Consider the following 144,179-nt stretch of genomic DNA (forward strand, 5'->3'; position numbering starts at 1 on the left):
TATTCTATTAAAAGCGATGGGGAAATTGGATTATGCTTCCCAGGGCCTCTACCAACTAACGGGGAAAGAAGTGCCAGAGAAGAGAGCTGGTCCCCAGGGACTGACATTGGCTTTGTGACCAGAGCAGCTGAGCAGGCATCCCTCATCCAGGCCACCTCTGGGGATGGGGGCCTGGAGGGACAGACAGCACCAGCGTTTTGCTTCATTCTTTTTTTAAATTAAATTAAATTAAATTATTTTTTATACAGCAGGTTCTTCTTAGTTATCTGTTTTATACATATTAGTGTATATATGTCAGTCCCAATCTTGTGTGGGCTTTGCTGAGGGTGAAGGCAGATGCGTGGAGAGGTGAGGGTTTTTGTAGGAATTCAAACTATACGAATGGCCTTGTGGTCTTGATGTCTTCTTTGAGGAGGCATGGGTTTTCCATTACCATAAGGTTTATTTTTCTCTTTCCCCGCTCACGGCAGTGAGGAAGCCATTAAGAAGAGACCTGGTGGAAAAGAGGACTTGGGGAAGAATCCCAGAGCAGGGTGGTGAGCACGGGCGTCCTGCCCTCTTCCAGTGGGGGAGTTGGAGGGTGTAGCTACTCCCACCTTCCTGGGAGGCAGCTGGGGAAGTCTCTAGAATGTTAGCTCTTGGCCCGGGCTCTTCCAGCACTTGGGAGGCTGTGTGCTCCACCCCACCACGCTTGGTGGTCCTCAGGTGATGGGATGTATGGTGAATGTCCAAACTTGGGGTCTTAAGGATACTTCTGATGTAAGGCAAGAAGAATTCCTATCTTTCTGAATAGGAATTGTTTTTATTTCTGCACCTCCCTCTATTTTCAAAGTGTTGAGGATTCACTGCATCTCATTCTGTCATCATAAGTGCTTTCTGTGATTTTGTGCCTTAGAACCCGATACAACACTGATGATAAAGTAGGAAGAAACCCCTCTCTTCAACTGATGATTGATGATGGATTCGTGCCTCAAATGAGGCTCCCCATCTGACCTTAGTTTTAGGTTAGGAGGTTACAGATGCCGCCGCTTAAAGCCAGCTTGAAATCAGACCTCCTTCCCTTTCGAAAGTTAGTAAACTTTTGCCCTGGAGGCTTCATCTGTGCTGTTGCTCAGAGTATTTAGACAACTGGTTACAGGGGTCTTTGTCATTACCCACCTTTAAAAAATTTTTTAAATTAATTAATTAATTTTTTGCCTGCGTTGGGTCTTCATTGCTGCGCGCGGGCTTTCTCTAGTTGCGGCCAGGAGGGGCTACTATTTGCGGTGCACGGGCTTCTCATTGCGTTGGCTTTTCTTTGTTGCGGAGCATGGGCTCTAGGCAAGCGGACTCAGTAGTTGTGGCTCATGGGCTCTAGAGCGCAGGCTCAGTAATTGTGGCACACAGGCTTAGTTGCTCCACGGCACGTGGGATTTTCCTGGACCAGGGCTTGAACCTGTGTCCCTTGCATTGGCAGGTGGATTGTTAACCACTGCGCCACCAGGGAAGCCCTCATTACCCACTTTTATGTGAAATTCCACATTTAGGATTTAAAATACACTGGCAGGTCACGAATTCTGTTGCATGAGACTGTCTTGTGGGTATGCTAATCACTTTAGGCAAAAGTTTTATTTGAAAATTAGTTCTTGTCACTGTTCTTTTTGGAAGAAACTGAGGATTTATCTCTTGGAGAAGAATTGTGGGCTGGTTCCCATTTGAATGGGACTTTGTGTCCCGGGCAGCCTTTCCATGGAAACCCACAGGAGCAAACTTTTCTTGGTGTCTTAGCTGTGGAAAGCAGGCTGTAAAAACCACACCACTGCTACATAAATAGTTGATGATTTGAAGAGTGACCTGGCATTTTAAAAAATCCTATTAGTAGCTCTCACTGAGGAAAGGAAAGCTCAAAATGATTCAGGTTTTCAATAGGAAAGCTTTAAAAATTTCCTGCTTCTTCAGACAGCCTTGAGCGAGACAAGGAAAGGTTCTTTTCATCCACATTTCTAGATATGGATTCCCTCTTTCCAAAAATCTGGGAGATAATCCTACCCTTTCAAGAAAACACACTGCTTGTCCCCTCTCAACCATGGGTGATGGCCGTCTCACACTCAGGGAGCACCTGCAGCACCCTGATTTACAAAGAGAGGTTCTTTTCAGGAATTCATTATATTAATTTTTGAAGATGTAATTTTAGTACCTTCTGGTCTCATCAGACTATCTTAGGAAGCCGATGAAATTGTGAAGTAGCACCTTTGTCCTGGTATAGTCTTTCCTGAAAGTGTAGAGAAAAGATGCATCGTCCTCTAGAGGACGATGCATCCCTCTGAGCTCCAGAAAAATCTCCGTGCATTGTAGGGAGTCCCTGGGGTGGGGTTTCCAGGATCGCAGGGAATCTGTTGATACACATCTCAACAGAGCTTGTGGGTCACTTTGGGACTCACCTGGAGACTGTTTCCATACATAATTTTTTAAAATGTGACTGTAATATCTGAAGTAAATGTACATTTAGAATTTTATTTTTTCCCTATGCTCAGGTATGCATGTATTGAGGTGAACTTCTGCTTGCAATGAAGCATTCTGCTTTCTAAAATACATTCATGACAAGGGCATGAAACAAGTAAGAACTTTTTTTTTTTGCGGTACGCAGGCCTCTCACTGTTGTGGCCTCTCCCGTTGTGGAGCACAGGCTCCGGACGCGCAGGCTCAGTGGCCATGGCTCATGGGCCCAGCCGCTCCGCGGCACGTGGGATCTTCCCGGACCGGGGCACGAACCCGTGTCCCCTGCATCGGCAGGCGGACTCTCAACCACTGCGCCACCAGGGAAGCCCCCAAGTAAGAACTTTTAAAGGAAACATTTTACTGATATATCTACTGAGAAAGAAGTTTAAATTAAATGAACACAAAGGTGTTTCAGAACCAGAGCAAGGTTGCCTATTTGTACAATGCTGTATCCCTGTAGGAGTTTTGAAGTTTAGAACTGGAAGAGATGTTGTTAAGATGAGCTAATCCAGTAACTCCCAAACTTTTCCTTACCTGCCCTTGGTCTATGTGTCTCATATTCCTTTAAGCTTAATAAACCCCATTGTGCTCCAGGGCGTGGAGCTTTGGCTCGAGGGAGGGGACAAAAATGACTAAGACTTAGGCCCTGCCCTCTGGATGGCAAATGTATGATTTCCGTTTGGCAACTGGAAATATCCCCAAATTACTACCTTGGTGGATGGTCTCCCCACACCCTTGACACCTCAGATGAAGAAATGGAACACAGGGAGGTGAATTGCTGGTTTGAGGTCCCAGTACTAGAAGGAAAGCAAAATCAGCATTTCCTGGGCGCTCTGACACATACTCATGTGTTCTCACAGGTAGATGTCTAAGGCCAGGAATATCAAGGGGGTACAAGTCTTCAAGAGTATATTTTGGAGTTTCATGTGAAGAAAGGCACTTTTTGCCATTGACCAGTCTTTTATAGAGTAGCATATTTTAAGTTTGTTTAGCAGAGAGGTAATTGTTGTTTCAAAAAATCTGGAAAGAGAAAGCAAAGCAGAAAAATAGGACAAATAGGAAAAGTTCTGCCAAACCCTCTCCCAGAGGCACATGGTTAGTCTTTCATAGGGGTCTGGCTGCATTTTGCATAGCATAATCCTGCTGTTCTCCTGAATTTAAGACTCATGTAGTACAGAGAAACATTTGTGAGGTAGGAATGGCTAGGGAAAGGTACAATGGCAAATGTTTCTGTCAAATCTCCCTGGTTTGACCCATACCTTCAGTTTTCATGGACCAAGAGCGTCGAGAATTGGCCACTGGATGGAAGAGCTCGTGGGTTGGTTGCATTTCAAAATTAAGAATTGAACAGCAGCTGGAGATGACTCAGGTCTCAAGAGAAGCTATTCCAGGAAACTGGTTTTTCTCTTCTGGAATCCTCATCAGTTGATTCAGCAGTGCAGTGCCAGCACCCAGAGCCAGTTCAGCTAAGCCCACAGACTGCCCCGCCGTGCACTGCGGGGCTCTCTGTTTCTTGTGGGGACAGCAGGAAACCCACCAGTGGTCAGAGCCTAGGGTAATAGATGAAAGAAAGCGGTCACAGAATCACTGCTGGTTAGAGCATCAGGCAATCAGCCTCATTTTACACATGAAATTAGTGAGTCTGGGAGAGATTAACGGACCGTTACCGATAGAGACAGGAGCTAAGTAGAATTTTTCCCAGATATTACACTAAATACAGTGTGGGTGCTATTTTATCTGATGTTTCAATGTAATTTTTTTTTTTTTTTTTTTTGCTGTACGTGGGCCTCTCACTGTTGTGGCCTCCCCCATTGCGGAGCACAGGCTCCGGACGCACAGGCCCAGCGGCCATGGCTCACGGGCCCAGCCGCTCCGCGGCATGTGGGATCTTCCCAGACTGGGGCACGAACCCGTATCCCCTGCATCGGCAGGCGGACTCTCAACCACTGCGCCACCAGGGAAGCCCTCAATGTAATTTTTAAAGAAGTCTCTTTTAAATAACTTTCTCTAGACTTGATCACGAATCAGGCTAGAAAACAAGATGTTTAGTTTTTCCTTACAACAGGAGGACATTTTAGCCGCTGTGTTTGAACAGTTCTACAATGGATCACCATGGTTTTGGAGAGTCCAGTAGCCCCAAAAGTCCATGGCCAAGGCAGGAAGGGAGGAGAGCGCTGGGATCTACCCTGGAGCCAGCGGCACTGTGTGTGTCACGGGGCAGGAATGGAATGGGTGTTTGTGCAAGTCCTTTTGAAGCGTCTTCTAAGGCATTCTCTGCCCTAACATTAAATCTGAACTAATCTCTGCCTAATGTTTATAATTAGCGGGAAAAATGGAGGAAATGCTTTGTGTGGCTGCCTTATATTTAGGAGGGTAAAATGTCTTTTACATGTGCATCGTGGTGTCTAGCTCTTCCAACTATAGCAGATATGGAACTTTCTGCTTCATGTTTATTATCTTGGACCCTAGAAATACGTTTTAAAATGAATTTCCAAATATCTGGGCAGTTAATCTGGAGGTTCTTCAAGTTGCCTTTATGGGGAGAAGGAAGGTAACCCCGGATGGTGCTCGGCACATCCTCACGTGACCTCGTTCCAGGAGGAGGCTAACTTGCCAAGGCACAGCCAAACCCTCCCTTTCTGGATTGCTCTGTTCTAATGCATGAGCTGTTGAACAGACATTGTTTGTAAACAAGATAGACACTTTAAAAAAATGGAAGTATAGTTGATTTAAAATATTGTATTAGTTTCACTTGTACAGCAAAGTGATTCAGTTATACATATGCATATTTATATATTCTTTTTCAGATTCTTTTCCATTATAAGTTATTACAAGATATTGAATATAGTTCCCTGTGCTATACAGTAAATCCTTGTTGGTTATTTATTTTATATATAGTGGTGTGTATCTGTTAATCCCAAGCTCCTAATTTATCCCCTTTCCCCTGGTAACCATAAGTTTTTTTTTTTTTTTTTTTTTTTTTTTTTTTTTTTTTTTGCGGTACGCGGGCCTCTCACTGCTGTGGCCTCTCCCGCTGCGGAGCACAGGCTCTGGACGCGCAGGCTCAGCGGCCATGGCTCACAGGCCCAGCCGCTCTGCGGCATGTGGAATCTTCCCGGACCCGGGCACGAACCCGTGTCCCCTGCATCGGCAGGCGGACTCTCAACCACTGCGCCACCAGGGAAGCCCCATAAGTTTGTTTTTTATGTCTGTGCGTCTGTTTCTGTTTTGTACATAAGTTCATTTGTATCACTTTTTAAGATTCTACATATAAGTGATATCATAGGACATTTGTCTTTCTCTGTCTGACTTACTTCACTAGTATGATCATCTCTAGGTCCATTTGTGTTGCTACAAATGGCATTATTTCATTCTTTTTATGACTGAGTAATATTCCATTGTGTATATATATATATATATATATATATATATATACACACACACACACACACATATATATATACCACAACTTCTTTATTCATTCATCTGTTGATGGATACCAAAAGTCTACAAATAATAAATGCTGGAGAAGGTGTGGAGAAAAGGGACCCCTCCTATACTGTTGGTGGGAATATAAATTGGTACAGCCTCTATGGGGAACAGTGTGGAAGGTCCTTAAAAAACTAAAAATAGGGCTTCCCTGGTGGCGCAGTGGTTGAGAGTCCGCCTGCCAATGCAGGGGGCACGGGTTCGTGTCCCGGTCTGGGAAGATCCCACATGCCACGGAGCAGCTGGGCCCGTGAGCCATGGCTGCTGAGCCTGTGTGTCCGGAGCCTGTGCTCCGCAACGGTAGAGGCCACAACAGTGAGAGACCCGCGTACCTCAAACCAACCCCCCCCAAAAACCCAAAAGAAACCCTAAAAATAAAACTACCATATGACCCAGCAATCCCACACCTGGGCATATATCCAGAAAAGATGAAAACTCTAATTTGAAAAGATACATGCAACCCAGTGTTCATAGCAACACTATCTATGGTAGCCAAGACATGAACAGACACTGTTTTACTTGAGCCAAAGATCTTGGGTCCAGTACGCAGTGTCTAAAGAGGATACCAGTAGGTGGCAGTGAGACCAAGTCGATACACAGGATCAGAAGACTTAAGTTTTGCTCTCACAGAACACACCTTCAGAGCCTGGGTCACGCAGATAATTGTTTACAGATGTGTACACGTGGCTGATATTTTCTTCTCTAGCACAATTTCATAGAATGGAAATGCGAGATTCAAGTTGTAAAATAACTGTAAAAAAGCAGCTTCCGATGCATTTCTTTGGAGGAATCTTCTTAGAGTTGTTCCAAATCGTTTGCTTTTGAGGATTCCCCCAGAGCTCTTTCAAGTAGCAATAACATGTTAAATTCCGCTCTCCTCCTTCGCTAACCGGAGGAGATTAAGTCCTCTCTTCGCTTCCTCTCTGGGGACAAGAATGGGGGCTCTTTTCCCAGGATTCAGGCGAGAAAGAGAAGGAGGGTAAGAAAAAGAGAGAGAACTCGGGTGGCTGCAAGCGAGAGGCCCCTAGGGTTTACTGAAATGTGACTTGTCATTTCACTGGGGGCATAGTTCTGTCGCTGCAGCTCGCACTTAAAATGGGACAGTTAGGAGTTAACAGAAGTCCTCGAACTTGTTAGGAGGACCAGCCTGATTCTAAAAAGCAGTGCTTGGAGAAGACCAAATAAATGACTTCAAAATGGGAGCTCTGGATGTATTTAAGTCTTTGTTTGAAAAAGATTGCCTTGTGTGCATGTGTGTGTCTCTGTCTTAAAAAAGATTTCCAGACATGGAAAATGAAAAAGCTTCTGAGGAGACTTAATGAAAACTAATTTCATGGAATTGCACAATGGCTGGGGAATGTCACTGGACGCTGAATACAATTTTGAGTTGAAGGCCCATGTAGAGCAGTCTTCATAATAAGAGGTATCTTTTGAAGTTTCAAGTGGACAGCTACAAAAAGGAAAAAGGCACCTCAAATTCTTTTCAGAATGAGGCTGAGTAAAAAAAGGAATGACTAATGCTCAATAGAAAGATAAGAATTTAATGAAGTTCTCTGCTTGAATCTATTGCCTTTAGGACAGAATCTGTGACACAAAGCAGCTTGACACCCCACCCAACACAAGGGTCTCAAGCAGCCAATTTTGACTTTTTTCATATTTGAAAGAACAGCAGCAGACAAATGGAGTCTGTTGATACAGAATCTGTGGTTTGTCACCACCAAAGAAATTTAGTGTATTTTTCCCCTGAAAGATGTCAGGAGTTTCCTTGAGACTGGGGCCAAATCCGGCACATCCTCTTAGGGTTTCCTGGGGTTCTTCCCTTGGGCTTTGGAAACACAAACTTTCATTAGGATTCTGGTTCAATTTTTTTTTTTTTTTTAATGTGGCAGTGGGCAAAACACTATGCCTCACCTGCTTTCAGTTTCCCAGCTATAAGATGGGGGAAAATGCAGCCATTGGGCTACTGGGAGAAGGACATGAAATCCCACCCACGAGACAGGGGCCCAGAAAATATGACTTGTGCTCTTTTGTCTCTATTTCTTGGGGGTGGGAGGGAGAGTTAAGGAAGGGTAATGGGAGGGTGGCTTGTTCTCCCTTATTAAAATGGACAAACTGGGTGATCATTTGGGGAGATGCTATTTGACATCTTTTAAATCTAAATGAAAAAAATTCTCCAAGCTTTGTTGCCAGGAACTGCAGTTTTAAAAAGTGGGATGCCATGACATTGTAAACTCTAGGAGAGATTTAACTGCAAACAAAAATATTAACAAACATTCACCAGCTGGTCTAGGAATGCTTGAGCCGCATGACTGGCTCCTAAGCCCTGTGGCAGGAAAAGTGTGTGGATCTAAAGGCCTTTTCCGCACCTGGGAATTCAGCTCAACTGAACATGTGAGTTCATTAATCATCAGTGGAGCCTGGATAACTCATCATCCAACAAACATCATTTTCTGTCCTTCACTTTCAGAGTTGGAAGAGCTTCTCCCCTCTGCCCTCCTGTGCCCTCCTCTGCCTTCTCCTCCCCTCCCCCACTTCCCCCCTCCCCTCTTTCCCTTTCCTCAACATCTGGATAGGTTTTAGAAAAGATAATTCCAGTGCACTGAATGTTTTTTCATTACTTTGTGTCCCAATGAGAAGGAATTCATTTAGGGGTCTACTCTTTTATAAGATTAAGATCTTGGAAATAAAAATCTTTACATATAATTTTCAACTAATTTAAAATTCATTTTCCTTAGAGAATAGTTGAAGTAACTCATTAATGCCTCGAAAGACATTAAGACTTTGTTCTATCATGGTTTTGATTTTATTGAGCTCTACCAAAGACTACCAAACTTTGGAATTTGTTAATAGAGATCCCACACAGGGATATAGGGATAGTATAGGGACAGTATAGGGATAGTATAGGGACAGTATAGGGACAGTATAGGGATAGTAAAAACAAAACAAAACCAAAACCAAAACCAGTGAAACCTACTCAGTGCACAATTCACCCATGTTCTCTGTCAAGGATGTCTGCAGAGAAGCCTGAAGCTCATCCCATCCCACACTCAGCAGTGGTCATGTCCTATTTTTTCCACATGGATTACATTGTCCAATGCTCTGCAGTGAGGTATTATACTATTTTTTTGCCCTCATTCCAAAACAAAAATACTACTTTAAATCCTGCCTCTTGTGCATGGATCAAATATTTAAAACAATTGAACTGGACCTCCCAGAAGAGTTGCATCAAATCTTTTTCTCAAAGGAGTGGTGCTTGAACTTTAGTGGTGAGTTAGAATAGAGGCGGTTAGAATCACATGTGAACTTGGATTCTATCCCCAGAGACTCTCACATACACAGATACAATGTTGTATTCTTTTGGGGGAGGTTGACAGATCCTTTGAAATCTGTGGATTCCACATTTAAAAAAAAGTTCTCAACCAATTAGAATATTACAGGCTGTCTTGGAAAGGACAGTGTATATTTCTGGAAAGAATCCAGTAAAATTTAAATAATGTGGGCGGACAATTTTCCCACAACATAGTTTTCTAGTAGGATGCTTATTGCTGGTAAAGAAACCTGATGTTCAATTTTAATGGAAAGAATCAAGAATAGCATATGTATGATGTACTTTTACATTACTCTAAAGTGTATATCCTCAATTAAGAAAACTTACAAAGACCACAAATACTGCATGTGCTCTTTTTTTTCTTCAAAAGGCAAACTCAGGAATAGGTCTAGCAGAGTGTGGGGAAGAAAGGTATGACCGGATGGAAAGGCCTAAAAGATTCCCAGAGTAGAGCATGGTCTTGCAGGATTTCTAGAGAGCAATGGGGCCACATTGGGGCGGTGGCTTGGGCATTCATCCTCAGTGAAGAAAACAGACCAACCAGACAAACGTGGGTTTCTACACTGCCTGAGGGGACTCCCCTGAGCACTAACCAGGACTTGGGGACGCTGTGGAACCAAAGCGCTGCGAGCTGAGGACTGCCCTCCTATATCGTACAGATCCCTGCCTAACACGTGTTGACCATTTCAAGCCAAGAAGATTGGGCTGTCATTTTTGGAATGTCACCATTATCACCACTGGCTGTCACTTCATTGTAGAAAGAAATACGTTCTCTTGATGACTGACCTTCTGATCATCATCAGAAAAACCTTTCCTTCTCACTGTTGATACACTTCCAAGAGAAAGTTGTATTGACAGGTGGTTTTGTATTAGGTGCTGGGGTTGTATCTTCAAGTTCTCAGAATTTGAATCACAGGGTAAATATGTTTTATCACAGGTGATACTTTTGGTTTGACCTCCCTGGAAAATCCAAAGCAACAGTGGGTCTTGGAATCCATTCTCTTGTTTATGGTTTTGTCTTTTTCTATCCCACCAATTTGGCTGACTGGGCTGGCCTGGGGCCCACACTCTGTTGTCTTGCTGTTCCTCACAGCTGGGCCACAGGATCTGGACCCTAGCTCCTCCCTCCGGGCCTGATCTCTGGCAGGAAAAATCATGGGACTGAGCCCACTTCATCCACGTCCTTGGGTGACAGCTTTGATAAGGGGCTGCCTTTTGCTCTCCTTGGCCCTCTGTGCATCTTGCTAAGAAGTCCATCTAGACACTAGTCCCCTGCCAAGGCCAGGTCGCTAATTAGCCAGACAGATTTTCCTTTGCTGTCATTATTTCTGTTGCTCTAGATGGCAAGGTTGAGAACCTTAGACCACCCTTAACATTGTCTTCCTTAGCAATGAGGGGAAAATGGGATTCCTGAATTATATATACAACGGACAACCACAAATAGAATCACCAGACCCATGGAAGGCCTATGGCGAGAGGAAGGTCAAGGTAGGAAGGTCAAGCAGGTACAAAAGCCTAGGCCTTAGGCGGACCTGATTTTGTAGCTCTAATGATACTAGTTGGGGTAGAAATAACTTTTGTACCACATCTCAGTGTTCATATCAGATTCTTTTCACTTTCCTGGGATTGAAGTCTTCTTCCCCAAACCTTAATATTTTGCTGCCAAATACTTATTTTCTTCTTCCTTTCCAAATATTATTTAGGAGCAAGGACAAATGTTGTGTTATTTAATTATAGGGGCACATACATATGCTTTAAGAAGATATGTGCAGTTGTATTGTTTTCCTGTTTTAGCTCTTAAAGACACATGCCTCAAAAACAAGATGCCACATTTATACCATTCCTGTTAAACTGATGGCTACAATTTAGGTGTACGGAGTAACCCATACTTTAACAAATCTCAGGTAAATTTTCCTATCCTTTTAAAGATTGTAGTAAAACACACATGACATAGAATTTACATGATTCTAAACTGGATATCCTCAATTAAGAAAACTTACAAAGACCACATGTGCTGGTTTTTTTTTTTTTTTTTTTTTTTTCAAAGGACAAACTCAAGAATAGGTCTAGCAGAGTGTGGGGAAGAAAGGTATGACTGGATGGAAAGGCCTGGAAGATTCCCAGGGTAGAGCAAGTGAGCAAATTTAATCATTTTTAAGTGAATAGTACAGTAGTGTTATCTACATGTACCTTGTTGTGTAACTGATCTCTAGAACTTTTTCATCGTGCAGAACTGAACCTCTGTACCCTTTGGACACTAACTCTCCTTCCCCCCTCCCCCTCCCTCTAGCAACCACCATTCTATTTTCTGTTTCTAATAGTTTGACTATTTCAGATGCCCCACGTAAGTGGAATCTTGAGGTACGTGTCTTTTTGCGACTGACTCATTTCACTTATCATGATGTCCTCAAGGCTCATTCATGTTGTAGCCTATAACAGAATTTCTTTCTTTTATTTCAGACTGAATAATATTTCATTGTATGTATATACCACATTTTCTTTATTCATTCATCCATTGATGAGCATTTATGTTGTTTCCGCTATTATGAATAATGCTGCATTAAACTTGGGTGTATATATATATCTTCAAAATCTTGTCTTCAATTATTTTGGATACGTACCCAGAAGCTGGATTTCTGGCTTCTATAGTAATTCTATTTTTAAGTTTTGGAGGAACCTCCATACAGTTTTCTAAGTGGTTGCAGTGTTTTACGTTCACTCCAACAGTGCCTAAGAGTACCAATATTTCTATATCTTCATTAGCACTTCTTGTTTACTGTTTGTTTGATAGTGGCCATCTCAGTGGATGTGAGGCAATATCTCATTGTGGTTTTTTGTTTGTTTGTTTTTTAACAACTTTATTGGAGTATAAGTGCTTTACAATTGTGTGTTAGTTTCTGCTGTATAACAAAGTGAATCAGCTATACATATACCTATATCCCCATATTGCCACTCTTGCGTCTCCCTCCTACACTCCTATCCCACTCCTCTAGGTGGTCACAGAGCACCAAGGTGATCTCCCTGTGCTATGTGGGTGCTTCCCACTAGCTATCTATTTTACATTTGGTAGTGTACATATGTCAGTGGTACTCTCACTTCATCCCAGCTTTCCGTTCCCCTTCCCCATGTCCTCAAGTCCATTCTCTATGTCTGCGTCTTTATTCCTGTCCTGCCCCTAGGTTCTTCATAAACATTTTTTTTTAGATTCCATATATATGTGTTAGCATATGGTATTTGTTTTTCTCTTTCTGACTTACTTCACTCTGTATGACAGTCTCTAGGTCCATCCACCTCACTACAAGTAACTCAATTTTGTTTCTTTTTATGGCTGAGTAATATTCCATTATATATATGTGCCACATCTTCTTTATCCATTCATCTGTCAGTGGACACTTAAGTTGCTTCCATGTCCAGGCTTTTGTAAAGAGAGCTGCAATGAACATTGTGGTACATGACTCTTTTTGAATTATCTCATTGTGGTTTTGATTTTCATTTCTCTGATGCTGAGTGTTTTTTCATATGTTTATTGGCCATTCGTATGTCTTCTCTGGAGAAATGTCTATTCAAGTCCTTTACCTATTTTGAAATCAGATCTTGTTGTAAAGTTGTGGGAGTTCTTTACGTGCACTGATATGAACCCTTTATCAGATATATGGTTTGTGAATATGTTCTCCCATTCTGTAGGTTGCCTCTTCCCTCTGTTGATTGTTTCCTTTGCTGTGTAAACGTTCTTTAAGGTTGATAGAGTCCCATTTGTCTGTACTTGCTTTTGTTGTCTGTGCTTTTGGTGTCATATGGAAGAAATCATGACCAAACCCAATATTATGAAGAGTTTCTCCTATATTTTCTTCTAAATGTATAATAGTTTCAGGTCTTACATTTACATGTTTAATCCATTTTTAGTTACTTCTTTGTAAGTGGTGTAAGGTAAGGGTCCAACTTCATTTTTTTGCGTGTGAATATACAGTTTTTCCAGCATCATTTGTTGAAGAGACTATCCTGACCCCATTGTGTAGCCTTGGTACCGTTATAGCTTATTTGACCATATACTTGAGGGTTTGTTTCTTGAATATTTATTTTATTCCATTGGTTGACATGTTTGTCTTTATTCCAGTCCCATATTGTTTTGATTACAGTAGCTTTGTAATATGATTTGAAATCAGGAAATATGAGGTCTCCAGCTCTATTTTTCCTTTCTCAAGTTTGCTTTGGCTCTTCTGGGTCCTTTGAAATTCCATATGCATTTTAGGATTTGTTTTTCTATTTCTAACAAAAAGTGCCTCAGAGAGAGAGCTTTTTGATTTTTATTTATACTGATGATGATTACCTTTTCATTCTGTAATTCCCAAGGCTGCCTTCTTAATCTTCAAACCCTAACAATGAGCTGTAAATTATGATGGTAACCCAATCTCTCCAGATGAAAATATTTAGGTTTCTTAAACCAAATGGGATTTCTCGCTTGACTGTGGTCTATACTACATAATTTTCAATATTAAATAGTACTTCTTGAAACTAAGGACAAGAAAAAATAACCAATAATTTTGACCAGCATGCCCCTCCTCTCTAATGCTGTTACCCAAGGCTCTCACCAGGGAACTCCTGCCAAGTCTGGGTAAGGGTAAGAAGAGTCATTGATACACATGCACAACTGTAGCCAGGACCAGCTCCAGAATCTGTGGGCTCGATGCAAAATGAACATGAAGGGTCCTTGTCCAAAAGTTATTAAGAATTTGGGCCTCCCTGGTGGCGCAAGTGGTTGAGAGTCCGCCTGCCGATGCAGGGGATACGGGTTCGTGCCCCGGTCTGAGAGGATCCCATATGCCGCGGAGCGGCTGGGCCCGTGAGCCATGGCCGCTGAGCCTGCGCGTCCGGAGCCTGCGCGTCCGGAGCCTGTGCTCCGCAACGGGGGAGGCCACAACAGTGAGAGGCCCGCATACCGCAAAAAAAAAAAAAAAAAAAGTTATTAAGAATTTTAAGACAGCAACTACAAATCAGTAAATCAAGCATGGGGTCTAGTGGGTCTGCACAGGTCATATACCCAAGACCTAAGAAAGAGTTGGGGGAAACCAGAGCCTTGGATCAAGGGGAAGAGAAAAGAGGTGATGTCCTGCAAGGGGACCTAAGCCCAGATGGAGAAGACCTAGGCCGGCTCTCTGGACGGTCATAAGGAAGAGCCCAGACCCTCAAGCTGCTGTCACTGGAGATTGGAGGGTGAAGATGCTGACCTGAAGGTTTGGTATGGGTCAGGGTGCTTTCAGATGTGGCATGGGGAGAAGGTGGTGTTTGCTTGAAGGGAAAAGTGATGGTGACACAGCCTACTGCACCCATCCAGACTTGAGCCCGGCTGGCTGGAAGTTAAATTTGCATGGGAGACCACGCTACGTGGCCGTCAGCCCTGATGACTGGCTTCAGTCTTGCTAATTCAGTATCCCAGGGTGTGCTCCATCCTGTGATTGGAGTTGGACACACAGAAGGTTTTTGTTGGAGGAAAAGTGCTAAATATTAACAGAGAATGAGGGCAAGATTCAAAATGGTCCCAGCTGCCATGGTTGTGTTGGCACACGTTGTGACTTGGATGAAGTCCGTTCCCTCCCTGAACGGAAGCTTCCCTGTGGGATTCCTTTAGACATGATTGACTGTTAGGCTGGGCATCACCAACCTGCCCCTTTGTGCCTCTGAGCACCTTTTCTCCTGATCCTTTTTCATTCTGCCATTTGTTTCGTGATATACTATTTTTGCCTGCCTCAATTTGAGAGGAAAAGAGGTTGAACTGCACAATTTTTAGTTATGGCCAAAGTCCTATAATCATGAGATTCAAAGATTCTCATGTCTATGTTTAGTCAAAACTATTTTTCATAAAAGGGATAAATCCTTGATTCATTCATTAGTAATCGGGGAGTTAAGACCTGATCATTCTCCTTTGTCCTGTTTTCTCTCGTAGGTTCTCACTTGGTGCTTAGACAAAATCAAAATGAGGAAGCATCGACATTTGCCTTTAGTGGCCATCTTTTGCCTTTTTTTCTCAGGCTTTTCCTTTACTCGTGCACAACAACAAGCAGGTAAGCTCCAGAAACATCTCTTCATTTCATTAAAAGGAACAGTATTCTCTGATTTTAGATCTTAGACATCATGTGCTGAATATAGAGCTTAGATAAGCTTTGAAGAGATAGCCAAGCCATTGGCTACAGGATGTTCATCTGTTTTACAGACTTTTTGCTCCTCTTTATCCAGTGAGAGAGAGATTCTTTTTTACTGAAACTTGGGCTTGATATCTTGGTGGTGGTTTGCAAGTGGTTTGTTTTTACCTTGGGTGTGAGCAGGAAGTTTGTGTCGAAAATATTTTACCATCTGAAGAGCTTTTCCACATTTCTGGCATTGGTTGATGGCTGAGCACATAAAACCCAGAGAAGACAATGGTTGAGAGTAAAAAATTATTTTCCCTGACAAAAACAACAAAAACAAACACAAATGTCACCATTTCTTTCCCACTCTGGGCAGGAAAAGACATTTTTCATCTAGAATCATCAAATCTGTAAAATATCAGTTTCCCCAAATTACTTAAAAATACATCCCAACTAATCCTATTAAGAACTTGCTTGCAGAGTTTTAGAAAAATGAGAAATGGTCCATGTATTATGAGCTGGGCAGAATTGACTTGGGTCCCTCTGCTTTGCTTGGAGAGCTGAGCTTCTGATGGGGATTCTCCCTCCAGACCTGGTAGTTCTTAGATGGTGGCCTGGTGAGGACCACCTCAATGCCAGGGGAGGATGGGTTGGGGCATCGGGTCAGCCCCAGGTGAGTAGAGTCCAGGGGCCTGCTGTGCACAGCCAGCCTGGCCCAGTGCAGAAGGGCACTTCCCAGCCACCCACAGCCTGGCACCTGGAGCCTCCTGCTCTTACTTTTGAGAGAGAACTGGATTCATCTTTTTTTGTTTTTTTTTTTGAGGTATGTGGGCCTCTCACTGTTGTGGCCTCTCCCGTTGTGGAGCACAGGCTCCGGACGCGCAGGCTCAATGGCCATGGCTCACGGGCCCAGCCGCTCCGCGGCATGTGGGATCTTCCCAGACCGGGGCACGAACCTGTGTCTCCTGCATCGGCAGGCGGACTCTCAACCACTGCACCACCAGGGAAGCCCTGGATTCATCTTTGAAAGAGATGAATACTGTTCAGCATCTAAGAGGGCTTAGATGGCTCTGAAAATGTAGTGACGAGTTAGGGTGCCTTTCTTCATGCTAAAAAGTCTGAAAAAAATGAGACTTTGCCCTTCCCTACAGTTATACAAGTCTTCTTCACTTAAGATGTATTTATGACATTTATTTTTCTGGCAAATTGCCCAAAGCATGGGAGGTAAAACAGTAGTAGATTTCAGTATTCTGTCTTGTCCGGGCCCAGTTTCAGACCCAAAGCTGAGGAAGGAATTTCTAAGATGATGCTTGGTTACCTGTGATAGGGTATCCTTCCCATCTGAGCAGGTGGGTCTTGGGGTTCAAACTACCACAAAGAATCATCTAGAGTTAAAGGACATGCCAGGGAATGTTTTTCCCCATTGTGGAACCTGCTACTGGTCCATGTATGGCAGTCATTGCATATGGAACTTGGGCCAATGACTGGGCACTGACAGCTGTTGGGTCCATGTGTCCAGGTCCCTGTCTCTCAGGTAAGTCAGCGTCCCCGCCTGTTTCACACATGAGGTGTAAATTATTTAGTAACAGCACAGTGGAAACTGAATGAGTTGAGGAAGGCTTTGCACTGATGGGAAGTCATTTCTTGAACAGGAGAAACATCTAAACCAATGTCTTTTTTTAAAGATGTCAAAAATGGCGCTGCTGCCGATATAATATTTCTAGTGGATTCCTCTTGGAGCATTGGAAAGGAACATTTCCAACTTGTTCAAGAGTTTCTATATGATGTTATAAAATCCTTAGCTGTGGGAGAAAACGATTTCCGTTTTGCTCTGGTCTGGTTCAACGGCAGCCCAGATACCGAGTTCCTGTTAAATACGTATCGTTCTAAACAAGAAGTCCTCTCCCATGTTTCCAACATGTCTTATACTGGGGGAAGCAATCAGACTGGAAGAGGATTAGAATACGTAATGCAAAATCACCTCACTGAGGCTGCCGGAAGCCGGGCCAGAGATGGAGTCCTTCAGGTTATCATAGCGTTAACCGATGGACACTCGAAGGATGCCCTTGCTCTGCCTTCAGCGGAACTTAAATCTGCTGATGTTAACGTGTTTGCAATTGGAGTTGAGGATGCAGATGAAGGAGCGTTAAAAGAAACAGCAAGTGAACTGCTCAATACGCATATTTTCAACCTAGAGAATTTTACCTCACTTCATGACATAGTAGGAAACTTAGTGGCCTGTGTGCATTCATCCATGACTCCAGAAAGGGCTGGAGGCACAGAGACCCTTAAAGACATCACAGGTAATGGCAACATCACCAAGCTGCTGCCTGCCTCGCTCTTCTTTGGAGATAAGCTTGGCAACCGCTGGCATTAGGCAATATTACGGCTAAAAGATGGTGGGCGGATTAGGGAAGAGATGCCTGTTCACAGGTCTAAAAACAAAGGTTTGAATATTCTCTGTAGTCTCCTTCCAAAACAGAGCAATTCATCTACCTTCAAGAGGAATTCTTTGCTTTTGAGCCAATTAATATTCTAACTCTAAAAAAGCACATCCTGATATTATGACCCCACAAGAGGTTGCTTCTACCTTCCTTGGACAAGACAGACTCAGCGTGGCTGGGCAGGCATCTAACAGAAATCCCTTCATTGTTCCTGGGATAGAGAGCCCGTTTCCTTTAAAGAAAGCTCCATGTCTGAAAGAGCTTGAGTGGAGGGGGAGGGGGGGTCCACTTTGGGTCCAGTGAAGCAACACGCAGAGCTTCTCTCTTTGACTCTATGGGATTTATTTCAGAGATTTGATGGAATTAGAATTGTGAGACGCCTTAGAGACGATCCAGTCCAAATCTATTTTGAAGAAATTGAGTTTTAGAGCTGGAGGCCCTTACATGTTGGCTCTGGAGTGGGTTTTCTCACTTCTCCTCCACACTGTCACCATGGCTGTGCCCATAGAGATGCTTCTGATTCCAATGGTCCTCATAACTGCCACTCTGGAAGTACTGATGATGCAGCGACTTTACATGGATGTGTTCATGCATGGTAATGTGCATGGAACAAATTGTCTGGCAAGTCACTTAACCAGTCACACCTATTAGCTCTCTTGCCAGTGCTAAGTGCCTAAAGACTGATAGGGAAGGAATTCCACAGGTAAATTTCAAATGTATTGCACCACAGCAATTCTGACCAGGGCTAGGCTTCCTCATCAGTGACGAGCAGGACAGAGGGAACTCCCTGTGTCCCAAAATGAGCCCAAGGTGCCAACTGACAGTGGGTAGCAGAGAATTCTAGGTGAGTGGGCAGAAATCTAGGGTGGAAGAGCTCAAGGGAGAGATGAGCTCCGGAAGGAGAGATGTGTGTCCCACAAGATGAAGAGAAAGGAGGAGAAATGTATCATATTTCTAAGATATTGAGGTGGAAAGGGGAGACGTTGAGAGTGTTCAGGTTGAGTTGGCATCAATCATCCAATAAGAGAAGATGACAGAGGGAGAGAAGCAGTGGTGCTTGGGAGCTTGGAGGAATCGAAGTTATGTTTGAACAGCTGCAACAGGGATATGAGGAAAGGATCACAAAAAAGGATCAAGAAGCAACTGCTGACTTGCAGTGATGTCCAGTTGTTGTCAGAGACCACAGCCTGGGGTCTTGTCCATGAGCGTGGCTCCCTGGTGTTCTGAAGGTATCTCAGGCACTCTTGGAAGAAAAAAGCTACCAGGTTGGAGCTTGCAAAGAGAGGATGATAGAGAGGCAAGAAAATCTTCTTGGGAAGGAAATTTACCATTGCTAAGATGGTAGCTAGTAAATTCCTGAAATAGCCCGCCCTGGGGACCTGGCTGGGCGGGGAAGCAGATGAGAGCTGGAAGGGGCTGGGAGACTTCTGGAAAGCCAGAGGAGCAGGGGCCAGGATGAGGGGGAAGAGACCTAGAGGCAGTTGAGGAGGAGTCCAGAGAAAGGCTTTCTGGATTATGATCAGAATAATGGTGTTTTTTAGGCAAATAGTACTAGACATCAGTTTTTCATAAGAGAGATTCCAAAAAGAAGGAGTGGGGAGCAAGATGGGTAGACGTCATTAGATAGGAGCCGGGAGGCAGATCGTGGTTAAGAGAAGGGTTTCAGAACTAACCAACCCCAAGGCGTTTCAGGAGATTGTTCATAACATGGTTTCCCCAATGGTTATCCGTGATTTCAGCTTTGATAGGGGTGGGAGGGCTCATGACCCTACCAGTGGGTCTACTTCTAAGAGAGGGGTGAGGCACAGTCTGGATTATTTGCATTAAACCTGAATAGCATTCCCTACTTCAAATGATGTGTCTCACCTCTGCATTATGACTCTAGTGTCCATCCTGCCAGATTACAGGAAAAGAAGGTGGACCCTGAGAGCACCCCAAACCAAGCACTGCAGGTTACAAGGAGGTTACAAGATGGCAGCTCTAATGACCTTTTCCATTTGCTACAATGTTCTCAGCATCAATAATTCACTAATTCACTAATCATTGCCTTTCTGAATATAGGGGTAATAACTCATCCATGTCAAAAACAATGAAAGGGATCAGGAGGGAAATGGAACATCTTCTCTTTATTGGTGTTTTGGCCAATTCAGGAAAACGGGTGGATGAGTTTGCCATTATGTTTAACCATTAAATAAATGGATAAATGATTAGATTACCATATGAATGCTAAGCGAGCCTGTCAACATAGTCTGTTTCCACACAGATGACAAAACCTTTGTTTTTATGCCAAGAAAGCATCTCTGTCTTCTAGTGTTCAAGCCACTAGCAGCACCAGGGTGGTATATTAATCCATTTATGTTGTCTTTTCTAATTAACTTCACTCTGCAATTCTGCCAGTATCATGTCCCACTGCATGTTCCACAGCAAAATAATAATAATAATAATAATAATAAAAATTCTCTGCTTATAGTTTTTGGGAAAGGTAGTCAGGAAGGCATTATGGAGATTGCTAATAAGTTAGGGCCATTTCTTTCCATTTCCTGCCCACTAGGTAGGTAACTTATTCCCATGTATATATATATATATATATATATATATATATATATATATATATATATATATGATGGCCACTGTTCTAAATGAACTGTACTCAAGTAATCACTGAGAGTTGTGTTTTTTAAAATCCCTTTTTATCAATGGATATAAAATACAAAAGCTTTACTAAAGCAAAAGCTAAAGGTGACCTATATATCAGTGAGGATGAGCTTTCTTTTCTTTGCAAAATATAAAGATTTAGAAAACTCACAAAACCTATCTGCAGTTTTGTGTTTGCATAGGAAATACAAATGTGATCTTTTAAATTTTGCTTGAAAAAAGGAAGCATCCCATGAGCTAAGGAAAGCATTGTGCCCACACCAATGTGCTCAGGAAAGTAGTGTTTCCAATGATGTTGAAGGAACCTATGATTTTTCCATGGATGTTTCGAAACTTTTCCATAGAAAATGCCACAGATGGGGTGATACATGAGCCATAAAAGCAGAAAACCAGACAACTTCACATTTTAAATTTTAGAAATATTTGATTCCTCTTAGAGTTAATATTGATCCCTGGTATGCCTTGCTGTACACAAGAACCAGTCTCTCTTGTGTCTGTCTGAGGCTTCGGCTCTCCTGGATAACAGCATGCCCTTGTGTGTCCCATCATTGTGTGCATAAGAGGACAACGTGGTTTTTTCAGTGATGACAAATTATCCAACATTTTTCTATGACCTGCTGTGGTTCAGCTTTTTAGAAGAGCAATAATCAAGGGTTTTCCCTCAGTGTTTGTTATTTTATTTATTCTATTGTGAACTGCAATCAAAAAGTAAGTAATAAATTAATAAGGAATGAGTCATCTGTGATTTAGAGATCGTTCTTCTTTTATTGATCTTAGGTTCAGAGTTAGTCCTTCCTTTAAAGGTCTCAGTTTGCTGAGTAAGGGGCAAATCTTCCTTTGTCCCTTGGGTCATTGATTTAGGCCTGGGAAGTGTTGAGGAATTTTGTGGTATGGTTTGCTGAACCTGGAGCTCCTGGCACCATGCGGGCCAGTTCTATGGCTTGCAACATAATTCACACTGCTGGCACCGCACCATCCCATAAGATCCTCCAGGAACCTTACGGTTTGGCTGAAGAGTAGCAAATGCTTTGCAATTCTTAGCAAACGCTAAGTTAATATCTTATAAAACCTTACAAGATATTTTCACATTAGTATCTTTCCCTATGAAAGGAATTCCTCTGCAAAATTGCTGTTAGGGGTTTCATGTATGTAAGGGGAGAAAGAGAGCAGTTCTGATTTCAGTAATCCCAATTGCAGCCATCCTTGGCTCAGATTCCCCAAGGGGAGAGCTTGGGTAAGAACATCATTTCACTATAGCAAAATTCCTTCATTTCATGAGACAAAATCTGTATCCTGTTTCCATTGTGGAAGTAAAAGCAATTTTGTTGGTACCAGGAAACATTAATTTGATGTATAAAATGTTCACTGTCATTAAAAATATCAGAGTGAATGATTGTACCTATACTATTACAATTATACTCCAAACATAGCTTCCTAAAATCCAGAATATAAATACCATCTATGCTCACGTAAAATCTCCTCCTATCCCTAACACATACTTAAGTTATTAAAATATATTTGCTAGAATAATTTTACTTTTCATATCATTTAAATCAGCCAGATTTAAACATTCTAGCAGATGAGGCTTTGAAATATTCCACCCAGGTTCATAGTTCATGGATTGCTCTTCCTCGCGCAGTGCGTCTGTGAAACCCCCGTTCTCAGTAACAGAATGGAACTCTGTCATGTTTGCCATTGTGGGGAGAAAAGAGATCTGGGTCAGCCTTTTTATGTCCATTTGTGTAGCTCCAGAGCTAATTCTGATTCAGGGTTTACTAGATGCCCATGGTCCTGCCAGACACTCGATCTAGGAGGTCATAAAAATAAGGTTGGATAATTATGTCATGACTGGTTTCATATCACTCTGCTTAACATTGTTCTGCATTTTGTGACTGAATATAGAGGCAAGGGCAAAAATAAATGAAGAAAACATTTAGCTGAATCCCAGACTTGCATTTGAGTTTCACGCAACTAAACGTCATTTAAGAAACGAAAATCAAACCAAAACATATCAGAGTATTTTTGAATCAAAACTGTAAATGTTGTTTGAGGTCTTCTTTTCATATTCCCAAAGTGGTTGATACACAGCCAGGTTTTTAAAGTCAAAAAGAAGGAACAACAGTTGCTCAAGGAATCACGTGTTTAACATACTGGGATGATGAATCACCAGACCCTAAATCTGGGATTCTGTTTTGTGCTGTGGATTTGGACAAAGAAAATTCTTATAATGACTTGAGGATTATAAGAGAACTGTCCTCAAATTAGAAATCATCTTTGGACCTGTGTTAATATACTCCTTCACTTTCTCCTGTAGGTATGGTAATGCATAATTCCATGCAACTACAGTTCCCTCCAAATTTAGTAGAAAATTTCAGAATATACCCAGAAATTGAATATGTTTTGAAATTTGACGACAGAGATGGCACAGAAGAAAACTTGATATTAAATGCCCTACTTAACACTATCATTTCTGTTAAGAAGTTGCCTCTTATGCATTCAGAATGCAGAACTAAAAGAGAATTTCACATTCCTTAATCAACATGTGTTTTGTTTGTCCGTATTTCGTGTTTCTTATTGGTTTCCCAAGAAACATGTCAGAACACTGAACGATGCATGTGGTCACTTGTTCTAATGCTTTCACATTTTTTGCATTTCTCTCTTTTAAAGCACAAGACTCTGCTGACATTATTTTCCTAATTGATGGATCAAACAACACCGGAAGTGTCAATTTCGCAGTCATTCGCGACTTCCTTGTAAATCTCCTTGAGAGACTCTCAGTTGGAACTCAGCAGATCCAAGTGGGGGTGGTCCAGTATAGCGATGAGCCCAGAACCCTGTTCTCCTTAAACAGCTATTCCACCAAGGCTCAGGTTCTGGACGCAGTGAAAGCCCTGGGGTTCATCGGTGGGGAGATGGCCAATGTCGGCCTTGCCCTTGATTTTGTGGTGCAGAATCACTTCACCCGGGCAGGGGGCAGCCGAGTGGAGGAAGGGGTTCCCCAGGTGCTGGTCCTCATAAGTGCTGGGCCTTCTAGTGATGAAATCCGAGACGCAGTCATAGCACTGAAGCAGGCTAGCATTTTCTCGTTTGGCCTCGGAGCCCAGGCCGCCTCCAAGGCAGAGCTTCAGCACATAGCTACCAATGACAACTTGGTGTTTACTGTCCCGGAATTCCGTAGCTTTGGGGACGTCCAGGAGCAATTACTGCCGTACATTGTTGGCGTGGCCCAAAGGCACATTGTCTTGCAACCGCCAACCATTGTCACCCAAGGTACGTATGCTTTTCTCACCATCTGTGTGGTAGTGGGCTGTCTGTGTGTGTTTTTGTAGAAGTCAGGTGGGCACCTTGCAGAATGATTGGCCTCAGGAGAACCTGTAAGTACCCACAGCCGAGTCCTTCCAAGATGAGCTAGTTCCTGGATGTGGTGTCTGTGACGGTTGCAGTGTTCCAAAGAAACCAGAGATCTGTGATTGAGTGGAAAGTTCTTTTTACAGCATGAATTGTCAAGAAAGTGTGCTTTTAAGGCTAATTCAACAAACCAGTTACATTGGTTATTAAACATCGTTGTATGATCTACTTATAATGCAGTCACCTGAAAAGTGGATCTCAGGGGATCATTACGGTTCTGAGACAGTTACTCCAGGATAATGGCAATGAGCTCTAAAAGTCAGCCCATTAGAGTGTGGTGACACGTGAGAACTGTCTTCCCAAAGTCAGTATTGTGGTGCGTAGCAGGAGTGGCATTTCTGGAGGTAAGAAATAACAAAGCACTCACTTGGGGGAATGTTTTGGAAAACCTTTATTCCTGTGATTACTGAGTTGTAGAGTAGCTCTGTTGACGGAGAGATTATACACTCAGATGGGAGGCCTTTGGCAAAAGAGCCCGACTGGAGTCATTTTAAAAAAACATATAAAGCTAATCAAGTCACGTAAGAAAATACATTTCACAGACATGGGAGGTGGGAAGTGTATTTAAAAATTTAAGTAAGAACCCAGTGGTGCTTGATGCTGTGGCAGGTAAAAATCTGGCAGATCCAGGTGGACCAGGTTACATCACTGGTGATCTCACCCATCCGTCGGGGATTTTATTATTAATGGTTTTAGGCATATTGCTGGGTGGGGCAAATTAAGAATTGACGCAAAATTACATCCAGAAAATTCTCTTGATATTTCCAGACTTCCCTCTGATTGGAATACAATCTATCAATATTAAAGTTTCTCTGGGCTTGCATGCTTTTGGAAACAAAAGAATGACTTCCATAGGTTTTGTAAACACTGAGGAAGCGCCATGGCTGCTGTCCGAAGAGCGGGCCTTTGGTCCTAGGCCTTATGTTAACCAGCAGTGTGATCCTGGGCAGCCCACACAGACTTTCTGGGCTCCAGTTTTTTGAACTGATGACAAAGGATGAAAGGATATTTCTGTTCCAGGAGAAGTTTCAAGTTCATTTTTATCTATGGCAGTCCAGGCCCTTATTTCAGCTTTCCCTAGCTAACTTTCAGTCCTCACTTACAAAGCCATCTTTAATCTTTGTGCTTCATCTGTAAATATTCAACAGATATTCTTAGCTATCAGGTATGTGCTGGACACCAGGCCAAGCACTGGGGACCCAGTGCTGGTGGACCAGACTGATGTGGCCGCTGGCTCGTTGCAGTATAATGGGGAGATAGATCACAAAAATGTAAACCAACGACCAGAAAACTACTCCCAGAGTGTGACAGATGAGGACGCTAAAGGGGGCTGTCATGGAAAGAGAGCTGTAGGTCAAGTGGCCAGGGAAGGCTGCTGCGAGGAGCTGCAGGACGGAAGCAGAAGGAACAAGGTACCAGGTGTGGCGGTCAGTCGTGCGGCACGAGGGAGCCTGGCCGCACCCAGAACTGTCAGGAGGAGGCGGGGCTGGAGCTCACTGATGCCTGGAAGCCTGCAGAAGCCTCTGGTTTAGGGCGCGAGCATCACCAGCTTGGGTGAAATCCTCCAGTGGCTTCTGGTTTTTTCAGTGAAACTGGGGGGACAGGAGGACCTACTTGATTGGAGGTCAGGGTCCCCAAGTCACTGAGAAGAATCACCTAAGAGTCGCCTTGAGTCACCCTAAGAGGAGGGTGCTGAGGAAGACAGCACTGAGGAGGGACGATGGGGACTGGACGTTTGCTGGAGGAGATTCTGCTTGGGAACAGGAGCGTGGGAGAGCGAGGACGCTGGCCAGGGCTGCAGGGGACTTGGCATCCTGTGGGTCAATAGGGAGGTGAGGGCTGCAGTCGACTGGTTACAGGACCTTCAGGGTCACCGTGGTAAGGGGGTTTCACACCCAGCCCCAGCAGAACCGTGTGAAAGAGGGGAGATGGCTCTGTCGGCGTCTCACAGCAGGAAGAGGAGGACTCGTACTGGAGGGGGAGGGAGGAGACGAGGTGGGGGTGAGTCAGCCCAGAGACCAGGGGCTGAAAGGGATCTGCCTTCCTCTCCATCTATCCGTGTGTTGCATACATCTTATTGAATTCAGGAAGCTCTGCATTTATCGTTTCAACTCCTACATCCACGGTATGGAAGGCGCGTGTGTGAGAGTGGGTGTTTCCACGTGTGCTCGCTGTCCTTGTATGTGTCAAGAAAGCACACATGTGGTTAACTGCACAGCTGTATATATGGCTTTTAGGTGTATATGGAGAGAGGGAGAGGGAGGAAGCAGGGGGGGTGGCTCTCAGGGTCTCTCAGCCCCGCCCCCGTGTAGGGAGAATCCACGTGTCTGCAGGCCTCGATGGAGAGTTGGAGGACTTGGAATTCACTGTTTACACCACGACTCAATGCCAAAGCAGTGGTCCCCACGCGCCTGTCCCTGAATGCTTTGTATCTATGGTACATTAACATGTTTTCTCTTAAAGAGGAGAGTTTGGACCAGTGCGGTCAATATAATCAAACATCAAGTGAACTAAAGTGTTGCGTGCCATCCATCTGACTGCAGGGAGTAAGGAGGCCTCCTCATATCCAGAGGATCATTTAGTAAATTGCAAACACTCCTGTCTCTGCTTGCACCATTTACAATCTTAGGAGTCTTGGAAGCCTTCTCCGTTTTCTGGATGGGGTGCTGTGGCCCGATATGAGCCTTGGTTCCCAAGACTCAGGTGTGCTGCCTGGGTGTCGATACAGCAGGTGGACACAAGGTCATAGTCACTTGGAGGCAGTGATCTTGTTAAGGTGTTTTTGCTTTGTGATTTGTCTTTGGCTTATCATAACCTTAACATGTAACGTGGGACCTGCACGATGCCTCTCTCTTAAATGCAAATACTTCTGGTCCACTTGCTCGTTTTGACATCGATTTCCTTTTTATAAGTTTATGATGCCAAATAATTGGTGTTCTTTTTCCCTTGCCTGAAAAAATCAAGGCATGGACAAGAGCACCAAAAGGAATAGAGGTGTTTATGCTTTTTAAAGTTTTGCACTTGGCAATAGGTGTTCATGAAATCAGGATTGTGAAGCACAGGGTTCTCCAAGCAGACACTGATTGCTTCTTTAATTATTTGAGCTACGGCTTTGTTCTCACCTCTAAAACCCAAGCTATGGATTTATGGTAGAAAAGAGCTTTCTGACATTTTTAGTGACAATATGGTAAATAAGTGGTGAATAAACCTACATTGATTTTTGTGCAACTGTTTTGTAAAAAGTACTAAGAGAGGGTGGGGGTTTGGGGAGCCCCACTTGCCAGCCGTAGGGAAGCTATAACTAACGCAGCTATAACTAATGTGTGTGTTAGGACAAATTCCTCAAGGGCTCCCATGGACTTGACATTGGCCAGGGCAAAGGGAACTCCCCTTGGGTGGTGTTAGCTGTGTAGAGAGTCATACTGAATGTGATGCATAAGGCTATTCTACTCACCTTGTCACGTTGCTACCTACAGTCATTGAAATCAACAAGAGGGACATAGTTTTCCTGGTCGATGGCTCTTCTGCCCTGGGACTGGTCAGCTTCAATGCAATCCGCGACTTCGTTGCCAAGGTCATCCAGAGGCTGGAGATCGGACAGGATTATATCCAAGTGGCAGTGGCTCAGTACGCAGACACCGTGAGGCCGGAGTTTTATTTCAATACCTACCCCACCAAGAGGGAGGTCATGACCGCCGTGAGGAAAATGAAGCCCATGGATGGCTCGGCCTTGTACACAGGCTCTGCTCTGGACTTTGCTCGGAACAACCTGTTCACGGGGGCGGCCGGCTATCGGGCCGCCGAGGGGGTCCCTAAGCTTTTGGTGCTGATTACAGGTGGTAAGTCCTTAGATGAAGTCAGCCAGCCTGCCCAGGAGCTGAAGAGAAGCGGCATCATGGCCTTTGCCGTCGGGAACAAGGTGGCCAACCGGGCTGAGCTGGAAGAGATCGCTTTCGATTCCTCCCTGGTGTTCATTCCTGCCGAGTTCCGAACCGCCCCTTTGCAGGGTGTGCTGCCTGGCTTGCTGGCGCCTCTCAGGACCCTCTCTGGAACCACTGAAGGTGCGGTGGGGAGGGTGTCAGACACGTGAGAGGGCTGTCTCCAGGCGGAGCCTCTGGGGAAAAAGCAAACCCAAGTTTTATTTGTGTTCAGCTGAGAGACACCTTTTAAATGATGGAAACCATAGCAACAAACAAGATTTATTTTGGGTTTCCTTTTACCCTGTCTTGGGAAATATATGACTTAAAACACCATGTGATACAACTGTATGTCTTAAAATAAGAGTCGTGTGACTTAGGCTATAGGACCAGAGACCGCTTGCCTTTGAAGCTTCTGGCCGAGAGACCACCTCTCTGTTCTGAGCCCTCTTGAGGCCCCAGCGTTCTGTCTCTACTGGTGCCTCCTGTCCAGCCCCCTCCCCCCTCCGCCAAGATGAAGCCTGGCTCTTCCTTTCCCAAGTAGGCAGTTGACTTCTAAATGGTCCAAACCTGAGCAGTATAGAGCATTCATCCTCTGTCCTCTCTCTTTAAGGGATTTCCTTCAATGGGGAAGCATAGTGAGGGGATGCATGTGCAGATAAAAACCCAGTGGTTCTCCAAACCCCTCATTTATTATGGTTATCACTGAACAGTTATTTTTAAAGACAGGATAACGGTCAATGAGCTTACGAATTGAATCAGTGCAATTCACCGTCCTTAAAGAAGATGGATATCACAGAAACAAGCTTTTCTGCCTCACAAACTTCACCACTGGAAGGATGTTCGGTGCATGACCCACGGTGCATGGATGCATGCTTTCTCCTCAAGCTCTCTGGTCTTCTAAAATCCTCTCTCTCTCTCTCTCTTTTATTTCCTTAAGACTTCTAATCCACACTTTCAGGGCCAAAGTTCAACTTGATAGAACATAGGATATAAGTCATTGTTAGGCTTCAATTTTAGTGAAACGCCAGGGAAGAGATGGGAAAGAATTTGATGGCATGTGTTGGGGAAAACACTCTGATTTGAGAATTGTACTTTCGATTCTTTATGAGCACAACCTCAGCCAAGCATAGCAAAGAGTCTCTTTGCATTTTAATGTGTTTCCATGATCCTGTGATCTCACCCAGGAGGAATCCCCATGGGCACTGGTTGGATTATTGCCTGCCAATGCCGTGACTCTCCCATAGAAGAGTCTCAGTAGAGAATGACCGGTGGGCCTCCCTAGGAATATTTCAAGATGAGAACAGCCTAATTTGTTGATTTTTTTAGCCTTAGGGAACTCATGTTCTCAGGTGAACTTGGGCTAACCCTTCTAATCTATCTGTAAGTGGAAATTTCTCTGTAAATGTGTACAGGGAAACCCAGGGGGACCCAGTCTCGCCCAGGTAAACCTGGCTCTGACCGTGGTCATAAGCCGAGTGATGCAGAAAGGAGCAACACCCTTGCAGAATTCATTTCCAGGCAAGGAATGTTCTGTTTCAAGGATTCTGATCACTTTTGTTGGTTGTAAACATTCTAGCTTTTGGCACTGTATCTCTCTGTGAGCCAACTTGGTTTCATAATGTCGGCTAACAATACTCCTCACAAACACCAGCCCCCACTGGAGGAAAATATGCAGCTTTCTGCCATATTTTACGAGATGGACGCGCTTGGCCTCACTGATGTTCTCTGTGTTCTACATGTTGGCATGTGTGCCTGGGCTGTGGGCACACATGAGGAAGCCCTCTGCGGTTGTGTATGTCTCACTGTGTTTTCTGTGCTCCACTGCAGTTCACGTAAACAAAAGGGATATCATCTTTCTTTTGGATGGATCGTTCAACGTTGGAAAGACCAATTTCCCTTACGTGCGGGACTTTGTCATAAATGTAGTTAACAGCCTTGATGTTGGAAGCGACCACTTCCGTGTCGGTTTAGTGCAATTTAGTGACACTCCAGTGACGGAGTTCTCTCTGAACACCTACCAGACCAAGTCAGATTTGCTAGCTCACCTGAGGCAGCTGCAGCTCAAGGGGGGTTTGGGCCTGAACACGGGCGCAGCCCTAAGCTATGTCTATGACAACCACTTCACCGAAGCCGGCGGCAGCAGGATCCGGGACCGAGTGCCGCAACTCCTGCTCTTGCTCACAGCCGGGCAGTCTGAGGACTCCTATTTGCAAGCTGCCAATGCCCTAGCACACGCAGGCATCCTGACCTTTTGCGTGGGCACTAGCCAGGCCAATAAGGCAGAGCTTGAGCAGATTGCTTTTAACCCGAGCCTGGTGTATCTCATGGATGATTTCAGCTCCCTGCCTGCTTTGCCTCAGCAGCTGATTCAGCCCCTAACCACTTATGTTAGTGGAGGTGTGGAGGAAGTGCCACTCGCCCAGCCAGGTAACGCTCTCCGACTGCTCCGGGCTCCCTCGTCCCCCCTGACACCACTTTGGCAGGCAGATGGCCCGATCTGAACTCCAGAGCGTGGCAATAAGCTATAGAAAGATGATGGGCTCTCTTTGGTTGAAGGAGTTTGAAGGGGGGCTTGAGACACTGTACCAGCAAGCGTAGATGCTCTGTCTAAAGGATGTTTGTTCATGAAAGAAAGTCTAGAAAATCCAGCTTACGTTCTGTCCTGGTTATCCCAATCTTGATTCAGAAGCTTTACTTATTTATTTTTTTGCCCCAATACCTCTGAAGATTCTGGTGAGCAAATCCAGATGGAAATGGGAGAAAAACAGAGAAAGAGAGAGAGATGGATTCCCTTTCATACATGAGTATGCACTGGGAGCACTGAAAAATGGAAAGGATTTTCCTGATATGATATTTTTATGTTACAAATCTGCTGTATCTAGAACATTATTTGTCATAAACCCAATGAAGGCTGTATCTTTATGTGATGGCAAAATGGTTTCCAAAGGAAGTCTGGATGATGATGATGACTGCAAATTACTAGGGTGATGAGATACAGACTCATAGATCTACCAGTTGCTGACATCACAGATGGGTAGCAAGAGAGATCCCACTGAAACATAATCAAAATAGTTCTAAGAACCGTGTGTGCCTAAAATAATGTTCACATGACATGCTGTACCCCCCCATGTCTGTGTTTTCTGTTGTCTGATCACAGCAGATTGGAAATCACTGACAGAGATCCTGACCCACAGACCGATAATGGACACTATTTGGGGCTCTAACCCATAAGCTCAAATTTAATGAAAAGAGAATCTAATTAGAGCATGTCTACATGTCAGGTGGATAACCCATATCAGCATTTGTCACTAGAGACAGATCAATTTTTAAGCAGAAGAACAACAGGACCATATTTGCAATAGTTCTGTTTATAACAATTTGAAAACACTGTCTGGTCTCCTAGAGTGGTTGCCACCTGATATAAGAACAGGACCCTCTGGGCTTTTCTTTGGCCTGCTTTGTTGAGGAAGCATGATGTTAGGTTGGGCAGACCCATCTAGTTGTCCTAATCCTGTGCATAGATGAAAGGGGGCATGTGAAAGACACCTGGTGTGGGTTTTCTCTTCCCTTGCTGGTGCAGTGATCATCAGATGAATTTTGTGAATTCCCATTACCAAAAGCTGGTGGTTCTGGGCTCAGGTCAGTTTGGTGCCTGTTGTGTTCTTGTCCCTCACTCTGTCCTAACTCTCTTTCATTGTAGAGAACAAGCGAGACATCCTGTTCCTCTTTGATGGCTCAGCCAATCTCGTGGGCCAGTTCCCTGCCGTCCGTGACTTCCTCTACAAGGTCATTGATGAGCTGGATGTGAAACCTGACAGGACCCGGATTGCGGTGGCTCAGTACAGCGATGATGTCAGGGTGGAGTCCCGTTTTGATGAGCACCAGAACAAGCCCGAGATCCTGAATCTCGTGAAGAGAATGAAGATCAAGACGGGCAAAGCCCTCAACCTGGGCTATGCCCTGGACTACGCACAGAGGTACATCTTTGTGAAGTCTACTGGAAGCCGGGTCGAGGATGGAGTGCTTCAGTTCCTGGTGCTGCTGGTGGCGGGAAGGTCATCCGATCGTGTGGACAGGCCAGCTCTCAACCTGAAACAGAGTGGGGTGGTGCCCTTCATCCTCCAGGCCAAGAACGCAGACCCCGCCGAGCTGGAGCAGATAGTACCGTCCCCCGCCTTTATCTTGGCTGCAGAGTCCCTTCCCAAGATTGGAGACCTTCAACCACAGATCGTAAACCTCTTAAAATCGGTGCAAAATGGGGCGCCAACACCAGGTAAGGCATACATAGAACTTCTGGTTGCTTCTGCAGCTCAGTTGTCCCATGCTTGAGTTGACGGTAGGCGGCTGGCTCCTGGTCTCCGGGTAGAAACCCTCCTTGGGTTTCCAAGAAAGATAGGTGATTTCTGCAGGAACAATGGAATATGGCTTTTCTTTCCCCGAGGTGACTCTCTAACTGCTCTCTAGGGCAAAACAGGAGAATCAGGGTGATTATTTTTAAGGGCATTAGAATATTTTGTAATAAGATACATTATAAAGATTTAGCTATATCAGTAGTTAAAAATAATCCTTTTTTTTAAAAAAAAAACACACTGTTTTTACTATATATATAATAAAAGCCATATAACACGGTTACATTAGAGCTAAAACAGTCTTCATCTCCATATATTTCCCTGATTTCTTATTTTAAGTGAGTATCACTGTGTCATAGTTCATTCTCTGCATTCATGAAAACCATAAAGCATGAAGAGAGGCAGGCACATTCCCATTATAAACGCTGCATTAAAGTTTCTCAGTACTAATCTTTGTTACCATGACTTCATGCTTAACCACTTTGCATTTGGTGATAAAACTGCAGCAAAAAGAGTAATTAATTTCACATATAATCCCTTTGATTGAAAATAGAGAATCTAGAGCTTCTCTACATTGACTGTTGTGCACGTTTGCTGTGGGTTTTGGGTTGTAACCTGGACATCTGGGTTACATTTCCCCCCATTTATCTGCTGTCACTTGCAGTACATCAGTCGAAACCTCTCATCTATAAAGTGCTAACGGTTGTGCAGACTCCGCCGACCATGTCTCTTTCCCTGCCCCCAGCATTTCTTCTTGAGTACAACGTTGAAACTTAACAATACTGTTCAAACATGGAAAAGTTCTAAAATAAAAGGGCTATCTGTATGTATTGGTGCATCCGTTTCCTAATCCTGCTTTAATAAATTATGATAATTTAAGTGGCTTAAAGCAAAATGAATTTACTATCTTAAGTTTTAGAGGTCAGAAACCCAAAACCTGTTTTACTGGGCTAAAATCAAGGTGTCAACATGCTTGCTTTCCTTCTGGAGGTTCTGGCCATTTACCCACTTCCTTATCTTTTCCAGTGTCTAGGGGCTGCCTGCATCCTTGGTCCATGGCCCCCTCCTCCATCTTCAAAGCCAGCAGATCTTCAAAGAAGATCTTCTCCTATCTCTGGCCTCTTGTTTCCATCCTTACCTCTTCTCCTTCTAACTCTAATCCTCTTATCTCCCTTTTATAAGGACACTGCGATTGATTACACTGGATCTACCTGTATAATCCGGGACAATCTCCCCATGCCTCTAAGCCTTAATTTAATCACACCTGCAGATTTTCTTCCATATAAATTCCAGGGATTAGGAGTTGGATATCTTAGGAGTTATTTGGTCCACCACAAATTGGTATGAAATTATCCCTACTGTGTCCCGTGTGAGTCACAGAGGATGTCTTCCTTCCAGTTTCAGTTGAAAAGGATGTGGTGTTTCTGATCGACGGCTCCGAGGGTGTCAGGAGCGGCTTCCCGCTGTTGAAAGAGTTTGTCCAGAGAGTGGTGGAGAGCCTGGACGTGGGTGCGGACCGGGTGCGTGTAGCTGTGGTGCAGTACAGCGACCGGACCAGGCCCGAGTTCTACCTGAATTCCTACATGGACCAGCAGAGCATCGTCAGTGCCATCCGCGGGCTGACGCTGCTGGGCGGGCCAACCCCCAACACCGGGGCCGCCCTGGACTTTGTCCTGAGGAACATCCTGATTGGCTCCGCTGGAAGCCGCATAGCAGAAGGCATCCCCCAGCTCCTCATCGTCCTTGCGGCCGACAGGTCTGGGGATGATGTGAGCGGCCCCTCGGTGGTCCTGAAGAGGGGAGGGGCCGTGCCTATCGGCATCGGCATCGGGAACGCTGACATCACCGAGATGCAGACCATCTCCCTCATCCCGGACTTCGCAGTGGCCATTCCCACCTTCCGGCAGCTGGGCACCGTCCAACAGGTCATCTCCGAGAGAGTGACCCAGCTCAGCCGCGAGGAGCTGAGCAGGTTGCGGGCATCTGTGGTCCCTGTAACAAGCCCGGGTAAGGAGTGGATTCTTTGGCTCTTCATTCCTTGACATATCTGGGGCTCCTTGTTTGGACTGTGGGTTACAAAGGATTCTCAGTTTTGTTTCCTCAGCTGTAGGGAGTGAAAACCAGAGTCACGCAAAGAATCAGGAACCACGTGGGCTCGGTGCCAGAAATGGCTTGGGGAGATGCTAAGATTCATGTTTTTGGCCAAATTCAAGTCTCAAGGATGGGCGTAGGCTTGGCTTTCATCTCAGACCCCTAATTCTGCATAAAGGCTCTGTATAGCTAACTGAAGACAGAGGCCATCTAATTGATAGTTCCAGTTCAATGCCGGGTCCAGGCTTTCCCTGGTCGGTCGGTCCAGCTGGCAGCCTCCTGTGATCGAGGAGGGAGTTCGACCACAGGTGGCCTATCAAGCTGGATCACAGTCTCTGAAATATTTCCAGAGCCAATGTGTGAAGATTGCTTTTGAATTTGCTTGGGGCAGAGAAGTAAGTGTCTTAACTGGCAGGAAGTCCATCTGGCTGTTATGACCTCGGCTTATTCTATGTCCTCCTTCCTGTTCCCCTCTCCTAGGCCTGATACAATGAACTGGAAAGTGGAGGGAACCTTACTTGCTCAGAAGGAAGGGGGCTCAGAGAGACACCCGCTTCCAAAAATGCCCACAAAGGGCCTGCCCTCCCTGGACACTTGGGTGGGGAGGTCACAGTGGTGAACAGGCACATGCATCCTCGCTCCTGTGTGGTTCACATTCTACAGAACCATCCACATCAAGGCTTGGGGAGGGGAAAATGGGAAGGGCTCGTGGGGAAGGGGGAGGGAAGAGTAAAAGCAAGTGAGAGAAAAGTCGATGCAGGACACAGTGCTGTTCGGGAGGGTGAGGGAGGGAGGGTGACCAGCACGGTGCTGCAGAGAGGATCCCTTCCCCTCGCTGATGTCCATGCAGAGTGCAGCCTGCCCTGCAAGCCTTCCCTGGAATGTTCTAGAGGGCTTGCCATCAAATAAATTTGGGAAGGCAGTGGGATAAATGAAGTGAGGGTTTTTTGGTTTTGGTTTTGCCCTAATTGATATGTTTTGTGTATCCCCAGTACAATAAGGGAACACAACGTTTCCAAAACTTGTTTGGCTGTAGGAGTCCTTTTTCTTTTCTTTCTTTCTTTTTTTTTTTTTAGTTTTTACTTTATACTGGAGTCTAGTTGATTTACAGTGTTGTGTTTGTTTCAGGTGTACAGCAAAGCGATTCAGTTATACATGTACATATATCTATTATTTTTAAAATTCTTTTCCCATTTAGGTTATTACAGAATATTGAGTAGAGTTCCCTGTGCTCTACAGTAGGTCCTTGTTGGTTATCTATTTTAAATATAGTAGCATGTCTATGTCAATCCCAAACTCCCAATTTATCCCCTGCATCTATTTTTACGGGACATTGGAGGTACTGGTACTCCCAAGAAGGCACTTTGGAAATGTTGTCATCATGTGTGTGCAGCTTACTTATACACAAGCCTATGTTTCTACAACAGTACGACTCCTGGTCCATCAGCTCTCCCGCTCTTCAAGATGACTGTTTTCTACCTTCTCCTTCTCCTGCTTCTTCTACACGTCTCCTCCCTCCGCTTACTCTGAGCTGGTGACCCTGATTCCCATTTCACTGAGAAAATACAAGTAAATCGAAAAAGAACTTCCAGAAGCCGTACTCGGTCTGTCCCAGCATCAGTGTCCATGTCTCGGCTGCCCTCCCGTTACTTGGAGGAACTGTCCCTGCTTCCCTGGGCAGCCTCACCGCTTCCCTACTCAAGGGTGTCACCTGTAACTCGCCTTCTCTCTCCTGCATCATCAGTTCTCTGACGTACTGGGTGATTCCATTCATGATACAAACGCAATGCCTTTTCTTTTCTCGTAAAAACTCTCCCTTGATGCCCTGCTCCCTGCTGCAGGAGTGCTCCAGGCTCCTTTATAAAGTGTTGCTGTCTACAATTCTTCTCTGAACACACCCTAACCTGCTGTTTGCTCTCCCTGCTCCACAGAACGTGCTCTGGTCAAGGTCCCTCCATCTGGCAAACCCCAGTCGTCAGTTGTCGGGCACTGTCCCCCTTGACCTATGAGTGTCACCATCTGTCACAGGTTCGATCCCCTCCTTCCCGAAACCCCATCCCCACTCAGTCTAGACCTGGCTCCTGTGTGTCTAGGTTCTTCCTCCTGCTGACTTACTTTTCCTTTTGCCCTTTGCTGCTTCCTCCTCTTCCCTCTGACTTGTAATCCCTGAGATGCCCAGGACTCTCTCCTGGGACTGGTATTCTAACTCCAATAGTCTGAATTAGGATACCTTACCAGTCAGGTGGCAGTTCTCTGACAAATTGGGAGGCCGTTCATGAACACTAAGAATTTGGTGCCAATGAAGCTGAAGCCCTATGATAACGTTTGATTCACAGGTGTCGGCGGCAAGAGGGATGTGGTCTTTCTCATCGATGGGTCCCAAAGTGCCGGCCCCGAGTTTCAGTACATCCGTACCCTCATTGAGAGGCTGGTTGACTACCTAGATGTGGGCTTCGACATGACCCGGGTGGCGGTCATCCAGTTCAGCGAGGACCCCAGGGTGGAGTTCCTGCTGAACGCCCACTCCAGCAAGGACGAGGTGCAGAACGCGGTGAGGAGGCTGCGGCCCAAAGGTGGGAGGCAGATCAACATTGGGGGCGCCCTGGAGTACGTGTCAAGGAATATCTTCAAGAGGCCTCTGGGGAGCCGGATTGAAGAGGGAGTCCCTCAGTTCCTGATCCTCATTTCTTCCGGGAAGTCTGATGATGAGGTAGATGAATCGGCAGTAGAGCTCAAGCAGTTTGGCGTGGCGCCACTTATAATCGGAAGGAACGCAGACCAGGAGCAGTTGGTGAAGATCTCCCTGAGCCCTGAATACGTGTTCTCAGTGAGCACCTTCCGGGAGCTGCCGAGCCTGGAGCAGAAACTGCTGACACCCATCACAACCCTAACCTCCGAGCAGATACAGCAGCTCCTGGCCAGCACGCGCTACCCTCCTCCAGGTAAGACTGGGCGTTTCTTGTTCTTTGTTGTGTCTTCTCGAAAAAACATAAAAAATAACAGGCTCTAAGGCCATGGTGCTCACAAGTAAAATTAAAATAACAGGACACCTGAGATTGAACCAGCTGGATCTATTGCTTGTGGCAGGGAGGAAGGACACACACGCTGGTGAACCACAGGGCATCACAGCGAGAGGGTGTTAGGAAGGGCTTATGATAGGATTTGAACTCATCATAGATGATTTTGTGGAAGCCTTGAGGAAATGGGACTTTGCCCCGGATCGAATGCTGTCGAGAAGGAGTAATTTTATAATTGGATATCTTACCAAATGTCATGGCTAAAGCTGAAATTGATACAGAAGCAGTAGTCATGCCTATGATCCAGGATGGGGAGTGTCTGGTGATTTTTGTTTTCTTTTTGTCAGTGTTCAGATATGATCAGGGCGTGGCTGTCTCTGATACTGATGTTCTGTGAAATCTTTTATGTGCCACTGGAGAATCCAAGTCCTGGCTGTGTATGCCTGGCCAGCTTTTCTCTTTCTCAAGATAAATGGTTCAATTTCATGACCTGCTCAGCTTTTGCTGTGCTATGTTTCCACGATAAGTAGTCAGTGATTTATGAGGCAAATGTTGAATTTGTTGAGAGGCAAGATATGAGCTATTTAATAAATGGCACCCAAGAAGTACCTAGAATTCTAATTAATAGGAAGCCATGGTTCATCTTTCCTAGGACTTTTGATTAATTTATAGTTAAAAATGGATTCATGCAAAGAAAATAGGGGCATAATAGTGAAAATAAAAACTTTGTATAACTGCTAGAGATATGTGAGAAAAAGAAATACTATGAATTAAACACCAGGAACGATGGTGGGGCCTGCTGGAGCGAGTTGGGATTCTCCGGGCTGTCACTAGCTAAGTGGTGGCCTTGGATGAAGTGAGGGCCTTTGTCCTCAGCTATCTCTTTTCTTGCACAACAAAGATGTTGATCCTGGTGATCTCAATCCCTTCTGGTAGTAACAGTTCATGATTCATAGATTCTGGTAACCCAGGATTCGTTTCTAAGTGCTATTTATATTTTTGAAATGAGTTGTAACCCAGACACCAAAGCCAAAATTAAAATCCAGTAACCTCAGAAAGAGAAAGTTTTGGAGAACTTAAAATATTTCAAGAAGCAGAAATTGTTTTGATGCAAAAGGCCCAATTTGTAATGATTGATTTAAAAAAAGCCTAGGCGATAAACACATGCACATCGGCTTATAATTTTCATGTTAATTGATATTATGGTGCAACATAGAGCAAAGTTCAGAAACGAAACCAGATGCGTGCCAGTCTTGTGGTGAGCTTTCTTTTTTCCTTTCCATCCACAGCCGTGGAGAGCGATGCTGCAGACATCGTCTTCCTCATCGACACCTCTGACAGTGTGAGGCCGGATGGCATTGCACACATTCGGGACTTTGTTAGCAGGGTCGTGCGGAGACTTAACATTGGCCCTAATAAAGTGAGGATTGGGGTCGTGCAGTTCAGCAATGATGTCTTCCCAGAGTTTTACCTGAAGACCTATAAATCCCAGGCCAGTGTGCTGGATGCCATACGTCGCCTGAGGTTCAAAGGGGGGTCTCCGCTGAACGCTGGCAAAGCTCTGGAATTCGTGGCAAGGAATTTCTTTGTCAAGTCTGCTGGGAGCCGGATAGAAGACGGGGTGCCCCAACACCTGGTTCTGTTTCTGGGTGGCAAATCCCAGGACGATGTTTCCAGGTATTCCCAGGTGATAAGCTCCGCGGGGATTGCGAGTTTAGGAATAGGAGACCGAAACATCGACAGAATGGAGCTGCAGACCATCACCAACAACTCCAGACTAGTCTTCACGGTTCGGGAGTTCAGAGAGCTCCCCAACATAGAAGAAAGGGTCATGAACTCCTTTGGACCCTCCAGGGTCACCCCTGCCCCTCCGGGAGTGGACATGCCCTCTCCCTCACGGCCAGGTATGAGCTGTGGTACCCGTGACTACAGTGCGGGACACCAATTATTTTTTTTAATTGAAAAAAAGCAATTAGCATTCATTTAAATAATTTTCTTCTCTCAGGGCTGTGGCTGCCATACAATTAGAAACTAAATACGGGGAAAATAATTGAGTTGAAATTGTAGGAGGAATAGAAGGAAATGCATCTCAGAAAGCACATGGTCATTGATTCTTCCATGAGCTTCCACGAGACTAATCGTAGCCCCATTGAAAGTTTCTATAAAAGTACATTGAGGGTTAGCCACAGACTCATTGGCTCTCAGAATAAAATGGCATCTTTGAAGTTGATCAATCCACACCCCTCCGAACATGATTGGAAGTCAGCCTCTCTCCTAGGTGGGGTCATGGTCCAGTCAACCCTCTTTCTTTGGACTGGTATCGTTGGGAATTTAGAGCTGTCCACCTACAGCTTTGACCTCATGCTCCTGGGTCTGAACTTTGGGGCTGCCAAGAGCAAACTGAGCCCCTCCACCAACCCACGTCTTTCTTAGCTCCTACCCCAGGGGATAGCCCCTCAGACATCTGGAGCAAATGATTAGGGTTGGTTTTCCATGGGGCATCTGCACTCCACTTAGCTCTTTCATGTCTTCCTTCTGTGCTGGTGGTGGAACATCTCACACTGCTCCGGATTCCCCTTCTCTCTACTCCAGTCTTGATCCCTTGATTGAAATTAGGGAATTATCTCCAAATGTCGTTGAGTTTCACAGGCTCCAACAAAGCTCTCGGCATGCTGGCTGGTGATCCTCCAAGAGTCTGCTTCCCATTTTCCAATCTGTTTCTCTCAGCCCTCCCTTTCCCCGCCTCTAGCACACCTCTCCCAACTCCTTCCAGACACTGTCATTTATTTTTGACCAGGAGGAAAGTGTGTAGTGGCATTTCCTAAAACCCCTGATATCACGGACTGTTGAATTCATGGCATAATCTCATTTTGCCCGGGATACCTGGAACTCAGTTCCACTGAGTTTTCACGTCTCCTTTCCTTTTGTTTAGGTGATTTATCATTTATCACCTAAACGTGTTTGGAGGACTGTGAATTCAGGAACTCTAAAGGCATGGAATAGAGCCCAAGGTGTCCACTGTGAATGAATTACAGGAATGCCTTATTTTAATCATTTTACATTTTGTGTTTTTGTTCTGGATATAGAAACCAAATTTCTCCTTTTTTTTTTTTTTTCATTGTAATCATCTTTAGAGAAAAAGAAAGCAGACATTGTGTTCCTGTTGGATGGTTCCATCAATTTCCGGAGGGACAGTTTCCAGGAAGTGCTCCATTTCGTGTCTGAAATTGTGGACACGGTTTATGAAGGGGGGGACTCCATCCAAGTGGGGCTGGTCCAGTACAACTCTGACCCCACTGACGAATTCTTCCTGAAGGACTTTTCCACCAAGCAGCAGATTATTGATGCCATCAACAAGGTGGTCTACAAAGGGGGGAGGCATGCAAACACCAAGGTGGGCCTGGAGCACCTGCGGCTGAATCACTTCGTGCCAGAGGCAGGCAGCCGCCTGGATCAGAGAGTCCCGCAGATTGCCTTTGTGGTCACCGGAGGAAGGTCGGTGGAGGATGCCCAGGAGGCGAGCCTGGCACTCACCCAGAGAGGTGTCAAAGTGTTCGCAGTGGGCGTGAGGAACATCGACTCAGAGGAGGTGGGGAAGATCGCGTCCAACAGTGCCACGGCGTTCCGAGTGGGGAGCGTCCAGGAGCTGTCGGAATTGAGCGAGCAGGTTTTGGAAACTCTGCATGACGCGATGCATGAAACCTTATGTCCTGGTGTGCCTGATGTTTCCAAAGGTAATGCCCTTTAGGTGCATGTTTTCAACCACGTCCTGTCGATGTTGGTGAGTTACCTGTTTACCCAGATCCCCAGAGCTGGCCTCTGGGCTCCTATAGCATCTGGTGTGTCAGGCATTGACTTACGTCCACGTGGGTTGGGTCCTGGTTGTCACCTACCACTGTGATCGGATGTGGCTCCAGGATAGGAGTGGATGTCTGTCTTTTCTTGCTCTTACCAGATTTACTCCCCACCCCCTACTCTTTAATCCCCTAAATAATTCAGACTGATTGATGCCTGTTTCTGTTTGTAGGTTTATTAGATCAATTATTTGAGATCAGAGGGTTTGCGTTCTCAAGTGTGTTTAGTCTAAAGCACAAACTCGGGATGCATTTAGATAGACACTGACTGTATACCATGCCAAAGTTGATTAATATCAGCAAAGCAAACATACTGAATGGCCAACAAGTTTGGCTCCTAAGAGTCAGCATGAGTTTTCCCAGTGAGAGAGGCAGATCTAATTGCTTCTCAGAGCTCATACACAGAAGGTCCCCTTTTGCACTTGAGCGTGGTGTCCTGGTCCACGTCCCGAGCTGTGCCTGTAGGTTGAACACATCTTGGCAGCTCGACTTCGAGCTCATGGCCTGCTTTTCCCTTTACAGTCTGTAACCTGGATGTGATTCTGGGCTTTGATGGCTCAAGAGATCAGAACATATTTGTGGCTCAGAGGGGCTTTGAGTCCAAGATGGACACCATCCTGAATAGAATCAGCCAGATGCAAAGAATCAGCTGCAGCGGCGGCCAGCTGCCCACGGTGCGGGTGTCCGTGGTGGCCAACACGCCCTCAGGCCCCGTGGAGGCCTTTGACTTTGCTGAGTACCAGCCAGAGCTGTTTGAGAAGTTCCAGAGCATGCGCACCCAGCAGCCCTACATCCTCACCGCGGACACTCTGAAGCTCTACCAGAACAAGTTCCGGCAGGCCTCGCCAGACAGTGTGAAGGTGAGGACGGCTGCCTCGTTTCCACTTCCTGTGCCATCTCTGGGTTTTACTGGGCAGGGGAAACCATTGATGCCTGGAAGCCCCCTCCCCAAACTGTTCTTCTATAGAGGCTCTTCATGTTTGATAGGGTTGGCGGTGCCTGTATGTAAGAGTCCTTTATTATCAACTGGGCTGAAATGGAATATCTGCTTCTAGTTTTACTAAAGCAGTAAAAAAATTCTTGGAAATCAGTAATTAAGCTTGAATGCATTGAATTTGTGAGTAATTCATGTTTAATCATAGTCCTGACCATTAAATGCATTATGTTCTCTATTTGTATTTACTTTTATCTCTCTCTTTCTCTGTATTGGTTCATACACACACACACACACACACACACACACACACACACAATCAGTTTGCTAGGGCTGCCATAACAAAGTTCCACAGGTGGGGTGGCTTAAACAACAGGAATTTATTCTCTCACAGTCCTGGAGGCTGGAACTCTGAGATCAGAGCAGCGTCAGGGTTGTTTTCTTGGAGGTCTCTCAACTTGGCTTGGAAATGGCGTCTTCTCCTTCTGTCTCCACGTGGTTTTCCCTCTATGTGTGTCTGTGTCCTAATTGCCTCATCTTAGAAGGACACCAGTCGTCGGATGAGGACCCACTCTAATGACCTCAGTTAACTTAATTGCCTCTTTAAAAGTCCTATTGCCAAACATGGTCACACTCTGAGGCACTGAGGGTTAGGACTTCAAAATATGAATTTTGGAGCCTACAGAACGGGCACACAAACACACAGGCACGCATGTACACGCCCACACGTACGCATGATTTCTAGAAACTACACCCCCTAAATAAGAGAATGAGATAAACTTTTTACTTCCATTGTTGATTGTGCTTTTAAATAAATCAAGTCCTACCCTATACCCATTTATTTTATACCTCATTTATTGCACAGTATCAAGGAGCTATGAACATGGGGTGATTGTTTCTCAACCTTGGCCCCCAGTTTCCTCCGCTGTAAAGTGGTGGCTTTGAACTGGCTAATCCTCCTCTCAAGGGTCTGTGATGTTTCTTTTACTTTTGGCTGGCGCTTGACATATCTTTTATCTTCAGGTGGTCATTCATTTTACTGATGGGGTGGATGGAGATCTGGCTGATTTACAAAGAGCATCGGAGGAACTCCGACAAGAAGGTGGGTTCTGGGGCTTTCTATGGGAGAAGTAAACCTGGGTGAGGAAGGCGCGCTGCTGGGCTGGAGAGAAACGACTCCACTAAGGGACCCTCTGGGAGAGCGGCTTCTCTTGGAGGACACCTCATCCCAGCATTTTGGTCCTCTGTCGCCTGCCTGGGGCCACAGGATGGGACAGCAAGGACCCCGTACTTACACAGACAGCTCTGTTACCAAGTCCTGGCACAGACCCCACAGGGTCTCAGGCTCATTCCTGTGGTAGAACATCTAGAAAGCATGATGCTTTTGTAAAAGAACATGAAGTTTTGATTCATTTGGCTGTATTATATAAACTAGGAATTCATTTTATAGCAAAAAAGCTTGCTGTATTTTCCATTTGCAGTTATCACAGCTCAAAATTACTCCAACGTTAAGAAAAGATACACTTTCACCTAAAATTTGGAAAGCATACTTGCCAAATTTAAGGTGACTGGTTTGCAATGGTACCTGTTATCAGATGTACTATTTGACTGTTTATCTGCTTTGGAATTTGGTAGCACTGGCTATCAAAAAAGTGGATGCCAACACTAGAGGTTTAAGAAGAATTTGTTGAAGCATAATTTATCATAAGAATGTTCTATTTATTAGCTTGCTTTTCCAGAGCAATGGAGATGAGACTGCTATCATCTGATTTTGGAGATGTGGGATTTCAATTCTTCCCACAGCATACCTGTGTTACATAAGACCAGAGCTTGAGAATTTATGTATGAATAAACTTCATGGTGTTGTTTCCTAGAGTTACATTAATCCATTTACTTACTGACAAATCAGAAACAATTACTCAGAGGAGTCCAGAGTTCCAGTATTTCCACTCTTCGGAGCAGCTAATTAGTGTGATGAAGCATGGTTCAATTAAAGGCCAAATTTTCTACTGAAGTTTTCTTTAAAAAATAAAAGAGAGTCAGGAGGAAAAGTGCTGTGGCTCTTGAATGCCTAGGTGAGGCTTCTTAAGTGTACCTGTCCCCCCAGGCGTCCGAGCTCTGATCTTCGTGGGCCTTGAACGTGTCGCCAACTTGGAGCAGCTGATGCAGCTGGAGTTTGGGCGAGGATTCATGTACAACCGGCCCCTGAGACTGAACTTGCTGGACCTAGACTATGAACTAGCGGAGCAACTTGTGAGTGTTTTATGTATCTACACACAAACTGGTTTAGATAGCACAATATTGGGCATCTCAGGATAATGCAGTCCCTTATCACCAGGCAAATGGAGGAGAGACCGCTGGGTGGGCAATTTAATTCATGTAATTTACTTGGGACCTACTTTGTTGCCATAACATGAGCCCTGGAAACGGAACTATCTGAGAACTGGAAAGACGGCCATCCGGGCATGGGTGTCGAGGCAGCTGTCGCCTTAGAGTTTCCTCTGCTCCCTTTAAAGAGACTTCTTTTCATTTATAAGATTGTTGAGAAGCCATAGCATTGAGATTGACCCTTCCCTCTGTCAACAGGAAACAGGGAAAACAAGAATATGCAGGAAACGAAAGACCATTTCTGGGTGGAAAGGGGCTTCCATTGCCTTCTTTTCTAGTTCCCTTTGGAGCAAATGAGGGCGCCCCATGAGGCTTCCTAATCTTCTTGGGTTCAGCCTCTCAGCAGGTGGGGTTAACGTCTGGGTTTGGGGGTGAGGCTGGGGGCTTTTGGGACGTGAGGGGGCTGAGCGTTCAACTCAGAGCTTCTTTGGAGGAGGCAGTGGTGCCCTATGGGACGAGCTGACTCCATCCTGCCCTCTGACCTTCTTCCCAGGGCTGCAATTTGGATTTTTTTATTGAGTGGAAGGAGGTTGAGTTAATTGACAAACCTAGGACATGGGAGAAAGTGAAAACTCTAGGAAATTCACAGCAATAAAAGGCATTGACCATCATGAGTTGAGCAGGTAGAAATGTAGTTTGGGTGTGCGCTTTCCCGCATAAGGCCAGGGGCTGGGATGGGAGGGAATGTCCAGGGTGTCTGATGGGCGCTGGAGTCATTGGTGACTGGCGGCACGGTGCTTGTGGTTCAGAGGCAGGCATCCCACCCCGCAGCTGCTCCCAGGCCTCCTCCAGGCTGGCGCCATGTTCCGTGACTCTGACCAGGGTTCTGGGGAAGGGCATATGGTCTCTGCTCTGAAACCACCTTCCATCCTGGCTGTCTGCAATGGTTTGTCAGGTTTTGCTTTCTGGAGCTTAAAAATATGTAAGCTATGCTTAACATCTGAAGCTTGAATATCTATGTTGGAAACTTCTAGAAATAAGGCCCAGCCTGAGGTGACATTGTGAATAAGATGCATTATCTTTGGTGGTTCTTCAGAGTCCATTTGTGACACGGTATTACCCACCAATGGCTCAGCCTTCAAGGGAGTGCTGTAGGAGGTAACTTTATCTCTTGCTGTGGATGCCACAGTCCTCAGACGGCACATTTATGCCTTTTTTCTAGACATTTATTGAGATCTGAGCTTCGTTTTTTTGTCTTGGTAGGACAACATTGCAGAGAAAGCCTGCTGTGGGGTTCCCTGCAAATGCTCTGGACAAAGAGGAGACCGAGGGCCCATTGGCAGCATTGGGCCAAAGGTATGGTGGTTTTACCCTTTTCTTACATCTGAGACTAGATTTCAGAGCCATCATTACTTTGGCTGGGGAATTTCTCTGCTATGATGTTGGGGAGATGGAAAAGGGAGGAGAAGGAACTAGCTGTTCTGTAGGACAGATCTGAGGTGCAGACCTTGTCCCTGTGTCTGCTCCCTCCTCCCTTTCCCCTGGGTTCTTTTATGCATTGGTTCTTCATTTTATAAAATTATGTTAAGACCAGTGGCATCATTGACTGGCAGCCTCACTAGGACGGCCAGCAGGGATTCTTCACATTTGCCTCTAAGTTATAGGAAATGCACAGGATTTCTTGGTAGATCAAGAGCCTTAAAGATCCTGATAGAACAATTGCACTGAAATAATGAGTAGGAAACCGTCACGTTCCAGGGACACCGAAAGCACCGCTCTACCAAATGAAGGGGGGTGAAGAGATGCTTAAATAGGAAACAGAGAAAACCATAGCATTTAACCAAGGAAACGATTTACTTTGTTCTAGGGTATTCCTGGAGAAGATGGCTATCGAGGTTATCCTGGTGACGAGGGTGGACCTGTAAGTAAAGGTTGTTTTATTCCTTAAATCTTTATTCCCTCCTTGTTCTTTACATGTTGGGATTGAACAGTGGGGTTCCTCATCTGTTCTGTTTCCAGTCTTTTCCACCAGAAAAAAAATTACTTTCTAACTTTCTTAACAACTTGACTCAGATTTCTACACTACGGAAACTAGTCTGAGACTCTGAGGATGACAAATGTGGGTAGGAAGTGCAGGTTTTTACGTGTTCCATCTCAGAGGGAGGGACAAAATGGCTTCTGAGACAGAGGACCCCTCAGGATGGCAAACCCAGCATCTACCAGATTCAGACATCCAGGCAGAGCTGAGAGGTAGCTGGAGCCGGGGTTGCAGGGGAAACCCAGTCAGGATTTTAGCGGTGACGCCCTTTGAGGGCAGCCTCCCAGAGGGCGGTTGCTGTTATGAGTTATCAGTCACCAAGGGGTCCATTTGGGGGTGGGTAGAACCTGAAGCAGGGCCTTCGGGAAGCAGGATCCTGCCCAGAAGTGCTTTGAGAACTTTTGAGACACTAGAACAAGGCCCAGCCCTGGGGTGGGGAGAGAGGGCCCCAGCGGAAGGAGTTGAAGCCACCAATGACCCGTTCAGCAGTGCCGGGTGTCAGGGCTGAGCCTGGGCCCCACTGGAGAGCTGGGAGCCCAGGACCATGGCCAGCCCTGGGATGGGGAGAAAGGGCCCCAGCGGGAAGAGTTGAAGCCCCCAAGGTCCCGTCCGGCAGTGCCGGGTGTCGGGGCTGAGCCTGGACCCCATAGAAGAGCTGGGAGCCCAGGACCATGGTCAGCCCTGGGATGGGGAGGGAGGGCCCCAGGGGGAGGAGTTGAAGCCTCCAAGGTCCCGTCTGGCAGTGCCGGGTGTCAGGGCTGGGTCTGGACCCCAGTGGAGAGCTGGGATCCCAGGACCATATGGAGAAGCAGCCAGCCTGAGGGTTCTCCACGGGCCCAGCCCCCACCCAGACCCTGTACCCTGAGGCCTGCTTATCCTCCGCCCACCAGGAGGTGCCCTCTGTGCTGCAGACACTCCCAGACCCCACTCCCTCCAGGGGAGGGAACTGCAGGTTCAAGGCCCTGTGCAGAGGTTGGCCTGCAGGGGCCGCGGGCGGGGATGCTGGAGGCCCCGCCTGGCCCATCAGCCCGCCAGCCAGTGGACAGCTTCCTAATGCACGCCTTTCGCAGGGCTCCCTACTCAGTGGAGACTCGTGACAAGAAGCTCCAACTTGCAAAATGCCTCTGTTTCTCCTGACAGGGTGAGCGCGGCCCGCCTGGTGTGAACGGCACTCAAGGTTTTCAGGGCTGCCCCGGGCAGAGGGGCATAAAGGTACAGTGACCCCCATGTGTGGGGAGGGGACCATGGCACCAGGCCCCAGCGGGGAGAGGGCGGTCGGTGGCACATGCAGAAGGGGGACACTTTCTCCAGTGCCTCCTGGGGAAGGAAGATGCCTGCCCCGGCTTCTCTGTTCAGCGCTGGCAGTCAGTGGCCTCTCACAGAAGCAGCCCAGGGTCTGGTGGTTTCAGGAACGCACTCCATGCCAGGAAGGGAGCCTGAGGTTGGAGGAACAGTTTGGTATGGCAATGGGAAGCAGCCAGGACACACTGACGAGGACAGACAGAACGTGGGCCAGGGCAGAGAGAAGGCTGGTGCCCGGCAGCTTCAGCCCCTGGACCTGGGAGGAGTGAGGGAAGTGGAGGGGGGCAGAGACAGAGGGAAAGGACTCATGTGCTGGAAGGTTCTGTGTGTGAAATACTTGGAGTCAAGGGCTGATGAACTTTCTCCTCAATTTGCTGCAGTTTGAGAGACAGGCCACTGCAATGTTATGAAGGGGCCTCCTCGGAGGCCCTGTCCCTGGCCTTCAGGGCCCAGCCCTCCTGCCCAGAGAGCCAACACTACCCAAGTGCTCAGGTCCAGGCAAGTTAGTTTTATGAGCCCCTCGTGATAGAGAGAGAGCTAGCCAAACAGATGAATCTCTAACACTGAACTTTCAGACACTGACTTTTTTCAAATATAAATTTATTTTATTGATTTTATTTTTGGCCGTGTTGGGTTTTTGCTGCTGTGTGTGGGCTTTTCTCTTGTTGTGGTTCGTGGGGCTACTCTTTGATGCGGTGCGCGGGCTTCTCACTGCGGTGGCTTCTCTCGTTGCAGAGCACGGGCTCTAGGCGCACATGCTTCAGTAGTTGCGGCACACGGGCTCAGTAGTTGTGGCTTGCAGGCTCTAGAGCATAGGCTCAGTAGTTGTGGTGCACGGGCTTAGTTGCTCTGCGGCATGTGGGATCTTCCTGGACCAGGGATCGAACCTGTGTCCCATGCATTGGCAGTCAGATTCTTAACCAGTGAGCCAGAGGGAAGCCCCAGACACTGACTTTTAAGTTGGGGACAGGGAGAGGAGAGCCCTTAGCCTATTCTAGCCTATTCTATTCAGCCTCCGGGAAGGAGCTAATGTTTTCTCTTCCCTTCCCTTTTAGGGCTCTCGTGGATTCCCAGGAGAGAAGGTACTTAAGCTTGCTTTTCTTTTTCTATTTAAAACTTTTCCAGTGTTTTGCCATATTTTACACTCACCTGTGTGTCTTGTCCCCTCACAGGGTGAATTAGGAGAAATTGGACTGGATGGTCTTGACGGTGAAGATGTAAGTGATTTTACACTCTAAGTGCAAATTGCTTTTGGTCCTGAAGATTCCAGTGACTAACACCTCAGTCTGTGGTAGAAATTATGCCAGGAATGACATTTTATCATTGTCTTTGGCAGGGAGACAAAGGATTGCCTGGTATTTCTGGAGAGAAAGGGAATCCAGGAAGAAGGGTAAGTATATTTCTGCAGTGTTACTGTCATGGAAAAACTATGAACATTTCACTTAGGGATTATTTCTTTTACTTGTGTATGTTAAGACCGCTTCCTCCAGGCAGCCTTCCCTGACCTCCTCCGGGGATGTGCATCCTTGGCATCTCCTATGTCCTTTGTCGGCTGTGACATATTTACATTATATTTTCTTGTTTGGAGAGTATGTCCCATTGGGCAAGGACTGAGTGTGTTTTGTTGAAATAAATCCCTAGTGCCTGGCATAGAGTGGGTCCCCAATAAATACTTGTGGGTTACCTGAAGTATCTGGAAATAATTTTACCTTCATGGCAAATGAGTAAATGGTAAATGCTGAACACTGTTCTTTTTAAGATTTGTGATTGGAAGAATGCAATTTTGAGAGTGAGATAAATATGTGAAACTCATCTAATTCTCAGTCTCTGCTTGTGGTTTTTATTTAGGGTGACAAAGGACCCAAAGGAGACAAAGGAGAAAGAGGGGATGTTGGGATCAGAGGTGACTCGGTAAGGGGAAATCCTTGTCACCGATTTGAGACTTGAGTCAGGGGAAGGAATTTGTGGGGAGAAGTGGGTTGAAAGGAAGAATTTTACTCTTGAAATTGCTTTAAAACATGTTGGCAAAATATGTGGTTTGCCCTTTCCTTAGAATTTTGGGGTGGCTCGAGATGTCTTTACTCTCTCGCTGCAAAGATAAGTCTTTGCAAAGCCTCTTATGTGAAGACCCGAGAAGTTTCCCTAAAATGTGGTCTCAGGACACTTTAAGTTCGCTTTAGGAAAAGGGAAGAGTTTGCAGTTTTTCTTGCTTTATGGGTCTCTAAAACCTGTCAACAAGTGACCATCGCTGGGCCAGCCTCTTCTGGTCCAGACCAGGACAAGGCAAGAGTGAGCCTGGCCACCATCCTCCTGGGGGGAGGAAGAGCCATCTCCCCCCTTGTTTGGGGCTCAGAGTGATTGCTGACCCCACGGTAGGCTCTATCAGGGTGAGATGGGCGTTATCTGGATGGGATGTGGCCAAAGCAACTGGCATTCAGACCACCACTAATATTCTCCTGGTCACTGACCCAGCAGCAGTGGCTTTCCCTGCACACGTGGCTTATTCCCGACCTGTTCTCTTTTCAGGGTAACTCAGGACAGGACAGCCAGCAGAGAGGACCCAAAGGAGAAACCGGAGACATCGGCCCCATGGTACAGCACTCTGTGTACCTAGACTGCCCCTGTGCCGAGAGCCCGAGAAACTAAATTCAAGCTGGTTCACTGCCAGCCCCGGAGACCACGACGTGGTCTTTAAGGCTGTGGATGTACAAGGCTGAGGTTGGGAGCAGAAAGCCCCGGGAAGCCAGTGTGCACACTCGCAAAGGGGTCTCCAAGAGGAACAGAAACAGCCCCTCCCAAGAGGGGCTTCCTCTCGGCAGAGTTGTGCCCCATAGATATTTCCAGAAAGTGCTCATCAAGCCTAAGCCTTGTGGGGGGCAGAGTGCACCTGGGTCTAAGGCACCCCCAGAGTGTGCGACTGGCCCTGTGTGTATCTATTCCTTTTCCCCAGCGTCTTGTGCGATATTTGAGTTACAAGTTCTTCTTTGCAGACGAGAATCTTACGTTAATTTTCTTTCCCATGACAGGGTCTCCCTGGGACAGATGGGGTGTCTGGCGGGCCTGGAGAACCCGGGAAAAGCGTGAGTGCCTCTTGGGGTTTGCGGGGGCTCTGTGGTGATATTTACTGAACTCTGCTAGACACTCTTTGGGGCAAGAGCTGCTCAGCAACTTTTTATTTAGGGAATTTAAGGCGATTTCGGAAACCATTGTCCCCCGTGTGTTGCTGGTTCTGCAGACCCTTCATTCTGATCATTCACTCTGGACTCCCCCAGCCCGCTTCCCTCGCCTTCCAAAACATACTGAACAGACACTTTTAAAAGTAATATCTTTGCTGCTTTCGAATATTTGGCTGGGCTTTATCCCACTGAATGTTTAAAAAAATCTAAACAGAAACACAAATACAGAGGGAGTGAGGGGATAAAGGGCGGGGAGGCTGATGGGGTGTATATTTGTTTTGTTTGATAGTTGTTTTTCTTGTACTGCTGTAACTCCAGCAGTGAAACCAGAGTCAATTTTCTAGTGAATTGCATCTCGCAATTGCTTTTTCAAGACGTTTCAGAAATGCCTGTTGTAGACTGCTCAGTGCATGCCTTGTCTTTGAGTCTTGTTGAAGAATTGCTGAAGCCAAAGGGAGATGAATGATCTTTGGGAAGCTGTTTGAGTGCTTCCAGGGCCCAGGGTTACAGAGAGCTCAGACCACCTAGCTGGGAGAAGATGTGTCTGGAAGTCTGTAAATTCTCACGGCTAGTTCAGGGCGCTGGTGGGTGCCTGAGAAAGGTGTCTGCTCAGCATCTGGCTGGGGATGGGGGCCAGATCGGGGCCCCCTCAACCCTTTTCCCCGTGGCAGTCACATGGTTAAGGGTCCGCAGTGGACGATCAGAGGGTGTGTGCTGACAAGGGCTTGGAAAAGAAACGACTCTCGGCCCTAGGCAAATGGTATACTATGGGCATAACCTTGCTTTGAAAATTCAGAAGAAAACTTAAATTTTGAAAATGCTACCTTAAAAGCTTTTGAGTATTATTTTTGAATAATGCTGTTGATTTCTACAATGAAAAAAAACCATGAGGAAACACTCCATTGTTATAATGTGCTAAACAACTTAGTTCGTGAGTACAGCCAAAGCTTGTTTACATGAAGAGACTTAAAATACAGTCAAGCATACAGTTCATGTTAATTCTATGCACAGGGTGTCAGCTTGGGTTTGAAATCAGTGCGGTCAAGTTAGGGCTGTCTTCCCTTAGGACACATCACTAAGCCAGGCTCACACCCAGATGAAAGGCATCCTTCCCCTGGGCTACCTCACTCCTCACGTGGCCTGAGCACAGGTGGCCCCTGGCCATACTCGGTGAGGTCCCCTTTGGAAGTGGCAGTCAGATTGCTACTCTGTGGAGAGTGGCCTGGCCGCGCCCCTCCCCCTCTGGTCCATATGTCATCCCTGGAAGGAGGCCAAGGTCTTCCATGAAAGAAGCTGCCATTACAGTGAATCAGGGCAGAATGGTGGCCCCAGAAGATCATGGGGCTTGTTCACTGGGAGAAGAGAAGGTGGTTCTTGGGTCGATGCAGAAGATAGAGGCCAAGCCTGTAACAGGCTGGTGCGTCACAGGCTCCAGAATTCAACCCCTAACCTTGCAAAGATATAGCCAGGATGGATTCCCACCCCAAACCTTTCCAGTGAAGAGGAAGCCATCTTGAGGTGGGAATTAATGGATTGCTTAAGAGCGAGCCCACGTTTATTTGAACTAAGGGTCACTTCTGGAGCATCGGGGAAGATGTTGCCAAGTCATGAGCCCAAACCAAGTGCAGCCGGGCTTTTAGGTTCACATACGCCCACGCTGAATACTTTACTTAACCGAGTGTGTGTTATATTTGGCCGGGACAGTGTGGAGAGTCTGGGACTCCCTTCCATTATAATTAACGTCTTACCTCTCCCTCCAGTTAGGAAAATGGAAGAAAAATAGACAGGTCGACCTTCCTGTTTCACATTCCTTACTTGAAACTGTCTGGGTCCGTGCAGCCCGAGGGGTCCTTACTTTGGTTGGCAGGTCTGAAGTCATCCTCAGACCGTCCATGTGGATGATTGACAAGGGCAGCGTGGAAGAAAACCTTTGCCGAGGGGAGGGCGGGAGAAAAGGTGTCCCTTCATGGGAGTTTCCTCTGGGCTGGGTAGGCACAGTGTCTGGGGCCCAGCGGGTGTCATGAAGGTGCGGGTTAAGTCCCAGGGAGCCAGGCCTCCCCCAGCCTCCCCGCCTCCCTTTCACTGTTTGTGTGATTTCTTCCTCAGGGCGGCTTTGGCCGAAGGGGACCAGCAGGGGCTAAGGTAAGCCTCAAAGTCACCATCTCTTTGCTGTCATCACAACGTCAGTCACTGTGTGCTCTCGGGAGAGGGTCCCCACCCCACCCGCAAGTTAAAATTCCTCTCTCCTTTGCAATCAAAGCTTGTAGCTCCCATCTTTTCTACCATCCCTTAAATGTAGCCTCTTCTCTAAGACTTGCAAAAACGACGATGGCGGTGGAAATGATTATCAAAATGAAAGTGACGGTGGGGAGGGGAGAAGGGAAGGGAGATGACTGGGGAGGCAGCGTCCTGGGGGCCTCTTGCCCGCGACGTCCCCACTTCCCTGGTCATCAGCAAGTCACACGTCTTGGCGGCTCTGTCCTCTCACCTGTGCAAGACAGGTTTGGGTCCAAAAGAGCTTCATGTCGTGAAGTCATCTTGAGGAAAAGGTGAGGGAAGAGTGCGAATCGATCCTAAGAGTGCAAAGTGCCTCCAAGTATTGAATGTCTCTCCCTGGAGCTATGGTGCTCTCACTTCTGACCCCTGGTACAGCTGTGACTGTCTGCCTGCACCCCTGTGCAGATGTGACTGTAGAACAGAGCGCTGACCCTTCCCTACATCTTCTCTTGTTTCAAAGGGCAACAAGGGCGGTCCCGGCCAGCCAGGCTCTGTGGGAGAGCAGGGGACCAGAGGTGCACAGGTCAGTACCCCCGGTGTGGTTGCGTGCCTTGTGACATGTTCCCAGATGCCCTACCATTTTTTAAAAATTGAGGTGACCATGGCTTTTACAAAATTGAGCACAAAATTAATCTTTTAAGGTGACGTTTAGCACATCCCCAATGTTGCACGACTATCATCTCTATCTAGTTTTGAAACATTTTCATCATCCCCCAGAGGAGACCTTGTACCCATAAGGCAATCATGCCCCTCCCCCAGCTCCTGATAACCAACTAACTTCCTTTCCGTCTTTGTGGATTTGCATATTCTGGACCTTTCACATGAATGGAATCGTTTAATAAGTTTTGTGTCTGGCTTTTTCACTCAGCACCATGTTTTTGAGGTTTATCTATGCTGTAGCTGGTGTCAGTGTTTTGCTCCTTTCCATGGTGGAATGATATTCCATTGTGTGGATATTATGGCAGTCATGGTGTGTCACCTCCACATGGCACTTATGTTGGCATTTTACTTTTTCAGGGTCCTCCTGGTCCCACCGGCCCTCCAGGCCTGATCGGTGAACAAGGCATTCTTGGACCTCGGGTAAGTCTGTCTTGATCCCACCCCTCTCTTTAGCTAAGTGGATAGCATGTTGCCCCAGCAGGCTGAGAGTTCCATGTTTCATGAAGGGTGGAACAGGAGACAGACCCCTCAGCCCGACTCTTTGGCAGCACAGACCTGGGGCCAACCTCAGTCCTCGGAGCAACTGGCTCATTCACCCTGAGGAAGTTAGAGGGGGTTTTTCTTGATGCTCCAGGGGCTAAGTCCCAATGCTGCCCCTCCCAAACATAGGCCACCTGGGAGGTGAGCAAAGGAAGGAGGGGCCTCATTGCAGAAGTCTTAGGGTGGATCTGCAGGAAATCAGATGAATCGACCAAAATTCTCAGATTACTCTGTATTATTTCATATTTGGCCCCTGGAAATTGCCCCTGTGGTTTGGTATTTGTGTAAGGAGTTCCCCATCCTCAAGTTCGACATGGAAGATGTTCCTTAAACTTGCTGTCAATGCAAACATCAACATCTATCTTGGCTGTTATTGTTGATGAGCGGAAACATGGTGTAGCTGAGCTAGGACTGGGTGCCCATACTCTGGTGTCCCTTGGGTCTACTAGGAACAGGGAGCCATCTTATAATGTGTTACAGAAATTAGTAATGACTAATAAACTGGCAATGAACTGGCCCGAGGCTACATAAACACGCAAAAATGTTTTACAGGGGAAGTGGGAACTTTGTGAGAGACCCTATTTGCTTGGAAAGTCCTTCCCAAGTTTGAAATCTGATAAATACCTATTTTGTTTTAAATATTTATTTAAGCTCTGATTAGTCAAGAATTTAAGATGGTGCAGAGGTGAGTTGAAGCTCTTCAAATAGTTAACAGTACAAACAGCTGCCACCATCTGGATTTGCTGCATCTGTCAGGGTCATTTCTGGGCTCTGTAGGCTGCACTGCATTTTAAGAGCTATGTTCCTTTGTTAACTTATTCACTCACTTGATGAGAAAGTGTGTATAGGTTTCCACACCTGCAAAGGCAGGTGCTCGTTGTGGAGGTGTGGAAAGGGAGAGGAGGTAAAGCTACATAAATCCGGTGTTTGTCCCCTAGTCGGTAACTTAGGAGGTGAACATTAATTACTGAGACGTGTGCACACCTATGAAAACTGGTCACACTCATATTTTAGGTTTGCACAAGCCACCTCCATGCACGTTTGCACTGGGGTCTCCAGGGCTGAGAGTGGCAGAGAGCTGCAGGATCTGACCTCCACACGGGGCAGCAGGGGGTGGGGTGGGGCTTGCGAGAGGCGGGCTTCCACCGCTTTGGCTTAGAGAGTGAATGTTTCACTGACTCTCTCCTCTCCTCATGCTCCAGGGAAACGGGGGGACCGCAGGTGCTCCTGGAGAACGTGGCAGAACCGGGCCCCTGGGAAGAAAGGTTTGTCTGGAACTCGTGTTTCCCCAGGCCGGGTCCTGGCCAGACACCATGTCACCGCTCCCTCGTTTGTCAGTCTGTCCAGCTGCTTGGTTTGCATATCCCGTCTCCTCCCCTCTGGTCTTTTCCACCAGGCCTCCCCTGTTGACAGTGGCTGGGCCAGTGGGATCACTGTCCCCACCTTAAGGGCACCCATGAACTGTGTGCAGTGGGTTGGCCTGCATTCTCATAACCAGAACTGCCAGCCGCTGCTGAACTGCCCTATCTTTTCGAGCACAGCCTTGTGAGGACAGCTCAGCATCCTCAGGGCCCTTGGAGCACATCAGCAGCCTAGGACCACTTCCGTATTGCACTGAATATTCTCCAGATATTGACACTGTGCACAGCAGCCCCGCTGGCCACGTGCAGCTAATCCAAGGGTCCCAGAGCCCAGCTGCTTTGGATAACAGCAGCTTGCTATATGCAGGCTGCCTTTCTATGAGCCTTGAGAACGACTATTCATCATAGCCAGTCTGAGAGGCAGCATTTTCTCGGGGAAAGCAGTGTGTTCACATGACTCCAGCCTTTTTGCCTCTCTGCCCCTCGTGGGGCCACACTGGCTTTCACTGCTGATTCCACGCCTTCCTCTTTCCCGTCTCTCTCTCCTCCCTGTTGGCACGTCCCCGTGCCATGAAGATGGAAAGAACAAACACAAGCCTTCCTGGATTCTCTTCCAGGAGTCCGCACGTGGACGTTGAAATTTAAAAAATCATTAACATCAAAATCTAAAAGGTGAAGTTAGCAGCTTGTGGCAACCCTACCGATGATGTCACCCAGAACAAGGGCAGGGCTTGGAATCACATTTTAAATAGTCCCAGACCCACAGGTGTCTCAGCCCTGTTTCTTATGTCTAGGGTGAGCCTGGAGATCCAGGACCCAAGGGAAGCATCGGGAACCGAGGCCCTCGTGGGGAGACGGTAAGATCAACACGTGCACGGGGCCCAGGCTGCCACTGACTCCACTGAGATGCTCAGGAAGCAGGGAGATGTGGCCTTGTGCTGGGCTGGCCTTTGTCATTGCAACTTGGGTTGGTTCCACAAAGAGACAGCTTGATAGCTGCTTCTTATATTACTGGGGATGTGATTGAAAATAGTGAAACCTGCTGCTTATAAGTTTCAAAATAATTTTTATTTCACTGGCGAGGGAGTGAATAGAGACATTTTTTCTTGATTTCTTTCTGAGAAGTGAATGTGGTGGTTTACTGACCCTTGAACCACCTTCATTTCAGGTCTTGCAAATGCTTTTGGAGCTCAACTAGATGGAGCTTTTCTGCAAAGAAATAAACGTCCTTGGTTTAAAATGGAATGGGCTTTGATAAGATCTCAATTCAGGTTGAAACGGTTTGTGTTGAATGAGACATCCCAGCAATGGAAATTCTAACTTTGAGAATTCGTTTAAAAAAGTTATTTAAAAACACCCTAACTGCTCTCTTGCCATAATGTTGTAACGTACGTTTCTATCCAGGAAAAAGAAATCTCGAGGACATTGGGAATTTTTCTGTAAAATGAGTCATTACACCTAAACACTACACGAGTGGACCAGGTTGATCTGATTCACAATCCCAAAGCTTGAAAATGCTTTTCTTGTGTTTGTAATTTCTCTACAGCTAACTGAAAATTTAAAATCCATTGCTATTTCTGTCTCAGAAGCAGAGGGGAAAAAAAATCAGACTTTAAAATCTACTCAAACCATTCAATGACATCTCTTCCTGATTCTGTTTCTATAAACTTGGGGCAACAGCTCTTTAGCTACTTAAAACTGTAAATTAACTAAGGAGCATGTTCTGTGCATGTTTTAGAGATATTAATGTATATTTCATGCAAATTCTTTGGATTCTTTTGAAATAATCAACAGTGTCCAGTTCGGAAAGCCCCCCAGGAGAGAGTGATAGGGGCACATCTCCGAGTACAGGGAAGTGGGTTTGGGGAAGGAAGGTGGTCTAGAGGCATGACCTGGATGAAGGGAAGGGGCACCGGGGAGAGGGGGGTAAGGGCTGAGCACAGGAGACTCAGGAGGGTGCGAGACTGAGTCCTGCGTTCTTGCTTTGAAGTGGAATCAAAGACTCCTATATGCATAGATCACGGTGGCCTTCAAGAGTCCTATCAACTCTAAGATTCCCTGGTTCCATGCGTCTTTGATTCTACATCCAAATAGCATCTTTACCAATAGCTCGTAGTAGTTCTTTAGTACAGACATGGTCTTGTTTGCACTGGAGGGTGGGATAGGGCTAGGAACTCTTCCTTGAGCTGTACCTTGATCTGGGAACACTCCAGGGACACAAAGACCCACTGCTCAGGGCTTTAGAAAAAGAAGGTCGTGGTGTGCCTGACAGGGGCACCTGCAGTAACACTGTTTTCCACCCTTAGGGAGATGACGGACGGGATGGAGTTGGCAGTGAGGGACGCAGAGGCAAAAAAGTATGTGTTTGCCGAGATTCTTGAACTTCTGACATGCTGTATGTTTAAAGGATTATCTCTCAAAATTGAATTGTAATGTAGTGAATTTTTTCTCTTGGTGATGCTATGGATATATTTTTTCTGCTCGAGAATAATTTATGTTAGATGACTTTAAGTTGGGACCAAATATTGAGTCATTTATTTTTTATAGGGAGAAAGAGGATTCCCCGGATACCCAGGAGCAAAGGTAAATATTCCCCTAGGGGTAAACAGCATCATTGTTTTAGGATGAGTCTGATGTGATCATGGACTGAAGGTCACCCTATCTTGGGTCTAGTCTTCAGTCAGACACTTACTAATCAAGTGACCTTGGGAAAGGCCCACACTTTCCAAGACACTCCCTCATCAGTCACATGGAGATGACAATATGCCCTTGTCATGGTGCTCGTGAGGATTAAATGAAGTGGCACTGCAATAAAATACTTTGTAAACCTTAAGATGCTAGTATAATCTGTATGATGTTATCATTAATGTAACTTCTAAGTCCAAGTTCACTAAGCTTAGACTGAGTCTGCAAATGCCACAGCTGCGCCGGTAACTTGGTGGAAAATCCATCAAAATTAGCCATTTGGCCGCTCTGGGAAGTGTGGTCCAGAGGCCCCCAGGACCCTCTGCTAGACCTGCCTCTCAGAGCTTAATGTGCTGCTTCCTGGCTCTCTTCCCAGGGCAATCCTGGTGAGCCGGGGACCGACGGAGCACTGGGACCCAAAGGCATCAGAGGCCGAAGGGTAAGTTTGCCTGCACCTTCCTGGTAGCAGGTCTGCACACTGAAGACTCCATTGCTTCTTTGAAAGTTAACCTTCTTCGCTTGCAACCTGGCCAGAGGTCGTATGGGGTGGGAGTAGAGGGATCCTAAGCCTTAGACGGATGTACTCAGGACACCCCGCGGCTGTGTCTCTGCTGTCTTCCTTTGGTCACGCTCCCTGTAGAGGGAGGTCTGGAGGGCCCCCTCGTCTAATACGTCTCAAAGGTCACTAGCCCGTGGTCCACTCCTCGCACGGTGCCGGGGGACTCAAGTCTCACAATGACTGACATCAGCAGTCTGCGCAGACATATTTGGTCATGCCCACCAGACGGTGCGGAGACAGGATTTCATGAGCTGCACGAAGTGCTTACTAGGGTTCCAAGTTCAGGGGTGAGCCAGGCTGAGACCATGTATTCTCTTGCCTCCCCACCATGAAAAGACTCCTCTTTCTTAAGCTACTTTTCATTCTGGATTATTCTCTGTAGTGGATGTTTACTCATCCTTTTAAGATGGCCCTGAGTCTTGAATTAGCAACTTGTGGCCTAAAATCAGGTAAAGGCTTCTAACAGTTATTTTTAGCTTAAAAAAATATAGTTAAATTCATTGTAATTATCCTGTTAATTTTCTCAGTGAGGACATTCAAACTAGATCATTTATTACTCATGGTAGAGTTTTAAAACATTGGATTGGTTATCTACATCGAAAAGTGAGCTAATTAATTGTCAGTTACTGCTTTCGTATGCATCCATAGTGGTCTTATTAAAGGTTCTCAGGCAACATCTATCTCACCTTGACCTGCCAGAGAACAGAGTTGTGGGAGATGCACATCAGTTTTGTTAGGGCCACTTGTGCCTGTACCTGAATTTTGGAGACACTTAAGGTCTCTTAAAGTGAAAGATTCCTTGTGGTGATGGGGGACATTAAACAAGATCATCTCCACCACCCCTTCCAACTGCAGAAGCTGAGAGTTCTCCATCTTCTGCCACAATTGAGTAATGTTTTTTCTACTTCTAGGGAAATGCGGGACCTCCAGGGATAGCTGGACAGAAGGGAGACCCTGGTTACGCAGGACCATCTGTAAGTACCTACCCATTTCCAATCAAGCTGCCCGAGGGTTGGGTGCCTTACACGTGGTCCTCCTTGAAAACTTTCCACTATCTCTTTTCCTCACAAAAGAGCTGGCTGCATTTTTGTTGTTGTTGTTTGTTTGTTTGTTTTTTAACCACTTCCCTTCTGATACCACAGTGGAGAAAAGAGCTTTTGAGCTTTAGAGTACCAAGAAAATTTTAAAGCAAGTTTCACATGGAACTCTATAATCTAGGGTGTATCGTAATTTGCCTTTACAATTTCCTGGTGTAGGTTTGCTTGAGGTTTGTGTTGAAGACAAACTAAAGAGAACACATTTGAATACCTCTTGATTGCATCTTGTGGAAGAAGTATAGTATAGACCTCGGTTTGGGGAAGATTCCCTTTGGTCTATAATATCCCCAAGGGAGCTACTGATTTGTGGTTGAAACCCCACTAGTGACCTAGAGCCAGGAGGGCACCTTTCTCCAGCCTTTCCATATCCTTCATCATGAATGTCTTTGTTTCCTTGCTTGAATTTCTTCCTGTACTGTCTCCTGACATTGAAATTGATGAGGTTCACAGAAGAATGGAAAAGATAACTCAGGAAGTGGAAAAATCATCCTTAGAAAGAAAGGTTAGAGGGTTGGATTGGTTGAACCCAGGAGAAGATGGTAGAGTCAGGTGTTTAATCTGGAGAGGAGCCTTTAGCAGGAGATGGTTAGTCCAGTTGCAGTGGGGGACGGATGAGCAGGGGCAGCCGGATGGAAAGACGCTGGCCAGCCCACGAGGTGACAGCTTGACCCTCGGTGGCCACACATTGGGATGAGATGCCGAGGGCAGCCATGAGTGTATCCCTGGGGTCGAATCCCGGGATGCTTAGACCTGGAGCCTCAGGGTAGCTAAGTGACTCCTGGGTGTCCCTCCTCTGACAGGATGTAGGAATCCAGCAGGGGAAAGGCAGCTAGCTCTCCTCTTGGGAGAAGCAGCGTTTAGACTCAAGTTCAAATGTGTGATTTACGTTGATTTGCAATGAGTATCCTGGATTCCAGGGCGTGGAGCTATTTATCTTACAGGGGAAACACTTCTGTCCTCAAAGTCTCTGCTTTGCTCTTTGAGCAGTTAAATCAAATTTATAGGGAGAGCCTGTAAATGATCAAGGTCAGTCAGGGCCCACCTTGTTCTCTCTGTCATGTGTCTGTGGGCCCCGGGCTGTTGCTTGGCGGGAAGCTCCACAGCCCTCATGTCTGCAAGATCTCAGCCCCCGTCCTTGTTTTGCAGGGTTACAAAGGCAGCAGAGGTGACTCGATGGACGTAAGTTGCATGTGTGCCTCGCGAGCCCTTGCCCCGTGAGCTTTTTCCATCTGTTCTCTTACATCTTCTTTCCTTTTCCAGCAATGTGCCCTTGTCCAGAGCATCAAAGATAAATGTCGTAAGTACACGATTTTCTGCTGTCTGTGCCTCATTTTTATCCTTATGTGTGAAATTCGCACCCGGTGGACCAGGCTTTCACTCTCCTCTCTGTTCTCTTCTAGCTTGCTGCTACGGTAAGTCATTTCAGTGATTGGACTTCCTTCCGAGGAAAGCAGAAGATCCCCTTTCCAGGAAGTAGTTTGTCTGTGAAAACCCTCCCCCTTCCCACAGGGCCCCTGGAATGCCCTGTCTTCCCGACGGAGCTGGCCTTCGCCTTGGACACCTCCGAGGGGGTCACCCAGGACGCGTTCAGCCGGATGAGGGATGTGGTCCTGAAGATCGTGGACGACCTGACCATCGCCGAGAGCAACTGCCCGCGGGGGGCCCGCGTGGCCGTGGTCACCTACAACAATGAGGTCACCACGGAGATCCGCTTTGCTGACTCCAGGAAGAAGTCTGTTCTCCAGGACAAGATCAAAAACCTTCAGGTGGCTCTGACATCCAAGCAACAGAGTCTGGAAACTGCCATGTCCTTCGTGGCCAGAAACACGTTTAAGCGGGTGCGGAATGGATTCCTGATGAGGAAGGTGGCTGTTTTCTTCAGCAATAAACCCACGAGGGAGTCCCCGCAGCTCAGGGAGGCCGTGCTCAAGCTCTCGGATGCTGGGATCACACCATTGTTCCTCACGAGCCAGGAGGACTGGCAGCTGGTCAACGCCCTGCAGGTCTGTGCTCTGGGCACCTTGACTCTGAGAAGGTGCTTGGGTGCAACTGTACCCTCCCTGATGGGTTTGCACCCCATAGCTTCTAGATGAGGCTGGTCTCACTTGTGAGACTTCCAGAACAGTCTGATAGCTCTGGCACTAGATGGACATCCAAATGCCCATGACTTATTCCCACCAGGTCCCTCTTTGCTTCTTGGATGAGACTCTCCCAAGCTGACCCTGGAGGCCTACAGTCTCCTTGGGAGGTTCTCCAGACATCAGCGAGCCCAACACCCAAGCTGCATCCCTGTTCAAACATTTCTCAGCCAGGCTGGCATCTAACAATGAAACAAGTTATTTAAGCATAGGACAAGGAAGCATTAGCTTCAGCCTATGAAGCAGCTAAGTGTTTCCTTATTCTTTGCTTAAATGACTTGTATAATTGTTATACTAATTGTGTGGAGATATATATATATATATATATATATATAAGATTAATTAGTCAATTAATATTTACTCAATGCTGATTCTGGTTTTGCAGTCCAGGATGGGTGGATGGTGGGCAGGAAGGGACACAGCGGGACCAGGAGTGAGGAGGTCTTGGCTCTAGTATTAGTCCAACCACCAACCAGCTTTAAGCCACCAAGAGTACCATGGCCCTGTCACTTACGCTCTCTGTGTCTCAGATTTCTCACCTGTGACAGAGGCTGGTGGATGAGATGGTCCCTAGCGTCTTCCTTTCCAAACTGGATATTCTACGGTTTTATCACTGCCACGTCAGCAAGAGACAGTTGGGTCACTGGCACCACCTCTTAAGGTTTATTCCGCCAAACTCCAGGCCAATTTGAGAACACAGTATTGGGCTTTCGACTCCGGCTTGGGCTACCAGCCTTACGTTCCTATTAGGGGATCATGTATACATCTCCCCCTGTGAGGGCTGAGTGATCCAGAACCATGCATGTTTCCAAAAAAGCATAGTTTCAGCAAGTTCAAAAAGTCAAATATTCATTCATTTATTCAATTTAATGATGATGTGCCAGGAGCTGTGATGGGCAGGACATTCTGTGTCTTCTGGAAGTGATTTCATAACTTGCTTTGTTGTTAAATCCCTTTCTGGACCTGGGCCCATGGGAGAGGGACGGAGTGAATATTTGTTAGTTGCTATTATTATTGCTAGATAACAATGACATTTAGGTCCCTGCTATTTGGTAGAGGCTATACCAGGTACTTTACATACATTATCCAATTTAATCTTCCAAATAACTTCATGGGAATTTACCATTATCTCCACTTTGCAGCTAAGGAAACTGAATTCCAGAGAAGTTAAGTTATTGTGCTTCAGGTCCAGCAGGAGTGGGATTTGAACTCTGGTTCATCTCATTGGAAGAAAACCTATGTTTTCCTGTCATAATCAGTGCCTTCCTTCCTAATCCCACTTCCCAAGAAAGAGAAGCTATTGATCTAATGGGGGGTTTATTTAATTGATGTTTTTATTAAAAAATTATTTAATTTAATTTAATTATTTAATAATTATTTAATTGATGAGTTTATTAAATAATTGTGTTTATTTAATTGATGTGTATTCTTCGGCTACATTTTCAAATGGTAACTTACCCTGTGTACTCCTACTAAGGATTTCCTTTTGTTTAAACCAGATCAATAACACAGCGGTGGGTCATGCCCTTGTCCTACCAGCTAGCGGAGACCTCACGGACTTCTTGACGAAAGTCCTGACTTGTCACGTTTGCTTGGGTAAGGTACTTCTCTAAGAGAAAAAAATCTGTCCGGCTGCAATTGCAAAACACACTATCCACAGAGGGACATTTGAGTGAATAATCATCATCTGTACAAAGAGCTTGAGTTAAATGAAGATTCACATAGCCTTGTATTTACCAGTGTATATGCTGCGTAAGTAGTTTCCATGCTTAAAGCCGACTGCCCCCAAACAGAGCCTCTCTTTGTTACGAGAATGATTAGTTCTATAGGTACAAAGGAGGAAGTGGGCTCTGCTTATATTTTGACCTTGGAGTCCAGAATTTTATTATCTGGTTTTGTTTTATTATCTGGTAATGTGTTTCTGGAACACATTTCTTCAAGGAGTGGCAAAGAAGTAAGGTAGTTTTCTTTCCTTTTCTTTCATTATGCCAATGCCATAGTATATTAACAAGGATTTCAGCTTGATTTGTTTCCTCTAGTAAGTGCTAGGTGATGAAAACTGAAATCTAGCCATGATATTGTCAGCAAGGTATACATAGGTTTCTACATTATGTGACAATTCTAATGACCCCAGACTACCTGCAGACTGATGTGCAGTATCTCGCCAGGAGAGTCACAGAATAAACGGGCTGCCATGCTTCTTTCTAGACATCTGCAACATCGACCCATCCTGTGGATTTGGCAACTGGAGGCCTTCCTTCAGGGACCGGAGAGCAGCGGGCAGCGACGTGGATATCGACATGGCTTTCATCTTAGATAGCTCCGAGTCCACCACTCTGTTCCAGTTCAACGAGATGAGGAAGTACATACTGTACCTGGTCCAACAGCTGGACATGAGCCCGGACCCCAAGGCCTCCCAGCACTTCGCCAGAGTGGCGGTCGTGCAGCATGCACCCTATGAGTCTGTGGGCAACGCCAGCGTGCCGCCTGTGAAGGTGGAATTCTCCCTGACTGACTACGGCTCCAAGGAGAAGCTCCTGGCCTTCCTCGGAAGCAGGATGGCACAGCTCCAGGGGACCAGGGCTTTGGGCAGTGCCATCGACTATACCATTGAGAACATCTTTGAAAGTGCACCCAACCCACGGGACCTGAAGCTCGTGGTCCTGATGCTGACAGGCGAGGTGCAGAACCAGCAGCTGGAGGAGGCCCAGAGAGCCATCCTGCAGGCCAAATGCAAGGGTTACTTCTTCGTGATCCTGGGCATTGGTAGGAAGGTAAACGTCAAGGAGCTGTTTGGCTTCGCCAGTGAACCAAACGACATCTTCTTCAAGCTCGTGGACAAGTCTACTGAGCTCAACGAAGAGCCTCTGATGCGCTTCGGGAGGCTGTTGCCATCCTTCATCAGCAGTAAGTCCTGCGCACACTTGGCTCCCAGGGATGGGGCTGCAGGCATGGGAATGATAGCTAGTGTGCCCATGTTGACCCGTCCATTCATTCAACAAGTATATACTGGCACCTGCCACATCCCAGACACACTGTTAGGAGCTGGGGTTGGCAGTTGACACAGATGGGAATCCTGCCCTTGTTCACTCATTTATTCAACCAGACTTGACTAGACCCCTCCCAGCCATGGACTGTGTCCCTGGGAGTTTATAGTTTAGGTGGGTGAAGGGGTCAAGTGCACATTTATTAGGCATGACATAATATGCTGTTATGTCACATTGAGTGTGCCCTGATGGGGATCAGGGAAGCTTCTAGAAGGAGCAGCATTGATCTGGGCTTAGCCCCCAACCCTACACTTGGATACTTCTGAGCCTTTACCTCATATGGCTCTCCCTCTGCTAAATGATCTCCACCCTTGCTTCAGCAACAAACCCGCATTCATCTTCAAACATTATCTCCAGACCCCCTGCTCCCTGCGATGGTCCCCACTCCCAAGGCTTGGGCATTGTTAATCTGGTTGTTGTACTTACTGCATCTATTACATGGCCCATTGGTCATTCATTTATGGGTATGTGGTCCCAGTAGACTGCACATCCTGGAGGAGGTGTATCATTCATCACTGCCTTGATGGAGTCAGGCACAGGAAACATCTAACAAATGAGGGAGATTTATAAAGTATGACCTGTCCCCCTAAAGTTTTAGGGGAAAAATGTGAAGCAAGGGTAGGCCAGCAAGTTCACCCAGGAGCCACTATTACCGTCTTCAGAAAATTAAAGCAGTAGTTTTGTTAAACAGCGCTGAGAAAATGTTCAAAGTAATTCTATTATAATGTGATGTTCAAGAGCTTGGAACTTGGTGAATTCTGCACTTGAGTTTTCTTCTATTCCTGTCTTCCCTCACATTGAGTCAATGTTACCTTTAACCTAATCACCCAAATATTGCCAAATAGGAGATACTGGCTTAAGATGTTTTATGGATCAAGCGCCATTATGCTTCATGTTTCAAATCACTGGACTTAGATTGTCTGGAAGAATGAATTAATTCAACAAATATTCACGGACTACCTATACATGATCCATTTAACTCCTTAGCAGATTGATTTTAGTTTGCATGTGGTTCACATGCCCTTAAATATTTCTTTCTCTCTTTTTCTCTAGGTAAAAATGCTTTTTACCTGTCCCCAGATATCAGGAAACAGTGTGATTGGTTCCAAGGGGACCAACCGGCAAAGAATCTTGTGCAGTTTGGTTACAAACAAATGTAAGTGATTATAATAACTGTCTTAGAAATTAGAGTGCTACAAGGAATGCAGAGGTCCTTCAGCCAACGCCTAACTTTATGGGGTGAGGGTGTTGAAATCCAGAAAACGTGACTTCCCAAATGTCACGTGGAGCATTTCAGGGGAAGAGTCTGTTGTATCCATTAGCTTTTGCTGTGTAACAAATTACCTGAAACTTAGTGGCTTACAATAACAACTGTTTATGTAGTTTGAGATTCTGTGGGCTGGTGGGTTTTGCTTGGGCTCGGCTGGGCAGTTCTTCTGGCCTCTACAGAGCTCATTTTCACGTTTGTGGTCAGCTGCTGGTCAGCTGTAGACTGGTAGTCTTGGGTGGTCTCATGTGGGTGGCTCAGCTGGGCAATTCTTCTGACCTCTACAGAGCTCATTTTCATGTTTGTGGTCAGCTGCTGGTCAGCTGTGGACTGGTGGTCTTGGGTGGTCTCATGTGGGTGGCTCAGCTGGGCAATCCTTCTGGCCTCTACAGAGCTCATTTTCATGTTTGTGGTCAGCTGCTGGTCAGCTGTGGACTGGTGGTCTAGGGTAGTCTCATGTGGGTGGCTCAGCTGGGCAATTCTTCTGACCTCTACAGAGCTCATTTTCATGTTTGTGGTCAGCTACTGGTCAGCTGTGGACTGGTGGTCTAGGGTAGTCTCATGTGGGTGGCTCAGCTGGGCAATCCTTCTGGCTTCTACAGAGCTCATTTTCATGTTTGTGGTCAGCTGCTGGTCAGCTGTGGACTGGTGGTCTTGGGTGGTCTCATGTGGGTGGCTCAGCTGGGCTCCATGTGGCAAGCCTGGGTTTGTGCACAAGGAGACAGGGAGGGTTCCGTGAGAGAAGGTGGAGGTGAGCAAGGCCTCCTGAGGTCTAGGCTAGAGCTGGCACACTGTTACCTATGCCCTATCCTATTGGCCAATGCATGTCCAAAGCTGGCCTCGCTAGATTCAAGAGTGGGGAGCTGGGCTTGTTGGGGGGACCTGCCACATCACATTGCAAAGAGTGTGGGTACAGAGAAAGTGGGCCACTGGGGCCATATGTCCCAACAGTCTACTATAACTGGTGTGCAATGATTTCATACAGAAAGACTGGATACATTAAGCAAAATGGGCTCCCCGTCTCTCAAAATGATTAATGCTGTAATGACACAGGTGATGGTGTTAGCAAAGGGAGGGGACACGCATGGTCTCCTAGGAAGACCGATGAGATGGATGGGAGGTGGGTGGGGCTGCAGTGCCCATGATGGTGCTGGCTGCTCAGCACATGCTCCGTGGCCTTATGTCCAGTGCCATTGTTGGTGCCAACTCCAGGCGTAGAGAGGAGGGCACTGTGGCTGTGTGACAGAGGGCTGGGCAAGGGGGACATGGTGGCAGGAACTGAGGTCAGGCACTGTACCAGCAATTTGTGCCCCTCAAGAGAAGGCCACAGAGGATCACGCTTTGGGAGAAGGGGAGGTTTTGTCTGTTGCATCCAGACGAGATGCAGATTCGAATTATCCTTGTAAAGTGACAACCTGCCTTACTCTTGGCGGAGCCCCAGGGTGACCTCTTCCAGCTGCCCATATGTCTCCCTATACCCCTTAAGTCCCTCAGCTTTTGCCTTTGTCCTCAGAGGGAACGCTTCACATTTCAGCCTAGTAAGTTGAAAATCATTCCCAAGGCAGTGGTGACCCTTCTCCAGTGCTATGATACTCATTCTGCTTGATCTAGCTTCACAGGTTCTGTTTTTCTAGCCTTGTATTATCTGTATAATTTCCCTAGAACATTCCGTCAAGTTGGCTCAACTTTATCTTTAGGAAAACAGAATGAACAAAGCAACCTAGAATCTGAAGTTTTATGACAGCAACTTGAAAATATACTGCCTATGCCATATAGCATGACATTTATATAAAATAATGAATGTTAATCTCAGGGCAAGTAATGAACAAAATTGGGTCTGCGCTACCATGTCTGATGGTTATGTTGCTGTTCTCTTTAGGGATTCATAGTAAATCAAGAAATTGTGAGAAGAGCAACCACATACACAAAAACTAATACAAACAAAAATACACAACATGCCCTAGGAATGAAAGCGTATGCTGACTTGATCATTTTCCAGCTCAACACAGCATCTTGCTTATTTTTTTATTTAAACTTTTTAATGGAAGTATAGTTAATTTACAATGTTGTGTTAATTTCTGCTGTACGGTAAAGTGATTCAGTTATACATATATACATTCTATTTTTAATATTCTTTTCCATTATGGTTTATCACAGGTTATTGAATATGGTTCTCTGTGCTATACAGCAGGACCTTGTTATTTATCCATCCTGTATATGATAGCTTACATCTGATAACTCCCAACCTCCCACTCCATCCCTCCCACAACCCCGCCCCCGCCGCCGGGGGCAACCACAAGTCTGTTCTCTATGTCTGTCTATTTCGTAGATAGCTTCATTTAACACAGCATCTTGTTGAGTGGCTACTTTCTTATAACGAGTGTAGCTATTAACTGATCTTAGTTTTTGGTGTATGTGTTTCAGTTGGTCAATTTTTATAATGAGAGCATTATTTAAATATTTTATTTTTACTATTTATTATTAACAATAAGTATTATTATTATGACAATATTTGTTTCTGTTTCTTTGCTCTCTTCCAGCTTTTATAAATTGAAAATAAGATTTCAGGTGTATTTATAGTACACTAGAGGCTTCATTTTTAATAATTCTATTTTTTATATGCTGTTCAATGTCTTTTCTGTGGCACAGATCCTAAAAGGAAGGAATTTAGTATATGCAATCTATATGTAATATATAAAAGCTACTGCATACATTTTGGTGAGATAGCAAATTTTGCATGGTGCATGGAGTTATGTCTTTGTCTATTTTAGATAGCAGGAGAAAATATGTATCAGTTGAAATAATATTTAATATGTTTTAACAGAAATGTTCCGAATAATGTTACTTCAAGTCCTACATCTAAACCAGTGACCACAGCAAAGCCAGTGACCACCACCACCAAACCAATAACAGTGGTAAACCTGCCGGCCTCAAAGCCAGCTTCCATGAGACCTGTGGCCGAGAGACCCGTGGCTGGGAGACCCATGGCCACCAAGCCTGAGGCTGTCAAGTCCATGGCCACCAAGCCTGAGGCCGCCAAGCCCGAGGCCATCAAGCCCTTGGCCAAGCCTGTGGCCACCAAGCCCGAGGTCGCCAAGCCTGTGACCACCAAGCTCGTGGGCACCAAGCCAGAGGCCACCAAGCCCGAAGTTGCCAAGCCCGTGGCCACCAAGCTTGAGGCCACCAAGCCTGAGGTTTCGAAGACAGTGAGACCCGCAGTGGTCGCGAGGCCCGCAGGAGCAAAGCCGGCCCCTGCCAGACCCCCTGCTGCTGCCAAGCCCATGGCCGCAAAGCCTGACACCCCCAGGCCCCAGGCAGCCAAACTGGCTGCCACCAGACCAGCCACTGCTAAGCCCATGGGTAAGAAAGCCACCTACCTGGGATGTCTCATTTACTGTGTCCAGGGCTTGTCCCTTGAAGCCTGTTTACAAAGCAGTCCAGACATGGTCCTTGATCTGCAATCTGACATCTAGATGATGTATTTTGAAAGGTGCTGGTTTGAGCATGGAATTACCAAAACATCCCTTTTTTTCTATATGAGAAAGCAATCTTTCTCTTCCGCCCCCTATGAGGCTGGTGAGTTCCAAGCAAAGAGCAGGTGAAATACCTACCCCGCTGCCGCCTCTGCTGCCCGTTTTCCCACTCCCCACCCCAGCCCCGAACCCCCATCGGGGCAGGCATGGGAGCGGCTCATTCTCTCAGGGGTGTCAGTGGGCGGCCACCACCCACCCCTCCTGGAAATGCAGTTGTCTTCAGTTAAAGGGATGAGTTCTAAGGAAACGTAGGGTTTTAGACCCCATCGAGGGAGTGAGAGAGAGAGAGAGAAAAAGCCTGTTGTCGGCTCTTAAATGGTGAAGCTTATGTTTCTATGCTTTAGTTCTGGAGCCAGACCTACCTCCCTTAGAATATGACTCCCGAAGCTCTGGATGGAGCTTTGTAATTGCAAGCCTTGTCCCCTCTGTGAAGCACGTACCCATAGAGAAGAGGCCCAAGCCTCGTGCGGTGGCAACACCGGGGCGTTGCGTTTAGCAAATTCAGACGTTATAGAGCCCAGACGACTGTTCTGTCTCCACAGACTGAACCACCTGCTGCTGCTGCCCCTGGGAAGAAGGCGTTCCAGGCTGGATTAGATACGGGGCTGGGGGGTTGGTGGGCTTAATGGGACTCAGACGGTGTTATTTTATTTTTCCCGCAAAGAAGATGCTAGAAGTTCCTATACAGTCACAAACTGTATAGAAAAGTGAAGGCAGGATGTACGTGCTCCTGAAAAGAATGGAGATTGTCTTCATTTTATGAAGAAGGAGAAGCAGGGATTCCTTGAAAGAATTTCATGTCACACCCTAAAGTTCCATGATGTATATTTAATATATTTTAAATTAGGGCCACATTCTGTCTTGAACGCTTCAGATTAAGCACCCTGGACCACACATGTTCAAAGTATTTCCTTAATAAGAGAGATTTTCAACAGAAAAAAAAGGTAGTCGTGTACCTGGCCGATGCACAATGAGATTTTTGATTACTGTGAATTTCACGTTTCACATATGCTGGTAGGTTACAAGATCAATATTTCTCAGGAGCTTGAAAGAGAAACTAGGTGTCTGCCTCACCTAAATTTCAGATCGACCGTCTACCAGTACATCTCTTTTAGAGTTCACCTCTGGCCTGTGTGTGACAGTCATTTAGGGCTTTATTTTTTGTCTCATGCTCTCAGCACTCCATCTTGCAGTTAAGGCACCCCGAGAGGTCCACACGTCTGAAATCACAGAGAACAGCGTCAAACTCCACTGGGAGAGGCCCGAGCCCCCCAGCCCTTATTTATACAACCTCACCATCACCTCGGCCCACGATCAGTCCCCGGTTCTGAAGAAGAACCTCACGGTCACGGACCTCGTCATCGGGGGCCTGCTCCCTGGGCAGACGTACCACATCACGGTGATCTGTTACCTAAGGTCTCAGATCAGAGCCGTCTACCAAGGCAGTTTCAGTACAAGTAAGTGCACTGTCGGTTTAAGGAAGGTTGGTACCTCTCTCTGTGTGGGATATCCAACCGCACTGTAAAGGGAACAATGCTTATTCACTGACCTTTTTCTGAAACAGCAACAAGGTTAAAACGAAATCCTGTGTTTCGGTTGCACCCAACTTGATAACTTAACAAAATGGAAAATGGGTTCCTTGTGAACTGTTGTCTTGCCTTGGGGCTCCTGGGCTACTTGATGTGGGAAACCAGATCCATGTGGCCTGAGTGCAGCCCCTTCCCAGGGAGGAAGAAATACGGCCATGGAACCTGGCTGGGTCTTGGCTGCCCACCATGTCCCGGGTCGGAAGCATGTTTCCGTGGTCAGTGAACAGAAAACACCACTGAGTCATGGCTCCTTAGGGAGTCTCATCCCAGGGGCCACAGGATGTCCACAGGCACAGGCGTCATCCACAGGTGTCGAAAGGGCACCAGCGTTTCCCTCCCCTGGTCTCACCGTGCTCAGGCTCCGCCCTCTGCTGTGTTGGCCCTGTGGCTCCTTTGCTGCCCCGAGGCCTGGCCTGCATGATTTCCCAGCCCCCTCCCCAAGTTCTCCTGGACCCTCACCCCCACCCCTGACTCTTCTCAACCCCTGCTGTTCCTGGGACGTGGAGGGGAGGCTCCCATTCTTTTCTCTTGGGCCAGAGTTATTCATATCAAGGAACTATGATTGAGGAAAGGCAATTCCCATCAGTTACCATACAACCCATGAAGATTTGAGTCCAAAGACGCTTCAACCCCAGGGTTCTACTTCCTTGGAAGGAAGCAGAAGATGTTATGTGGAAAAATGAGAGGATCTCTTCCAGGTTCAGAAATTTCCTCCGTTTGCTTGTTGAGATGAATCAAACGTGCAGACAACAGACATAAGCAGGGTGTGTGGAGACTTCTTGGGTCTCTACGTTTCAGTGGCCCCTTCTTACATAAGACATGACCCAGAACGGCAAGCCTGCCTCAGTCCCATAGAGTTCCTAAGCCTTTCATTTTCTGATTTACCTATTAGTGGTGTATCTTTTTCTTTTATAGAGAAAATTCAGCCTCCATCTCCACAAACGGTGAGGTCAGCTTCTAGTTCAACCATCAATCTAGTGGTGAGTGCAGAACGGCTGGCTGGGAGTAAAACAGGTGAGCTGTGAAACTATCAGGTCCACTGCAGCACTAAGAAAGCATTCTTCTGAACAGTTTAATCTGCTGGGGTTCTAATTCTCAGACCAGGAGTGACTTGTATGGAGAAAGTTTCAAAGTGGCTCTGTGTGGCCCCTCTTGGGCTTATTCTGCACATTCCAAGTTGCCTGTCCCCAGGATCTTAGAAAAAGTTGAATGAGGGCTGCTTTGGGGGCTGTAGCCAGGAACTCATGTGTCCCTTAGTCATTTCCCTGGTGACTCATCTTGGGACTCGAGTTGATTTGTGGTGTGTGATGCAGCAAAGCATAGGATTTCATCCACTTGGTGATTTAATCTAATAAAAAACTGCTTAGAAGAATACAAGACAATTCAGACTGGAATCCATGAAATAAATGGGTTTGGAAGTGACCCATGGGATCAATGTTCTGGTCCCAATTTCCTAAGCACACACCCTGGCTTAGTGTAGCCTGCCATTCTCTATGTGTCTGAGCCCAAGCATGTGCACATTTTATGTGAAATCCATGATGAGTTAGTGTTTCTGAAAGTGACAGTTGTCACTTGCTTTTGTCCTGGGCAGTGGAACTCTGGGGGACCCGTATCCTCTTCTTCAGGGGAACGTGAGCTATGATTGTTCATCTGTGGGAAGCTGGTTATTGAAATAGCCGATATGCTTTGCTTAAGAGTATTCTGCAAAAGATATTGGTACTAATTCCACAGTCAAGGGTATTTAGATATCTTATTGTTTACAGACCCCAAAGCAAAGGGTTTCCACAAATTATAGGGACAGTTCATTAGTTTTTGATATATTGGCCACAGTCAGGAGAAGGAAGGCATATCTCTTTACATTGCTAATTTCTGTAACGGATAATGACGAAAGCCATATATTGAGTGCCCAGCTGCTTTCCTACAGCGCTAGATTTAAAAGAAGCTGTGCTTTCTCAATATGCCCTGCATTATCAGAAGCAGCAACAAGTTATTTTTTGAGCTGTTGGCAAGGATTCCCTATTTTACTCTTTCCAGTTTAAGTTTTAAAGTGACCCTTGTTTCTCCACCTCATCCTTTTTGTAGAGTTTGCATCATATCTCATCTGTGTTTAAATGAAATTGGGTGGTCTCCGACTCCACACACCCATCTCTTTGGGGCCACTTGGAAATACAGGGCTCTCAATTCTTTTAGTTGTTTCTAGAGGGAATCTTCTCTATTACCAGAATAGTATTTTTTTAAACATCTTTATTGGAGTATAATTGCTTTACATTGTTGTGTTAGTTGCTGCTGTATAACAAAGTGAATCAGCTATACATATACATATATCCCCATATCCCCTCCCTCTTGCATCTCCCTCCCACCCTCCTTATCCCACCCCTCTAGGTGGTCACAAAGCACCAAGCTGATCTCCCTGTGCTATGCGGCTGCTTTCCACTAGCTATCTATTTTACATTTGGTAGTGTACATATGTCAGTGCTACTCTCACTTCATCCCAGCTTTCCGTTCCCCTTCCCCATGTCCTCAAGTCCATTCTCTATGTCTGCGTCTTTATTCCTGTCCTGCCCCTAGGTTCATCAGAACAATTTTTTTTTTTAGATTCCATATATATGTGTTAGCATACGATATTTGTTTTTCTCTTTCTGACTTACTTCACTCTGTATGACAGACTCTAGGTCCATCCACCTCACTACAAATAATTCAATTTCGTTTCTTTTTATGGCTGAATAGTATTCCATTGTATATATGTGCCACATCTTCTTTATCCATTCATCTGTTGACGGACACTTAGGTTGCTTCCATGTCCTGGCTATTGTGAATAGTGTTGCAATGAACATTGTGGTACATGACTCTTTTTCAATCACGGTTTTCTCAGGGTATATACCCAGTAGTGGGATTGCTGGGTCATCTGGTAGTTCTATTTTTAGTTTTTGAAGGAACCTCCATACTGTTCTCCATAGTGGCTGGAATAGTATTTTATTCCATTGATGGACTTTCCCTGTGTCCATGTGTACATGGTATATCTATATCTGTACATCTACATTTATCTATCTACCTATCTATCATCTCTTAATTCATCCGCAACCCATACTGACATGTGGTGTCAGGAGTTACTAGAAAGAAGATGATGAGTCAATGCAGGAATTATGAAACTATTACATACACAGATTGTGATAAGGGTCAAAAAACCAACTACTTATAGAGCTGCAAAATGTTTTAAAATAGTTTACTTGTAGAAACACGTTTAGGAATTGGTCTTTGTTAGAGACAGCCATGTGTTTTTCAGACTCCTTTTGCCTTTCCAATGGAAAGATTGACAGAAAAACAAGAAATTCTCTCCTCTTGACATAAATTTATGGGAACAATTCAAGAATTCATGGTAGATCGAGTAATTAAGTTTTAACTTAAGAGTTGTATAAAAAGATTTTATAAAAACTTTTAATGCTATGATTTTTAACTAGGTTGCTTCCATGTCTTGGCTATTGTAAGTAGTGCTGCTATGAACATGGGTGCATGTATCTTTTTAAATTAGAGTTTTCTCAACTCCTTTGATTTCTGCTCATAATCAAGGGACAATGTGCAGAGGCCTTTGTCCCCTGCACTGGGGGTTCCCTGCAGGCCCTAGTGCACCCCAGCTACCTTCCTGAGTCATCTCCCAACACGATGCTTGAGCTCAGAGAAGCCACAATGGACTTACTAGGATTTCACCAAAGATATGGGTCAGGACAGATGACATTCTGACTTCAAAGTCCCTGAAATCTGTGCATATTATTTGCCACTTGCTGGTAACTTCACCCCTCACAGAGTGTGGGAAAAGTAAAACTTCTAGCAAATTCAGTGCTTCACTGAGAGAAAATGATTAGGAATAAATTACACAGTGAGATTTGGGGATTTTTTGGTTCTCTTATGTATGGTCCAGAGGGAATAAGAATATATAAACAGTGTTAAGTTAATATAAACAACACAATCTTTAAGCAAGAATCTGGCTGGGCTGTCTTGCTTTTTAAGACTGAGTCACAGATTCAGACGTAGGAAGGTGTTTTCAATCTAGACCTTCAACACTTAGGTCTCCTCTCTTCATGTGACAGACAGAAAAGAGATTTTGAGACTGGGGCTTTTGTGTCCTTCAAGGCGATGGGTCGTAGTTAGATACAGATGAGTCCAAAACCTTTCTCCTTCTTTCTGATCAGTACAGAGCCCTCAAATCCAGGACTTGACTGTTCTTTCACCCTTTCACGTGTGTATTTCCCCCCTAGTGATTCAAGTCAACCTGAAAATATAAATTACTTGCTCTTCTTTTTTAAAAAAATTTTTGTTTATTTTATTTATTTATTTATTTTTATTTTTGGCTGCATTGGGTCTTAGTTGTGGCATGCGGGCTTCTCTCTAGTTGAGGCGCGTGGGCTCAGTAATTGTGGCGGCATGTGGGATCTTAGTTCCCCGACCAGGGATCAAGCCCATGGAAGGTGGATTCTTAACCACTGGACTATCAGGGAAGTCCCTTACTTGCTCTTCTTAAGAACAAGTTTCTGCATAATTCATCTCTAGCCTGCAAGTAACAAAACAGCGCTTTGAAAAAAAAAAAAAAAGAACAGCACTTTGCCTGGAGAAGTCGCTTAATAAACATTTGCTAAATGAGCATATGTAGGCGTACACACACACACCATTTTGAATGCTCTTCTTCAGTGAAATTAATTGGATATTTACTTTAAAATGTATAAATTGAAAATGGGTAAACAGGATTAGGAGATGGAAGCTTGTTTTCCCTCCTCCCTACCAACCCCTCCCCCATATAATCAAGGCATCTTAGAAATTTTTTCCAGGGGGTGAAACATTTCAATATATTCATATTTTTTTTTTTTTTTTTTTTTTTTTTTTTCTGTACGCGGGCCTCTCACTGCTGTGGCCTCTCCCGTTGCGGAGCACAGGCTCCGGACACACAGGCTCCGCGGCCATGGCTCGCGGGCCCAGCCGCTCCGCGGCATGTGGGATCCTCCGGGATCGGGGCACGAACCCGTGTCCCCTGCATCGGCAGGCGGACTCTCAACCACTGCGCCACCAGGGAGGCCCCTATATTCATATTTTTGCAGATAGAAAAGGAGTAACAACAAATCATTGTTTATAAGAAACTTTAAAAAATATACTAACTATATCCTTCCTCAGTAGTTTCATGTATATTTCACATCTAAATATCAATTGCCACAATATGCATTATTTCTCCAAAGATGTATTTTCTAGGCAATTCAGGCAAAAATAAGTTTTAAAATTAGCTTTTATATGTGGATGTGAATGCAGTTTAATTCCAGCACCAGTTCATTACAGTTCATCTCTGTAAGCACAAACACGGTTTGTGCTTACAGAGATGTGTTCCTTTCTTAGTTTTAAATGCTAGATACTATTTTTGTTTTTTGACCTTGGCACGCGGCTTGCGGGATCTTAGTTCCCCAACCAGGGATTGAACCTGGGCCCACAGCAGTGAAAGCGCCGAGTCCTAACTACTGGACCACCAGGGAATTCCCTAGACACTCTTCTTTGCTTTTTTACCTCTATGAATAAAAGATTTACTGGGTTTTGATTCTATCTTTAGGAACTGAATTTTGAAATAGTTTACCACTTGGGGTTTAGGAAACATGGTGACCAGTGTTTGAATCTATGCAGGAATTTGTGGGCAAAAATCCTGTGAGATGAAAAGGTCTTTGGTCCATGGCATCCAATGAGGGGAGAGAAGATTGAGCAGTACTATTATTTGAGTTTTGATATGTTAATATTTGTCCCTTTTGAAATTCACATTTAATAGGTACTTCTTTACCAGAAATTTGACACAGGCATGTAATGGGAGGATAGCCTAGTGAGGGAATTCTTTGTCCCCCATCTGAGGCCTGGCCCTGTGTCACATGGAGTGTGAGGTGTGGCAGTAAGGCCTCAGCTTGAGATGAAGGTTGATTACAACAGCAAACCATTACTAACCATTCAGGATTCCAGACTTTGCAATACTACATGATTCCATTTTAAATGGTTAATACTTGTATTTTCCTCAACAAAACAAGCCCTGCAAAAAGAAAAATCCCACCCCACTTTTTTCTTTCCTCAGCACCTAAGGGAATCACACCCACTTTTCTGAGATACATTTGCTGCCTGAAAATGGCAGTTAGCAGCAATTAAACAAATGTTTCAGTGCTTATCACAGTCTTAAAAAAGCATTGGCTGTGCTAGGCATTTTTGCAGTACGTTTTGTGACTGCTAGTTTTGAGGATGCTGTGCTGTTGCTAATGTTGGTTTTAGGTTTTTGTTACCGTCTCTCTCTTCCTCCTTCTCATTTTTGGCCAAAGAAGACTTGGATGAATATTTTACATGCATATGATTAGTAAAGCTAAGACTCTGAAGTTTCTAAACAGCAAAAAAAAAAAAAAATCTAACTCAGAAAATTTACTTTTTACAATATTAAAGAATGAATCCTAAATTATTGGCCCACCCATGTATGAAGAAATGTTTCAATGCAGAAGAGAATAAAAATAACTAACACAACGTGTAACATTCTTTTTTACTTACCCAAGAAATTAGCAATCTGTAGAAATGACCATATTTTGTCTGATCAGGCATTCCTGGGTCAGTTACACAGCTCTGAAGGAAATAAGTTCACCAATGTTTTACTTACTTTATTGATTCTAAGATGTACAATTTTCCCCATTGTAGTACCTCTGAAATTGAAATGTGACTTGAAGTTGATGACATGTCATGGCTTATTGGCAGCATTTTCTCTTACTTAGTGGATTATAAAACAATAGTACATTATAAAATTAATTATAAAATTAAGATATCTTAGATTTGATGAAATCCAGTATTTGCTTGGCTGTGTTCCACCATGAATATACAGCATTGGCTGCCATAAAATGATGTGATGGGGACAATATATGACTTTATGTTGATAATAATTTAAAGAACTAACTTAACCCCACAACTTGAGGTATATTGAATGGCTACAAATATTTTCTCTACATTGAAGAGACATAGCCATCTTCAAGGCTGTGTGTTTATTGCTGCATGAGAATGTAGCTAAGTAAGCTACCATGTTTGGGTTATGACGGGTCTCCAAGGGCATTTGGTATTTTTTTATTGTGAAGTATAAAAGTCTTATGAAGTAAAACACTATTGGTCAAGACCTGAAACTACATTTAAAGTGCAATTACAGCTCCATTTAAAATCAAGTTAAAAGTACAAAAAAAGTTTCTTTGGTACATTTTGAGCCAATCCACACTCAAAATGTAAACACAGGAAAGTTTTATTCATTCCTGCCAATTGTATCTGCTTCAGAGGTTTGGAAGCACTTTATATCATGTCAGCAATGTCTGATCCTAAGGCAATTAAACATTCTTCTTGTTTTGAAACCATTAAACTAACGAGGAACATACTTACACATATTCACAACTGCAGCCTAAACCCTTTCCCCTCCTCTCAGCTCCCACGATTTAGCTTAAGAAAGAACTTAAATACTGATAACTTGCTGGTTTGGAAAATGTCAAATTGATGGCTTTAAAAATGCTGCTTTGAAGGAGAGACACAGACATAGAGGATAAGCGTATGGACACCAAGGGGGGAAAGGCAGGTGGTGGGATGAACTGGGAGATACAGTTTCTACTAGAAACTGACACAACATTGTAAAACTACTATACCCCAATTAAAAAAAGAAGTTTAAAGAAATAAATAATGAATGATAATTTTAGAATCCCAGAACTAAAAAAAAATATGCTGCTTTTAGACACTATACAAATCTCAACTGATAAAAAAAGGCAAGGTTTTCCAATTCAACATGTTTTTGGTTTCAAACACTTTTTCTAGTAATAAAATAATAGATATTCATTGTGAAGAATTCAGAACATACAGAAAAATGTAAGGAAAATATGATTCCCATAATCAAACACTGATGGCCATTTATGGCCACCATTAATGATCCAATGCATATCTTTCCTGTTTTTTTTCCCATGAATAGTACATGTGCACACACACACATCTTTATTACAAAAGTAGGCTGTGTTTCTTTGGGTGCCTTCCACCCCATGGCTGTTGTTCCAGAATGTAGGTTGGCTCCTGTGGTTTCTGTGAACATGGGATTCCTTGGACAGGGTTTCTCCAGACATCACGCTTACATCAGTTTCCTCTCATATTTGGAAGCTCACTGAAGCCCAGTAACCGTTGACTATTTCACCAGGAAGTTTCACCAGATGGGGATCTGAATCAGGCAGCCTTTCAAGTCTCTCTTTTAAAATGAAACATTATTATTATTATTTTTTATAAATTTATTTATTTATTTTTGGCTGCGTTGGGTCTTCGTTGCTGCGCGCAGGCTTTCTTTAGTTGCGGCGAGCGGGGGCTACTCTTTGTTGCAGTGCGCCGGCTTCTCATTGCAGTGGCTTCTGTTGTTTTGGAGCACTAGCTCTAGGCACGTGAGATTCAGTAGTTGTGGCTTGCGGGCTCTAGGGCGCAGGCTCAGTAGTTGTGGCACACTGGCTTAGTTGCTCCGCGGCATATGGGATCTTCCTGGAGCAAGACTCAAACCAGTGTCCCCTGCGTTGGCAGGCAGGTTCTTAACCACTGTGCCACCAGGGAAGCCCTAAACTGAAACTTTTTAAAAAAATAAAAAATAAATAAAATGAAACTTGTTTACATTGTTATTCTAGGCAAAAGTGAGCCAGGAAAGGTTGGTGATAATTTTCTCTCCCCATGGTCTCTTAGGCTCTGGTTGGGTTCTCAGTATAAGGAGGAGAAAATCAATGAATTTGTAGCCAGACACTTCTCTTGGATCAAGGACCCCAGGCTCCTCCAGGGCTGGGCCCCAAGGGGAAAACTCTTTCTGGAGGGAAACATAAATAGCTGTCATGTCCAAAGACTTGTTCTAGGGAAAAACTCAATGAGATCCAACCATCCTTCTTTGGACTATAGGACATTTTAATTTTGTAGACTTTGAAGCCGTTGTTTTAGCATATGTAGACATAGCTTGGGTGAGTCCAGCCTACATGGGTCTCAGAAATCAAATGATGGGAGTTAAAAACTTTCTCTTCTTAAGAACATAAAACCTCTCATTTTGATGCTTTAAAAATGGAGAACCCCAGGCTTTTGTCTTTGCACAAAGTTGAGGCCCACATTAACATAGTTCTCTTGGTTCTTTAAGAATTTACGTGTCCAGAGTAGTAGCATCCTTATATTCCATTAATAAACCTTAAAGGTCTTGGCAGTGACTCCTGCTGGAGTAAAGGATGTAGAATGCAAGAGTCGTAGTTTGGTACCGGAGACTGAAGGTGAAAATCAAAGGAAATTGGAAAAGCCAATTGGTCAGGGAGCAGTGTCCTGCTTTGGGGCTGCCTCCAGGCTGGGTGTCGTTGGGTCTGGGAAGACTTCTGTTGCTTCAGAAGAGCACAGGGGAGTAGGACCCAAAGAGCTAAACACAGATGGCCAGGACTGGGTGCACTTGGAACAAAGTGTAACCAACCTGGGCCACTGGGGAATGCTCTGGGGAAGAAAGGGGTGGGGATGAGGCGACCATTTGGCCAAGTTCCCATGCTAACAGGGGACCCACCAGTAAACAAGGGATGTGTGTTGGTGCTTGAATGATCTTGCCTTGCTCAGTCCCCTCATTCCTTCAAACCAGGCCTTCACCTCTAGCGTTGGCCCATCTGAGAGGAAGAAAGTTGTTTTTGTAAGTTGTCATCATTTTATCCTGGCCTCATTTGGGTCTTCAAAAGCTCTTGGTAGCACTGCTGGCCTTCTGGGCCTCTGAAAGTGTCTGCAACTCAGAGATGCTGTAGGTGTGGGGTCACCCTCCTCCTGGGGGTGGGGGTGACAGCCTCTCCAGAGTCACCAGGTAGTGTCTTAGACCAATTCTGAGCCTTAATCCTGTGCCTGGAAGTCTGGTCCATTATGGTTGACCTGAGCTTTGGTTTTCTACCTGAAGACCTAGATTTTCCTCTTACTTCTTGTTACCAACCATCCCTGAAGATGCCTACCACCCCTGCCATCCATGGAGCTTGGGGAAAGGCCCCCGGAAATGTCAGCCCTGTGTGGGGAGGGCCGATGATTCATGGGTGTTAGTTATGAATGTAAACATGTAACATTGTCCACTCCAGGGGTTTGTTTTACGTTTTTCAAACTTTCAGATAACAGTTGATATTAATGTTTCTCTTTTCCAGCCCCATCTAGAGTTTGTCAGAAAACACTGTAAACAGAAGTTTTACTGTGTGTGAACTGTAAACTTTTCTTTCTTTCCATGTGTGGTGGAGAATGTAGCTTTTACTCTGCAGCTGGGCTGCATCAGAAGCATGCATTTAAAACATAAACTTCCTTAACTGGAAAAAGAATGCTTCTCTGTCTTCAAAATAGATTTGCTATGTGACATTTTTGCTTCTGTGAATTTTGCATCAGTGTTAGCACTTCTCTTGGCTTGTTAAATTTGACTGGTCACAAAGGTAGTAGCTACGCACACACAGACACAACACACGTGTGCATATACACACATTTTTAAATTTTTATTTATTTATTTATTTTTGGCTGCATTGGGTCTTCATTGCTGTGTGCGGGCTTTCTCTAGGTGCGACAAGCGGGGGCTACTTTTCGCTGTGGTGCGCGGGCTCTAGAGCGCAGGCTCAGTAGTTGTGGCACACAGGCTTAGTTGCTCCGTGGCATGTGAGATCTTCCCAGACCAGGGCTTGAACCCGTGTCCCCTGCATTGGCAGGTGGATTCTTGACCACTGTGCCTCCAGGGAAGTCCCTACACACATATTCATAAAGGATTTTCTTTTTGCACTTTGACTTTTGTTTTTAATCTACCTGGCTTGTAGTGAAATGGAGAGTCTTGTTTTTGAATGACATTCTGACAGAACTTAATTGTTATTTTGCCAAGGAGTAGAAAACTCCAAGGTTTTAAAATTAGGTTTCTTCTCCGGGGGTTGAGCATTGAAAGAACTGGAGACTAAGTGACCCAGTGATTGGAAAGGGGAAAACACAGTTCATTTAATCTGAAATCATCCAATAATAATTGCCAACACTTGGGATTCCAAGTGTAGTTTATGAAGTCCTTTCATCGATAAGATTGTATTTATTGCTCTCAGATCTGTAGGTGATTATTATGTCCATTTGACAGTAAGGAAACTGAAGCTTGGGGAGGTAAAGGAAGTTTTCCTCCTGGAAACTCTTCTGTTTTCTCTCTCTGACAGCACTGTGATTAGACCTTCAGCCCCTCACGCTGGGAGCACAGTAACTTACATGTTCTCATTAATCCTCTTTCCCCATCTTGTTCTTCAAGATATATGTAAGTTGCCAAAAGAAGAAGGAACTTGCAGGGACTTTATATTAAAATGGTACTATGATTCCATTACTGAAAGCTGCGCCAGATTCTGGTATGGAGGTTGTGGTGGAAATGAAAACAGATTTGATTCACAGGATGAATGTGAAAAGGTTTGCCCTCCTGGTAAGTGATTCTTCTTTTGTGTTGGTGGTTTTTGCAGGTAAGGGATCCAGGCCAATAATTCACCTTTTAAAGATATTTGAATGATAATGATGATGATAGACTTGAAAAAGAAGATAAATTGGATTTTCAGATGAGGAAGGTGTACAAATAAAACACACGGGGTTAATTTTCTGAGTTATTATGGTTTCCTAAAAACATACTTGTATTTTTGCCAGTGAGGAAACATATGGTGGACCACTCCTCACCCTTCAGAAATATTACTAAGTTTCTGTTATTCATAAAATACTGTAACAGACATGGTGATTAGAAAAATAATATAATGAACAATTAATAATAACTGCTATATAGTCTATTCATCTTTAAATAATCTTGCTTGCTCTAAATAACAATGTTGACCGCCAGGCCATGCGCTATCTCCATTATGCTGGGCAACGTGATTGGTAATAAAATCAGAACAGCTACACAGAGATTCTGGGGCCAGTGCGGAATGGGAGCGCTGGGTTTGCTTAAAGGCCAGGCAGGTGATGCCAGGAGAGAGAAAGGGCTCAGATGGCACAGAGAGCCCCAAACCCCAGGCCAAGAAGCTCCAGGGGAGCCACTGAAGGAAATGAACTGAAAAGTGAGATTGGTGATGACAGCCAGAGGCCATGGATATTTTCATGAGAAATACAGTGTCCTTTTGGGTCAGTAATGTGACTTTTCCCCTCCTCTTCCTTTCCACCCTCACCCGCCGCCCCTCCATCCATGCCCAGTGCTCATCAAGCCCGGAGTCATTGCTGCGATTGGGACCTAAGCGTGGCCGACCAGTGACACATACCTCTTGAAGAAGAAGGAGTCAGCCATTGCCAGTCATCTTTGTAGAAGCTCTGGGTATAGATTCCCTTGCACTGTACCATTTCCTGCTTTGATTTACACTCGAACTTGGGAGGAAACGTCTGCTGCATGACCTATCAATATGGTGCTAAATGTGTCTGTGGAGTCAACCCTCTTTGTCTCCGGGCAATTACATTGTATACTTTGAACGTTGTATAATAGTTATCCACTGCTGGAGTTTATGTGAATATTCCTATAAATTCAAATTCCCTCTGGAGTTTCACATTATGCCTGTTACAGGCAAGTGTAAGATCTAGAAAATAACCCCCAATTTCACAGCTACTCTATATACTTCTGCTTGGTTCATTTTTTCCCCCTCTTAATTAAGCATGACTTTAGATGGAAAGCCTGTGTATAGAGAAAAAACAAAAGTCTAACTTTTCCATTCCCCTCCCAATTTCCTGGATTAGATTTTGAGCTAATTTCCTTTTTCTAGAGCTTCTAACAAACAATCTAGTTAGAAGGAAGCAAAACCCCCTAATCTCTGTGCACTGTTGTGGGACCAATGCCTTAATTAAAGAATGAAAAGAAAGTCATAATAGAGAAGATTTTTTGGCATTCCTCTAATGTTGTGTCTGTGTTGTTTTTTTGGGGGGGGTTAATTTTAATTTTAAAAATTTTAGGAAATTTATACAAAGAAACTTTTTAATAAAGTATATTGAAAGTGGTGTGGGTTTGGTGTTCTTGGCTGTGTCGTTTCCCTAGCACCTGTTGTCAGAATCACCCCAGGACAGGGGAATTGGAGCCTGTTCAGGCCCACAGTCTTGGGTACCACCCTTTGATTTCCAGTGAAGGGGCAAGGGCGCTCTATCGACAGTGGGAAACCCGGTGGATCCAGCTCTCCATGGCCGGGAGGGTCACGTTCCTTGCTTAGGGCCCCTGGAGTCTTCCTAGTCTTAAGAACCAGGCTGACTTTCATGCTCTCCTTTAACTTCTTGCTGTGTCACAGAGATGTGGCCTCCTTCCCTGCCCCTTTAAGATAATTGTTTCCTGGGGGTTCCCTTTGCTCCTGCCTACAGTGGCTGAGAGGTGGGATGTCACTGGCCCAGGAATCCCCAGTCCCCTTTCTGGAGTCTCAAAGATGAAGCATAAAGTTTCTTTTTTCTTTAAAGACCTTTTTGCTCCTGTCTTCAGAAATAACACAAGAAACAAATAAATACATATTTAGGTGGTACCTGAATTCCACTTGGGAAGGAAACTGAATTTGTTTGGTAAAACACATCTGCTCTGACAAGTGCTTCTGGCCGAGCTCTAGGGACCTTGGGTGTGGACCGAACTGTTTTATGTAAGATGCGGAAGGATCTGTCAGTTAATCTATTGATCAGAGGGAGGGAGGAGGAGGGAGAGGGCGTGTAGAGCCATGGAGATGGGTGGGGAGAGGCTGGGAAGTCACAGACACCACTCCTTGTGATTTCCACCCAGATCTTTGGGTGCAATTTCTAAATTCACAAGTGCACTCAAAGTGAGTACATCTGCAGAGCAATTGGAGGAAGAACTGAGCTTTGTCCCTGAGTCGGTGTGTCAGAGAATGTAGCCAAAGGCAGAGATGGAAGGAAGATGCTGTGGGCAAAGGACCCCTCTGCTGGAATCTGCAGGAATCTGGGGGAGGACTCAGCTCTTCACAATCCAAGACGCTGGGGGTTTGAGTTTACCGGCACCTTGTCGGGATGGAGAGAGCCTGGTTGAGTATCAGGGCAGCCCGGGGTAGATTGCATGGCTTTGAGGACTCCTGAGAAGCTCTCACAGTCAGGGGGCCCCTGGACCACGTCTGCCCTCTAGGCCATGCTGACTGCCTCCCCACCTTTGAAGGGCCCCCTTTTTAGCATGAGGCCAAGCCAGTGGAACTACCAAGAGCATGATGGCCATGAATTCCTTTCAAACAGGTACTCAGCCTGGGTGGGAAATGTGCCTTCTGTGACTTTCTTAGAGATTTTTCTCTCCAGCCCCACAGGAGCAGCCCCCTTCCACAGAAACAGGCCTGCGTGCCTCCCCTCAGGCTGTGGGTAGTCAAGCCAAGCGCATCCCATCCCACTGGAGCAGAGAAACATTTGCAGGGGCTTGGGAAAGGCAGCTTCACTGGTGTAGTGGATGGGACAGTCTGTGTGCATTTGTCCTGGGGCTGCCGTAACCAAGTGCCACAATCCAGGTGGCTTAAAACAATAGAAATGTATTCTCTCACAGCTCAGGAGGCTAGAAGTCCAAAGTCAAGGTGTTGGCAATGCCATGCTGCCTCGGAAACCCGTAGGGCAATCCTTCCTTGCTTCTTCCTACTTTCTCGTGATTCCTTGACTTGTAGGCTGTGAGTCCAATCTCTGCCTCTGTTTTCACATGGTCATCTTCTTATAAGGACACCAGTCAAACTGGATTAGGGACCCACCCTGCTCTGGTATAACCTCATCTTATCTAACTATATCTGCAATGACCCTATTTCCAAATAAGGTCACATCCTGAGGTCCTGGGGGTTAAGACTTCAGCATATCTTTTTCGGGGGGACACAATTCAACCCGTAACACAGTTTTAGGGTTTCCAATACCAGTTCCCAACTCTGATCTGTCGATCCACTCTTAACAGCCAGGTAGCAGCTGTAGTTAAGAGATTTCAGTTGAATGCTGTCACTTCCTCAGTGGCATTGGTTATTGAAACCATCACTACTGGACCTTCAGGCTGGGTCCTGTTCATTTCAAAACTTAAATCTCAGATGCTGTGCAGAGCCTTTTCCCTGTAGACCAGCGCAGGTACTGCATGATTAGAGTGGAGAAGCCCATGGCTTGTTCCCTCCCACCTTCCTTTTTACTCCCCAAGCCTGTGGAGTTCTGGGCTGGAGTTCCTTCCCAGGCTCCATAGGTGAACTTGGAGCTGACTTTCTGTTGGCTTCTGTTCTCTCCTTGACTCCTTTCTGTGGTAGGGTCCCATGCTGACTCTCTTGGGGTGTATGTCGGTTCTCTGGAGGAACCTGGGGGGCCCTAGCCTGGCAGTTCTGTGAACCTCTTCCTCCCCTCACAGCCCCCTACTGGGGGTCATCCTCCTCACAGACCCTCGGTGCTGGTGTCTGTGCAGGAGAGCATCCTCTTGGAGAGCAGTGTAAGCCAGTTGGCTCAAGTCCAGCCACCTTCTTGGGTCATTTAATCCATAGGAAATGCTCATGACTTTGCCACATCAACTGCCACATCCCTCTTTCCACTCAACCAGGGGTCAGGGGTCCTGCGGGTTCAGGGGTCAGGAACATGGTCAGTTGAGAGCTGGTCTCCAGCCCCTGACCTGGTGGTGGTGGGAAGGAATGATTCAGACCATCATCTCCAACTCTTGAGTGTTTCTTTGTCTTCAGGGACAGGGTCCAGTGGACGCCCCTTCCTGACGCCGCAGGGAGTGAGTCCCTTCCTCTCCACCCCCACCAGGAGGTGAGGGAAGAGCATGGCCTCTTCATAAGAGCTTTGTTGCTCTCGAAAGGCCCCCGCCACCTCTCCCTCGGCCCTGTTCTACCTCATTAGTGACTGGTTACTGCGCTCTAAGCTGGGGCCTTTAGCCATCAACTCTGGGAAAACAGGACCCACCAGGCACCCACCACCAGCCTCTTGTAGGAACTTGATAAGTGGACAGCTCTCAGCCCCAGATCTCTAGTGCAGGCTGAACACTGCTTTTCCTCCTGCCCCTCGATTTCCTAGAAGTGAGCCTCGGCACCCCGAGGCACCCCACTAGTGTGTGTGAGTCCGCCTCACCACATGTTAGTGACTGAAGGCTCCTCGAGGGGATGAAGGAGAAGGCTCATCACATGTCCATGGTTTGGCTTCACACACACCCTTTAACAAGCTGTCTCAGCCCCAAAGTTCCTCTGCCCAACAGCGACCTCAAGTTTCCCCTCCTCTTCCTTCCCCCTGTTGCTTAAAATTCCCTCAGTCCTTGCAGCAGTTTTCAGGTCTTCCCCTCGGTGGGGGCACTTTGACTGGGAAAACCAAAGCCCGAGAGAGGGCGGAATGGTGGGCATCTTGCTTCCTGCACTGTTCACGTGGGGACGGTTCACCCCATCACATTAAAAAAAATCAACGTTATGTACAATAAAATGCATCCACTTCTGTGTGTTGCTTGATGAGTTTTGACAAATGAATACATGCACAGAACCCTCACCACGCTCATGATGGTCATCATTCCCATAACCCCATCCAGCAGTGTGTGCAAATGAATAGCATTTAAAGTTATCATGACTTTTCTCCCAGTAAATTTATCCTAAGGAAACAATCAGAGATGCACAAAAATTTATGTTTAAGGATATGACTTTATTTGCAATGACAAAAATGAATGCGAGATCATCAGAATGGCCAACAAGAAAAGGATGCTTACATACATCCTGCTTCACCAACAAAAGAAAAACATAGCCATTAATGTGATTGATATATATATACACTACTATGTATAAAATAGATAACTAATGAGAACCTACTGTATAGCACAGGGAACTCTGCTCAGTGCTCTGTGGTGACCTAAATGGGAAGGAAAACTAAAAAAGAGGGGATATATGTATACAGATAGCTGATTCACTTTGTTGTACAGTAGGAACTAACACAAAGTTGTAAAGCAATTATACTCCAATAAAATTTAATTAAAAAATACATCATGATGCTGGCAAATGGTCGATGCCATTAATCAGTTGATATATATGATATGATGTTAAAAAGATACAAATCTGTATATTTAATATGATAGTTTCATATATATGTGCACATGCACACACATATATTTCCCTTTTGTGAAGGAAAATAACAAAAGCAAATACAAGAAAATTTAAGCAGTGGTTGTTTCAGGCATGGTGATTTAAATGTTCTTTAAATGTTCCTACACTTAAATTTGTTTCTAAAATAAACCCGTGTATTACCCTTATCAAACAGTTATTTTCAACTTGAAGATATTTTTGTATATGAATTGCACTATTCATAAATTTTAATTGTTTTATAATCTGTGTTGTGTGGATGTACTTAACCACTCATCCTTCTTTCCTTCTTTCATTCCTTTGTTCCACAAGTGTTTACTGAACATGTGTCACGTGCTAGATCCAGGTCTAGGCACTGGGAATGCAGTTCTGCTGGAACTGACCTACTGGGGGAACCAGACAACACAAATGCATCTATAAAGCATGAAGACGTGGGAAGAGCTGAGGAGAAAAATAACCACAGCCGCCTTTCCAATTGCCTCGGTTTCTTACCCTGCCCTTGTGCAATTTAGCATGTGGTGGTCGCCAGGAAGAGAAAACGTGGAATTCAGGAGAGCTTGAGGGCACAAACATCACCTGTGGCCACAGCTTACATCCACACCCAGGGATGCTCAGATGTGCAGAATCAAACACCACTGGAGGGAGGGCTGTGGTCTTAGAAACCCCATTTGGCCACCAGACATGTCCCCTACCCAGCTACAGCATTTTCTCTTCCCAGTGTCTAGACCCTAATCTTGAAGTTGCATTTTACCCCAATGTTAGTTATAAAATAGAGTGGAAGAGTCATTAATGGGTTCATTCCACCCCTGGAAAATCAGGCTGATTTTGCATCTCATACTAAGATCCCATTTCCACATAATTCTGCCTTGTTCAATGGAGACAATTGGTCACACTAATTCATTTGACACCTGAGCACATTGTATATGTCCCTCTGGGCTTTTAGGATAGAGTGTTGAAGAAACCAGACAGGATTCCTGCCCCCGAGGGGCTTACATTCTGCTGGTGGGAGACAGAGAGAATGCAAGGACCATGAAGAAGCAGCAAATGGTAGACGTGCTTTTGCAGGAGGTGATGAGGCTCTGGGGCAGGGAAGGTGGGGTAGGGGGCAGGCAGTGCTGCGCTGGGGCCGCCACCATGTTTCAGTAGCATGATCACTGTGGGCCTCGCTGAGAAGGAGACTTTGAAAAACACCTGAAGATGGTGAGCCAAGGGGGTAACTGAGGAGAGAGCTCGGGGCAGGTGGGACCCCTACAGCAGCGTGTTCCTCAGATGGAGGAGAAGGCCCTGGGCTCTGTTCTGTCAAGTGAGGGCAGGGGCCCAGGGGCCACTGGTGGCCCGGGTCGCTCTACCGGCTTTTATTCAGTGACGTGGCGCCATCATTCAGCAGCTCCATTAAGGGACCGACAGGAACGTCCTTGAACTCTACAGGGTCCACTAGCTTCTCTGTGTGGACAAGACCTCAGAGCAATGAGGCGGAGACACGAGTGATGGGGTGGTGAGGCCATGGAAGAAATTCAGGTGAGATGCGACGATGACCAAGACCAGAGCAACAGCAGAGGAAATGAAGTGTGAACCCTGGGTACATTTTGGTCTACAATGGGCAAGAATTGAGGTAATGTTTGTGTACAGTGTTTTACACATTATTTCCACAAAGGAACTAGAACCAAACAGTTGTTAGATCATCTGTCCTGACTTTGTGTTCAGCGAAGCGTGGTCTGAGCTGCACTCCTGACCTGACACAGCCGTGGACCTCTTTCTGAGACCTGTTCTTCGTCAGACGGTGCCACGGTCTCCACACCCTTGCCTGCGCTGTGGCATGCCCCTGACCCGAGGGTCCACCCTCGGGTGCTTTATGAGGCAACCTTGGACAGCTTCCAGCCTGGCTGTGTGCATGGAGGTGGCTTGCCCGAAAAGAACACCTGTTTTGAATTTTGTGAGCGAGAACTAAACTTCCATTGGGGTAATGCACTGAGTTTTTGAGCTGTTCTAGAAGATGGTGTAATCTTAACACAATTTACCTCTACCCAGTAGCAGTTGTGTGTCATGCACTGTACTAACTGCTTCACCCACATTGTCTCAGGCAGTGCTGTCTGGTAGCGGTCACTATGCTAGTTCTTTAGATGATGAAACAGAGGGTCAGAGTGGTCCAGTTCACCCAGTTACGACCTACTGGAGGCTGTATCTGAGAAAGTCACCATGACCCAGAAGCTCTCCCTGAGCTCCCAAAGGTGTACTGGTTCCTGCGGGACCCTCGCTGTCGTTCCCCAGGGACTGTTTCCCTGGAAGTTGGATCTAATTTCAAGCTCCGTATCTTCTTCCAGCACAATGTACGCCCTACCCAGTCCCTTTCTAAGACCTTCTGCAACTCTCAGCAGGCAGAAAGTCCCTCTCTCCTTTCCTTTTCCTTTAACGACAGTTTTCCCATCTCTTTTTCATTATCTGGAGCTGCTCAGGGGAGGACTTAGAAAAGCTAGCCATTCTGGGCTTGTGCCTGGTTCTCCGAGGCCAGGTCATTGAGACATCTGTTTGGACTGTACTATTAGCACATTTCGATCCTTTCATCAGCTTTGCTGGATTTGTGAATATAAGTGCCTTCTACTCCTCCCCCCCCGCCCTCACCCCCTTTACAACTTTCTACATAATTTTTAAAAAATCACAAGGAGTGTGAATGGGCACCAGTCTTTCTGTAGGAAGCCAATATCCTGAACCCTCAAGATCAGTTTGAGATTTCTCCCCCACCGTGATTCATATTTAGGGAATGGTTCAGATTTCACTGCCAAATTTCCCTCGTTGTCAGATTTCCAGCTGGACCTGGCTGTTGGTCAGGTTCTCGGAGTCCAGCCTTCTGGGTGTGGCTTCCGGAGAAATTGGGGTCTGCTGGTGGTGCTGAGCTGCTAGGCCCCGGTCCAGGGGTTGCCCAGGGGTCTGCTCCTCCGATTTTAGTTCAGGGTTCTGACCTTTGATGCTGCGTATGCCTCCTGTCTCTCCCTGGAGCTGAAGTGCTATTCTTAGTGCCATCGGATTCCCAGCGGGTCTTCCTGTTTGTTTGGAGTCAGGACTTCAGAATTGGACAGTCCTTCAGAGGTCTGAGGCCCAGCATGAACCAGTTCAGAGATCCCTTTCCACACTATTCCTGATTCTGCGACTCACGTGGCGGGCATAAAATTGCCCAAGAGTGAAACACTGAAGAAGGAGGGTTTAAAAATCTAGTGTTCCAGCCCAAAGATACCTGGTAGAGGGTAATGGGAAGCAAAGAAGAAAGGGCCTCTTTGCGTAAGGGTGACACTTTCCAAGTAAGACTCAACCTGGAAAGTACATAGGATTTTCCTGCCTTAAATCAGAGGTGTCTATGGAAACCTTCAGACCACTGGTACAAAAAGTCATCTAGTGGAAGGGACTCAGGGAGCTGCAGAGAAAACCAGCCAAGCATGTTTGAATTCAAGAGGAATGCCGAAGTTCCAGTATCCGCACAAATTTTCCAGGAGAGGTTAGACAAAGAAATAGTGAGACAATACGAAAAAACTGGTGGAGCCCCTATATATTCGAGGGAAAAAAAGTCTATTTATTTATTTATTTATTAGTTCAAACAAGTTTTTTTTTAAACATCTTTATTGGAGTCTAATTGCTTTACAATGGTGTGTTAGTTTCTGCTGTATAACAAAGTGAATCAGTTATACATATACATATATCGCCATATCCCCTCCCTCTTGCGTCTCCCTCCCACCCTCCCTATCCCACCCCTCTAGGTGGTCACAGAGCACCCAGCTGATCTCCCTGTTCTTTGTGGCTGGTTCCTACTAGCTATCTATGTTACTTTTGGTAGTATATATAAGTCCATGCCACTCTCTCACTTCGTCCCAGCTTACCCTTCCTCCTCCCCGTGTCCTCAAGCTCATTCTCTACGTCTGTGTCTTTATTCCTGTCCTGCCCCTAGGTTCTTCAGAACCACTTTTTTTGTTGTTTGTTTTTAGATTCCATATATATGTGTTAGCATACGGTATTTATTTTTCTCTTTCTGACTTACTTCACTCTGTATGACAGTCTCTAGGTCCATCCACCTCACTAGAAATAACTCAGTTTCGCTTCTTTTAATGGCTGAGTAATATTCCATTGTATATATGTGCCACATCTTTATCCATTCATCTGTTGATGGACACTTAGGTTGCCTCCATGTCCTGGCTATTGTAAATAGTACTGCAATGAACACTGTGGTACATGACTCTTTTTGAATTAAGGTTTTCTCAGGGTATATGCCTAGTAGTGGGATTGCTGGGCAGTACTGTAGTTCTATTTTTAGTTTTTGAAGGAACCTCCATACTGTTCTCCATAGTGGCTGTATCAATTTACATTCCCACCAACAATGCAAGGGGGTTCCCTTTTCTCCACACCCTCTCCAGCATTTATTGTTTGTAGATTTTCTGATGATGGCCATTTTGACCACTGTGAGGTGTTACCTCATTGTAGTTTTGATTTGCATTTCTCTAATGATTAGTGATGTAGAGCATCCTTTCATGTGTTTGTTGGCAATCTGTATATCTTCTCTGGCGAAATGTCTATTTAGGTCTTCTGCCCATTTTTGGATTTGGTTGTTTCTTTTTTTGAACTGAGCTGCATGAGGTGCTTGTAAATTTTGGAGATTAACGCTTTGTCAGTTACTTCATCTGCAAATATTTTCTCCCATTCTGAGGGTTGTCTTTTCGTCTTGTGTATGGTTTCCTTTGCTGTGCAAAAGCTTTGAAGTTTCATTAGGTCCCATGTGTTTATTTTTGTTTTTATTTCCATTTCTCTAGGAGGTGGGTCAAAAAGGATCTTGCTGTGATTTATGTCAAAGGGTGTTCTGCCTATGTTTTCCTGTAAGAGTTTTATAGTGTCTGGCCTTACATTTAGGTCTTTAATCCATTTTGAGTTTATGTTTGGGTATGGTGTTAGGGAGTGTTCTAAGTTCATTCTTTTACATGTAGCTGTCCAGTTTTCCCAGCACCACTTATTGAAGAGGCTGTCTTTTATCTATTGTATATTCTTGCCTCTTTTATCAAAGATAAGGTGACCATATGTGTGTGGGATAATCTCTGGGCTTTCTACCCTGTTCCATTGACCTATATTTCTGTTTTTGTGCCAGTACCATACCATACCATACTGTCTTGATTACTGTAGCTTTGTAGTATAGTCTGAAGCCAGGGAGCCTGATTCCTCTAGCTCCATTTTTCTTTCTCAAGATTGCTTTGGCTATTCAGGGTCTTTTGTGTTTCCATACAAATTGTGAAATTTTTTGTTCTAGTTCTGTGAAAAATGCCATTGGTAGTTTGATAGGGATTGCATTGAATCTGTAGATTGCTTTGGGTAGTACAGTCATTTTCACAATGTTGATTCTTCCAATACAAGAACATGGTATGTCTCTCCATCTGTTTGTATCATCTTCAATTCCTTTCATGAGTGTCTTATAGTTTTCTGCATAAAGGTCTTTTGTCTCCTTAGGTAGGTTTATCCCTAGGTATTTTATTCTTTTTGTTGCAGTGGTAAATGTGAGTGTTTCCTTGGTTTCTCTTTCATATTTTTCATCATTAGTGTATAGGAACACAAGAGATTTCTGTGCATTAATTTTGTATCCTGCTACTTTACCAAATTCATTGATTAGCTCTAGTAGTTTTCTGGTTGCATCTTTAGGATTCTCTATGTATAGTATCATATCATCTGCAAACAGTGACAGTTTTACTTCTTCTTTTCCAATTTGGATTCCTTTTATTTCTTTTTCTTCTCTGATTGCTGTGGCTAAAACTTCCAAAACTATGTTGAATAAGAGTGGTGAGAGTGGACAACCTTGTCTTGTTCCTGATCTTAGAGGAAATGGTTTCAGTTTTTCACCACTGAGAACAATGTTGGCTGTGGTTTTGTCATATAAGGCCTTTATTATGCTGAGGTAAGTTCCCTCTATGCCTACTTTCTGGAGGGTTTTTGTCATAAATGGGCGTTGAATTTTGTTGAAAGCTTTTTCTGCATCTCTTGAGATGATCATATGGTTTTTCTCCTTCAGTTTGTTAATATGGTTTATCACACTGATTGATTTGCATATATTAAAGAATCCTTGCATTCCTGGGATAAACCCCACTTGATCATGGTGTATGATCCTTTTAATGTGCTGTTGGATTCTGTTTGTTAGTATTTGTTGAGGATTTTTCATCAATGTTCACCGGTGATATTGGTCAGTAGTTTACTTTTTTTGAGACATCTTTGTCTAGTATCAGGGTGATGGCCTCATAGAATGAGTTGGGGTGTGTTCCTCCCTCTGCTATATTTTGGAAGAGTTTGAGAAGGATAGGTGTTAGCTCTTCTCTAAATGTTTGATAGAATTTGCCTGTGAAGTCATCTGGTCCTGGTTTTTTGTTTGTTGGAAGATTTTAAATCACAGTTTCAATTTCAGTGCTTGTGACTGGTCTGTTTATATTTTCTATTTCTTCCTGGTTCAGTCTCAGAACGTTGTGCTTTTCTAAGAAGTTGTCCATTTCTTCCAGGTTGTCCATTTTATTGGCATATAGTTGCTTGTAGTAATCTCTCATGATCCTTTGTATTTCCACTGTGTCAGTTGTTACTTCTCTTTTTCATTTCTATTAGAAATGAATTTCAATTCTATTGATTTGAGTCTTCTCCCTTTTTTTCTTGATGAGTCTGGCTAATGGTTTATCAATTTTGTTTATCTTCTCAAAGAACAAGCTTTTAGTTTTATTGATGTTTGTTATTGCTTCCTTCATTTCTTTTTCATTTATTTCTGCTCTGATGTTTACGATTTCTTTCCTTCTGCTGACTTTCGGGTTCTTTTGTTCTTCTTTCTCTAATAGCTCTAGGTGTAAGGTTAGGTTGTTTATTTGAGATGTTTCTTGTTTCTTGAGGTAGGATTGTATTGCTATAAACTTCTCTCTTAGAACTGCTTTTGCTGCATCCCATAGGTTTTGGGTCGTCGTGATTTCATTGTCATTTGTTCCTAGGTATTTTTTGATTTCCTCTTTGATTTTTTCAGTGATCTCTTGGTTATTTAGTAGCGTATTGTGTAGCCTCCATGTGTTTGTATTTTTTACAGTTTTTTTCCTGTAATTGATATCTAGTCTCATAGCGTTGTGGTTGGAAAAGTTACTTGATATGATTTCAATTGTCTTAAATTACCAAGGTTTGATTTGTGACCCAAGATATGGTCTATCCTGGAAAATGTTCCATGAGCACTTGAGAAGAAAGTGTATTCTGTTGTTTTTGGATGGAATGTCCTATAAATATCATAAGTCCATCTTGTTTAATGTGTCATTAAGGCTTGTGTTTCCATATTTATTTTCATTTTGGATGATCTGTCCATTGGTGAAAGTGGGGTGTTAAAGTCCCCTATTATTTTGTTACTCTTTATTTCCCATTTTATGGCTATTAGCATTTGCCTTATGTGTTGAGGTGCTCTTATGTTGGGTGCATAAATATTTACAATTGTTATATCTTTTTCTTGGATTGTTCCCTTGATCATTATGTAGTGCCCTTCTTTTTCTCTTGTAATAGTCTTTATTTTAAAGTCTATTTTGTCTGGTATGAGAATTGCTACTCCAGCTTTCTTTTGATTTCCATTTGCATGGCATATCTTTTTCCATCCCCTCACTTTCAGTCTGTATGTGTCCCTAGGTCTGAAGTGGGTCTCTTGTAGACCGCATATGTACGGGTCTTGTTTTTGTGTCCATTCAGCCAGTCTATGTCTTTTGGTTGGAGCATTTAATCCAATTACATTTAAGGTAATTATCAATATGTATTTTCCTATTACCGTTTTCTTAATTGGTTTGGGTTTGTTATTGTAGGTCTTTTCCTTCTCTTGTGTTTCCTGCCTAGAGAAGTTCCTTTAGCATGTGTTGTAAAGCTGGCTTAGTGGTGCTGATTTCTCTTAACTTTTGCTTATCTGTAATAGTTGTAATCGCCATCAAATCTGAATGAGTCCCTTGCTGGGTGGAGTAATCTTGGTTGTAGTTTCTTCCCTTGTATCACTTTAAATATGTCCTGCCACTCCCTTCTAGCTTGCAGAGTTTCTACTGAAAAATCAGCTGTTAACCTTATGGGGATTCCCTTATATGTTATTTGTTGCTTTTCGCTTGCTGCTTTTAATATTTTTTTCTTTGTATTTAATTTTTGATAGTTTGATTAATATGTGTCTCAGCATGTTTCTCTTTGGATTTATCCTGTATGGTACTCTCTGTGCTTCCTGGACTTGACTATTTCCTTTCCCATGTTAGGGAGGTTTTTGACTATAATCTCTTCAAATATTTTCTCAGACCCTTTCTTTTTCTCTTCTTCTTTTGGGACCCCTATAATTCGAATGCTGGTGCATTTAATGTTGACCCAGAGGTCTCTGAGACTGTCCTCAATTCTTTTCATTCTTTTTTCTTTATTCTGCTCCCTGGCAGTTATATCCACCATTTTATCTTCCAGCTCTCTTATGCATTCTTCTGCCTCAGTTATTCTGTTATTGCTTCCTTCTAGAGTATTTTTAATTTCAGTAAGTGTGTTGTTCATCACTGTTTGCTTGCTCCTTAGTTCTTCTAGATCCTTGTTAAATGTTTCTTGTATTTTTTCCATTCTGTTTCTGAGATTTTGGATCATCTTTACTATAATTACTGTGAATTGTTTTTCAGGCAGTTTGCCTATTTCATCTTCATTTATTTAGTCTTGTAGGTTTTTACCTTGCTCCTTTGTCTGTAATATATTTTTTGTTGTTTCTTTTTTTTTTTTTTTTTTTTGATGGGTGATGCTATATTCCTGTCTTACTGGTTGTTTGGCCTGAGACGTCCATCACTGGAGTTCGCAGGCAGTTGGATAGAGCTGGGTCTTGGTGCTGAGATGAGGACCTCTGGGATGCCTCAATCTGATTGATATTCTCTGGGGTCTGAGGTTCTCTGTTAGTCCAGTGGTTTAGACTCAGATTTCCCACCACAGGAACTTGGGCCTGACCTCCAGCCTGGGAACCAAGATTTCACAAGCTGGTCGCTGGGGGTTCTTCCTGTCCCCTTAGGCAACCATAGTCCCCCACTGGTGCCTGGTAGGTGCCTTAGTTGTGAGGAGATGTGAATTCCATATCCTCCTAGTATGCCCTCTTGACTCCGCCTCCCTGAAGAGTTGATTTATCAGTTAAAACCCCAAAGGCAAGAGGGAGCCAGGCCCAGGGAGACCTGAGGGAGGAGGGCTCTGGGTTGGGTGTAGAGCTGGGTCTTCTGAGTCTGACACATTGAGTCTGGCACGTTGGAGAATGAGCAAGATGGCTCGTGGGGCTGGAGCACACCGGGGAGGGGTGGTTTGGAATTGCAGCCCTGGTTGGAGAAGACAGAGGACATGGAGAAGAGAGGGTGGGTTTGGACTTATTTTGGGAGCAGAGTCAATAAGACTTGCTTCCGAATTAGACACACGGGGAAGGAAAGGGAGTTAAATGGGTGATGAGATGCCTTTTACTGTGATGAGGGCAAATGAGGGAGAAATGGTGTTTTTGGTGTGCCATTTGCTTCTTTTTAGAAACGGGTGGTAAAATCAAGAATTCCGTTACATGCATCATAATTTGGGATGCCAGTTGAACTTTTGAGTCAAAATGTCAAGAAGGCAGTTGAAGTTCAGGGCAATGACTGGGACTAAGGGTATAGAGCTGGCACTTTGGGAGAGCATGTGATATTCTAAGCCACGGGTCCAAAGGAGATAACCCAGTTTGCGAGTGTAGATAGAGAAGGGAAAGGAGGTTAGAATAGACCTCTCAGCACACTGACAGTTAGACAGTGAGAGGAGAGGGGTCCAGGCAGAGTCTGAGAAGGAACATCTGGAGCAAATAGAAGAGAACCAGGAGAGAATGGTATCTTGGAAAGTATGTAAAGGAACTATTTCAAGAAAATAAGCACGTTCAGCTGTGTTGAGTGCTGCTGAAATGAGGGCAGGGGAAATCTTGAGAAGATTCGTGCAGATGTTGACATGTGTATTAGGTGGCCTCAGCATCCAGAAACAGAATCCCCATATCATATTAGCTTTGCCTATAAAGATATTTTTTTATCCCCGCCTCACAGGAAATGCAGAGCATGGGCTGTAGCGTCGGTCTATTAGATGGTTGAATGATGTCATCAAAGACCAGGTTCTCTTCATCTCTCTGTGCTATTTTCAGTGTGGGCTCCACCCTCAGGTTGGTAATGAGATGGTCCTCACTTGGACATGGCAATATTTAATGGAAAAGGAAGACCATCTCTTTCTGTGGCTCTCTCGGGAGTGACAGCGTGTTTCCCAGCAGCTCCCACCCCCTGAATTCCAATGTTTAGAATTGGCTGAGGTGGCCTTCCTTGAGCCAATCATTTGCAAGATGACTGACATTACTCCCAGACAAACAAGCCCACCTCCCTTAGGCCCAGGACGTGAAGGTCAGTGGGGCTCTGGTCAGGGGGATGGGGGCTGACTGTATTCATTGCTGTGCATGCATAGGTTTGTGAGTGTGCATCCACAACATAGCAATGTGCCATTTAACAAACCGTGTGTACTTCACCCAATGCCGTAAGCTTCATTCTTCTAAATTAACTCCTGATATTTTCCAAAGCAAAATAGAACAGCAGAAACAAAGCTATATAGTTTTCATTAAAGAAAGCACTTGAACTAATGGCGCTTACTGACATTTCCTGTTTATTGTGGTTCCCTCACTGTGGTCCAGGAAAAGTCATGACTGTCAACTTAACTGTATCAGCAAGGCAGCTGCTTCGCTGCATCTCTCAACATGGATGTCAATGGTCTGTGCCTGACACTCCAGCCCACGCCTAATTCCCCACCTTCTGAATTTTTCTGGTGGCCTTAACTCATCCCTGCACCAGACATAATGCTTGTGACCCATGGCAATGCTTGGAAAACAGTAGGTGAAAAAAGACTTCAAACATTTCTCCATCTTTGTTTTTCTCTACTTTAGTGGGGCAAAAGAGGGATTCGGTGTTAGAGGGTTTGGCCCTTATTTATATACAATAAATAGTTTGTTAGATTTCCCACCTCATCAAGAGAATTTATGCTACTCATGATAAGACACAACTTCAGGATAATAAAAATAAGCATTAATCATTTCCAGAAACAAAAACTTATGCATGCTTTATAATATTCAGAATAAAGGTCCTAAATTAGAATATATTCTAATTCTGTTCTATTATCTTCTACTTTATTCTATTCATTTTATTCTATATTAGAATATATTCAGAAAACTGTTTCCTTCTGTGGGATTGCCCTGGGAAAGGCTTGAGCTGAGCCTAGGTCTGTTTAGCATCCAGCTCTAACCCAATGGCCAAACAGCTTTGATTTGTAAAGTAAATGTCTGAAGGGAATTTATATGAGTGGCTCTCAAGTCCCTGCCACAAATGAATCACACAGGGGTAGTCTTTCCTTGGACGACCAGAATGCAACATATATCAGCTCAAATCCTCATCCTTATTTCAGTTTCAAAATGAAAACCCGTTTTCACTGAAAGGATGCTCACACACAAGCTCTTGTTAGTTTCCTTGTCCCCAAAGAGCTCTCTAAGATGGAAATTCACCGTCCACTTGGAGTCCACGCTCCTGTCCCTGTAGCCGTCGGATTTGACATTCTCATGCCTTTTAAGGGAACACTCAGCCGCTGGAAGTGGTCCAGTCTGCACACATGGATCGCATTCCCTGCCATGTGGCAGCACGGCCTCGCCAGCGTGGCAGAGAGGAGGCTAAAAATAGCAGGAGGGGTGAAGCAGGCTTCGCTGCGACAGCCATTCTCAGCTGCTGTGAAAATAAAGGAACCACTGCTGGGTCTCGCTGGGACTCTGTGATTCCCTTGTTTGGCAGAAGTTGCTACTCCAACCCAACCCCAAATTAATTTTTGCTTTTCAGAGAAGAGCTTCACCAGCATGGGGTTCTCAGGCCATGCCCTCTCGTAATCACCGTGACAGTGAGGCTCACACCTTCCTAGGCTTCTGGGCCCTGGGGTCCCCACCCTTCAAAGTGGACAGAATGGGACAGTGCGGGGGAAAGGTGTCCTTTCAAAGCAGCCAAAGCAGCCACCGTGATGCATCAGAGACCTACCCTCAGTCCCAGTCCCCATATCTGTTTGGAGCTCATTCAGTATGTGGGGTGGGTGGCCTCATGGACACACATACCTTCAAGGCCTGGCAGGTTTCATAGGTGAGCAAGGCCAGGGGAGGGACTGCTAGGGCTTGGGGTATGGAGGGGGGTATGTCCATCTTACGGGCATTCAGGTTTACAGGTTTAATACGCTGCTATACCAAGTCAACTCGGGCCACCACTTTACAATCTCCTGTTTAGAGGCACTGAGTTAAAATTCATTGTTGCTGTGTCTGTTCTGCTGTATACGACTATGCAAAACATTGAGCTGTGGCCTGGAAATACACCCCAACTTGACCTCAGAATCATTAGATGTGACCCCAACAGAAGGACAGAGCAGATGACAAGGTCTGCAGGTCTAATGGTAAATGCATGCCTGACTGTGAGAGTTGCCAGAATTGTCTGAAGATTCATTATGTTCAGCAAGGCTGTTTTCACAGAGAATAAACAGAGTACATGATACAATGCAGGGAGTGTCCTGGAGGGCATTCAGGGTCGTGAGGAAACAGGAGGCCGACCTGTCACATGAGCCAAATGCTTAAGACGTTATCATAAACGAAGTGCCTGGAGGAAGAAGCTTCTGGAAGGGAAGCTCAGACCTGCCCCTCCTTCTCACTCCAGCCTTGGGGATTTCACCCCTTCTGGTCATCATCATACCTGGTAATTACAAAATCCAAACAGCTCTAAGAACAGTCATGCTGGCGTGCATGGGGGTACGTGTGAGTCTAGCAACTGTTTTGGTGCGTGGTGTCAGACCCCAGGGCTGGGGCTGTGTGTGCATCACTCAGCTGGACTCTGTTAACAGCAGTGGAAACGCTGGAGTCGTCTTCTGTCTGGTCATGTAGGGGAGACAGACATGCACACAATAACTGCAGTGCAAATGAACTTACCTACAAAGCAGAAGTAGAGTTACAGATGTAGAAAATAAACTTATGGTTACCGGGGGGTAAGGGCGGGGAGGGATAAACTGGGAAATTGGGATTGACACATACACACCACTATGTATAAAATAGGTAACTAATAAGGACCTACTGTATAGCACAGGGAACTCTACTCAACACTCTGTAATGGCCTATTTGGGAAAAGAATCTAAGAAAGAGTGGATATATGTTTATGTATAACAGATTCACTGTCCTGTACAACTGAAACTAGCACAACATTAGTTTGTTAAACATAACTAACATAAATCAACTATACCCCAATAAAAATTAAAAAAAATATATTCTCAGTGCAATACAGCAAAAGCTGTCTTTTTTTCTGAATCAGTTATATGTATACATATATCCCCTCTGTTTTGGGTTTCCTTCCCATTGAGGTCACCACAGAGCGCTGAGTAGAGTTCCCTGTGGACAAGAGCTTTGATAAAGGCACGCACACAATGGACACACCGCTGCCCTGAGAAAGGCGGTAGGACGAGAAAAAGAAACACCTTGGCCCTGGCTCTTAAATAGCATTTAGAGGCCAATGTACAGACAAGATACAAGATATTTGTTCCAATGGAGGTAAGAATGCTGTGTGTCCCTGAGCGTGTGCAAACACTTGATGGCTTTGGAGAGAAGTCAGTGTTCAGGGGACATGACCTTTGTTATTGCTGGACCTTCCTGAGATGGTAGAGATGAGGCTGGACTGAAAGCCAGCTAGTAAGTCTTCAGGGGCCTTGATGTCACTCAAAAGAGCGTGTGTTTAATACTTTCAGTGTCCTCTGAAGGCAGAGGACACTGTCCTGAAATGTAGGCGGGGAAATGACACGATTATATCTCAGCACAGCTGGACAATCTCCTCCCACTTTCTGTTGTTGGATGACTGAGATGCTGAGCAACCTAAGGCCTCTGTTCACGACCCCTGGGTTTTCCCTGGCTACAGAACCTTGGTGAGCTGCCTCTCAACTTCAGTTTGTGGTACCCGTGATGTCTGTGCCATGGCATGACATCTCTGAGCCAGCCATTCTTAAGCCCCTGACTGCCTAATGTGACAACCAAAACCACTTTGCTTCTACTGATTAACAGTTGATCTGGGGATTTTGCCCTTTGCTGTGGTTCCTTGAGTGAGATATGGCTTCTGACCCTGGGGCTGGGGGGAATCAGGTCACGGAGCAGTTGTCATAGAAGGGGCCCAGGGCCTGGGCAGATGGCCAAGCAGCATCTAACACACAGTTTTATAACCTTAAATAGAGATTTCATTTATAAGCATGGTAGCAAAGATGAAGTTTATAAGGGAAAATAAAGATAGATATGAGTTCAGAAAAATGTAGAGCCTCATAAATAAAAGGAAAATAGTGAGGACTTTAAAAATTGGCAATATTTGTGAAAGTTGCTTAATAAGTAAAGAAATCTTTCAAATAGAACAATAAATAGGCCAAAAGGAAAATAGACAAAGAGGACAAGAAGTCAAGACAAACTTTCAGACCATGCTGAATTCAAAAGCCAATTTGCCCACTAGCAGCTATGTGGCTAAGGGTGATCGCAAACCCTCTCTGAGCCACCATTGCCCTGCTTACAAAATGAAGAGCTGTTAATAGGCTCCTTTCCTACCTCTTAGAGAACCAAGTGGATGACCCCAGCTCTAAGTGGCCTGCATGTGGAGAAAGAGAGTCCTCTGGAAATGGGGGCACTGCAGCAGTAGCACCACGGCATCACGTGGCAACAAGTGGCACCTGTCCCCAGCCTCACCCCTCTCCTGGCAGGATGCCCAGACCAGGAGCACATCTTCCTCTCTGCTTAATGCAGGGCATGGCAGAAGTGATGCCTCTTCCATCTTCTGTTTCTTGACTCTGGCACCGCAGAGTTTTGGTTTCTTTTCCTTTGGGTAGGGTCTGGAAGAGTGCCTTATTTGGTTGAAACATGCAGGGTGAGGAGCATTGAATTAGGCTGCTTGTAAGTTTCACAAGCAGCCCAGAAGCCTTTCTGCAGAAGCTCCAGACTAGCTAGTGTGAGGCTATCTTATCGCTTGTTCATGAGAGGTTTTCTCATTCATCACTGCACACAGTCTCCGCCCACACGCTCTCTACATCGTCCAATTAGACTCTTCATCCTCCACTTCTTCCCTGCTTCCCAAACCTCTCCCCTGTGTCTTCTGAATCATGGCTATCATCAGCAAACTCCCCTTGTATCGTCAGTAAATGTTTCAGAGTGATTTTTTTCCCCCTCCTATTTGCCTTACTTGAAAACTGATTTTCTGCTCTGGGGAATGCTCTCTGCCTCCATTCTTTCAAGGGGTTTTGTGTGTGTGTGTGTGTGGTACGCGGGCCTCTCACTGCTGTGGCCTCTCCCGTTGTGGAGCACAGGCTCCGGATGCGCGGGCTCAGCGGCCATGGCTCACGGGCCCAGCCGCTCCGCAGCATGTGGGATCCTCCCGGACCGGGGCACGAACCCATGTCCCCTGCATCGGCAGGCGGACTCTCAACCACTGCGCCACCAGGGAAGCCCTCAAGGGTTTTTTTTTTTTTTTTATCCCATCACTGCCGGTGCCGGAGGATGAGTTTGCTGTCTTTTCTCCCCATCACCACCTCCCGGGGCTGTTACTGCCCTGCCCCCAACCTCACAAGAACTCCTCCCTTCCATCTGATTGCTGTCATCTGCCCACCTCTTTATCATTGTCTTCACCGCAGTCTCCTCCGTCCTAATAACTGTGACCATTCTCAGAGATGGCAGAGTTGATCCTCAAAGCATGTCCCAATAAATAACCTTTCTGCCGGCAAATCTCCATCTCAGATACTGGTTTGGTGTCCCTGACCTGTGGCAGTCAGGAAGCACCCAGTGGTCGGGTACCAGGAAAGAGATCTGGTGAGTAGGTGTCTGACTTTTTCAGTGAAATGCTCTCTATGTAATGCATTACCTCTTATGAGCCAAAAAAATTTGAGTAAAACTATAAAATAGGAGTATCAGTTCAAAGTTGGTGTGGACCCAAAGCAAAGACCCTTTTCCCATGCAGATGGGAAAAGATCAACGCCGGAGGTCAGTGGGGGTGAAGAAAACAGACGTTTGGGTGCCAGTAATTTGTGTGTATAGCTCTTGTTCCTAATTATTCCATGAGTCTTTGGGAGTGAGGATTTGGATCAGTTCATGTGTGTGTCCCTCGTGACCCACAGGACCTCTTACTCAACGCGTATGCATGGAATGGAGAATGAATGTGTGCATGCTGGCTGCTTGGCAGTGAAGGCTATTAGGACATCTCTTGGGACACATGAGGCTATGTGCCAATGTCCCACTGAGGGCAAAACTGCCTCAACCACCAAGGCTTCCAGCTTCCAAATCCTTGCTTATTCAAAGGCAGGGAGCCAAAATGTTTGATTGGATGCCAACTTGAGGACATTGCCTGGTCTCCCTTCTAAACTGGAGGTCAGAGGGTCCATGTAGACCATTTGAAGTGTCCTTCAGTGGGTTCATCTTTGTCAAGTAAAGCATTCGAGTTTGAATTGCCATCTTATTTCATCACTGTCTTTCTGCCCTTTTCAGCTTTATTCCCTAATCCTCCATCTTTCAATTATTTTTATTTTATTCCTCTTGAATCATTTCAAAACTTTGTGTCATTTTTTAATCCTTTTTAATAGCATGTTAGTTGTTCATAATCTCAGTTTATGCTACTTCATTTTTCCTTTTCAAATGTAAAAACTTTTTAGTTTGTTTATTTACTCTTTCCATGTCTTCCAAAATTAACTTTGTAAACTTCAGGCCTTGGATCTTTTAAATTTATTTTTACTGCTATTCCCTTATTTTCTTTAAAGGCTTTTGAGCTTATCATAAGACAGACACATGGAACCAGCATATGGGGACCAGCTGTGAGGCCCTTACGTGTGTCTTTGGTCCAACATAGCCAGTCCTCCCCAAACTCTCCATGGACGTAAGGGAGCTGTGAAGAGCCAGTGACAACCCCGCAGGGGATGGAGTCACCACAGAGTCCCATGGAGATTGGAGCCATCCCCATCCCCTTGATGATGTAAAGACTCTCCTTTGGAAACGGCTCCTGTCATAGTAGTAAGTGCAAGGTGACAATACCACCTAGGTCCCCAGTCATGAACCAGCTGTTTCCCAGCCTACCTAGCCACCCACCTAGTCAGATGTGCTCAGCATCACGCCATCACTCAGTGGAAGATTTGGGTCAGCACAAGCAGGTCTGCAGACATTGGACCTTGGCGTGAGCAAGTAGCCCACACTCCTACTTCTGCTACAATGGCACCACCTCTTCAACCCGCACTGATAACAGTTTACGGAGAAGAAAAATAGAACATGGTGTATAGATGTTTCTGCAAGATGTGTCAGTGCCATGTGACAGTGGGTGGATGCTGTGTTAAACTCTTATTTGGGGTGTCCTCAGCAGAGAAGGGAAACCTTCCTAAAGGCAGAACTCTGAACCATTCCCTTATCCACTTAGCATGAAGTCACCCTAACAGGGAGGAAGATAACAACCAGCAGTCGTGTGCTAGGTACCATGTCCTCTTCACATTTACTTCTTTCGTGGTAACCAGAGGGGAGAAATGGCAAAAGATGAGGCTCTACACTGATCTGTGGACCATAGTGTGAGAGTCATTGACTCAAAATGAGCATGCCTGGAGGATTAGAGACAACGACACCTGGAGAAAAAGGTTGGAGCTTTTCAGATGAACCCAGAAGCTCAGACTATTCACATCCTGTCTGAAAGCCCACCCAAAGACCCTGGGGTGTCTTCGTTAGCTTCTTTCCTCCAGCGATCAATGGCTGAACAAACCAAGTGGCCCTGGAGCTTGTGATAAAGCCTACGTGTGGAAACCGTGGTGTGGGCTCCACTTCGTCAAGTCTGGCCATTGTTGCTGTTGTGTGGTCTACTTGCCAGCCAATGAAGGCTGACCCCGATCTCCCGATGTGGCATCTTGAGGGACCAATCAACAACTCCATGGAGGGTTGATAGCACTGGTCTCACTCCACCACAAGGGAGCAGTGATTTGTCCTACTAGGAACAGACACTTGTTCTGAATTTGGGTTTGCTTTTCCTGGTTACCATGCTCTGCCAGCACCACCATCCATGGGCTTATCAAATGCCTTATTCATTGTCACAGGATGTCACACAGGCTTGCTTCTAAAGGGAATCTCTTGGGAATTCCCTGGCAGTCCAGTGGTTAGGGCTCCGTGCTGCCACTGCAGGGGGCACAGGTTCAATTCCTGGTCAGGGAACTAAGATCCCACAAGTCATGCAGCATGCCCCCCTCTGAAAAAGATAATAATAATAAAAAAATTAAGGGAATCTCTTTACAGCAAATGAAGTTTCACTACTTTCATCATGTACCCCATGGTCCATAACAACTGGCCCTTAGAGAAGAAATGGTGAGTCAGTTAGAATGGGTTAGGTTATGGTGACATAATCAACAAGCCCAAACACAACAATGGTTTATTTCTCACTCACATTTCAGGTTCAACTCAACCTGGACTTAGGCTGACAGAGGTTTCATCTTGGCAAATGCGTCTACAGTTACCAAGGTAGGAAAAAAATAGATAAGGCAACTCACACCCTGGCATGAGTTATCTCTTCCCATTATATGTCATTGATCAAATCAAGTTACAAGGTTAAACTTGACTCCCAGGACGTGAGGAAGGACCTTCCTAGTAGGTTTCTGGAAGGAGAGAAGAACCAGAATATATGCGATCAACCTAATGATTAAAAGAAATGTCTTACTGAAGATCAGATCTGTCCTGTTTTGTGATTTTGAATAGCTGACCTTCAGCCTGTGGTAAATTCTCTTAGCCAGAGACCAATATATGCTGCTGTTTCTTTTGCAGTTAATAAATATGAATCTAAGAACAATGACGTGAAAAGGGATGTGCAATTTCCCACAAGTGTCCCTGATAACACGACTGCATTTTTTTCCGTTGTGTTACATGTCTCTGGGATATTCTGGGTTAGAGATTTTGGTACCCTAGGAAGGACTGAGTAAGATTTCCATTCTTTTTTTTTTTTTTTTTTTTTCTTTTTGCGGTATGTGGGCCTCTCACTGTTGTGGCCTCTCCCGTTGCGGAGCACAGGCTCCGGATGTGCAGGCCCAGCGGCCATGGCTCACGGGCCCAGCCGCTCCGCGGCATATGGGATCCTCCCAGACCGGGGCACGAACCCGTATCCCCTGCATCGGCAGGCGGACTCTTAACCACTGCACCACCAGGGAGGCCCTCCATTCTTTTAATAATGGTACATCCACTGAGTAGGAAATAGTGCTGCTACTTGGCCATTCAGGACTCCTCATGCTACTGGATTAAAGCAAAGAAGGGTTATAGTGCCTACGTGATTGATCCTGACCCTCAAGGGTAAAAAGCTGTCTGCTACAAGTTAGGTGGAGAGGAGTATGGATGCAGCCTGCGGGATGTTCTGCTGTGCCTCATTGAACCGTCACGTACAGTGATTAAGGTCCATTGAAAATGATTGCTCTTCCATGGAGGCAGGACCGCCAAGGCCTCAGGCTCCTCAGCCAAGAGAATTAAGGCTCTTCCCTGGCTAAGAACCTCAACCAACCGAGTTCATCATTATAACAAATGCACCATACTAAGGCAACACGTTAATAATAAGGAAAGTGTGTGTGTGTGTATATGTGCGTGTGTGTGTTTGTGTTTTCGGGAAGGGATACAAGAGAATTCTCCCGCATATTTTCTGCTCAATTTTTTTATAAACCTAAAACTGCTCTAAAAAATAAAGTCTACTAATTAAAAAAAAGCAGACAAATAGAAAAACCAAAACCCCAAACCAAATGATATCCAAATAGGAAAACATTAACTGGGAGTGTTGTTCGTTGGAGAAGGTCCCTGTCAAGGGTGCATGGACAATGTGTAGCTGAACAGCTTACTACAGTGCATGGTTGTTGTTTGTTGACTGCCCAGCATTCTCTGCTCTTCCAGTCATTTCTTTCTTTCTTGTTGGAACAACAAATCTGGTGCCCACCTTCCTCCATGGTGGCCAAAAGGGGCAAGAATTTCTCACTGTCCTGGTTGGCCAGAGGGTGGCTGTGATGTCACTAAAGCCCATCACAAGCCATGGTACAGTTGACCTTCTTTGACACTTGTAGGCTGGGAGTCGCCACGTCATTGGCTTTGGCCAACAATAAGGTGGGTGGAATCGGCAAACTCACTTTGAAGCAGAAGTTGGAAGAGGGCGCGATGGCCTGACTCCTTTTTCCTGCCTCTACAATTGAGGAAGTAAATACAACATGGGTCTCCATCAGCCTGGATCCCAAGGGCTAGGGTTAGGAGAGTTCCCTGGATGGACACATTGCATGCGTAGGAAATATGGTGGGTGTAGTTAATTTGCAGCTTGGAAGCATCAATTGCTACTTAAGCTCAACTAGTAAACTACAAAACTGAGAACACTTTCCAGTGATAGATCCTGATTAAAATGCAAGTCTGAAGGATCAAATGAAGGGTAGAGCCATCACTCCCTTTGAAAATGCAAATAAACATACTTAAAAGCAGGAAGGAAAGGTTCACTGCAGTACTGTCCCTGGTTTCAGGAAAGTAGGGGATTTTCGTTTCTTCCCTGTGTGTTTCCCTTGGAAGATTCTGTTTTATTTGATATTTTCATATATTGTTCATCATGGATTTTCTTGCATTTATTTCTTTTTTAAAAATATTTCATTACAATATTATTTATCTTGATTGCTGAGGTTCTTGGTGCTCCCTTAAATTTTGCGACCAAAGTGAGTGACTCATCTGCCCGTCACCAATGTCCTTTCATGGCCTGTACATTTCCGTGGTGGCAGAGACCAGACTGCTTCCCTTACCATTGTATAAACACCACTTGGTACAACCCTTAGCTTGTTGTAGGAACTCAATGAATCATTACTGATCAATGGACATATAATTCTTTAATAATAGTGATAATATTATTACTATAACAACAACAGCGATAATAATAAGGCACAGTGGTCACAGGGCAGACAGAGGTGAAGAGGGTGATGCAGGTTGGATGAGCTCTGAGTTCCTTCTTTCTTGACCTTTCCTAGCTGGGTTCACTTTGACCTCCTCCCTTGGGTGGATCAGTTCTCATGCTTCCTGGGTCAGTTCTGACCAGGGCAGGGACTACGTCAGCATCCTTGGTGCATAACCTGGCAGGATCCTGACTTATTCTTCTGCCTGGTATGCCATGCCTGCTTCCCCAGCCCCTAGTGAGACGCACTTGGTGGGACTGAGGCCCGCTCTGTTTCCCTGCCTGATGTGGCCATTCACCCCGAGTCTGGAGCTCAGCCTCAACCCCTGTCTTGGCTGACGTCTTGACTCCTGCCTGACCCTGCTCCCTCCAGGAGCGCTGGGTCTTAGTTCCTCTGTTCCAGACCCCGGCTGCAGATGACCTGAGCCCAGTGCAAGGAGCTCGAGATCCTCCTGTTTGGGATGCGAGCAGATCCACATGCGGAGCAACCTAATGGCTCTGCCTTGGTAGCCTCGTTTGCCTCATTTGGATACCTCTGAATGCATTTTCCCCATTTTGACACAAGCCATGGGGCTTCCTGGCTTCCCCCAGCCATGTCCTATTCCCCCCTAACTCCACAGCCTGTGTGACCCGTATCCTCATCCCTCGTGTCCGAGTATTCTTGATCGTAACCAGACAGGGAAACATCAGTGGAGAGAGCTCAGGGAGGCATTTTCAGTAAAAGTCAATGAAAATTATTGGAAGCTGTCTATAATAAAAGTAGGGCAGTGTTTTTTATCTGAGCCAAGCTGAGGACTACAGCCTGGAAGCCAGCCTCCCAGATAACTCTGAGGAACTGTTCTGGAGGAGCATGGTTTTCAGCACAGTTGCACACCTTGTCAGAACAGAGAACATCAAACAAGTCAGGGAACCTCTTAAATGTCCACTGACAGATGAATGGATAAAGAAGACGTGGCGCGCACACACACACACACACACACACACATATATATACAATGGAATACTACTCAGCCATTAAAAAAGAAAGAAATAATGTCATTTGCAGCTACCTGGATGGACCTAGAGATTATCATACTAAGTCAGAAAGAGAAAAACAAATACCATATGATATCACTTGTAAGTGGAATCTAAAATATGACACAAATCAACTTATCTATGACACAGACTCACAGACCTAGAGAACAGGCTTGTGGTTGCCAAGGGGGAGGGGGGCGGGGGAGGGATGGACTGGGAGTTTGGGATGAGCAGATGCAAACTATTACATAGAGAATGAATAAACAACAAGGTCCTACTGTAGAGCACAGGAACTATAGCCAGTATCTTGTGATAAATCATAATGGAGAAGAATATGAAAAAAAAAGAAAGAAAAAAACAATGTCAGGGATACAGTTCTTCAAGGTTTCAAGAAAACAGACCAGCAGGTACACAGAGAGTCAGCATGGCCTTGGCCCTGGGAAGGGAGTCTTATCATCGAAGGAGAACCAGCATCGGCGTCCCAGGAAGGGAGGCATTTAATCTTTATTTTTAACACGGACATTCTTTACTTCTGATCAATGCACCCTTTTCTTTAATGATTAGAGCAGATGTACAATGTACATTTGATAGACTGCTTTAGTTAGCATAAAATTCAAGTTAACTCGTGTATAAGCCAGAACAACTTCTCCAAACCTCAATACGTGGACATTGCTTTTATCAAGTAATAGGGAAGAAAGTGGCAAGAGGTGACTTAAGGGCTTGGAGGCAGCTTGGTGTACAGGAAAGTGTCTGCTGTCAGAGAGAAAAGGCACGGGCTTTGGAGTGGAACAGATTGGATTCGGGTTTCAGCTTGTGCACTGAACATCTGCGTAGAACTGAGGAAGCTTCCTAACCTCTCTAAGCTCCCATTTTCTCATCTTCAGAAGGGGTTCATTGAGCTAAGGTGTGTGGAATGTTCTTAATAAATTGCACAGATCAATATATATTTTTTGTTTTAAATCTTTAGTATTTACTATTCTACTACAGAACACTATTTTTCTTCATTATCAAAAGATATTATACACACTACTATGTATAAAATAGATAACTAATAAGAACCTACTGTATAGCACAGGGAACTCTACTCAGTACTCTGTAATGATCTGTATGGGAAAAGAATATAAAAAACAGTGGATATATGTATATGTATAACTGATTCACTTTGCTGTATACCTGAAACTAACACAGCATTATAAATCAACTATACTCCAATAAAAAATTTTAAAAAATAAATAGAGAAATAAATAAAACTAAAAAAGGCATTACAAATATTACCATTAAAGCTGGAAGCTACTTTGCATTTCTGTTATCTCATATCTTAGTTAAGAGTGAATGGTCTCACTGCTCCTTATTCTTAAGTGACTTCTTAAGTTTGGGATTTTGTTATTGCAAATGCAGACAAGGTCAGTTTATTCGGAAGTGCTTATACATTATACAAGGTTTTATTTTAGCCCAAAGTGGATATGCTGGGATTGTGGTATATTGACTGAAATCTCTGACACCACAATGAATGTTAAGCTGGTGATCAAAGGCAATGTTCAGTCACCTGTGGAAGTTGGTCCTGTATGGATTAGCCATGATTCATCTCAAGGAAAACATTTGTTGCCATGTTAGTCTTGGAAAATCCTGTGGTCTAGCCTGGCTTTGGAGTTGGCAATTTCATATACATTTTTTCACTTAACCCTCACAACAGCTCTATAAAGAAGGTGCAGTGTGGAGAATGCACAATGAACCCATTTTACAGATGAGGAAATTAAGTTCTGAGACTTGGAGTGGCCCGGTCAAGGTCACACACCTGATGAATGAAGAGTGCTGGTCTTTTGACCATTATGTTTGTTTCACCACATTTCACACACCTCAGGTCCATGCTCTGTGTGTTTAGATGAGAGTTGGAGAGAACACACCTTCATCCTCTGTGTTGGTCATCTCTCTGGTTATTGAATGGTGCTAAACTAGCAGGTGTGACCACACATATATGAAAGATATCCCTTCAATGTGATTGGCTAACTCCTTTCTTTGGACAAACCAACCCAAGGATGCCACAACTATGGCTTAAGCACTTTCATAAGTACAAATTTGGTTGTGAATTGGAAATTGTTCTGTTAAAAGGATTACCCTTCTCTTGGGATTAGTACTATTAAAGTTTTTGGCTATATGAATTGGTTTTTTTTAAATTGATGTATAGTTAATTTACAATGTTGTGTTAGTTTCACGTGTCCAGCAAAGTGATTCAGATATATATATATATATATATATATATATATATATATATATATATATATATATATATATATATTCTTTTTCAAATTCTTATCCATTTAGATTATTACAAGATATTGAATAGAGTTCCCTGTGTCCTTGTTGTTTATCTATTTTATATACAGTAGTTCTAGTTCCAATAAGTTCCTTAAAACTGCACCTACTACATATGAACAGTTTGGAAGTTAAGAGCAATTCATATAATAAAAAATAAAATACATGAATTGTTCTTAACTTCCAAACTGTCCATCTGTAGTAGGTGCATTTTTAAGGAACTTATTGCTACTACAACTCACCTGAGGTTTGCACCCATAGGTATGATGTTCCCAAGCTGGTTGAGGAAAATGAGGCAAGGCTGTGAAAGGTGTTCTTGGATGATGTCAAAATCACCTTAAATGCATAGTGCTGTGGCTTTCACAGTGCAGGTTCATTATCTTGGCTAAATTGACACTCACCACAGCCCAGGGAGACAGGCACAGCAGATCCTATGTTCGTTTCATTGACAGAACACTGACATGTCCAAAGGCATCGAAGGGAGACTTGGTTATATGACTCTGCTCTTTGATTCTATAATTTCCACAGTATTAAAAAAAGATACTTGTAATTTTGTGTAAGGTGACTGGTTTGAAAATATTTCTACCACTGCATTTCATTCACTGGAAGATCTGGGGAAAATAGCTACTCGATGTACAGGGTCCACTACCCAGATCTCATTTCTTTCTTTCATAAGAGCTTAGCTGGGAAATGTTGTCAGCATAGTGAATCATCTCTTCCTCGTCAAGTCATTTGACCAGTTTTTATGATCTCCTTGTGGACACGCTGAAGAAATATGGGGTGGAGTCTGGGATAATGAGGTGAATTATTAGCTGGCTAATGGTGTCCAAAAGAATTGTTGACTCAGTCACCCAAAGGTTTTTGGTCTTTGTGTTGTAGAACTCTCTCCAATTCTAGACTATTGAGCTGTTTTTTTTTTTTTTTGGCGGTACGCGGGCCTCTCACCGTTGCAAGAGCACAGGCTCCGGACGCGCAGGCTCAGCGGCCATGGCTCACGGGCCCAGCCGCTCTGCAGCATGTGGGATCCTCCCGGACCGGGGCACGAACCCGTGTCCCCTGCATCGGCAGGCGGACTCTCAACCACTGCGCCACCAGGAAAGCTCCTACTGAGCATTTTTATCAGTGCCGTGGATGGAAACAGAAGTCACTATTTTTACATTTATAGGTAGCATGAAACTGGGAGGGACACCTTGACTGAAGGGGCTGAATCTGTAAAAATCCACTTTAATAGGCATAAATGCGAATACTTCTGTTTGGATCTTCTCATCCAAATCACACAAATAAACTACCTTCCAATATAGGATAAAGGAATAATAGTAATAGCATGTTGCAAGTATCTGAAAGACTCTAATCAATGTTACTATCAGTTAAATCTGAGTAAACACTATGAAATACCCACTGAATAGCTAGTTTGATCTCACATGAGTTTATAGAAATATGGTGTCTAGGTGGAGGTCTGGTTAGACCACACCAAAGGAATTGCTACTCCATAAGGAGCCCACTGGTAAACTTGTATGTGCAGGAGAGAATGCCCACGGTGTGGAGGTGGTACCAGTCCCTGGCCTGTGAGGGTGCTTGAAGGAAACAGAGCTCTTCTATGTGGCAAAGAGAAGACGTGAGGTGAGAGGTCATTGGTTATTTCCTGCATATATGTGAAAAGCTTTCCTATAGAAGAAAGATGATTCTCGTTCTTTTCACTCCTAAGGTTTAAAACCAGATGGGTAGGTGGTAGAAGATGAAGTGGCCTGCGTAAGGCTGGGTTCCAGTTATCCCAGACTCTGCAAACACTTGGAAGGGAAGATTACAGATGGGGGTTTGACCATGGCTTTGGTGCTCACTGGGAGAGTTTACTCAGGAAATGCTCCTCGGCAGAGATGAAAGTCACCCTGAGCTTTGAAGAATGAAGACGTCTTGGATGCAGGCTTGAAGTGTCCCAAGAAGTCATTCAAGGGGTAGAAAGAGCAGCATGGTAATCAGATGAGAGGCTGGAGGATGTCATGGTTATGACTATGAGTTTTGTAATTGGAATCGTATTTGAATGCAAACTCTTCTACTTGTTAGCTATGCAACCTTGATGCAGATAGAATGATGGACCCCCAATGATGTCCACGTCCTAATCCCTGGAACCCGTGAATATGTTCCATTACATGGCAAAGGGGAATTGAGATTGCAGATGGAACTAAGTTTGCTAAACAGCAGATAGGGAGATTATTTTGGATTATCCGAGGGGGCCCAATATAATCACAAGTGTCCTTAAAAGTGGAAGAGGGAGGCCGGAGATCATCATAATCAGAGAGTGAGGCATGATAATGGAAACAGGTCAGAGCAATACTGTGTGGCTGGCTTTGAAGGTGGAGGAAGAGGCCATGAGCCAAGGAATGCTAGAAGACTCTAAAGAAGGAGAGGGCAAGGGGACAGACTCTCTCCTTGAGCCCCCAGGGAGGAACCCAGCCCTGGGCTGAGACGTTGCCCTGAATGTGGACTGAAAAAGGCAAATTTCCTGTGGGGTGTGTGTGTGTGTGTGTGTGTGTGTGTGTGTGTGTGTGTGTGTGTAACTACTCATTCTAATCCATTCCCGGGGTGCATGGAAGATCAGGAAACATGGTGGTGAATCCTGGAAACTGATGGAAAAATCTCAAGACTCTTTTAGCTAAGCTGGAGAGTTTTCTAGTGACCTATGTACTTAAAATATTGCCAAGGTTCCTTTCTCTTTTATTTTTGGGGTATACACTTGTAAATCTTTAATACAAGAAATTTTGGATAATCATGATTTTTATTCATCAGACCCCCTAAAGGGAACTGCCCATACTTGGGCAACTTTGCGCCTTTTGAATCTCCTTAGTTCTGAATTTAATGATCTGCGGGAAGTACACATGGGGAAATAAACAGGGTGTGAGTCTGGGGGAGCTTGTTCTCAAATATGCCCTGGACTGTAGCCCAAGCCTTCTCAGGTTACATTCAAATCAAATTTGCTTATGTTCATATTTTTCCTTCATTTAAAATGAATTTATCGGATGTCTGCTATGTTCTAGGCATTGTCCTAGGCATTGTTCATATAACCGTGAACAAAACAAAGTTGACGTTTTCAAGTAACTTACATTTTAGTGGAAGAACTTTCTATAGAGATTGTAAGCTCTTCAGCAAAATCCAGTCTCCTCTTCTTTGGATGCACACCAAAACTCTGCTTTCCAATGACCCTTAAAGTTATGTATGGACATATGGCCAAGTCCTTCCCAATCAAAAACTACAGCGCAACTCACTGCCCTTTGCCTTAATTCACATTTTCATTTTCTTAGTTTCCTCTGAAATAATTATGACCATAGGAGAAACATCTGATTGACTTGGTCAATTTTTAGGTAAAAATATTTTGACATTCATTTTATTTCTCTTATGAGATGTCGGTTAAGAGAAACATATGCATCACAAGTTTCTGTGAAAAATATGAAAGTGGAAATCGTTTTTTAAACTTTTAATTCTACAGAGAAGAATTAAAAGACTTCTTGGAAATTTAGTGTAAACCCAGACAGAGAGCACAGCACTGAAATATACCAGAAGTACAAAGAAAAGAGACAGTGTTTTTAGAAAAAGTTGAAAATAGCTACAATGGCTTCATTTACTGAACTTCTCTGTGCCTTGGTTTCCCCATCTGTGAAATGGGGATAATTCTATCGTTGAAGAAAATAAGAAGCAGCTGAATCAGCTGTCTAAGAAAGTAGGTTCTGGTGCCAGACTGTCTGGAGTCTCTTCACACGACTGCCACTTACTCAGTGTATGGGCAAGGTATTTAACTTTTCTGGGCCTCCGTTTCTTCATCTGTAAAACAAGGTTAATAGTACCTGTTCTGAGGTAATGTTGTGAGAATTAAATGAGTTAACATTCTCAGCACCACCTGGCACATAGCTCTGATCATGTGTGAACACCTCTACTTCTGAAAAGTTTAAGATATCAAATATCTTATTTTATTAACACAATATACGTGGACCTCCAATTTTTCACTACTTTTATTATCATAAAATCTCGTGTTCTGCCAAACTCGAGTTTTGATAGTTTATTTCAATGCCTTATCAAAGGAATTCATTCTCCTTTTGTCTACATTTTGAAAATAAAGATTGAGAAACTTACCAATGTAGAAGATGGCAGCCAACTCGAAACAAAGTGGAAGGGAAGCAGTTCTTCTGAAAAAGGAGATACGCTGAGTAAACAGTCCCCAAAGTGGTCCTGAGTGTGTTCCAGATGAGTCATGATTTATGAACAGGAAATCTGTGTCGGCTGGGCTTCAGTTAAACATTGCGGGGAGATGGAAACCAGATGTTTAAACTTCATCTCAGAGGCTCACAGAGCGAGGGCAGCATAAAGAGGTGGGTGAAGGAGGGAGGAAAGGGAGAGACCAGCAGAAGGGAGACCATGGGGAACACATGTGGCAAATGGAGCACACGGAGAGGAAGGAGGGGGCGGGAGAGAGGAGGAGAGGGGAGGGAGGAGGGGTGGCCAGGCAGGCAATGATGGAAATGAAACTCCCACCCCCACAAAGTCAACTCATAAAATGTTTCATCAGCCAGAAAACCTGGTACTTGTTTAGGATATACGTTTTGTTTTCACCTGTGTTCCCATGGAAACCTGGAAACCAGCTGAGAAAGTTCGGACATTTTTGTTAACTTGGAGTAGAGATCATATGTGTGTGAGTGTCTGTAAATATACACAATGTATTTCAAAAGTTATTTCAATGAAATACCTCTTCTCTTTCAATTACATCTCTGAAAGAGCCCAGTTTCCTGAAAACCTAAAAACAAGATTGACTTTTAATGGGAGCAAAGAGAAAAAAGTTCGTGTGTATTCTTCTTGATGCCAAACTGTCTAATACAAAGGAAATAAGAGAGTAGAAGAAAGGTCAGCAAACTATAGCCTTTGGGTCAGTTTGGGCCCCTAGACTGTTTCTGTATAGCCCACAGGTTAAGAATTATAAAAAAAATTCTTTAAAGAGTGGTGAAAAAAATAAAAAGAATATGAAACAGGATTGTGTGTAGCCCACACAGCACAAAATATTTGCCATCTGGTCCTTTACAGAAAAGTTTACTAACCCTGGATCTAAAATACAACGTCATTGCAAGTGAAGCCAGGAAATAAGGTAACAGGTCAGCCTGATAATAATTGCCACAAACAAAACAATCTGAGACATATTTTTATAGCCCTACGCAGTGCTGATTTGGTTAAAGCTCATATGATCCCTTCATGCAAATCCACTGTACCCCATCCTCAAAATGGGCAAAGCTAACAAGCAGCACACATGGGTGGAAAGGCAGAGACGGAAAGGCTCTCTGGCTGCATCTCAGGGAAAGCACATGATGCTCTGGGTCTGCTCAGAGTTGTCCAGCTTCCAGGTTCAGAGCTGGCACTCACCTTTCAGACCTCAGAAAGGAGAATGAGCAGCGAGTGTGAAAAGTCACAGAAAAATGTGCCTGGGTCTTTGGAGAGACCCAAGGAATAAGGCAAAGAGAAGCAGTTACCAGATTATACCTTTGCTTAGATAAAAGTGGCTCTGATCAAATAATAATGAAAATAATAAGGTAATAAACGAAAAAATAATAAGCTAACGGCAACTACAATTTATTGGGTGTTTATAAGGGGCCAGGCATTTTGCTAATTACTTCCCTGGAATTATATTTAATCCTCATAATAAATTTCTGAAGATGAAGAAACAGACTCAGAGGCAAAGTAACATTTCCAAAGTCAAAGCTGTTAAGAGGGAGAGCCATGGACTGAGAAGAGTCTTAACCACCACCGTTATTCCTTCTTAAATGTAGAAAGGCTCAGTGTAAAGTGTTTGAATACAAATATGCAGGGTGCAAATGGAACTGAAAAATAAATCTTTATTATCCATATTCTATTTCCCTTTTCTTTTAAAAACCACAATAATAAAACTCTAATCATTGAGAGGTCACAAAATTTCATTCTAGATTTTATTTCCCATGGAGTCTGAAATGTGCTGCATTAGGCCAACCTCAGTATTCTGTACTGGAATACCTCTCCTTTTTTTGTTGTTTTTTTAGATTCCATATATATGTGTTAGCATACAGTATTTGTTTTTCTCTTTCTGAATTACTTCATTCTGTATGACAGACTCTAGGTCCATCCACCTCCCTGCAAATGACTCAATTTCGTTTCTTTTTATGGCTGAGTAATATTCCATTGTATATATGTGCCACATCTTCTTTATCCATTCATCTGTTGATGGACACTTAGGTTGCTTCCATGCCTTGGCTATTGTAAATGGTACTGCAATGAACACTGTGGTACGTGACTCTTTTTGAATTATGGTTTTCTCAGGGTATATGCCCAGTAGTGGGATTGCTGGGTCATATGGTAGTTCTAGTTTTAGTTTTTGAAGGAACCTCCATACTGTTCTCCATAGTGGCTGTATCAATTTACATTCCTACCAACAGTGCAAGAGGGTTCCCTTTTCTACACACCCTCACCAGCATTTATTGTCTGCAGATTTTTTTTTTTTTGCGGTACGTGGGCCTCTCACTGTTGTGGCCTCTCCCATTGCGGAGCACAGGCTCTGGATGCACAGGCTCAGCAGCCATGGCTCATGGGCCCAGCCACTCTGCGGCATGTGGGATCTTCCCGGACTGGGGCACGAACCCATGTTCCCAGCATCGGCAGGCGGACTCTCAACCACTGCGCCACCAGGGAAGCCCTGTCTGCAGATTTTTTGATGGCCATTCTGACTGGTGTGAGGTGATACCTCATTGTAGTTTTGATTTGCATTTCTCTAATGATTAGTGATGTTGAGCATCCTTTCATGTGTTTGTTGGCAATCTGTATATATTCTTTGGAGAAATGTCTATTTAGGTCTTCTGCCCATTTTTGGATTGTTTGATTTTTAATATTGAGCTGCTTGTATATTTTGGAGATTAAATTTTTGTCAGTTGCTTCATTGACAAATATTTTCTCCCATTCTGAGGGTTGTCTTTTCGTCCTGTTTATGGTTTCCTTTGCTGTACAAAAGCTTTTAAGTTTCATTAGGCACCATTTGTTTATTTTTGTTTTTATTTCCATTTCTCTAGGAGTTGGGTCAAAAAGGATCTTTCTGTCATTTATGTCATAGAGTGTTCTGCCTATGTTTTCCTCTAAGAGTTTTATAGTGTCTGGCCTTACATTTAGGTCTTTAATCCATTTTGAGTTTATGTTTGTGTATGGTGTTAGGGAGTGTTCTAATTTCACTCTTTTACATGTAGCTTTCCAGTTTTCCCAGCACCAGTTATTGAAGAGGCTGTCTTTTATCTATTGTATATTCTTGCCTTCTTTATCAAAGATAAGGTGACCATATGTGCATGGGTTTATCTCTGGGCTTTCTATCCTGTTCCATTGATCTATCTTTCTGTTTTGTGCCAGTACCATACCATACCATACCATACTGTCTTGATTACTGTAGCTTTGTAGTATAGTCTGAAGTCAGGGAGCCTGATTCCTCCAGCTCTGTTTTTCTTTCTCAAGATTGTTTTGGCTATTCAAGATCTCTTGTGTTTCCATACAAACTGTGAAATTTTTTGTTCTAGTTCTCTGAAAAATGCCGCTGGTAGTATGAAAGGGATTGCATTTAATCTGTAGATTGCTTTGGGTAATATAATCATTTTCACAAGGCTGATTCTTCAAATCCAAGAACAAGGTATATCTCTCCATCAGTTTGTATTGTCTTTAATTTCTTTCATCAGTGTCTTATAATTTTCTGCATATAAGTCTTTTGTCTCCTTAGGTAGGTGTATTCCTAGTTATGTTGCAATGGAAAATGGGATGTTTCCTTAATTTCTCTTTCAGATTTTTCATCATTAGTGTATAGGAATGCAAGAGATATCTGTGCATTAAGTTTATATCCTGATACTTTACCAAATTCATTGATTAGCTCTAGTAGTTTTTTGGTAGCATCTTTAGGAATCTCTGTGTATAGTATGTCATCTCTAAATAGTGACAGCTTTACTTCTTCTTTTCCAATTTGGATTCCTTTTATTTCTTTTTCTTCTCTGATTGCTGTGGCTAAAACGTCTAAAACTATGTTGAATAATAGTGGTGAGAGTGGACAACCTTGTCTTGTTCCTGATCGTAGAGGAAATGGTTTCAGTTTTTCACCACTGAGAACAATGCTGGCTGTGGGTTTGTCATATAAGGCCTTTATTATGCTGAGGTAAGTTCCCTCTATGCCTACTTTCTGGAGAGTTTTTTTAATCATAAATGGGTGTTGAATTTTATTGAAAGCTTTTTCTGCATCTATTGAGATGATCATATGGTTTTTCTCCTTCAATTTGTGAATATGATGTATCACATTGATTGATTTGCATATATTGAAGAATTCTTGCATTCCTGGGATAAACCCCACTTGATCATGGTGTATGATCCTTTTAATGTGCTGTTGGATTCTGTTTGCTAGTATTTTGTTGAGGTTTTTTGCATGTATGCTCATATATGTAGTTTACTTTTTTTGAGACATCTTTGTCTGGTATCAGGGTGATGGTGGCCTCGTAGAATGAGTTTGGGAGTGTTCTTCCCTCTGCTATATTTTGGAAGAGTTTGAGAAGGATATATGTTAGCTGTTCTCTAAATGTTTGAGAGAATTCACCTGTGAAGCCATCTGGTCCTGGGCTTTTGTATGTTAGAAGAGTTTTAATCACAGTTTCAATTTCAGTGCTTGTGATTGGTCTGTTTATATTTTCTATTTCTTCCTGGTTCAGTCTCAGAAGGTTTTGCTTTTCTAAGAATTTGTCCATTTCTTCCAGGTTGTCCATGTTATTGGCATATAGTTGCTTGTAGTAATCTCTCACGATCCTTTGTATTTCTGCAGTGTCAGTTGTTACTTCTCCTTTTTCAATTCTAATTCTGTTGATTTGAGTCTTCTCTCTTTTTTTCTTGATGAGTCTGGCTAATGTTTATCAATTTTGTTTATCTTCTCAAAGAACCAGCTTTTAGTTTTATTGATGTTTGTTATTGCTTCCTTCATTTCTTTTTCATTTATTTCTGCTCTGATGTTTATGATTTCTTTCCTTCTGCTAACTTTGGAGTTTTTTTGTTCTTCTTTCACTAATTGCTTTAGGTATAAGGTTAGGGATTTTATTTGAGATTTTTCTTGTTTCTTGAGGTAGTATTGTATTGCTATAAACTTCCCCCTTAGAACTGCTTTTGCTGCATCCCATATATTTTGGGCTGTCCTGTTTTCATTGTCATTTGTTCCTAGGCATTTTTTGATTTCCTCTTTGATTTCTTCAGTGATCTCTTGGTTATTTAGTAGCGTATTGTTTAGCTTCCATGTGTTTGTATTTTCTACAGTTTTTTTCCTGTAATTGATATCTAGTCTCATAGTGTTGTGGTTGGAAAAGATACTTGATATGATTTCAATTGTCTTAAATTTACCAATGCTTGATTTGTGATCCAAGATATGACCTATCCTGGAGAATGTTCCATGAGCACTTGAGAAGAAAGTGTATTCTGTTGTTTTTGGATGCAATGTCCTATAAATATCATAAGTCCATCTTGTTTAATGTATCATTTAAAGCTTGTGTTTCCTTATCTATTTTCATTTTGGTTGATCTGTCCATTGGTGAAAGTGGGGTGTTAAAGTCCCCTACTATGATTGTGTTACTGTCGATTTCCCCTTTTATGGCTGTTAGCAATTGCCTTATGCATTGAGGTGCTCCTATGTTGGGTGCATAAATATTTACAATTGTTATATCTTCTTCTTGGATTGATCCCTTGATCATTATGTAGTGTCCTTCTTTGTATCTTGTAATAGTCTTTATTTTAAAGTCTATTTTGTCTGATATGAGTATTGCTACTCCAGCTTTTTTTGATTTCCATTTGCATGGCATATCTTTTTCCATCCCCTTACTTTCAGTCTGTATGTGTCCCTAGGTCTGAAGTGGGTCTCTTGTAGATGGCTTATATATGGGTCTTGTTTTTGTATCCATTCATGCAGTCTATGTCTTTTGGTTGGAGCATTTAATCTATTTACATTTAAGGTAATTATAGATATGTATGTTCCTATTACCATTTTCTTAATTGTTTTGTGTTTGTTATTGTAGGTCTTTTCCTTCTCTTGTGCTTCCTGCCTAGAGAAGTTCCTTTAGCATTTGTTGTAGAGCTGGTTTGGTGGTGCTGAATTCTCTTATCTTTTGTTTGTCTGTAAAGGTTTTAATTTCTCCTTTGAATCTGAATGTGATCCTTGCTGAGTTGAGTAATCTTGGCTGTAGATTTTTCCCTTCCATCGCTTTAAATATGTCCTGCCACTCCCTTCTGGCTTGCAGAGTTTCTACTGAAAAATCAGCTGTTACCTTTATGGGGATTCCCTTGTATGCTATTTGTTGCTTTTCCCTTGCTGCTTTTAATATTTTTTCTTTGTATTTAATTTTTGATATTTGATTAATATGTGTCTTGGCGTGTTTCTCCTTGGATTTATCCTGATTGGGATTCTCTGCTCTTCCTGGACTTGATTGACTATTTCCTTTACCATATTAGGGAAGTTTTCAACTATCATCTCTTCAAACATTTTCTCAGTCCCTTTTTCTTGTCTTCTTCTTCTGGGACCCCTATAATTTGAATGTTGGTGGGTTTAATATTGTCCCAGAGGTCTCTGAGACTGTCCTCAATTCTTTTCATTCTTTTTTCTTCCTTCTGCTCTGCAGTAGTTATTTCCACTATTTTATCTTCCACGTCACTTACCTGTTCTTCTGCCTCAGTTATTATGCCATTGATTCCTTCTAGAGGAATTTTAATTTCATTTTTTGTGTTGCTCATCATTGTTTGTTTGCTCTTTAGTTCTTCTAGGTCCTTGTTAAACGTTTCTTGTATTTTCTCCATTCTATTTCCAAGATTTTGGATCAGCTTTACTATCATTACTCTGAATTCTTTTTCAGGTAGACTGCCTATTACCTTTTCATTTGTTTGGTCTGGTGGGTTTTTACCTTGCTCCTTCATCTGCTGTGTGTTTCTCTGTCTTCTCATTTTGCTTAATTTACTGTGTTTGGGGTCTCCTTTTCACAGGCTGCAGGTTCGTACTTCCCATTGTTTTTGGTGTCTGCCCCCAGTGGCTAAAGTTGGGTCAGTGGGCTGTGTAGGCTTCCTGGTGGATGAGACTGGTGCCTGTGTTCTGGTGGATGAGGCTGGATCTTGTCTTTCTGGTGGGCAGGACTGCATCTGGTGGTGTGTTTTGGGTTGTCTTTGAACTTAGTATGATTTTAGGCAGACTCTCTGCTAATGGGTGGGGTTGTGTTCCTGTCTTGCTAGTTGTTTGGCATGGGGTGTCCAGCACTGGAGCTTGCTGGTCCTTGTGTGGAGCTGGACCTTAGCATTGAGACAGAGATCTCTGGGAGAGCTCTCATCAATTGATATTATGTGGGGTCAGGAGGTCTCTGTTGGTCCAATGTCTTGAACTCGGCTCTCTTACCTCAGAGGCTCAGGCCTGACACTGGGCCAGAGCACCAAGACCCTGTCAGCCAGGGAGCTTCTTGCCTTTTGGGAAGTCTGAGTTCTTCTGCCAGCGTTCAGTAGGTGTTCTGTAGGAGTTGTTCCACATGTAGGTGAGTTTTTGATGTGTTTTTGGGGAGGAAGCTGATCTCCATGTCTTACTCCTCTGCCCTCTTGAAGGTCCTCCTCCATTGGTTGTGTTGAGTCTAGTGAAGAGCCTGTGGAAACTTTCTTCAATTATATTTTTGTTTCCAGCATTTTCTTTTTTTTAAAAAAAATGGAAGATGAGTTGGTTTACAATATTTTGTTAGTTTCAGGTGTACAGCATAGTGATTCAGTTTCTTTTCAGATTATATTCCATTATAGGTTATTACAAGATTTTGAAAATAAGTCCCTGTGCTCTACAGTAAATCCTTGTTGCTTATCTATTTGATGTATCCTAGCTTGTATCTGTTAATCCCGTACTCCTAATCTGTCCCTCCCTCCCTCTCCAGCATTTCCGTTTGACTCTTTACACTTTGTATCTCTCTGCTGAAATGGCTCATCTGCTCATGCATACTGCCTACTTTTTCCACTAGAGCCTTTACTATGTTAATCATAGTTATTTTAAATTCTCTGATAGTTTTAACATCTGGCTTATCTCTGGATCTGGTTCTATTGATTAGTTTGTCTCTTGGTGGTGGGTTGTTTATGTCTTGCTTTTTGTGTGTGTGTGTGTGGTACACGGGCCTCTCACTGTTGTGGCCTCTCCCATTGCAGAGCACAGGCTCCGGATGCGCAGGCTCAGTGGCCATGGCTCATGGGCCCAGCCACTCCGCAGCATGTGGGATCCTCCCGGACCGGGGCACGAGCCCGTGTTCCCTGCATGGGCAGGTGGACTCTCAACCACTGCACCACCAGGGAACCCCCTATTTCTTGTTTTTTAATCTATATCTCATATTTTTGATCAAATGCCAGATATCATGTATAAAACAGAAAAGTGTGGAGTCAATACTATTTATTCCTGGAAATGGGCACACCTTTTCTTTAGATAGGCTACTAGTTTGGGAGTTGAGTCAGTCTAGCCAGGAGTTGAACTACAATTTGACTTTGCTGTTGCTAGGGTTACCTTCAGTGAGCCTCCTGCTTCAAATTCCTCTAATATTCCGTTGTGCTTAGAGGTGGGGCTCAAGGGTGTTTCTCAACATCCCTGCTCTGCTTTCAGCCTTCTCTGTGAGACTGATCCTTGGACAGACTCTCTGTCCATGGCCTTGCCTTTCTCTAAGCTGTAGACTGTGATTTCTCATTTCTTGGTGGTTTCTAGCTTGGTGGGGGAGATGATGGGAGTGTTTTGTTGTCCTGGTCCAGGCTTAGTCTTAAGCAGACCCTGTGTGTCTTGGGGGGTGGGTATTTCTCAGTGGTCCTTCTTCTCCTCCTCATGGCAGCCAAATTATTTAGTCTCCTGTCCCTTTCTCCAATAGCAGAAGACATCTAATGACATTGGTATAGCATCCTGGGCCAGGACTCTTTCTGTACCTTCCCCATGGACAGAGGGATTTCTTCTTACTCTTCCAAGAGGTACAATGCGTCTTTAGTTATGCCCTGAGGGTGACAGTGGTTTCTGCCCTTTCCACAATGGTTTAAAATGTTTGTACCATGTTCTAGTCCTTCCTTCAGTTCTGAATCAGCCCAGGGTGGCTGATGTAATGCGCCCCCACACCCAGTTTCAGTAATGAACACCAGGTGGAGGTCCATGGATAACAGCATTGATGGTGGCAACCTCCCTTTTTATCTGGAAATCCCAGGAGCTCCTAACTGTCACACCCCACACTTTGCTTTAGGAAAGTGTTACAAAATTTATCTGAATACCTGTTATCTGCTTGTATGGTAAGTGGAATGCCTTCCTCCTCCTGTGTTTGCATTCTGCTTCTTTTATGGGGGGGGGCCAATTTTTCCTTGGATTTTAGGCCACTTGTTTTCCCTGTAACCTCAGGCTTCTGATTGGTTGAAGGATGTTTATGACTTTGTAATTTATCTGGCTTTTCATGTTGTTAGGGTGGGATTGGTGCTCTTTCCTACTTTCTCCATCCTAAGCTGAAGCAGCATCTCATTTCTCTCAGAATTTAAATTGAGAAATTTTGGTAATTCACAAGTTAACCATGAGAAGAGAACATACCCAAAAGAGAAGCGGAAATGGAGGAGTGGAGTAGACTTCTGCTGCTGAGAGGCCAAAGAAGCAGCTTGATCAAGTCCCTGGAGTTGCCCCAAATCGAACAAAGTCCTGAATCTTGTCTTGGTCAAATCTGTGAGTCCTGCCTGCACTCCAGGGATCTGGATTCCTATGAGATGTTTGTATTCTTTTTTTTTTTTTTTTTTTTTTGCGGTACACGGGCCTCTCACTGTTGTGGACTCTCCCATTGCGGAGCACAGGCTCCGGACGTGCAGGCTCAACGGACATGGCCCATGGGCCCAGCTGCTCCGCGGCATGTGGGATCTTCCCGGACCAGGGCACGAACCCGCATCCCCTGCATTGGCAGGCGGACTCTCAACTGCACCACCAGGGAAGCCCAAATGTTTGTATTCGTTATGGCTGTGTTTGTATTGTTGTCCAATTATTCACTCATTAAAAGGTAGATCTTTATTGAGGATGTCTTAGTCCAGATTCTGTGCTGGGTGCTGAGAATTTACCAGAGAACAAACAGATGTAATTCTTGCCCTCATGGAACTTACAGTCTGACTGGGCAGACAGATATTAAAACAAGTAAACAATTAAATATCTAATGAGCTGTATAAAGAAAGAGTGTTGGATGGTATGGGAGTTCTAATGTAGGATCTTGAGCTAGTATGGACATCTCCCTTAGGATCTGCAGGCTGTGGAGACTGAAAATGTACCTCTTAGATCTCCAAAGATGGGGACCTTAGTGAACTGATGCCCTAGTTGTTGCACTCTGAAATCTACACCATGTTCATACTGAAACCATGCTTCTCCATAAGTGGGCAGAGCAGGAACTCTAAGGCATGCTGTTCCAAGAGAGATTGACTCTTCTGATAGCTGACTTTGGCCCAAGAACTACCCATTGGCCTTACCAAACTTTCTTGAACTGCACTGCAGTCTCTGACTATTCCACTAGCCTCCATTCCTGCCCTCTTTCCTTGACAAAACATCAAACATTCCTCATGGTCTGATGGCTCCCCAGCCTCCTCTTGTCCCCTCCCCATTTCCCCTTGCAAACATTTCTCTAGTGTTTTTCACAAGGTATGCACTGCTCCACACATTAATATATGATTATCCCTGTAGACATAACTGAAACTGCAGGTCTAGAAAGCTTTTGGCATTTAAATTGTGGTTGGATTTGTAAATCCTATAATCCATATCCCTGTGTGTGGGCTCCTTTGTCTCTGAGATGAGACATGAGTGATTTCCAAACTGAGGTCAATGAACTTGGAACACATTTCCTGGGATCTCCCACAAACCAGCCTGTTTTTGAGAAGTCCTACCATCGAGAAGTGGCTGGGTTTCTGCCTGGGCTGTGGTCACAGAGGCCTCCACCTTATTCAATTTACTCCCCAGGGCAAGTGTCAAAGACTCATCCACTGCCTTACCACCTCCATCACCACTTACCATCGAGTCAGATCCTTTTGGGAGAAAAATGACATTACATTTTACACTGAACCTCTGTTAATAAAAGGAAATTGAAGTAACTCTGAAACTAAGGCAGGACCCCTTTCACATGCACACTTAGGACAAGATTATTGTTGTTTGGTTCAAGTTGTTTCAAAGTTACAGTAATTTCATCGTGATTTTGTCTGTACGATATTAGGAGATGTAGACACATTTGTCTAGGTCTCTAGAATTTTTCTTGCCGAGGAACCTCTTTTGTCCTGGACTTTTCTAGTCTTCATAATTACCCTGACTCATCTCCTTGATGTTCACCCTTCTGCCTACTTTCTCCTGCAGGACCCTATGTCCTGCCCCAAGCCAATGAGAGCCTCTGGGCTTTGCCACCAGGATGATAGACATTAGAATTGTTGCTTTAAAAAGTTCTTAATTCAATTTATGCTTTGATTACATGTAGACAGAACAATCAGTGGTCATTCTCTAAACATTCTGATTTCCCATTTGAAGGTAATTATTATTCTGTGAAGATGGTAACACCCTAAATTATTTCAACCAATTAGAACATCAGTCTTATTAATTATTATCTCTTTGGAAGAAAAAGAAATAAAAACAAGATTAATATCAGGAACTTCTTCATGTAACAAATATTTATTGTGCACCTCCTGAAGTTAAGATGCTTTGTTGGTTACTAAGGATCCTTGTTGTGAACAAGGCAGACATGACTGCTGTCTTCATGGAGCTTGTCTCAACCAGGAAATTGATTAGAAATGAAACATACCTACTAATGGGGCCAATATCCTTTCTGTTCAGCTCCAACCTTTCACCCCTGACTCTGCACCCCTCAGCCAAGGGGGCTAAAATTTGCCTCCTAGATGATGTTACTAAAGATTGAACATGGACAAACATTTTAGAAACTTATTTTATTGGAGTATAATTGCTTTACAGTGTTGTGTCAGTTTCTGCTCTACAACAAAGTGAATCAACTACATGTATACATATATCCCCTCCCTCTTGGACCTCCTTCCCACCCCCCCATCCCACCCATCTAGGTCATCACAGAGCACGGAGCTGAGCTCCCTGTGCTATACAGCAGGTTCCCACTAGCTAGCTATTTTACACATGATAGTGTATTTATGTCAATCCCAATCTCCCAATTCATCCCCTCCTCCCCTTCCCCCACTGTGTCCACATGTCCATCCTCTATGTCCACGTCTCTGTTACTGCCCTGGAAATAGGTTCATCTGTACCATTTTTCTGGATTCCACATATTTGCGTTAATCGACAATATTTGTTTTTCTCTTTCTGACTTATTTCACTCTGTATGACAGACTCTAGGTTCATCCAAATAGGTTGAAACAAAAAGCGTTATTTGATTAACCCCCAAATTCAGTCAACTAGAAACTTATTTCCAACCTATTTGAGGTGCTATACATTTCAGAAAGGGCTAAGTATACCTTTTGGAGAACGTCCATGTTTGCGAAGACTCCCAGCAGTATCTCTCCTTTGTGGCCCCTGATAACCTGGTGATGTTGGTGATACAGATACAGATATTATCAGTCTTATTTTACAGCTGAGTAGAAGCATAGCTTTGAGTGTTTACTGTGTGTAGAGCCCTCTTCTCTCTGCTATGGAGTCTTAAAAATGAAAGTGAGATGAAACACTATGGAGAGAGTGGCCTAGATTTCGTTGCTAAAGTGAGTGAGTCTCAGTCAGTTCAAGCACAGATATCGATGGTCTGGGGGGTTCTCCCAGCGAGGGCCTGTTGGAGTGACCTCATCCAGAGACTGCAGGTCAGCTGGCTTCGTAGGGCCAACTTTTCATCTCAAGCTATTGGTGTGAGTGACCACAGGAACATCTGCAAGATACAGAGAGTGGATGACTCTGCTGCTTTGTACTGGGCGCTACTGAAGATGTTTCCTTCCTGGATGATTCAGTGGGGGAATTTACTATGATGTGACGTGGGGGCCAGTGGTCTCTGGTGTTTTCATTTACTGGAACTTTCCAGTAGATCAGCCCCTACGTGTACAACACTAGTTGTCAGGTTTCCTCTAATTTCAAATGTGTTCTGAAGTTTTTTAAACTTAAGTACAGGAATTCATATCCATCCCTTTTAAGTCCCAGCTGGTTAGATTGGGCTCACTCTTCTGGCTTCCTGCTCTGTAAAATGAGGGGGTCAGAGTGGAACATACAAGCCTTTTTGCCGTTCTTTCTTCAGTGCTGTATTGCTAGAATCCTGTCACATCACAAGCCACGATGTGAAAGGACATGTGAAATGCAGACAAGATCTTGCCCTGGAACCACCAGTGAGTGAGGACAGTAGAAATCTCAGCGACAGGAATCACTTCTTGTTTTTTCTTCAGTGAAGCTTCTGGCTCAGAACCACAGAAGGTGTGAACAGCCAACCCCGTACAGACTCCAGAACTGGCATCTGAAAGAGAGGCTGTCCTTGGGGTGCGCCTCATTACTCACTGCACTCCCTGGTCTCCCCTGCCCCCTACCTGTGGGGGCTTGCTCCTCTTTCCATCTCTCCCCTTCTCACCTTGCGGTGGTACCCTGCTTCTATCAGAAGAAGACCTATCCACCTGTGTTCTGAATCCTCTCCTCTCTTCCTTCTAAGAAACTCGATCCTACAAATCTCTCTCTCTTCTGTGTTATTAGCTATTTCTTCTACACCATTCTATCAGCAACATAAGCTTTAATATTTCCTGTCCTAAAACAAGCAACATCGTCAATTTTTTTTTCATTCCACGAACTTCTCCAGCCACCTCACTTCTCAGATCTACGTCCTGGTGAAGCCTCCCCTTCTATGGGCTACAATGTAACTACTATAACCAGGCTTCTGTATCCACTGTGGTGGCTTTTCCCCAGATCATCAATGCTTTCCATGTTGCCAATTCCATGGCTATGACTCTGTTGTCATCTTACCTAAACGGCTGGGGCTTTTAGTACCCTGGACCTCCTTGAACACCTTTCTTCCCTCAGCTGCCATGATTCTACTGTCTCCTGGTTTTCCTTCCATTCGCTGCAGTGTCCTGCCTGATCTGGTCTGAGTCTGTGTCTCTGGTCTCCTCTCGTTCTCCCCCTAATGCCTCCTGCCACCAACCACCCCACCCCTGCATCACACACACAGAGGAGCGTGCACACTATAGTTGTGATTCGGGGGCCTTGGGAGGGGTGATGGTCAAGCTGGAACCAGCCTTCAGATCTGAGAGTCAGTAAGAGGTTAAATTAGAGGGGTCTCTGCTTCCAATTTAAAGTAAACAAGGCCCTAGCAGGGGCAGTAGGACTTCTGTGTGTGGAGATACAGATTACAAGTGTAGTTTAGGCTGTGAATTAAAGGCTCATTCAATACTTAAATACCCTGCAAAACAATTCTAAAGCAACGTCACGAGGTTATATTGACAGTGATAGCAGGGTAGGCAATCTTTTTTCTTTAAAATCATTCTCTCCAAGGTGGGTCATAAAATGGATCACTGGTCAGCATTCTGGTGATCGCTGGGTGTAACACATCTGAGCAACGAGAAGCACTGGCCTCATTTGGTAACCAGGACTAAAACCAAGCCAGGCAGACTGTGAGCAATTGTGATGAATTTCTATGAGACTAATGTCCCGTGAGGGGATTTTACAGATCAGATCATGGCTCAGAAAGCCTGGTAGTCAAGTGAGAGCTGTCAAAACAAAATAAAAAGATCAAAAGTCTAGGTCAAGGCTTTGTAATTTGGTCCACTGGACAAGCTGCAAAAAAAAAAAAAAAAAAAAAAAAAGTGACTCATTTCAACAGATAAGATGAATTTGTCAAACTTGTGAGATATTTGTGTGATATTTCACATGATCACCTATAGAAACAAAACTCTTCTGCTTCTTGATTGGAGATGATTTCTTGAATATGATACCCAAAGCAAAAGCAACAAGAGCAAAAATAACCAAGTGGGACTCCATCCGTCCTAACAATGGATGGAAGATAGAATATCCTTTCTCTCTGTTTACTAGATTCGTCTTACTAAAAATATAGATAGAGGATATTCTAGATTTCATCCCGCATTAGGACTGATAGAGGAGAGATGTACACCACTAATCAGTTATTAAAATGATTAACATGAAGGAGTAGCAAACTACTGTTACCCCAAACAAAGAGCAAACATGTGGCAGCTTTCCTGTTGCTTATTGTGTTTAGTAGTTGGATGAAATAAGAGCTGAGTCAAAGTGTATGTTTTCAAATATCTGTCTAATCTATGGAATTATTGCGAACACTTTCATGCTCTAATGTAAGTTTATGGGAAAAAAATAGGCAATTATTCCATGTGTTCAGCTTCATTTAAGTCTAAGGATCTATAACTATAAACTAATCACCCTGCGGAGGTCAACATTCCAGCTCCCAGAAGCTGAGCCGTGTAAGTTCTGAACAATTTTAAAATCAGGCTGTTCTGCACTGTGACTTAGAAATGCAGGCTTGCATTCAGTCCTGTCTTCTAAACACATCCAGGTTCCTTTCCTTAAGTTCTGTTGTGTTTGGGTCCAGAGCCTCACAAAACAGGCGACTGTCATTACCCGTGTGGGTGGAGGGTCTAGCTGGAGTTTCTGCTCAGGTCACAGGTCTTTTCATGATATTAAAGTTTCCAAGGTGAATGTATGGAAGGGTAGCAGTTTCTTTATACTGAATCTGATCCTGCATTCTCCATGAAAATAGAAAGTGTGATGGATAGATAATCAAGAGATCTAGATAGATGATAGATGGATGGATGGATGGATGGATGGATGGATGGATGGATGGAGAGAGGAAGGGATGGATGATGGATGTTGGATGGATGGACGGAGGGAGGGAGGGATGGACAGACGGATGACAGATGACAGGTAGGTAGATGAATGAATGAATGGTTGAATAGACAGATGGTAGATAGAAGGATAGATGGATAGATATGAAACCTAGGATGAACTGTAGGAGGAAAACCAGGTATCATTGCCCATCTGTCAAAGTAACTTTTTCATTTATTTTCTCCTCAGGGACACTCTGATTCATGCACTCAATCGAGTTTTCCTCTCTTGCTGCTGGAAAGAGCAGAACCATGTTTAACCGCAACTGTATCAAGCATAAGAGCCTCATAGGCTGCATCTTGGGTGCTGACTTCACTCCTGGATCATTTTTCTTTCTTTATCATCATTATTATTATTCCTGGATCATTATTATTTTTCTTTTCCCTCTCATACTCAGTTTTTGTTTTAGTCTATTCTGGTGTTTCTCTTTACAAAGCGAATTTTTTTTTTTAAGGGAAAGGAGTTGGGAGGAGAGGCCAGGAGTGCTGGAATGTGGAAGGAAGGGAGATGGCCCAGGGAGGGAGGGAGAGATGAATAGAGAGAAAGATCAGCAACTGCTACAGGCAGGGCTTCTCCTGGGTCCCTGTCCTTTTCCAAGATCCCTTCTGTCTTCTCCCAGGCCCCATCCTTTGCTGAGATGCCTTTGCTTTTTCTCCGGGGCCTCTATTGCAACAGGAAGCAGAGGTTCACAGAGGATGGTGAGCCACCCGTGGTCACACGGCCTAGAAAGTGACTGAGTCTCGCCTCTGGCTGGCTGACAAGAGAGGTCATGGTCACTGTCACCATGCCCTCCTCCCACCCTAGACGCTGGGGTCATCTCAGGACTGCTGCTCTGACAGTCTCCCTATCCTCAGTGTCCCCTCCCACCCCTGCTTTGTATCTTGTCCCCATCATGCCCGCTGGCCATCCCTGGTCCTGCCAGGCCCTGCCTACAGCCTCACCTCTGCTCACCCTCCTGCCCCTCTGCGAACGCTCTTCCCCCACAGGGTTTACCCTGCTTCGAACCTCAGCTTAAGCACGGCCTTCTCGGAGAACCTTCCCTGGCCCTCGGGGCTGTGGAGGGGGCCTCTGGCCTTCCCTAAGTGAGTGGGTGGGGGTGGAAGTTTGAAGCCCGGGGGTCTGCACAGCTGGAAGCCAGAGCAGCCCCTCCTGGGCTCGGCTCAAGTCAACACAAAGGTCTCAGTCCCTCTGCAAGTGATGTGCTCGCCCTGGAGGGGACATACCGTGAGGGGAGCGGGGTCCCCGGGGAGCCCGAGAAACTGCCCTTGGATGTCAGAAGAGCCTTCACTGTCATCAGCCTGGTGGTCCTAGGAGTTCATGTTTGCGAGGAGACAGGGCCCAGGGGACTTGGATTGAATCTCAGTGGAGTTTGCTACAAGGTGGTGGGATGCTGGGGGGCGGGGGGCACCCAGGCCTGGAATGGCTGCAAATAGGCTGGTTCTTGTACCATCACCTGCTGCTGTGTTTGGGCCCTAGCTGATGAACAAACAGTGGGTAATGGCAATGAAAGTCCTATCTCCCCTAAACCCACGCAGCCTCTACCGGGGTAGTTCACCAACTTAAGGTAACTGTCACCACAGGCTTGAGTGGAAGGAAGATTCCCCATCTACTGCCACCTTTCCTTTCTAACCAGATCAGCTCAGGGGTCCCCCAACACGTCCCCGAGGGATAAAGGGAGTCTCCCCGGCTCTCCTAGACCGGAAACTCGTGTGACACTTGCTAGAGAGCAGAGGAAGCAAGTGTGGGGCACACGCGGGGCCCCTCCAGGGACCCTGACACCCACGAGGCTGGACCTGGCAGCCAAACTGCCATCTCAGTACTGGAGGAAAACCAGATGCCTGGGGAGCGGTCTTAGGTTTGGAACTCGGCAAAACACGTCCCTGGAAAACTCTTTTCTTCTTTTTTTTATTCCTCTTTTTTTTTATTGTGGTAAAATACACATAAATCATATTTATTTTAACCATTTATAAATATGCAGTTCAGTGGCATTAAATACAGTCACAGTGCTGTGTAACCACCACCACTGTCTATAACCAAAACTTTTTCATCATCTTCAACAAAAACTCTGTAACCATCCAATAGTAACAACCCCATTTTCCCTTCCACCAGCCCTTAGTAGCCTCTATTCTATTTTTTGTCTCTATGAATTTGCCTATTCTAGGTACCTCGTGTAAGTGGAATCTATAATATTTGTCCTTCTATGTCTGGTTTATTTCACTAAACATAGTGTTTTCAAGGTTCATCCATGTTATAGCATGTAACGAAATGCCATTCCTTTTTTGGCTTAATAAATCCCATTGTGTGTATATACCATAGTTTGTTATCCAACGGTTGATTTTTTTTTACATCTTTATTGGAGTATAATTGCTTTACAGTGGTGTGTTAGTTTCTGCTTTATAACAAAGTGAATCAGTTATACATATACATATGTTCCCATATCTCTGTGGCACATATATACAATGGAATATTACTCAGCCATAAAAAGAAACGAAATTGAGCTATTTGTAATGAGGTGGATAGACCTAGAGTCTGTCATACAGAGTGAAGTAAGTCAGAAAGAGAAAGACAAATACCGTATGCTAACACATATATATGGAATCTAAAAAAAAAAAATGGTTCTGAAGAACCTAGGGGCAGGACAGGAAAAAAGACATAGACGTAGAGAATGGACTTGAGGACACAGGGAGGGGGAAGGGGAAGCTGGGACGAAGTGAGAGAGTGGCATGGACTTATATACACTACCAAACGTAAGGTAGATAGCTAGTGGGAAGCAGCCGCATGGCACAGGGAGATCACCTCGGTGCTTTGTGACCACCTAGAGGGGTGGGATAGGGAGGGTGGGAGGGAGGGAGACCCTGGAAAACTCTTAATCCCACTTGAGAATAATCACATCAAGGTATATGAAGATATAACAGCAGCCCCCTTGCAGGAGAGTCAGAGGACTGGGCGAACGTCTGGGAGCCAGGCCTGGCACGGGGTGGATGTCTGTGGCTTCATTCGCAGGGCAGTCTCACAGCTGCTTCCCTGCCTGGCTCCAGAAAACTCGAGAGGAAGACGAGGACTGCCTTGTCTCTGGCATGGAGTTGTCACACACTCTCTCACCTGTGGGGCTGAGCCTGCTGCCTGGACTGGACACACACAGAGCAGGTTGTGAGCCCCGCTTGCCAGCTTGCTGGAGGGTGGGAGGGCGGAGCATGCTCCCTCAGTCTCCTGGCCTCCAGGGCCTCTGCCGGTGGGTAGTATCGGAGGCCAACTCCTTTCCCCAGTTGGCAGCGAACAGCCCAGTATGGAAAAAGAATTCAAACTCCAATTTCAAGTTCTGCAACCAGCCTTTGCCAAATGAAAGGGCAATGCAAAAGCCACAGGGAACTCGTTAGCCCTCTTTGTCTATGTTCATAGGCAGAAATACTGATATTTATTCAAGCCATTCAAACATAAGCCCACGTTGTGTTTCCTAGGTGGCTGCATTTACATATTCATTAATTGGGTTTTATTTTTCACTTAGTTGTGATTATTTTTTAGCCATGTGAATAAACACTACAGATCAAAGTACCTAATCACACAGTAATTGCACCCAATGAATTGATGGTTCATTTATTATTTATATAAATAAATAACAGAGTGAAGTGCTCAGGCAGGTGCTCTGTTGAGGGAGTCCCCTTTACCGTTTGAGGTGAAAGGCCTGGGAAAGCAGAGAGGAGCAGGGCTTGGGAGTGAGGACTGCCTGGGACTCTGCTAGTCCTGGTCCGCGGGAGTGCCGGCGTGCTGCAGAACCCCTCTGAGCCTCAGTCCTATGTCGATAATGTACATTTCAGAAGATTTTTCTAAGAATGAACTGAGACGTACATACAACGCCTGTAAGCAGGTGCTCAGGAAATGATGCTACCTGCTTCTTTTCACCACGTGCAGGATCTGCAGACCCCACGCTCAGCACTTGGAGATGCCAACTAAAAATGGGCACTTGCCACCTGCCTCTACAGGGATTGAGTCATTAGCCACCGCAGTCATTCAACACACCCTGAAAGGAGTCCAGGGTGGAGATCAGGAAGGAGGCCCTCTGTGCTCTGAGAAAAACTGGCACAATAGGCCTTCAGGTAGGTACCTTGAGGAGAAGATTTTATGAGCTCAATTTCTTGCATCTCCTCGTATCTGGAAAAGCACTGAAATTATGAACAGTGACATCTGCTCCTTGGGACGGGCAGCCAGCCTCTGCCAACATGTGTGCTTGACTGCACGTCCCTGTCCACTAAATTCACAGGTAATACTGCCCCCCGCCCCCTTTGAAGCAGATCCTCAGAGCTCTCTGAGACGCTGTCTTCTGGGCTATAGTCCTCATTTTGCCCCAAATAAACCTTAATTCACAGCTCTCACATTGTGCTTTTTCTTTTTCAGTTGACAAAAAGCATTAGCTCTTCTCTTCCCCCAACAATTCTGTGGAGCCTGGTGCCTTCACTGTTCCGCTTTCCAGGGCAGGTGAGGGGCTTCCCCAGGACCCCACAGCCAGTGAGGGCCAAGCAGGGATTCGAACCCAGTCTGTGTGGATCCAGAGTCCAAGCTCTTTGCTTCTTTGGGAGCTCGTGCAAGCAAGGTGTCCTAGTGAGCTGTGAGATTCTCCCCTGCACCTGCTGAAAGGACAGGAGGAAGGACACGTGTGACAAAAGAGAGGGCAGAGTGAAGACCTTCCAAAAAGGAAGGCAGAGCTGTGCCTCTGGGCACTGGGGGTAGAGCTGTTCCGGGGGGAAGAGGAGATGGGGCTTGGGATGAGGGAGGAGAGCCCCAGATGGACCGTGCCCTGGAGGAGGCCTGTGCACACAAAGGACCCTGAGACTAAAGTTTCACCAGTGTCAGAACTGAAGCCATTCCAAAAGCTGTCTTTGATATACAAGAGATAAGGTCTGGAAACTTGCAGAAGAGGCAAACGCCTGGTCCAATGTGGCAGCTTCTGAGTTATTTTCCTTGACAGACGGTACTTGGTAGATGGTCCAAACTCACCATCACCCATTGGTGACAAGTCCAAAAAGGGCACCAAGTATAGAAGTGACATCGAACCTAGGCGGCCCGAGTGTTCTATGAAAGAGCTATTTCCATTGATCAGACTCTTCACCAGAGAAACGGCATGAGGTCACTTGGGACAGAAATAGAACCATCTTACTCGTTCCAGAATAAAGTGACTTTTAGGTGTTCCTCTCAGTCAACAGGAGAATTAAAGATTCTCTGCCTTTATGTATATAAAATTCTTATTACACTTACGTACCTGAATGATCTTCCCAAAGAAAGTCGTTAATCATTTTACTGCAGATGAAATATAATGATCGAATATCAAAGAAAAATGAGATCCGTGATTTATAGGTTGCAATATAACATTTGTTTGATGAAAAGGAAATCTATAAACATATGAACAGTAGAGTTTGTTTCCCATGAAACTCAAATGTTGTCTGGGTCCTTTCAAAGGGTATTTCATTTATTTTATAAAGAAGTGAAGGCAAAAACTATTGTTAACAATATTTTTATTATAAAAGTAATAAATATTCATTGAAGAACACTGGAAGAATTAAGAACATAAAAGAGAAAATAAACCCTAATTTCCACATCTATCCTTGACTCTAGGTGTCATTCTTTTATTCACCCCTTTTATTCCTCATTCTGTGTTTTTAAAAAAATGTGTAATAATTTATATAATATTTTTGCTTTTCTCCTCTTAAGGTTGTACTCTGGCTATTGATATTATGCCTACTCTTTATTCTGTTTTTGAACAAAATTAAAATAAGTATATAATTCTAAACGAAGTTAAAATATTACTAAATTACAATCATTCATAAATTTGTATTTTTCTTCCTGTAACATTAATATATGCATATTTTCCCATGTCATTAAATTTGCTACAGCCTATCACCTAACCATAGCCATTATTAATATTCGGTATAAAATCTTCAAATGTCCATATATGGATGTTTACGTGAATGGACCAATTTTTAACTTAAAATTAAAGGGGAAGTATTTCCTTGTGCCATCAGACACTTTCCTGCAACATGATTCATGTAATGGTTATATGGAATCTCATTACTTGGCTTTTCAATTGTTTATTTTGGGGCATGTAGATTTCTCCCAATATTTCATTATTACAACAGTGAGGTGATTCACAACTTTATCTACATGACTAACTGCCCCTTAGTAGGGTTTTCTAAAGCCCTTCAAGTGGCCAGAGGGTCTGTGACCAGACTGTTCTCTAAAAACCTTAAACCCAGCTGTCTTCCCCCAGGAGCAGAGTCATAAGCCTACTTCTCTACATTGTGGCCAACAAAGGAGTTTTGTTAATCTTCGTTTCTTTTTTCACTTAGAATGTTAAAAGTGATCATCTTAATTATTTTAAAATCAATCTTTGATAAACTAAATTCAAACCTTTAAAATGTATCTTTCGGTTCCTTGTGTTACTTCTTTGTAATTCCTCAATTTGTCTTTTTTTTCAGTTTGTATATATTTGTTGCTTTCTTAATGATTTGTAAATGTTTTTGATTCATCGAGGCTATCACACATTTCCCATTTATCTTGGAACAATTTCTTTCCACTCATTTGGCTTTAAACTTGATTATGGTATTTCCAGATATGCAAAACACTTTTACTTTAGGTAGCAAATTATTTTTGTGATGGTTTTTACCTGAGGTTTTCCTTAGAGAGGGCTTTGCCACCCTCGGATATTATAAAGTCAAGAAATCCTTCTGTAGTAATTTACGCTTTTATTTTAATACATTTAATTATTTAGTCCATTTGAGTTAACTTATTTTAAGACAGATGGAGAAGGCATGTAATAGGGAAGAACAAATCTGACTCCATAACAGATCCGTTTCTTTTAAGTCTATTGCTTTGAGTTAAGAATGTTGCCTAGAGCCTGAAATATACAGAAGAGCCCATTCTCAAGGCTCTGACCCTTAAGGGTGTAGCCCTTTCCCTTTCTTATAGAGATACAAAGTTGCAGAACAGAGAATAACATTTGTCTTGTTGGAGGTTTGCAGGAACATCCTGACCTGACCTAGATAGAAGACTGTGAGAACAAAGGATTCCGGCACCAAGAAGTCTGCAACAACCAACCACGCCCTTCCCTCACCGGGCCTTTAAAAATGCTTTGCTTTTTCAGACTTCTCTAATCTTTCCACTTTGTTCTATGGTGAGAATAGTATGCATTTATTGTATTCTTTTTTATTTTCAAGTCACTATACCAGCCTAAAAACTTGGATGTCTCCTTTCCTTTATAAACCCCAAAGCCCCCATATCTAGGCTGGGGGATGGGGCTTTCTACCCTACATCCCGACCAGGGGCCCACACTGCTGGGCCTCTGACCCCTGCATGGGTCCATTGCAGGCCGTTCTGGAAGGGCAAGAAGTAGTTGGGGGCTGGCGAGGCCACGGGGTCTCCCTGCAAAGAGCATCTCCGTGCAGCTAACGGCCTTGGCCTCTGGCATCCACGTCACTGCTCACGCTAAAGCCCATCTCCCAGACACAGAGTGACTTTGTTTGTTATTTTCTCCTTAGCAGTAGGACTTGATATTTTCAATTTTGGAAGAACTAAGAGATAATAAACTGTGGGTTTTAAAAAAAATGCTTTGCTGAAACCCTTTGGAGAGTTCAGGGTTTTCTGGGGCATGAGCCACAGGTTCTCCTTGCATGGCCTTGCAATAAACCTTTTTCTGCTCCAAACTCCTACGTTTTGGTATTGTTTGGTCTCACTGCGAGTCGGGCCCATGAATATGTGTTTGGTAACAGGAAGGACATGATTTGCAGGTCGAGTGTGAAATCAGAAACTTTTTTGGCAAATAGTCAGTTTTCCTGGTAGTATACTTTACCTGTCAATTTTAAATATTACATTTCTCTCTTTTCTGTTTGTATGGGAAACTAATTCACACCAGAGTCCTGGAGTCAGTATGAACTGGGAGGTGCTGGAGACGTGCTTTCTGGGCACATGCAACCATGCACACATCTCTTTTCTGGGAAGGTGGGGGAGGGGAGGGGAAGGTTGAGTCAGGGATCAGCCAGCTTTATTATTATTATTTTAAAGATGTCTTTCCATTTATTTTAGGGAAATCCCAAACAAAAGAAAAAAAAAATAAAGGTATTCCCCAGAGATTTTTTTTTTTTTTTTTTTTTTTTTTTTGGGTACGCAGGCCACTGTTGTGGCCTCTCCCGTTGTGGAGCACAGGCTCCGGATGCGCAGGCTTAGTGGCCATGGCTCACGGGCCCAGCCGCTCCGTGGCGGCATGTGGGATCTTCCCGGACCGGGGCACGAACGCATGTCCCCTGCATCGGCAGGTGGACTCTCAACCACTACGCCACCAGGGAAGCCCCTCCCCAGAGATCTTAAAGATAAAAGATTTACATATTTGAAATTATTTGATCAGATAATCACTACATTTTATATTTCATTGATAGACCAGTTAAATTATGCAGTCATAACTAAAGATAGATGAATTTTTATCTCTGGGCTATAAAATTCAAGGAATATTTATTTGGTAATGGACAGAAAGGCCATGTCATACACAAAGGGGGAGGTGGGGAAAAATATAAGAGATAGTACATGTTCCTTCTTTTTTAACACTATGTGTATGTGTGTATGTGATCTTGTGGCACAGGTATTGCTTGTATACATCAGACCTTTAAAAATTGTTGGTGAAGGAAGGGGGAGCTACAGGGATGGAAGAAAGAAGACAAAGTTGGGTGATGGAGATCCATCCTTGGGACTCTACTTTTAGCCACTCTGTAACTCAGCAGGCACACCCAAGACAGTTCATGTATATTTAAGAAAGGGGGGAAAGGGAAGGAAGGAGGGAGAGAGAGAGGGAGGGAGCCTAGACAGGGATCAGCCAGCTTTAAAAGAGATTAATTTTCACTTTATTTCTGATAAGACATGACTTTGGGCAAGTGGGCTACCTTCTCTCAGATCCAGTCTCCTTGTCTACAAAGGCGAATGGCAGGCCACGACGATTCCTAGGCTCCCCTTGTCTCTAAAGACCCTGGACAGTGGACCAAGCAGCCCTGCAGTGTGGGTGGGGCTCAGCAGTGTGCATGCCAGGCCCCTGGGAGCTGGTGGAGCCTCAGCTCTGTGAGTCAGCACTGGGAGTGGGTGCCAAAACCAGTAGCTGCAAAGGCTGATGTGGAAGTCTCCTCTGAGGATGCACTGATGGAGCGGGGGTCCTGTGGGAGAAAGGGCTGGGTGACTCACTGTCCTGCACAGACCTACCTGAGCATGTGCTTGCTTCCAGGCCTCATTGTTCCAGGAAAGGGTCTCAAATAGGGGACCTGTGGGTCACATCTTGCCCCAAGGAGTTGTATTCATTCTGCCCAGAGTTGGTCTACATGGTGGGGATGTTTGTTTGATTATCATTAAATTAGTTGAGAAGGTTTAAAAATCACAAAAATCTTGATTTCATGTGTCTCTTTAAAACTCACCAAGTTCTGCAGACACTGAGCCATGTTCCACAGTTGTTGAGCAGTAAGACTGAACTGTTCCATAGCTACGGTTCCCAGCACCTCCCACTGTTTCCCACACAAGGTATCCATTGCCATCAATCATCCTTTGTATGCCGTATGGGAATAAGATGTTTCTTATATCTTACTTGTGCCCTACTAAAAATGCAAAAATAAAAGAATAAGAAGACTATAGTTTCCAAGAAGAAAAATTGGAGCAAACTAATTGAGGAGTAAAAATGAGAAAAAATTCTGTACATTTACTTTGCACACCAAGTGTATCTGTTCAGAATGAATGCAAATTAAGATAGCAATAGAAAAGAAATAATAGTAATAAGATCTATGATTAATATACAAAAGAGATACATGGTAGAAATTTTAATAAATTATAAAAAGAAAAAATTCAATAGGCCTTTAAAATTTTAATTCAGTAACTGATGTGACTGAGAAATGCACCTAGAATTAAGTGAAAAAAAATTGTCCAGACATGATGGTAAGTTCATGAAAGAGTTTCGCTTGAGTACAGTAGAAATGCTATGTTCTGAACAGAGAAAAACATTTAGAAATGAAAATCTAAGTGGAAATATGCTGTTCAGTCTGTTACAGTCACAGCCAAAAACTTACAGGCTTCACTCGGCCATAAAAAGAAACGAACTTGAGTTATTGTAGTGAGGTGGATGGACCTAGAGTCTGTCATACAGTGAGAAGTAAGTCAGAAAGAGAAAAACAAATACCGTATGCTAACACATATATATAGAATCTAAAAAAAAATGGTTCTGATGAACCTAGTGGCAGGGCAGGAATAAAGACGCAGATGTAGAGATGGACTTGAGGACATGGTAGGTGGGGAGGGGAAGCTGGGGCGCAGTGAGAGTAGCATTGACATATATATACTACCGAATGTAAAATGGATAGCTAGTGGGAAGCAGCCGCATAGCACAGGGTGATCAGCTCAGTGCTTTGTGACCACCTAGAGGGGTGGGATAGGGAGGGTGGGAGGGAGATGCAAGAGGGAGGGGATATGGGGATATATGTATGCATATGGCTGATTCACTTTGTTGTACAGCAGAAACTAACACAGTATTGAGAAGCAATTATACTCCAATAAAGATGTATTTAAAAAAAAAGAACTTATAGGCCAAGATACAAAGTAATAATAAGTTAATCTTTTTTTTTTTTTTTTTTCTTTTTGCGGTATGTGGGCCTCTCACTGTTGTGGCCTCTCCCGTTGCGGAGCACAGGCTCCGGATGCGCAGGCCCAGCGGCCATGGCTCACGGGCCCAGCCGCTCCGCGGCATATGGGATCCTCCCAGACCGGGGCACGAACCCGTATCCCCTGCATCGGCAGGCGGACTCTTAACCACTTGCGCCACCAGGGAGGCCCTAAGTTAATCTTTTGTAGCCTTATTTTCTTGTAACTGATGAGAGTCCAGATATAAATACTGCTCCCCAGTAAGCCACATGGATTCCAGGTGTTAGGGAGGATCTTTGTGAGTACAGAACTTTTGGACCTCTTGTGCAAGAAAGCCTGGATATCTGAGAAGTGACTTGGTTTGAAATATTGAGAAAAGTCTTACAGTTTAGCATAGACTAGTCAAAATTAACATATGTGACCACACACTAGGCTCCTTCCATAGTTGCTTCAAATGCTGGGCTTGTGATCCAGTCCAAGATGTTCAATCCAAAACGGCAGTGCTTTCCCCAAGAAAGAACTTGGTTAGTCCATTACATCATTCCCCAGGAGATGCTTTGTGCTAAAGCAGGATGTGTCTCGGACATAGAGTTAACTCAGTAAATATCATGCTTCCCTGCACTGGGCCCACTGGCAGCTGTCCACGGGGA

The 144,179-nt window shown here is 44.5% G+C and overlaps 1 protein-coding gene across 1 annotated transcript; it reads left to right on the top strand.

Annotated features, from left to right (window-relative positions):
• The first annotated feature begins 15,236 nt into the window (after window positions 1–15,236).
• On the top strand, window positions 15,237–84,682 carry COL6A3 (collagen type VI alpha 3 chain). Its single transcript, XM_060107382.1, has 43 exons — window positions 15,237–15,354; window positions 17,103–17,720; window positions 23,184–23,786; window positions 27,401–27,985; window positions 29,672–30,271; window positions 31,545–32,117; window positions 33,592–34,200; window positions 36,621–37,226; window positions 38,591–39,205; window positions 40,436–41,035; window positions 41,678–42,015; window positions 43,113–43,191; window positions 44,197–44,342; window positions 45,681–45,773; window positions 46,285–46,338; window positions 47,596–47,667; window positions 48,813–48,839; window positions 48,930–48,974; window positions 49,094–49,147; window positions 49,606–49,668; window positions 50,284–50,349; window positions 50,784–50,837; window positions 53,040–53,075; window positions 53,671–53,733; window positions 54,228–54,290; window positions 55,613–55,675; window positions 56,566–56,628; window positions 58,078–58,128; window positions 58,319–58,354; window positions 58,833–58,895; window positions 59,927–59,989; window positions 61,259–61,291; window positions 61,373–61,409; window positions 61,513–61,524; window positions 61,622–62,115; window positions 63,750–63,846; window positions 64,459–65,157; window positions 66,351–66,453; window positions 69,389–69,924; window positions 71,276–71,554; window positions 72,602–72,700; window positions 82,977–83,141; window positions 83,894–84,682. The coding sequence occupies exons 1-43, from the start codon at window positions 15,267–15,269 to the stop codon at window positions 83,932–83,934; spliced, it is 9,684 nt and encodes a 3,227-aa protein (XP_059963365.1). The 5' UTR covers window positions 15,237–15,266; the 3' UTR covers window positions 83,935–84,682.
• The last annotated feature ends 59,497 nt before the right edge of the window (window positions 84,683–144,179 follow it).

Source organism: Mesoplodon densirostris, chromosome 8 (genome assembly GCF_025265405.1).
Source record: "Mesoplodon densirostris isolate mMesDen1 chromosome 8, mMesDen1 primary haplotype, whole genome shotgun sequence".
NCBI classification, from domain to species: Eukaryota; Metazoa; Chordata; class Mammalia; order Artiodactyla; family Ziphiidae; genus Mesoplodon; species Mesoplodon densirostris.

Coding starts and splice junctions, on each gene's coding strand:
- COL6A3 (XM_060107382.1), top strand. CDS start 15,267: ATGAGGAAGCATCGACATTTGCCTTTAGTGGCCATCTTTTGCCTTTTT. Junction 45,774..46,284: donor TTGGCAGCATTGGGCCAAAG/GTATGGTGGTTT, acceptor ACTTTGTTCTAG/GGTATTCCTGGAGAAGATGG. Junction 49,669..50,283: donor TTGGGATCAGAGGTGACTCG/GTAAGGGGAAAT, acceptor TTCTCTTTTCAG/GGTAACTCAGGACAGGACAG.